The following is a 144,179-nucleotide window of genomic DNA, read 5'->3' as shown; positions in this document are numbered from 1 at the left end:
GACTGGGATGCACTCCCGGGTTATAGGGCATGCCAGCACCTACTAGCCCCCCTACAGCGACTCCTGGCGGCCCCCAAGGTATCCAGCAGGGCTGTGTCAAAACACTATACAGTCCATGAGGCCCTGCTGGAACTCGGGGCGCAAATATGCTGTCCGGAGGGTTCCTCCTAGCGGCCTGGGGGTGACGACCGGAGTCCATAGCCGGTCGTCTGTCACAGTCCCTCCCCCTTAGCGACGACCAGTGGGGCGGAGCGTTGATTCCCGCGAGGGACGTCTTCCTCCAGGAGAACGCTTTATCCGGACCGTGGTTCTGTTGTCGAGATCCCCCAGCGAACCTTGGGGGAACGGTGTATCTGGTATCCCACCGCTCCCCTGTCCTCCGGGGACAACTCCTCCACACGTGGCCCGGTTGCCGGCAGTTGTAACACCGCCGACGTCCTCCTGGTGGCCTCTCTTCCCGAGACCTGAAGCACCTCGGAAATTCTGTCAGCTCCACCCTGTCCTCCGCCAAGGAGGGGTTAACAGCCGCTTTGCTGCTCTTTGCCCTTTTCTTTTCCCTGTTAGGAGACCCGCATTTCTGTGTGGGGATCTCCTGCTTTCTCTGGGGCTTGTGCACAACGTGAGGCTCTCTATGGAAGAGAGAGAGCCTCTTTGCTGTTTGCACGCCCGTTGTCCTATGTAAACTCGGAGGCGGCGTCATTAGTACCGTATCGCTCCGGGTAACAGCACTATTCAGCTGTCCCGGGACGATCGGTGCTTCCCCCGCCTCTTCATTAACCAACGGCAACCCCTTTATCACGCGGGTCGGGCTCTTACGGTCCGCATTATCCCGGAGCGGCGTCTGATATCGCCGCCCCGGTTCCATCGGATCGCTGCCCAACCATTCCGTATTTGTACCACACTCTACTGTCGGGCACACAGCGCTTTGACAACCGCAACTTATTAAACGCGGTGCCGATTCACACTGCGTTCCCTTATTATATACGGCACAGATTTCACTCACCTGCACCGCCGAATCAATCGAGGCCGGGGCTTCACGGCCTAATCGTCGCAGGTATACTTGTAGCTTCCTCAGCGGCACTTCGACCGTGGCTCCCAGCTCCTCTACCCGTCTCCTCAGGTCCTCGATTCCCTGAAAGAAACCCAGTACGGGCTCAAGTATCTCTTCGAGATCCCGTATCATATAGTTTGTTAAGTTATTTGTCTCGGCCGGCAGTAAGGCTACTTCCTTATTTTGGTCATCTGCCGACCGGGAACCAATGAGCACGTCCACTCCTGGCACGTGCTCTGCTGATGAGCGCAAGGGCTCCTGGGATATGGAGTCTTTAGAGGGTTGGGTAGCCTCCTGCGGCTGGCTGCGGTCTGCCTTTTTAATTTTGCCGGCAGACACTACAGTCGCGTCCCGTCCCTCTTTCTTTTTATTCAAAGTCGGCGCTGCTTCGCTCGCCTTCCCCTTCAGGGAGCGCAGACGCGTTGGGGAATTACTGACCTCACCGACGGCACCCAACTGACCTTCTTCCTGGTTGTCGTCGCGCGAGGTCACGTGGACATCGTCAGCCAATGGACTCCCTTTCTGCGGACGCCTAGACTGGCTTGTTTTCTTTCCTTCGCGGCCATCTTGTCTAGGTGTGAGGCGGGCGCGTTCTTTGTCCGCTTCGTGCAGACAGGCCCCTGCAAAACAGGAAACAAATACTCCCGGCGTTTCGGGCATTGCCCCAGCACATACCTCGGAACGTTGGCGATCACGCTCCAACTCCCTGTAGTAGTCTTCGGGAGTCGCCATCCGGCAACGTTCCGACTGCTGCCCTGCTCAGGTTTGCGTGGCCTTAAACTGCTCCCGATCTTCCTCACTGCCCGTCAGGTAAGTCCACAGCTTCTCCATTGGATCTGGGACCGAAGTCTTCTGGACAACTCCAGCCTTCTTCCCAGTCTTCTTCCCCATGCTTGCCTGCTGTAGAGGACGGCTCTCAGCTGCAGCGCTCTTGGTCGCGGGTGGAGTATTCACCTCCGCGGTTACTAGAGGGACCTTCTTAGGGTTCTCTGCCACAACAATTTTAATTAGAATTGCAGATCCTCTGCCTCCAGACGGCCAGAGTATCCTGCCGACTGCGCCAGTGTAGCAGTAGATGCTCGTGTCCACCTCTCGAACCCTCAGGTACCACTCTTGAGACCAGGTGAAAGTATAATAATAATTATTTTTATTATACAGTAGTGCACCAAGCACTCTCCTTACCACACTCATATAAATCACAATTCTCTCTCTATAAACAATCCTCCACTCCCAGACACGTCGCCACCCTACCTCCCAGCTCAGCTCAATGTTCTGGGCTTCCCAGAGTTCTTTTATAGCCCCTGACCCGGAAGTGGCTCCAAGCCAAACCCACAAGTCCGTTTTCCTTCCGGGTCAGGGCAAAGTCCTTTTCTTCATCCCGGGAGCACATTGCTTCTTCCAGTCACGTGACTGGGATGCACTCCCGGGTTATAGGGCATGCCAGCGCCTACTAGCCCCCCTACAGCGACTCCTGGCGGCCCCCAAGGTATCCAGCAGGGCTGTGTCAAAACACTACACAGTCCATGAGGCCCTGCTGGAACTCGGGGCGCAAATATGCTGTCCGGAGGGCTCCTCCTAGCGGCCTGGGGGTGACGACCGGAGTCCATAGCCGGTCGTCTGTCACAATATATATATATAAAATATGTGTGTGTAAAATAAATTGTGTATGTGTATATATATATATATATATATATATATATATATATATATATATTATATATATATATATATTATATATAATATAATTTTTATATATTTTTGTAAAATCATTTTTTCCTGAGCTTCAGTAAAGTTTTCACGTCTTCTTGGGCGTAAATAAATCAAGTCAGTCAGTCTGTCTGTCATATTTTCCCAGATCCCTGGTGATATTTGGCTAGTAAGGTTGTGCAGCTGACATTTTTACCTACATGCCAATGTTAATTTTTAATTTGTCACAACACTCCTGATATACCTTGTTCTTTTATTATGTTTTTTATTTTTAAACTGAATATTTGCAAAGCATTATATTGGTAATTTAATTTGCATGTATTTTCTATATTTGCTTCTCAATGTTTAAGATGAATTTCTCCATGATAGATTTAAATTAATGAATTATTAATCTTCTCCACACAACTAACACCAATAATAGTCAAATAACTTCTGGTCCTTGACACCATATAAAATATGAATTAATTTGATAGAAGGTTATTATTCATTTATATTTCAATTTCTGAGTAAAAGGAATGAAAAAGAGAAACATTTTGAACATTGTCTATTTTAAACCAGCAATGAAAAATTTGCATGTGTATATTGCCTTTTCGCATGTGATCACTTTGTGTGCTGCAGTTTGTTTGTTTTTTTAAGAAATGTCAGCTGAAATTATTATTTCAGAGTGTTAACTCTTGGTGTGGCACTCAATAAAACGCTTTTCAAATTGTAAGATTGTTGAACTTGCATCTTTCTGATTCTTTTTTATAGTAAATTACTGTATGATTCTGAGCATTCACTAATAGGACTTCTTCTTCTTTCGGCTGTTCCTGTTAGGGGTAGCCAAAGCAGATATCTTTTTCCATATCGTCCTGTCTTCTACATCTTGCTCTGTTACACCCATCACCTTCATGTCCTCTCTCATCACATCCATAAACCTTCTCTTAGGCCTTCCTGTTTTCCTCTTGCCTTTTCCAAATATACCCAGCATCTCTCCTCTGCACATGTCCAAGCCAACACAATCTCGCCTCTCTGACTTTGACTTCCAACCTTCCAACCTGAGCTGACCCTGTAATGTACTTATTTCTAATCCTGTACATCCTCATCACACCCAATGCAAATCTTAACATCTTTAACTCTGTCACCTCCAGGGCTGTCTCCTGCTTTCTGGTCAGTGCCACCGTCTCCAACCCATATAACATAGCTGGTGTCACTACTGTCCTGTAGCCCTTCCCTTTCACTCTTGCTGATACCCGTCTGACACTCTTCTCCACCCATTCCACCCTGCCTGCACTCTCTTTTTCACCTCTCTTCCACAGTCCCCATTACTCTGTGTAGTCGCTGAAGCATAAGGTGAGATCAAGCATAGGTAAAACGCGTGTCAAAAGAAATCTCTGTCCAAAAGTTTGTTTTAAAATTATTTAGTGAAAGTTAAAAGCAAATAATCCACACAAGAATAAAGGAAAAATAGTTACACACGTAGAATAAAAGGCAAAAAAAAAGAAGAATATATCTTGTCTAAACTTAGCTTTTCTTGAGGAATTTTAGTTATTTCTATACTTAAAAGTTGTTCTTCTGTACGCTTTAAGCGCACGGCTTTGTGCTTATATAAGCACGTTATCTTTTACATGTTACTTCACACACTCAAAGAGCCCGTAGGCATGGGCGCAAGCACGGTTTAAAACCATATGCCCTCTATGCCTTACACATGGCAAGGCTGTCACTAACTGAAGAATAATGTTTACTCAAAACTGTTAGAAATGGCAAGAATATACCAATACAATTCTACTTATGGGGGTTTTGGGAACCTCCCATAGATTATGCCTTGTCATCTAGTAAAATATTTATGAATCTTTTATAATTATCCCACTTCTTCTTCGCCGTCCTCTTCCTCTGTATACTCTCCTGTACTTCCCCATTCCACCACCAGGTTTCCTTTTCCTCCTTCCTCTGTCCAGAAGTCACGCAAAGCACCCTTCTTGCTGTCATTCTTAACTACTTCTGCTGTATCCGCCCAGCTGTCTGGCAACTCTTCACTGCCACCCAGTGTCTGTCTTATCTCCTCCCTAAACTCAACTTTGCAGTCTTTCTTTTTCAACTTCCACTGTGTGATCCTTTGCTCTACCCTCAGTGTCCTCCTCCTCTTGATCTTGATCATCTTTCTACAGACCACCAACCTATGCTGCCTAACTACACTTTCCCCTGCCACCACTTTGCAGTCTTTAATCTCTTTCAGTTTGACTCTGCATAGGATGTAATCCCACTTTGTGCATCTTCCTCCACTCTTGTACATAACCCTATGTTCCTCCCTCTTATTAAAATATGTATTCACGACAGCCATGCCCATTCTTTTGCAAAATCCACTTTCCTCTGACCTTCTTCATTCCTCTCCTTGACACCATACCTACCCATCACCTCCTTGTCTCCTCTGTTTCCTTCACCAACATGTCCTTTGAAATCCACTCCAATCATTGTTTTCTGTCCCTTGGGTACACTGTTCATCACTTCATCCAACTCACTCCAGAAATCATCTTTCTCATCCATCGCACACCCAACTTGCGGGGCATATGCACTAACAACATTCAACATCACACCTTCAGTTTCCAGCTTCAAAATCATTACTTTGTCTGACACTCTTTTCCCCTCCAAAACACTCTTGACATACTGCTCCTTTAGAATAATCCCAACCCCATTTCTCCTCCCATCCACACCATGATAGAACAATTTGAATCCACCTCCGATCCACCTGGCCTTACTCCACTTCCATTTAGTCTCTTGCAAGCACAATATATCAACCTTCGTTCTCTCCATCATATCCGCTAACTCTCTTCCCTTACTGCCAACATTCAAAGTTCCTACCCTCAGTTCCACTCTTTTTACCTTCCTCCTGTCCTTCTGCCTCTGGACAAGTCTCCCTCCTCCTCTTCTCCTTCTTTGGCCAACTGTAGCCCAACTTCCGCCAGTACCCTGTTGGCTAACAGTACTGGTGGTGGCCGTTGTTAACCCGGGCCTCGACTGATCCGGTATGGAAATTTGTATTGTTGTCCGCATATTGATCTGGCAAAATTTTACACCAGATGGCCTTCCTGGCGTAACCCTCCTCATTTATCTGGGCTTAAAACCGGCACAAAGAAACACACTGGTTTGTGCATCCCCTGTGGGTGGGTTAGCATTCACTAATAGGACTGCCAACAAAAATTTCTCTGTTTCTCACTACAGTTCTTTGTTGTCATCCTCAATATTAAATGAGCCCTCATATAACAACTTTTTTTTTTTTTTTTAACTTGCACAAGAACACTTCTTCACTATTGAAAAATCAATATTGCTGTTAAACACTGTATTAAGTTGAAACACAATAGCCACAAAGCATAATTAGATGTAGTTTCAAAACAAGTGCATAGTACTCCCATGATTTTTTCAAAAGTTCACAATACTATTAATAGTGATGTTTGGAATTTCTCAGACTTGTGCTATGCATTGGCGTATTTTAAAGCAAATTTTATGCTCATGTGCAGTGTACAGGGACGTTTTCCTGATGAAACATTGAAAAATGACCTGTTTGTCTACATTCATTTTCTATAATATCAATAATTTAAGATGAGAAGTGCATCCACAGCTTGTCATCTGGCCTTTAGAAATAACTTTCACTTTTAATACTGGCTTCTTTTTGTGGACCTCTGTGTCTCAGAATAAATTCAGATGATGTTTATTAGTATGACATGTTTTTGCAACTTGCCCTCCCTTATAAGCATTCTTTATCTTCTTAAAATGAGACAGAAAGCATTTGTGCTGTTAAGACCATCTGAAGGCACCCTTGTACTATCCTGTGCATGGCATTCCTGACATCAGGACAGTTTTAAATCTTATTTCTTGTGGATAAAATAAAATCCAAACCTCCATAAAACCTAGTCAGTGTTATAAAAATGTGGCAGAGCCACAGCTTTTGTAAGCCATTTAGCTTAAGTTGCACAGTTGTATAATAATGTTTACTGTGATTTTAAATCTGTGAATACAGTACTGTATTTCTTTATAAACATGATGCAGAAGAAATATGAGTCGTAATTCACATTTATAATTGAAACCTCAAGTAAACTTTTTTCACGTTGTCATTATGAGGTGTTGTGTGTAGAATTCAGAGGAAAAAAATGAATTTAGTCCATTTTGGAATAAGGCTGTAACATAACAAAATGTGGAAAAAGTGATGCGCTGTGAATACTTTCCGGATGCACTGTATATAAAAGTCTGTCCAGTTAAAAGTACAATTAATCCAATGCTGATTTATTGGTTATGGCTTTGGACTTTAAACACTGAGGGTTGGGTTAATATTCTGCTGCTGAAAGTGTGTGACCATGAGAAAGTCACTTTACCTGCTTGTTCTGTTATTGGAAAGATAAAAAAAATTGTAACCAATTATATCTCAAAGTCACCATGGGCAACTGCGTCAGCCAAAATAATAATCAGAAAAAGTTAAGATTCAACTTATGTGTTTTACAATATGGCTATTACAGACAATTACAATTTTTAATCACAGAATTTTACTAGTTTAATCACAATTAATTTCATATTTAACCAAAGTAGTTTAGTAATGGCCAGTATTCCCCTGTGAATGTAACTGCTGTACAACATCTTAGCTCATCAAGCTGCAAAGACTTTCATAGACATTTTTGATATGATACGTGACACAATTGACCCATGTAACATGCTTTTTCGACTGTATTTAGAGGTCTGCAATCTGATGCTATACATTTTGCAATAATTAGTGGTATTTAATACTTTAGGTTTTGTTTCATTCATGGACATGAGTTGTACATTCATAGATGGTAGTCTGCCACAGATTTTTTCAGTATTTAACAGCAGCATCATGTCTTTCTTGCTCTTAAGTGATAAGCCTAGGATGTTGCGCTTCTGTGATATTTACATTTGCCTGCACCAGTGCTTATAAATATTGACAGCTTTGTCCTTTGAACCATCTGGGAGAGTTTTAAATCAAAAGCAACTATCATAAATTATGTTTTTTGTTTTAAATTAATGGAATAGCTTAGATAATGGATTCCCAAAATTTAAGGTAAGGCCGCCACAAATGTTGTACCATCTGGACAGGCCCCCCAACTAAAGCCAGTGCTACAAAGCATAGCATGATCTTGAAACTCTGCTATTGCTAACAGTAGTAAATAGACCTAGTAATCAAAGCAAATGCTTAACTACAGCAGACTATTGACACACGTGTAATTAAATGTCATGTGATCTCTTCATGTCAGAGGTTTTCAGTCTTTTTTCATATCCAAGATTTGAAATATTTTGAAGCACCTCCATTTTCTTTCAGTCCTAAAATTGTTAAGCACTGAACTCTTACTAGGCACAGCTAAAAGTGAGATTTCTTAACTCAAATGTTCCCCACCCCTTAAATGCCATTTGGGGATTTTGTCAGTTAATTACACAAGTTTTTCTGTGTTTTTCTTTTTCTTTTAGGTTTTCCAATGCACATCAAATGCTTTTTTTAATGAGCAGTAGCATGGTTTGATAACAAATAAAAATTATAATTCGTAAATTTCCATATTTTTAATTTACAAAAATTACACACTTATGTATGAATCAATATATGAATCATATGAAAGAAGCAGAAAAGTAACTCAGGTTACATGCAATTCAAGGTCACAAAAAGAGTAAAAAAAAATAAAAATAAGTCAGTTATGAAGACTGAGCATATTATGTTTTATACAATCATCATTATTAATATTGGGTTCCAATCTTAAAATCTTTAAGTATATTTCTTCTTATATATTCAGCCTATTACTATTTATTTTTGAAGGATGGATGAAGGTTACCAAACACTGCTGAGGAATATTGTTTATTATACTAAAATGGAATATTAGATATGTGTATTTTATTAACAGCTGCTAAGTTTGCCTTTGTTCTTCACTGTACTGTATATTATTCTGTAATAGTTTGATAATTTCTAAAATTGTTCCTAAAATTATGATATAAAAAAAGTTCGGCAAAACTAAAATTCTTGGACCTGAGAGACTATGGGTGCGTTTAAAAGAGACCACTCACCTGAGAACCCTCTCTGTAGCAAAAATCAATTGAGTTCACATTGGAGATCGACTGCTGATAAACAGATACCATTTCGGAGCCAGGGAAAAGGACACAGTTTAAAATGGGAGTAGCTGAAGTTGCCTTTGTGATCCAAGTGCTCTGAAGTGAGCAAACTTGTTGAAAGTGGAACATCGGTTGTGAGAAGTTCCAGTGCACACTAGTGTACCTACATTAGGAGTGGGCATTCCATCCCTTTTACAGCCATAGTTTATTTAAAAACTAGGCAATTTAAAGATAATCTTTAAAATTGAAAATTGATTATTTTTAATAGTGTCGACTTCACCTGGCCAGTGTCCACCATTTTGTAAAACTATTGGCTGAGATAGCAAGGGGTGTCAAACAACACATGCATCAAATATGATTAGGGAAAAGTAACTTCTATCTTTTAAAGTTAATCACATTTGTTAATGCATTAACTTTGCCAACTATAGTTTTAATTAAAAAAAATTTATACAAATCTTGACCAAAAATATTGGCTCCTTTGACTCTTTTAGATAACTCACAAATTACTCAAAATAACTTCATGTACAACAAAATTAGTTTGAAGACAGGTTTTCATAATTCTTTATTTCACTATTATTATTGCAGAATTTTGCCATTCCATTTAGAACTTAATATATAGTATTATTTCAGATAAGATAAAAAGAACATGTTAGACGTAATACTTGGTAGCAGAAACTTTGGAAAGAATAACTGTAGCCAAGCGCTTCTTGCTACAACCATAGTTTTCTACATCTCTTTTAGTTTGAATGACTCATCTTTTGCAAACTTTACCAGTTCTTCAAGATGTGAAGGATGTGCTCACCCAGTTGCAGTTTTCAGAGCCCTCAACAAGTGTTTAATGGGATTTACATCTGAACTCATTGCTGTTTAATACTCATTGCTGTTTAATGTTTTACACATAAGGAAGGGGAATTGATTGAGTCAAGAAATTTTGTAAGGTGTGATAATGTGACACATATGAGTATGAATTCAGCACTACCGTCAGTCAAAAAAAAAAAAGAAATTGCAGTATATTACAGATTGCATTGGATTGTTCTACTTTAAAAAATAGTCTTAATATTATAATTTGGAGGTGAAATATATCCCCCCCCCCCCTTCCTTCTACCTGAATATTTGATGAGAATATCTGATGGGTAGCTGCCCTGGATGCCAGCACTAGTGAAGGAGATAAGTGTCAATTGATAAACCTAGGGTATTCAGGGATAAGGAAATAGATGGATTCCTCTTTCCTGAAAAATCAAGCTGTTGTTTCTTACAAAGTGCAATATTTTTTTCTTTCACATGGAGGTAGTGTACATGCAGAAATTGTGCAAAGTCTACTCCCATCTATATGCCATGGTATAAGCAGAGGTGGGTAGAGTAGCCAAAAATTGTATTCAAGTAAGAGTAGTGTTACTTCAAAATAATATTACTCAAGTAGAAGTAGAAAGTAGTCATCCAAAAAATTACTCAAGTAAGAGTAAAAAAGTATTTGGTGAAAAGACTACTCAAGTACTGAGTAACTGTTTGATTATAATAAATGATTTATTTTTTAGAAATGTTGTAATAAGACAACAATATAAAATAATGTGAAAAATCTGCTATTTCCAAATAATAAAATAAACAATGAGTAAAATAAATAACATCTTTACAAAATAAAGATGCACAAATAACACAAAGTTCCAAATATCAGTTTTTCACAACAAAGCTTTTGAAGCCAGTACCTACAGTAGGTAACATGTATGTTTGAACACTGCAAACAGCTTACAGTGACAGGATATGCTGTACACTGACAGTATAATACTGCATATTCACTTGCCCTCCAAATAGCACAGCTGATAGAAAATAACATTAGAACAAGGCAGCTTGTGCACGTACAAGGAGTCTCACTTTACCTTGACTGTCTGTGTCTGTGCATGTTTGGTTAAAACGTGCTTGTTCTTCACTCAGTGAAGTGATGGTTAAGCTTCAGCAGGAGTTGGCTCATGTACAAGTGGAACCTTGGATTGCGGATAACTTGGTTTGCAAGTGTTTTGCAAGACAAGCTAAAAATTTTAATAAATTTTGACTTGATAAACGAGTGAGGTCTTGCAGTACGAGTAGTCTGTATATGCTTTGTCTGCCGAGCATCACGTGATCACAACTGAGCTGATGGTTCTTCTCTCTCTCACTGCAGGATTGTGGGCAATCATCAGTTGGCGTGCCTCACTCATATATTCAACATCCGTATGAGCGTATACTGTTTACTACAGCATTGTGGCCACGTGTGTGTGCTGTGACGTGCGAGTCCCCGTCTTGCACCCCAAAACACGAAGCTGAGTCTCAGTACTTTAGCGATACCATCTTTATTCAGCTTGAAACCAGAACAGCGCGGTTATTTATTGTAGCGGGATCTGCCACTCTCCTATAGACAGACACAGCAGTGAGGCAGGGTCATGCCCAGGTTAGTGGCCAAGTAATACTGTGCCCTGCGCATTTATAATGTTCCTTGTATCACCCATCAATGGCAGGTGCTTATAGCATGACCGTGATCTTTTCGGATTCGCTTTTACGGCGAACTGCTACAGCGCTGGGTGCCTGCGGTTGCCTCGGGACGCTCTTCCGCGTGTCGTCCCGTTGGGTGAAATCCCTCAAGAGTTTAGAAACTCACTCACACCAGCCATGATTCTTTTCAAAGGTAAAGTGCAGGTTAATTTGTTTTATGTACTTTTACTTTATATTTTGTATTAATCATTTTTATATGAATAGTTTTGGGTTGTGGAACGAATTATTTCTTATGGGGAAATTCACTTTGATATACCAGTGCTTTGGATTGCGAGCACATTTCCGGAACGAATTATGCTCGCAAACCGAGTTTCCACTTGTATTCTTTCTTTCCCTGTCTGCTGTCTGTGAGGAGTTTGTGCCGCTATGCCGCTACAGTTTGTGTGTGGTCATGTGGCTGCATGGCTACGTCTGATTTGTGAAATTCGAGCCATGTGGTTATTATTGCTACATCTGATTGGTGAAACAATCATGCAGTAGATCCACTGGCGGCTTCTCTCTGGCAAAAATATAGCGTATCTAATGGAAATACTGTAAAGTAACAATTTGAGTGTTGCCCAATGTAGCGGAGTAAGAGTAGCGTTTCTACTTCACAAACGTACTCAAGTAAAAAGTATGGTGCAGTAAAACTACTCTTAGAAGTACAATTTTTTTAAAAAGTTACTCAAGTAAATGTAACGGAGTAAATGTAACTCTTTACTACCCACCTCTGGGTATAAGTAAGTGGTGTGCACAATCAAGGACCAGGACAAGGAGGTCTCCGCTTATCTTAACCCTGTCAGACATAACATTCAAAGCCGCCTTACCCTCCTGCAGCAAGCTTCCATATTAAACAAGGATATTGTAAATGACAGCAATTGCTTCTTGATTTTCGGATCAAAGATGTCTCTTTTTACCTTTCATTTTAGACATTGAAAAATTACAATATTATTATACTGATTTTTTTATTAGATTAAAAAAAATGAGTTGCCTCATTCACAACAATTTATTTAAAACAAGAACACCTCTAACACACCTGAACTTAAGTCAAGTTCAATATCACCCCAGGATAATACAGTAGCATTAACTCAGTTTTCCAGTATTAGTGACTTTGCACAAGATGATTTCAGTTTTTACCTGTATTTTTGTCCATCATTAGAGTGTCCGTATGAATGCGCTGGTGGGTCTCATCACAAAGTGTTCTTCCTATGATACAAGTATCTTGTCAAACAAAGCATTATAAAAGGTTTAATCATTCATTTCAGCAGACTTTTCACTTCATTCCAGTGAGTTTTTGGTTATTTGGTGTTTTGTAGATTTTTGTTGTTGGCTTATTATGTATATATTTAAATAGTCATTTTTGCAATGTATTTTTTAACCAGATTATTCCATGTGCTTGTAGGGTGTGTAAGACAGATGAGGTGAAGCCCTAGCATTTTCCTATGTACAGTATAATAAATAACTCGCAGGCCTACACTGTAACACTCTGAGTGAACACTTCACAACAGGGGTTCTCAAAGTCAGTCCTGTGGGCTCACTGTGGGTTCAGGTTTCTTTCAGCCATGTTTATAATCAGTGACAACTGATAACACTGATCTCATTTAATTAGCTGGTATTGTTTTATCTTCTACACTCAGAAAAGCACAGCAGCATGATTTTTACATTTATAAGACATTTACAAATATTTCTATTTTCGCTATAGATTTAAATGCTTAACTGTTTTGTTGATTTAATTATATTTTACCTCTTCTCAGTGCAGTTTGCTCCCTTCATTGTATGTTAATAATGTCAATTAATAATAATAATAATTCTTTGCATTTATATAGCGCTTTTCTCACTACTTAAAGCACTCAGCAATTGCAGGTTAAGGGCCTTGCTCAAGGGCCCAACAGATCAGAGTCCCTATTGGCATTTACGGGATTCGAACCAGCAACCTTCCAATTGCCAGTGCAGATCCCTAGCCTCACAGCCACCACTCCACCTTATTAAAAACAAGCAGAGTAAACACCCAGGTAAACAAAACTGAATCATGAAAGACTGCAACTACTTTTGCGTCAAATCTACTAATTAATAAATTAATGGATTAATTAAACAGTTAAAGCACTTGAAAAAGTAGAATGAAATAAAATACATTATTCCCATACAACTTGCTTACTACATTTTAATTTTTTTTTTTATTTATTTATTTTTTAAACCAAACTTAGTTTTCTAATTTCTGTATTGTTCCCAAAATATGAAATCTGGGAAATAACAGTTCACTTAATTAGCCCAGGAGTCCAATTAAAAACAGAAGCTGGTTGGAACAAAAACCTGTAGCCACAGTGTGCCCCCCAGCACAGAGTCTGAGAGCCCTTGCTTTACAACATCGCTACAATAGTATGTATGTGTTTTTGTGTTCACAGGGAACCTAAAACACATAAACATGAAATACTGTACTATACAAATGCTATTTTTGAAGGCCAAGAAGCAAACTATATATTTTTAGTTTGGTTTTAAATAGTGGGACTTAGCTAAAATATTTCATGATGAAAGCATTTTAAAGATTGGTTGACGCACACTTGAGTGTATTTTAACCAAACAAAGTGCTTCAGGTTCTCTGTCAGCCTTTGGACAGGTTTGTATTGGGTAACTAGTTAAGTAATGGTTTTGGGGTGGTCAGAAGGTGATGTGAGTACTTGAGAGGAGTTTAGCCAGCATCATTTTAAACAATCTACAGATTGTTATCGTCTTGGGCAAAAATAAGTTACATGGTGAAAATGTTAACAGTCTTGATATGGAGACAAAAGTGGACCATGTTGCTAAGCTTGGTACCAGGTCATATTAACAACCGATCAGATGTGAAAATGAAAGCTCAGGCCAATTTTTTTTTCCTTGCAAGGGTGTGCCATATATTCTTTATTATGTATGTTATCCTTTTAGAGTCTTATATACTGGTTATGTGTGTTTGTATATATACACATACAGTACATACACATCTATGATTATGATTTGGACAACAAGTTGATTCATTTCTTATTTCAACCATAATCCAGTGACCTTTAATGTTGTTTTTTTCCTCCTAAACCCCTGGCTACCTGTTTGCTCACCACCAGCTATTTCACAGATTATGCCTCACTTCTCATAGGTGCCACTGAAAGACTGTTACCCTTCATCTCCTATATATACTATATAGATATTGTTTAATCCACCTACACCTAGTCACTGCCAAAATTAGCAATGCCTGTATGAAGATATCTATTTAAGTAACAGAAGCTATGGAAATAAAAGAGAAAATTAATTGAATCTTTGCATTCTTTATTTCCGAGTTTCACTTCAAGAAAGGAGGTTTCATAGTTTTGTAAATTGATTAAAACTGTAATTAGCGTTTTCTAGTTCTCTTTATGCCTATTTGTTTTCTTTAACATTATTACACAATATATAAAATTACTAAGAAACAATGTAAATAAAATGTGTAATTTTAAAAAATCAAGTTTTGGAGAACCTTTTGTATAAAGGAAATAGTGATATTCAAGTAGGTCTAGTTGATGAAAGTGATGAAATACGCATATTTAGTTTGGCTTGTCTGTTTCAGTTAAAACCAAGCCACATTTTCAGCTGTCTGTATACATTTTCTAAACTATAAACATTACTATAGGAACATCTCAAAATTATTTTCATTGTAAAAAAAAGTAATACACTTCAACAGTACTCTTGCTGTGCAACCTCCTAGCCGTGTGCAGTAATAAGTAAAGGGACTGGCTCCCACCTGTGATTCCTGTTCTTGTTTCAGGTGCTTGGTGTGTGCTTCTTGTGCTTGCCTATAAAAGCAGAACCAACACATTGCAGGACAGCATAGGAAACATGAGTACTCATAAATGCAAGTACAGTAATGTGATCTAAAATTTCACAAAATTAGAGCGCCCATTGAGTTTTTACTTACAAATAATACATCAGGTGTTTTTTGTTTTTTTTTTTATTTCAAGGAAAATGGCAGTCATAGAGGTAGTGAAGGGCACTTTCATCATGTATCTGCAACAGGAAAAAAATAGTTAATGCTACAATGAACATAAATGTTATGTTAGCCATTATATGCTTCATAACAGCCAAAATATTGTTTTCCTGCCTTTTGGCAGTATCTAATTGTTCTTAAAGATTCCAATTGTTAATGTTATATATTGTGATGGGGTGCATTCTAGTCTTGGATGCCTGATTGCAAAGACTAATGTATTTGTGTTTAGCCTTAAGTAATGCTAATGGTTACTGACTTGTGAAGTTTCATAATCGTAACTTTTTTCTGAAGATTTCTGTTTTCATGATATAATAAAATTATGTATTTTAATGAGTGAGATTTTAACAAATTAACAATGCATTATCTAACAAAATGAGACAATTCAGCACAATAGCTTTTTAAAGTTAAAACTTGGTTATACATTTATTTTTTTAACTTCATAAAGTAAAATTAACCTTTTGCTCAGTTTTCTGTATTTGAAGTGATTTGCCGTAACAGCAATGTTGCCAGTTGCCACTTTAATTTATTAAATTAATTAATGGTGGTGTAGAGCGTATTGTTTAAAATATAGAACCTGTTTGCCTTTTGTATTTGAGTGGTGTGAAGTTTTATTTTTAAGTCCAAATGTTGTTTCCTTTTTTTCGTAGTTTCTATAACACACAGAGGTGTGTCTTTTTTTAAGACTGAATTTTAACATTTAAACATGACATCTTAAATGAACAATATTACATTTATTAGGTTATTTGTTTACTTTTCTAAACAAGACACATTAAGATAATACAACCAAATCAAGGGACCAGGAATTAATCTTTAGCATATGACTTACATCAAAAACACCTCTGTTTAATGTAGCCTACTACATTGTGCTTGCTGGTAGATCTCTCTGTGAGTGCTTTGATCTTCTTTACAATATGTTTGAAATGTTATAAGAAAAGCTTTAAAAATTCTTGAATTTACCATACACTACATTTTTACATTTTTCCCCCTGTACGCTTTTCATTTCTTAGTTTGGGCAATTCGCAATATAAAGAAGAATGAATTGCTGAATTAGAACATTAGAACAATTACATTATAATAAAATAATTAAACAAGAATTGGCCATTCAGCCCAACAAAACTTGCTGTTCCTATCCACTTATTTTTTCTAAAATAACATCATCTAGTTTTGAAAGTCCCTAAAGTCCTACTGTCTTCCACAATACTTGGTAGCTTATTCCATGTGTCTATGGTTCTCTGTGTAAACAAAAACATCCAAATGTTTGCACAAAATTTACCCTTAACAAGTTTCCAGTTGTGTTCCCATGTTTGTGATGAACTCGTATTAAAATAACAGTCTCAATCCATTGTACTAATTCCCTTCATAATTTTAAACACTTCAATCATGTCTCCTTTTAATCTTCTTTTGCTTAAACTGAAAAGGCTCCACTCTTTTAATCTTTGTTCGTAAATCATCCTCTGTAGTCTCTGGACTTTATCTAGCCCTGCCGTGTTGGTTTTTTTTTTTTTTTGGTAGCCTGAAGACCGAAACTGCACACAGTACTCCAGATGAGGCTTTACCAGTGAGTTATATAGCCTAAGCTTAACCTCCTTGGACTTGTACTCTACACATCTGCTATATAATCTAACATTATGTTAGCCCTCTTAATTAGCTTATGAACATCCAGAATCACATTTCAAATCTAATGCAAAATCGGGTCTTCAAAGAAAGTGGAAAAATTAAAATTTATACTTATTATCTATTTACAGTTTACTGATAGAAAAAGCACTGGTTAATGGTTAAGAATAAAGTTATATTTTGATATTGTCTTTTTAGATTCAAATTATTTAAAGCACACTTTACATATTTTATTATACTATATCGAGAACTAACGTAACGTTAATTTTGCACAAAACAGTTTATGTATTTTTTGCATTTTATGACAGATGCTATCCAAGTGTGAGCTAAAAATTGCATTTATGTGTACTGTGATGCTGCACCATTCCTACTTGTACTACTTTGGTAATGAATAATGCCACATCTTTCTTCCTCTAATGATTTTTAGAGCAGAATACATAGCTTGAGGAATGCTTAATGGATGAGTGGTTATCTGCCTGTTTAGGTTCAAGTTTTTCAAGGGATGCTGAAATAGAACAAAATAAGAAGCTGCCAAAACCCTGAAACTTGCTCAGTGTGACCAATATAGTTAAGCATAATGTTTTGGGATATACATGTATTTCTGGTTGTTTGCACATGGGCATTTATTTTTAAAGTATGTGTTGTGCATCTATTTTTATCATTGATGAAATGTAGGCATTTAATTACTTTGATAATTCATTTTAAGAAAATGTGCTGTTACCTTTGGCTTACAGTGTAACTGCATGTTTTGAATGATAAATGAGGTGGGTTTGCATGGCTGGTGGTTGAGAACCATTAGCAGTTCATCAGTTGCATAGTCTCTTCAAAAAAGATAGTCAAAATTAAAAATGTGTTCTCTTTAAATAGTAAAGTTCAGTTATTTTTCTAAAAATGTTTATAGAATTTAATGCCATAGCTTAAAGATGTAGATATAGACCTGGAAGTTACACTGGCTGGTGGAATCAAGAAACATTTTGTTTGTATGTGTGTCGTTTTTGCATTTTACAGTAACAACTCTTTCATACAGTATATCAGGCAAAAGAGTTGTACACTGTTTAAAAACCCATGATGAAATGGATGAACATTTTCAAATGTCACATGTTTAAGATTGTTTGGTTTATGCATCTAATTTAGGTTTTGAGTTGATGTGGCTTAATAATTTTCTTTCTCTTTTTTTCCCAAGTTTTATTCAGATACTTTTTAGGACGAATATTCATTTAAGTATATAGAAGTATCTTATTTTATTAAAGTTTCAGCATGATTTTATTCAGCTCTTAGTAATTATTTGTATTTCTATTACAGTAAGAGAAGCAGAAAAGGTGATAAGAATGGCAAGGGACTAAGACATTTTTCAATGAAGGTTTGTGAGAAAGTGCAGAAAAAAGGAACAACGTCTTACAATGAAGTAGCAGATGAACTTGTGGCAGAATTTGCCAACTCTAGTAGTATTATGACTGCTGATTCTGTAAGTAACATTTTTCCATTTTAGTTATTCATGTGCAAATTGTATATTACTATTCTGTTTGTTATTATTTTATTTTCTCTCTTCTTGTCTTTTTGTCTTTTTAACTCTTATTCCTCACACTGAGTCGATTGCACCTTCAATTTCGTTGTTCCTTTGTAAAAGTGACAATGACAATAAAGATCTATCTATCTATCTATCTATCTATCTATCTATCTATCTATCTATCTATCTATCTATCTATCTATCTATCTATCTATCTATCTATCTATATTTTTGAGGAAGGTTCATCAATTTTTCCTTTTATGATAGTAAGATAAAAATAGATGTCTTTTCAAACTTAATAGGGGGCATTAAATATATGTCATGCCATTATGTAACCAATTTAATCCAGGCCATACTGTGTACTGGAGCCTAGCATAGTTTGCAAGGCAGAAACAAACCCTTGACAAGGCACCAGTCCATTGCAGGGTAAATTCACACACTCCCACCAAGCACACACTAGGGTTAATTTGGCATGACCAGTTCACCTAAGCTGCATGTCTTTAGACAATGGGAGGAAACCGGAACACCGAAAGGAAACCCACGCAGACACAAGGAGAATATGAAAACTCCACACAGAGAGGACCCAGGAAGCAGGCCCTGGTCTCCTTACTGTGAGGCAGCAGCAGCACTGCCACTGTGCCGCCCACTTTAAATATTTTATTAATTTTAATAATAAGAGTTAATTTATATGTGTAAAAAAATGTTTGCAGAGTTTAGTGTCATAACTTTAAAGGTCTAGGTGTAGAGACATTTGGTAGCATTACAAACAGCTGGATTGCTCCTGTTGCTCCTGAGAAGTTTAAGCAGCTAATTTTAGGGAGGTCCTGATTAAGACATTTGGTAAGAGTAATGTTCAGTTTTAGTGTGGTGTGATATGACACCATTAATGTGTGACTATTAGATCAATTGGGAGGTGGGACCTTCTAGGGCCAAATGGATATTGTATCACTGACTAGGACCATACAGTCATTATCCTTGCTCAAATCATTAGTTCATTTTCCAACCTGCCCACTGCCTGTGCTGGTTTTGCTCTCTCTTTTCACTTCTGCTTGGATTATGTTCTAGGTTCTCTAGTTTTACTCCTGCATCTCAAAGATTTGATTGTTTGGTTAATTAGTGACTCTGAATTGGTAAGGTATGAGAAAATGTGTTGTATGATGGACTGGTTTTGTTCCGTCCTTACACCCAGGAAGGTGTAGTTCAGTTGACGGATCAGTCATCTCAACATTAAAAAGTGAAAAACAAGAATGTGCAAACTGAGCAACAGTAAAGAAAAAGAAAAAAAATCAGTTTATTGTAGAGCTCTTAAAAAAAGTCTGGAAATACACCAGCAAATACTTTCCATTCTTACTGCTTACATAATGATTTATAAACCTTTGAGAATCATGTAATCTGATTATACTCTGAGGAATGTTTAAATTATAATTAAAAAAGATTTACAAACAGTGGGTTACTGTTAAATCTCTAATTAGCTATGTAATATATACCTAAAGCAATAAATGGTAACTTTGGACTGAACTAATAAAATAACTATATTTGAAAAATGTTTTGTGTTTTATAGTAGTTTTGACTATGCATGTGATATTTTACACAAAATTTTGTGTGTGTATGGATACAAACTGTTGTTTAAGTTATTATTTTTTCAGTGATGAAATCTTCGTCTGATGCACTTAAACGTATCAATGACCAAATTTTATTTGAAAGCAACCAATATCACGACTTGCAATTTATGTGCTGCAATAATACACTGATGTTTGTGTTTTCATTTTAGCAGGTCTATGATCAGAAGAATATTAGGCGACGTGTTTATGATGCCTTGAATGTTCTCATGGCTATGAATATCATATCAAAAGAAAAAAAAGAAATCAAGTGGATTGGGCTTCCAACTAATTCTGCTCAGGAGTGCCAGAATCTAGAGGTAGGTTACTTTAGAAGTATAATTTAAATTTGTTACATTTGTGGTCTGTTTTTTGTTTCTTGATTTTCTTAACCACAATTTTTATAAACTGAAGAAAAGGAAAAGTAATAGTTGAAGAAGCAGCAAGGCCGCTATGCATAGGTCTTCATAGTCTTGTGAAGGTTTGTATCCTGAATGCTTTGAATTTTTTTCATTTCCATGTTGATTCACAGTGAATAGTAGAAAGACTGTCCCAGGGTTCTGCATTGTCATTAGAACAACTAATTATTCCTCATTATAAAACAGATATCTACTTTTCACACCTACCTCTTTATAATATGCAGAGTTTAAAGCTTTCCAGGAAAATGCTGAATTTCCAGCAGTAGGCCATTTTCGATTCATAAAAATATTCCCTGCCATCTACGCCATTTTATTAAATACTCAGAAACAATGTAAGAAAGCTGCAATGCAGTTTTTGTTTTGGTTACATTTTATCCAGTTATACAATAGTCTTCTTCCACTTGCCAACAATATGCGAGTAGTGTAGTCTATTAACCAATTATGAGCAAGTTGCCTTCTGTGAGCGTTCATTGCACATTTGAAAGGATTTGATGTTGGTTGAAGTTGCAGAAGATGCGAGTCCAGTACAGTTAGATGTTAAAAGTGTTTATGGCTTGATTGGGGATGAAAGACCACAGCTTGGAGCTTTTGTTTAAGAATTTAAATAAACCCAGGGCTTTGTGTTCAGCAATAGTATGGCACAAGTGGGGAAAAGTTTAAATTACTGCATGACTTAGGTTAAATGCACAGTGAGGCTATTTGTGCTGTCCAGTTTGCATCAACAGTCCCAGGAGCGACAGTGACCAAAACTGTGCCTACATCCATACCGGAATTCATGTAACCAAACAATCTGTACTTGTACTGCCACATTTACCATTGAGCATCACCTCTGTCTTTCACAAACTTAAACTGTAATTTAATTGTAAATAAAGGTATCGGACTATCAAAATGGCCTTTTAAGACTGACTAAAGAGTGCTGCTTCATTTTGCAGTTACCTGTTGGTCTTTCAGCAGTTCTTTTTTTCATTCATGTTGTTGCACCCTCGTGTGTATATTTTCATAGATATGAAGTAAAAGCAAAGTAGTTTAGATTTATTCATTGTTTACACATTTATTTAATGGGAACATCTTGCAATTCTTTTTTCACTTCAGTTATTTCACCAGTTAAATGAGTATTTTCATAGCAAAAAGAAACACTTAAAATATGTTAATTGTTTCCATTATTTACTTTCACAAATTAATTTTCATGTTGTTTTGATTATTATAGTTTTTGTAATAATCCTGATATAAAGTTAAAAACCACTCACCCACTATCCAAAGTTAAAGGTTATTTTCTTACTGTGACCCTTGAAAAACTACACAAGTGGCACAAGTCAAATTATTTGTACTGAACATGACCTAGTCATTCATTTTGCCACAGTTATCATGACAGTGGAATGTACACTATGAGGAGCTAAAAACAAGATTCACCCTACAGATAGGATAATTAGTTCAGAGTAGCTCTGAATTCTTGATAAGGACACTCAGCGGTATCAGTCTTACAGAAACTTCTCCTTAATACATTGGAATACGTGGATATTGTTGCTGTCATGTTAAGTTCTGATAAACTTTCATTAAGCTCTGAGTGGGGCCTGAATCAAGCAAAACACACTAAAAACAGCATTCCTTAAATGGCTATACTGTATATAAATAGTTCTGACAAAACCAATGCACCTAGAGGTAGAGTATTATGTAGGGGTTTCTTGTTAAAGCAGTGCAATAGGAATTGTGGCTGTGATATTTTAATTAAACTTGCAACAGTTGTGCTAAATAAGATTCTCACTTGGAGACTCCTTAGATGTACCTTTTACCATATCTCCTTTTTCTAAGGCAGATGTGGAAAGTTTAAATAAAAGTGCTTTTTGTAGATGTCATTATCTTGCTAATTAAAAGACATTTACATTTATAATTAGTATAAAGTGTAGAGGCTGAATCCAGATGTCTTCTAGCATACAGATAGTCCTCGTTTACACATTCTCACCCCTTTTATTTTGAGTGATGGTTGAAACTTTTTTTGCTGTTAGAAACCCATGCTGGCAAGCAGGTTTTGGGAATAAATCTTCTCCATCCCCTGACTAAACACCTTTATTTGTGTGCTTGCTTAAATTAAAATAACACTTCCACATTGATCCAGATATATGTAATATATTAAGCTACAATGGAATGAAAGTCAAACAAACAAGCAAAGGGAACTGTGCAAGCAGTGTGCCTAGTAATAAAAACATATAATGCTCATGCTTTTTCCTCTATAAAATGACCAACACAATAGTCAACTGTGTTTGATGTTTAAAAGATCTGGAAAGAGTTGTGAGGGTATTAATCATTCAATTTTCACCTTATTTGTATTAACTAATTTATTTAAATAAGTTGTGTCCTGATTAAATTGCAGCATTTCTAATTTAATTCTATTAGCTACAGTGGTTATCTGACATATTCTTCTATTTGTTTTTGATCATATGTTGCATTTAAATTGGTATTTTGTACAAGTTTTTTTTATTGCTATCTCATTTTCTTCCAGCTAGAGAAACAGAGAAGAATAGAAAGAATTAAGCAAAAAAGGGCTCAGTTACAGGAACTAATATTGCAGGTAATACAGCTGAAGTAAAACCACATGCATAATGTTTGTTTCTGTAGCAAAGTACTGCAGAAAAAGTCAATTTAAACAGCAGCATCCACAACATAGTTTAATGGTTAATTTGATTCCAGGTTCAGGAAAGGAGCAATAGATATATTCATTGTAAGGTAAAATCTGGAGACTGTATAACTTACAGGTTTGAGGAATCTGTATTATAAATGAGAGCTGCTTTTTAGTTTTTTAATGTAAGATGTTATTGACTTCATGAGAATTCAGTGGCATGCAGTTTCTTAGTAAAATAAGTTTTTGCATCAGAATATATGATATTGGATGGTGCTGCAACCAAGCCATTTAATATGCAGAACACCTTATTATTCAGTAAAAGTAAATTAAAAATTTATTTTGTAATAAATATAATGTTGATTTAATGCTTCATTCTGTGCCTCCCTATTCTTCCTTTAAAACAGTGAATTTTAAAGTGTGAAGTTGCTAGATGAATACTGTATAATAACATCTTTGTAGACATTTAAGGTGATCTTTCATTAATGTAAGATGCAATGTGTAAGCTTCAAACACAAAAGCTATATCAATTTTACATTACCTCCTTAGTTTATGCTTTTTATTTTTCAAATCCTGTTTCCTATAGATATTTATTTTATTTCTTCTATAGCAAATAGCATTTAAAAATTTGGTGCAAAGAAACCAGCAAGCAGAGGAAGAGCGCCAGAGTCCTCCACCCAGAAGCTCTGTGATTCAACTGCCTTTTATTCTTCTCAATACCAGCGTGCGCACTGTCATTGACTGTAGTATCTCTAGTGACAAGTGAGTAGTGCTGAATGTGCTGTCAAGTGATGACTGTGCAATAATAAAATAATAGTTCTGTCTATGATATGAAAAGGAAATGGTTTGAAATGTAAAGATGTATTTTTTTTCTAATTGAAATAGTAATATGTTTTTATTTCTTTAGTCTGCAGTGTTTAATGAGTAGTAGTAATGTTTGTTTCCTTGTAGGTGCGAATATCTGTTTAATTTTGACAACACATTTGAGATCCATGATGATATTGAGGTGCTGAAGAGGATGGGCATGTCTTTTGGTTTGGAGTATGGAAAATGCACCTCAGAAAATCTGAAAATTGCAAAATCATTGGTGCCAAAGTCTTTAGAGTCTTATGTTACAGGTTGGTGATATTGGTTTCTTTTTTTTGTGTGTTTAAAGAAGAAATATTAAAGCTTCTAATAGTAACAAGTAATCCACATGCAAAAACTCACTGTATTACTTTCAAAGAGTATGGGTATGCATTACTCTCTATATTTATTGATCCAGGTATTGGACAATACTAGAGCATGAGATGAATAGCACCATCCATTGTTGCAGTTGACTTTTTTTTTTTATTTGGAGTATTTATTGAGATAAACAAATGCAAAAGAGAAGTAAACAATGACAAATTTTTCTAAAGGAACAATGGATTAAAGAAATAAAAAAAGCCAACCCGAACTGGTACTTCTAAGAGCTTTGCTGTGCCTTTTCTTCATTATTAGTCTGGTGGGGCTTGAGGAGTTTCTCGAATGAGAACACATGCCTGGGAACAATTCACTAAAAAGCTGGTAGTAAAAAGCAACGAAATCTGCCGCTGAAAAGGCTCCACCAACTTTCCCTGAAACCCCACCCACACTTTCCTGCAGTCTATACACTTTAAACATTCGGGTTTGCATGTGTTCCATTTCTACTCATGTATTAGACAAATATGTAAAATAACTATTGAAAGACAAGGAGAGAGCAAAAGGAACTGAACAAAAGAATTGACACTGAAATCCAAGAGCTCAGTACTGTAATGTTTAATTTATATATCTTTGCTATTTTTTTGTACAACAAATTAACAACATAAAATTACATACAATGATTAACAATATTTTGGTCATTCAGAAATATTCAGTGACCAATTTGTCATCCTTCTTTTCAATGACTGACTTGAGTCTCACGTTCATTGAGTCTGTCAGTTTTTTGGTCTGTTCAGAATGAACCTTTGCTGAAGCAGCAATCACAGTCTCTCAAGTGCTATTTAAATTGGTGTATTGTCTTCCGTTATTGTAATTCTTACATTTGAGAGAAGAACACAAATTCTCAATAGGAGTTAAGTCAAGTAGGGAACAGGGCCAGGTCATTATTTGGTCACCTTTGAGACATTTGCTGGCTAGGCCAAGCAGTTGAGCACTTGGATGCATGTGATGGAGTATTGTCCTGCATAGAGATCATGTCCTTTTGGATTGCTTTTTGAATGCTGCTGATTTCTTCTTGTACCACTGCTTGAAGAAAATATCATCCAGAAACCAACAGTAGATTTGGGAGTTGTATTTCAGTCCACCTTCAGCCTGAAACCTACTCCTTAATTTTAGCAGCCCATATCAGTACCCCACCCCCACCTCGCAGGCACCTGACTCAAACTGGGTCCTTTTGTCCATTAGTCATCCAGCCACAGCCTCACCCATCTTGTCCATCAAAAATCACTATCATTTATCTGCCCAAAAACCTTCGAAAAATCAGTCTTCAAGTATTTCTTGGTCCCGTTTGATGCCTTATGAATCTTATTTAGTGGCATTAGTTATGTCTCTGAGCACTTGGCACCTTGTACTTCTGGACACTCCAAGTTGGTTGCAATTCTAGTATTATGGTGGCAATGGAAGCTAATGGGTTCCTAGTAGCTTCATGTTTAATTCCTCTCAAATGTTTCGGGGTTAATTTTTGCCTTTTCTTCTCCACACAGCAAAATGTTCTGTTGTCCAGTGATGACACCTCAGTAGTTGAGCAATTTCCCCGAGTACTGTAGGGTTTTTTGGGTCACAGATTATAAATCTGAAATTGTTTTTTCGAAATTCAAAATGATGGATGCAATATGTCGGACCACAAAATTCTGAAAATGTTTTTTACTTGTCTTTCGGGATCTCTTTTCAGCCCGCTTTGTATATAAATTGCATATACATCCAATTTTCACATTTCTGCAATTGCCTATGTTCTAGATACTTGTTAAAACACTGAAACCATATTCAGGTATGGCATGTTTGGCATTTCCGCTTAGACAATAATGTTAACTTACATGGATAGGCTCAAGCTGCCCATTACTCTATTAATGGATGTCACTTTGCTTTCATTTTCCTTTTTGACATGCTTCGAGAAGTGGATTCTGTGCAGCCTCAGCAATGCTGCTACTGAAGTTATTCCAGTGTCACAAGGCACATCTAGTGTGAAAATTTAATTTCCTTTGATATCAACTCACTTTAATAACAACTAACTTAATGACAGTTCTTTTTATTTCCTTTTAACTGAGTGTGATAGCACACCTTTGAATTCAAATGCATATATTACAGTTCATCTTTTCATAGACATAGCTGGCATATCTTTCAATCTCACGTTGACTACAGCAGTTTTGGCATACCTGAGAGAGAAAGAAACCATATACGTCCAGTGGGAATGCATTTTTTCCACTAGCCCAGTTATGTCTTTGAATGCCAAGGCATAATCTGGTTTTACAGAAAACTTTTTCTTTGCAACAGGTTATGTTTATTTTAAACGCATGTGATGTGTCCTCTACATATACACACACACAACACACCATAAGTTTATCCATCAAGACCACAGTCTTGGTATCTGTCGACCAAGTTAACAAGCACACTGTTACTCTTTGCTACTCTTGCTCCACTTTTAGGAGACATAAGATTGGTTTCAAACTGAGTGAACCGCCTAATGTTCCCTCCCACTTTTAATACAAATTCACTCGTGGTTTTCTTTAGATGTATGTTTTTTACAACTGGCTTTGTGAATATATTTATATAAACTAATATATGTTAGCTTAATATGAATGAGAATATACTGTTTGCAGTAAAGCAGACAGTTTAATTATATCCATTTGGTTATGTTCTGCTGTTGTCTGTTGATCTTTACACATTTGCATTTCAAAACAAATACTAATAGTCAGTTATACCATAACTACAGATGTTTCATTTCAGGTATGGCAGATGGGCAGATTTTGAGTCAAGAACAGTTCACTTGTAATTCAGTGCAGACATCTGCCTCTTCCTCCTCCTCCTCCTTCATCTCTGGAAGTGCCCACTTCAGGTAATCTATACAGACAGCAGCTCCAGTAATGAAAACTTAAGACTAATGAGAGAGAATTCAGGTCTTTTCAGCCTTTATACTGGTTACTCAAACACCTAGGCTGAACTGCTGCAATTCATTTTCAGTCACATTTTTTGATTGTTGTTTTTCAGTACCAGAGCTGTCAAATATAATACTTTAGTACATTTATGTACATTACTTTATGTTGTATTACTCTGTTGTTAGTTGGTGGTCACAGTGCAAATTTTGTAATGTGTTTCCTTTTCTCGAATTCTACTTTTTACTTTTGTTACTGAGTCAAAAAGTAAAAGTGGCACTTCTGCCGTACTGGTTACTTAAAGCAAGTAAAACTTGTATTTGAAATAGGAAAATATCAGAATTCAGAAAGAAAACGGGGTAGGTGATCAAGTGCTGTATTAGAATTTAGCTTTTTATTGTATAAAAGGAATCAACCATTAGAAAAAAATTACATTTGAGTACAATGATAAGTATACAAATTATCCTAAGAGCCACACTGATTGTGTACTTCCTCTGCACCTAGTCTGTCAGTCTATAGTATTGTGGGACTAAATGTGATTCTCAAATGAGATTACACATCTGGGGACAACCTGTTAAAAAAGTTTGTAGTGAATAGTGGCGAAATCCACCACTGGAAAATCTACACCCACAGGACTTCTTTTAGTCTTGCTTTAGTCACTAAACAAAACCACCTGCACTCAGAGTGAAAGCAAAAAAAACTGAAGAAAAGACTTCACACTCGAAGGAAATATAAACTTATAACTGCTGTTACCTATTCAGGAGCTCAGTAGCACAAGGGAATGTAAGCTTAATGATTAATTTGTACGTTGTGATGACAGAGCACACAGACACACACACACACACACGTTCCACCACAGCTACATGCATTTGAGAATTGCTTCTGTCTGCTACCATATCGTTCTGTCATTTTGACTATTTCATCACTGTATGGCATTACATCAGTAAATAGAGTTTAGATAAGCATTGTGGTCTGTGGATAATATTACGTGTTTAAACGCTGCAACTATTTTGTCACGGCATGTTTGCATTTCCAATTAGACAGTCATGTTAACTTCCTATAGTTACTTGTCCAGATGAGCAGTCAGAAGGTGGGTGCTGTGCAGCTGTGTCTGTGCGTTACTGGTGCCATGTGGCAGATTTGTTGATCTGAAGGTTTTGAGTATGCATAAGCATTTCCAGTGGCTCTTCACTATAACAGCTTTTAACAACAGTCCATTTGATGGATGGTGACTATAGTTTATTTCAAATGCATATTTTTGCAGTTCATATTTTCATGAATATAGCAGCCAATTCTTTCACTCCTACACTATCATTGTAACACTGAACAACAGAGAGCACACACAGCACTTACAACAACATATCACTCATGTTTACCACATGTCCAGTAATGTCTTTGAATGGCAATATGTAATCTTATGTTAATGTGATGGTGCAGGTCGGCCCCACATTACCGGGTCCTTCCAGGAGCCTCTTGAACACACCACCATCAGTAACGTACCCAAGGGATGAGCCTAGCAAATGAGGACACACATGCAGCAGCAAAGGGTAGGTGCATAAGTGAGAAGTGCTTTTATTAAAATCAACCAAAACCAAACAGTGCCCAAATAAATAGTGCAGTGAAATCAATCCATAATAAATGAGTAATCCCTTTACATGTCTGTGCTGATAAAGGTTAAAATCCTATAAGTAAATCCATAAACCAAGGTTAAAACAAGAAACAGTCTTCTAAAATTGCTCGAGCCAAGGTACAACCCTTTAAAACCAATATCTCTCCGGCTTATCCTATTCGGACCTCGCAAGGAGAGATGTCAACCAACAGACGTAGACATCCTTCAGTTCCAACTTGTGTCACCGCCACCAATCCCATCCCATCATGATCCATGGGGTGCTGCCACACCTCCACAGACTCCCTGTACAGTCTCCGGCCTTGCGGGGAAGTTCCTCCAGAGTACTCGTGTTGCTCATGCTCCCAAGTTTAGCAGGAGCAACCATCAGCTCCCTTTAGCGCTGGTCGCATGCTCCTCTTCTGGGTTCACATTCCTGTCCCCCTCATTCTACCCTTTTTACACATGCACATTCTCTTTCGCTCCTGCCCTTCTTTCCAACCTTTAACTTCCATTACCATTCTCTCTCATCTGTCTTTTTCATTTTCCCCCCTTCTGTCCTGTGCAGGTTCCTTTAAACTCTGCTCCCTCATTGTGTGCAGGTGCGAGGAGCAGTCTCCTCCATGGCCCAATGGACCAATCCGCCTTTTAATGTATATGTGTGCAGCATAATCAGCCTGCACCCCAATTAACCGCGGATCGATGTGCACTTGCACACCCAGTTGAAGTTGCCCTGCAACATTAACTACACATCGTTACCAAAAGGTTTTTCTCTTGCAACAGGTTATGTTTATTTTTAAAATTTGTAATATGCTCTCTGCACACACATTTATATGTTTAACCTTTAAACTGCTGGAACCGGCTATAGTAGTTTCCCAGTGCAACTTGCCAGCACACCAGAGCTGATCAGTCAGTGCCGTACATTTGTTGAGCAGCCAGCTCATGACCACTGCCGCCCCCTGCAGCAACTGCAGCATCACTGTCCCTGGGATTGAGCCCGCTGCACTAGACTAACTTGCCAGCGTCAGCGTTTACCTCTTTGTGCAGCCAGTTCAAGCGCAGTTGGCTTGGTGATTTACTGAATTTCATCAATGGTGTCAGTTGCATATTGCACATATAATAGATTGTTGCAGTAGTTTTCTTTTTTTATAGTTTTTACAGTTCATTAGCAGTGTGTAAAATTATCAGTGTTGCAGTAATTGTGATGCTGTTTGCATGGAAAAAAAAATGTGTTCCATTAAAATTTCACTTTTTCTTGGTGAATTGTGACATTTCCTTAAAAAGTGCAGCAAAAAATTATTTGGCGTCCAGGGGTGCATTATTTCTCCAAACCCAAAGTATGTGGCAGTTTAAGGGTTAATAGTGTTATGTTTAGGTGTATTTTCAACTGTTCATCATAATCGGAAGCTTGCTTTCTATCGGAGCAGATTAACGAGCACCACTGCCCTTTGCAGTTTGAAATTACCAAACCTACTTTAAACACGGCCTTCATGAGGTGCAGGATTGGTTTAGAAATGTGACACTCAAGGAACCGTCTAATTGTTCCTACCCACTTTTTTCCCAAAATTCACTTATTGTTGCCTCCAGACATACATATTATAGATTTGGCTTCAGTAAGACTAGTTCGTCTCTGGTGGATCCTTACTTGTGAGTGATGAAAAACGTGTAAGTTCTCAAGTGCCCTTCTCACGGTGTACTTTGCTTTTTCTTAAACATGCAAGTATTCCTGATTGCTAGATTGTTTAGCATACTGTATATTGGGTGTGGGAAACAGCCCGGACACAGACAGACGGACATCGTTTTAAATCCCAACACACGTTTATTTTACAGTTTATACAATGGTTGAACACACACTACCCAGTGCTGCAGCACCAATCACCCCACAAGTCCAGGCCAACACACAATGCCTTTCCTCTCTTCAGGCCGCCTCTTTCCTCTCACAGACCTCATCCTCTTCCACCCGACTCCAGCCCTGAATGAAGGGAGGCGGACCCTTTTATTGTCCCCCAGGTGTGCTCCAGCAATCTTCCACCGACACGCCCCAGTGTGGTGGAAGTGCCGGCTGCATCCCCGGGGGGTACCACCCCCAGCCGCGTGCCACATGGGATAGTTCTCTAGTGTTTAAACCATAAAGTTGCCAGTTCATTTGCCTGTGTGACAAAGAGGAAGTCAATTAAATGCCTCTGCTTCAGTTGTTAAAGTTGTATTGAATTTTAATCTTGTTAGCCAATTTGCATTAAAGCATTTGCCAAATGAAACGCAACAACAATGTTTTGTTATCCTTATAGTTAACACTAGTTCTATTTCTTTTAATGACAGGCTTATTGCAGCCTAGATCATTTCAGAATGTTTTCCTTGTGATTTGAAGGAGGTAGGGAAGGGTCTAAGTAACCCAGAAACAGTTCTTTGACAGGCATTGTGTAGTTCTTTCTTATGAAGCATTTTTTGAACAGTTCCACTTCAACAGCAGTTATAAATGTAAGCACACAGTGTTGTAGATATTTTGCTGATGCAGTTTAAAAAAAGCAAGCCCTTAAAAAGGTAAGTTTTGGCTTTAAGTTTTAGACTGATAGAACTGTAAAATTCACATAAATATCGTACTAAATTACCTTTCTTTGTTTTCATGTGTATTGCAGCTCAAATCTGGACAGTTGTGTAGACAATGAAGTGGCCTTAACAACAGGACATTGTGTCATGTCAAGCAACCAACAGCCTTTCACTATGACATCTCATTATTCTGAATCAAGAGGAGAGACTCCTTGCTCTTTCAACGACTATGATGATGAAGATGATGATGACTCTTCATCTCCAGAATAAGCTGCTTAACTTATTTTTTTTGTTATTCCTGTAAAACATTTTATAAAACTTCTAATGAATGGCTAGAAAGAGAAGCTGCATTTCCAGACATTGGAAGCACATCAAGGACTGAAGAGCAAAAAGTACAAACAAAGAAAATGTTTAGTAGTAGGAAAAAAATTAGGACAATGTACATGTATTTTGAAGTCATTTATCTGATATGTCATTGTTTGGAAACTGCACATGTAAAATGAATTACAGTAAAATTTAGCTCACTTGTTTAGCTTACGGATGTGGAGCAACAAGCCTTGTAGAACAAACAGTCTTGGGTGCCTTTATTCTGACTTCATTATACAGTAAATGCATGTGTAATGTTCCAAAATATTACAAAACCTACAGATTCTAAGACACTCACATTTAAAGAGGTCAACAGAGCTTTTGAGTACAGAAGCCAATTCATTAAAAAAAGTTATGTGTATTATTTGCAGATCAGTTCTACCTCTGTTTTCCATTGTCTTCCAATTACTACTACACATGATGTAAAATCTTTTTGACTTATATTTGTCAGTAGAAGGGATAATTGGGGAGTTCATTTTAAAACTGTTAGCACTACACCTGTACGATCTGGTGTTGCATTGTCTGTTTGTTGTCACTTTTAATTTTTGATCCTCTCTATCATGACCATTTACAATTCTTTAATTTTGTGCTTATTTTTACTTGCTGAAACATTTCTTTGCTCTTTTTTACACAGGCTTCATGTCATTACATTAGAAATGTGTTAATCTAGCTTAATGATTCTGTAGCAGTAAGCTGTTCCGAGTTGACATGCCTGATCCTCACAAAGGCCATGGGTAATAATCATACAATGTACAGTGGATCAAATTTTGTGCCAAAGTGTTTTTTTTTGGTCATATTAAACGTGTTCATTAAATATATATACAGCGGGGCCACACTATGTCAGTCCAAACAACAGTGTAGAGCCAAACACAGACATTTGGTAAGATTTGCTTCCTTGTGTTTTCTTTCTTTATTTCCGCCAGGTCCCTTCCTATGGCAGTAAAAGATTAAGTCTCCATCTATTTGTGTCGTTTTGAATATATAACAATATTAATATATATATATATATATATATATATATATATATATATATATATATATATATATATATATATATACAGTATATATATAAAAACAATAACAGCTGGCTTCTTTTTCATAGGTTGCATAGTTGTCAAGAGCAACTCAAAGTGGTAAATAGTAAATGTTACAACTGGTAGACAAATGGCTCAAGAACGTACATTTATATACACCCATGAAGGTGTAGTTCATACTGTATCTATATGAAAAAAATCTTTATGGAAATTGCTTCTTTATGGTAGTGTAATAGTTGTTTTACTTCTTAGGTTAAAACTGTGGCTGAATTGTGCTCTTGCATACAATGATCAACACAAGACTTCAAGGTATTTTGATGTTTTCTCCACTAAAGAACAAAACTTTTCAGTTTAAAATGAGCAGTGATCAGTGCCGGATTAACCAATAGGCACATGTAACATATGCTACGGGCCCCGCAATTTCGGGGGCCCCCAAATGGTGGACCCAATATTTAATGAAAAAGTGTAGCATTGAAAAACTGGTCTTTAAAAATATTATCTTTACGTTTTTAAACTGTAAATTTCTTACACAACAAAACTTTAAGGGCCCAACACATAAAATTCACATAAATATTATAAGATTCTTATTATAATCGAGAGTAAAATAATTATTTAGTCCGGTTTGAACTGTTCAGAATCTAAACTTCAGATGATGCAGACCAAAAGGGCCCCCAAATTTGAAATGTGCTGCGGGCCCCCAAAGCTCTTAATTTGGCCCTGGCAGTGATGTGTATATTCTAATGCATTTGCCATAACTCAGAATAGACCTTTACTTTATGATGATTGCTGTATCAGATACCTTTGACATCGTTCCGTTTTGTAATTTGTATCATGAAGACTGTGTGCCTACACCTGGCAGCATTTGGTTGCTAGGTGGTTACCAACCGTCAGAACTTTTAGTGATACCTTTTTCATTTTAAACCATTGCATAATTATTTTGGGTGTGTGTTTTGGGTCACTATTTTGTTGGTTGGGAGGAGGAGGGATACTTCTTTCCCTTTTTCAGTTCTCTTTCAGAGGGAAACCAGTTTTTACTTCTCTGTGTCCTGCCCTTTTCATCTTTCCATTCATCCTTACAAGACTGAAAGTCCCACTTTGCTATTCTTATACTTTACTATTAATGATGATGGTATTCAGTGTTTGATCGGATCCTTACATAATGTTTAGCATTTGGGCCAAAAATGTTTTAATTTATTTTTGTTCTACAAAACTTTCCTGCACTCTTCTGCAGTGTCCTCTTACTAAACCTTTGCAGGCAAAAATGTGAGTATTCCCTTACAGCTAAGATGTCTTTCGTGCTACGTGTGAAATCTCTTGAAAGTTTTGCATTAATGAACACCATCTTTAATTGAAAATGCTAACCTTTGTAATTCATCTTCACAGCTGGTATTGCTGCACCTTCCTTCAAAGTGGTCCATGTTGGCTGTTAACTAACTTTAAACAGTTGTATCAAGAAAAGCATAGCAGGAGTTTTAATTTTTCTCCCCTGTTTGGACAGTTAACTCTGAAGCCATTTATTCAGTGCTTTGAAATGATTTTATCTTCTTTCTTCGGGCTGTTTTTTCATCTAGATCTCGGACTTTCTTAAAATAGTTTTTGTATCTTTTAAAACAAGTCACTGGAACCTGGCAGGGTGACAGAGGGACATATTTATCCTCTCTGATTCATTTAAAGCAGGTGATCTGCTACCATCCTCATAAATTGTGTGACTTCACTAAGGCAGTATCGGAGCAAACATGGACGTGAAAGTACAAAATGGAAGAATTTTTTTAACCTGGTAGTTTTCATTATTATTTCAAGTAAACTGTTCAGCTTTTTTTAACACTTTTTTTATTTTAAATCTAAGATAATAAAATGTGAAAAATGTTGGGGTTGAATTCTTTTTCAAGGTGCAGACAGTGAGGAATTTGCAGGTTAGGCAGTTTGAATTTCATCTGACTTGTTCCTGCACCACTTCAGCTCTGTTTCACTTTTTTAACATTGCACCCCACATTTACAAGCTTAAGCCACTGTCTGTACTGTCAAAATGATCAAGCCTAAAAATGCTGTGATAGGTATGTAGAAATATACAAGTCAGTACTGTACATAGTTTATTACGGTATTAGCAACTTTATTTTACATAATACAAAGTTCTGCAAGCAAAAATAAATGGTTAGTGTTTGTAACTTGAATGGAGTTTTAGAAAATGTTAAAAGGCATGAACATAGACACATGCAGCACACACTATTTGTGCAAACAAAAGTAGAGAATAATCATGATTAGTGAACAATAATGAAAAATGAGCTTCATAGGCAAAGAGAAAGTGGCAACAATATTGTATTGGTAGTATTACTCACTAATCTATTTTCTTGATGGTATCAGTGATCATGAATACATAAATTTAATATCTGCCGTATTATTTGGGATATATTTGTAGATCTACTTAAAATTAGCAGCACATTTAGTTTTTTTGTTTTTCTTTTCAGTTTCATTGTATATTGTGCTATTTTCTAAGCCCACTTAATCCTGAGCAGGGTCATGGGGTCTGGTGCTTATCTCAGATAGCGTGGGGTGCAAGGCAGGAACAATCCCCTGAACTTCACAGCAAGTACTTCACAGTGTGAACAAACCCAACAGCCTCATTAACTCACTCAATATGGCCAATCCACTAAACCTGCATAACTTTGGATTGTAGGAGGACATCCTTAAAGAAACGGGGAAAACATGCAAACTCAATGCATGGAGGAGCCAGGAAGTGAACCTTGATCTTTTTACTGCAAGGCTACATTGCTAAAACTCTGCCGCTCAGTTTTATATTATAAAACATTTAATAGCAAAATACATTTTAGACATTTTCATAATTTTAGATGCTTTTGGAACTTTATAAATGTAGGATTTGGGATCCTTACTTGCATGTTGCCCTAATGTTGCATTATCAGGTAACAGTTAATTATTCACACATTATGACACATTATGAATGATTGCTGTGCCTTGACCAGACCTTACATATTCAGTGTAAGTTACCTTATGTTCAATGTTTTATAAATGCACCCAAAATTATGATTCTGCACAGTTCCATTACAAACTCCCATAGGCATTTATGTCTTTACAGGTCGACATGATGCAGTAAAACTAGAAACTGTTGGAGGCCATCTGTAGGGGTCCAGGGAATTGCCTGAAAGTGCAGAAGACCCAAAGATGGTGACTGGTATTGGCATACTGGACTCTTGTTGAATCAAGAGGAAAGATTAAATAAAGTCATTTGCAGCTGTGTGCTGAAGTAGCAAAACAAGAGAAAAAGGAACAATATAAAAGCAAAAATGAATACAATGAATCTACAACCAACATTTTTTCTTACATAAGCAGATAGGGAAAATAAAAATGGTTGCGGCAAATGCAGAAGGATGTACAGGAAAAATTGGTTTGGAGCAAGGGAAACAAAATAAACACACTGAAAATTACCCAGGTGACATGTATCATGTTGTCATTCCTTTGAACCAATTAGTAAAACCATTTTTGCACACCCCTTTAATGCCTTATTTGTTCAAAAGTATTTCTTTTGTATTTTACTTTTGTTGCTAGTAGACATGTAAAACTTTACTAATGTGGGAAAAAAGTGTTACCAAGTTATAATACTATTGAATTGCACGTTGTTTAGTTTACATCATCTTAGACTCTCAAAGGAGCAAGTAAACCTTTTATTTTCTTAATTTTCCCCTAGATTTAGGGTTAAAGATTCTACTGAAAATTATTCATTTTTGTCCTAAGTAGACTACAAACACTCACAGGTAGTCTGATTTATGGCAGTAAAGACAGCAATCCCAACTGAGGCTAAAACTTTTCCTCTTTAATTCTGTTTATGGAATTCTGGGGAAAAAGATAATTTTACACAGAACTGCTGTTCTTTTAATGTTATATTGCACAAAAGAGTGACCAGAGTGAAGAATCACATAACATGGCTGAATTGCAGTCAACAATTTCAAATTATTTTAATGAATTTGTCATTCTAAGAAGTGAATCAATCCAGATAGATGTGTTCAAAATAAAAATTAACTTACCAGAATTGACACATTGTAGTTAGAGAGCTTAGCAGCATTTACAGATGGACCACCGACAATACTGTGTCAGGGGTCTCTTTATGTTTGTTAACGTTAATGCACTCTGACCTAAACTTTAAAACACCATTAGGAGGGTGCACCTTAATATGTTTGTCCGTAAAGGCATGATATTCACACTAAGAGCTTTATGTCCTCTTCTTCAGCATAACTGATGTAGGCAGAAGATGAATTTATGAATAGCACTTTCTAACATAAAAAATTGTAAAAACTGTGTAAAAAGAAAAACATTCTAAGGATATAACTTATTTATAATTCAGCTGTAAAAATAATTTAAAGCGTGGAACAGATGAAAAAAGCACTATTTTCTGTTCTACCCTTGTGATATTTCTTTCAGTGATTTTGTACCAAAGTACAAAAATAGGTTGCAAAAAATATGCAGTATATATATATATATATATATATATATATATATATATAAAATGTGTGTGTGTGCTGGGAGGTGGGCATCAGTGCTCGTTTGTTTTCTGATTGCAGATGAATGGTCCTATAAAAAAGTCCTATGAATGGCTAATAATGATATCCGTTAGTTAGCTTTCAAAGGCAAATTAAGATACCAAGGTGTGCCAGTTAATTCATTTTGAACATATGGCATATCATTGAAAAGCTCAGATTTTCAGCTTTTACATGGAAATTGATGATTTTTATTATTTAATAAATACATTGAAGAATAAATGTGTTTGTTACAATACAGACTTTATCATTACATCACTGCAAGAAGACAAGAATAATGTGTCCATCTAATTAGTCATAATTAGACAGACATACACCCATCATCGAGATATCGATGTTTTCAGTATCAGGGGACCCTAAATTGTTGAGATCCGTCGAAAACTGGAGATCATAATTTTTTATTAATCTAAAGCTTCTTTAAAGATTTTTGTGCTTCTGGTATCCACTGAAACTTTTTGTGCAATTTTTTACTTAAAGATGTAATGAGTTAAATCACAGAACTTAAATTCTTGAAGAAACACCGGTAATAATTAGCAAACTGATGATGTTTTGTATTTGATTAAGACTTTCTGGGGAATTCCAGTTTAAGATTGCAGTCACATTAGTTTGGGCCATGTTCAGACCTAACTTGAAAAGCTCATATCCCAAAAACAACACAATGTTTACGTAATTCACGTGTTTCCAAATTAACGTAAGCTTTTTTGACTGTAGACTCCCTAACTCTTCATGAACATGTTTAATGTGACTATCCAAGCTGTTTAGAATGTCATCAATGAAGATACACATATAGTCAATAAGCTTCTGAAACGTCATTTATGAAGTTCTGCAGTACTGCTGGTGCTTTAGCTGGTCTGTCCAGTATGGATGTTGACAGCAGACTTACTTTCATCTCCTTCATTTATGCATATTAAATTGTATGCACTACATAAATCTTATTTGGTAAATGTTTAATTCTATTATCTTATTGTGTATTGATAAAATAAGGGGAGGGGATATAACTGCTATCAACGGTGGTCTTGTTGTAACCTCCTTAGTGTTATTTTTATCCCTGAGAAAACAAGCCAAAAGTGTTTTTTTCTTTTCAACAACAATGTTATTATGTGTAATAGAAACGTGTAAATACTAAAATATAATCCCAGTAGGAAAGATATGTCTAGTTCCCACTGCTATAGTGATGCAGATTTAGTATATGTGCTCTGGGTGATACAGTATGTTTTGAAACCATCGCCCATTGTTTGTGCATGACACGGTAGAATGTCACTGTCTGACCCCCACAATCCTAGATATTCCATCCCACAAGTTCAAGATGTACCCAGAGATGGCTCTGCACAGCATGTAGAACTTGATGCTGACTCAAGACCATTAGGGTGTGATGTACTGTAAGCACAACAGCCCTGTCTTGTAACCCACGAGACTTTCCTCGAGACGTATGTCATGATCAGGAACACACAGCTGCATATTTTTTGATGATCTCCTGTGATACTTCCCACTGTTTGTATGGTATCGGTGCTGAGTGATTGGCTTCATGGTAGTCATCGTTTTTAGTGAAATGCAGGTATTTCATGAGTGAAGTCATAACTTCACCAAAAATGGGCGTCTGCAACAAGTAGGTTGTGAACCAGTACCATATCTGGCCTGCTTTACCCTCAATACTCTGCAGTATCAGGAGACCAAAAACTCCCGCATGTCATCTTCAGGGACAGGCATACAACATCTGTGACAAGTAGATGGTTTACTGTGGCGTTTCCTACACTGCTCAGCATAGCGGTTTGTTTCAACATCAATTTTCTTCACCAATGAGAAATTGTAAATAGTCCAGATAATCCTGATCATCAGACATCTTAAGACCAGGGTTCCCCTTTAATAGGCAATTAGGAGGTGCACGATTGTCAGCAGTAGTATGAAGTTTACACCAAATACTGATACAACTGAAATTTAGGAGGTTGGAGACTACCGGTTTCACTGTCCATCATGTCAGCGTCTGATGACCAATTCACATTGTCCTCATTATTACTTGATTCAAGCAATGGTTTGGTTTCAGTTTATTCTAAAACTGGATTTACAGCTTTTTGTTTGCTATTGTGTTTTTGGCTGAAAGCTTTGCACCAATCATGAATATTGATGAGTTTTTATAAACTGGCAGAAAGTATAGAAATACTCCTGATTTTTTGCAGCATGATGTTATTTCATCACGAGATGCCAGTAGAACACTGTGCTGAGAGTCCTTTGGGCTTAACACGTCACGCCTTGACTCAGCCATAGTCGTATTTACATAGCGCTCCGAGTCTGAGTCGCGGTTGGAGTTACTGCCAGGGAGGTTCATTCCCTGTAATCTTTTCAAGGATTCCGACCTTCGTCATTCTTTTTGACAAAGAAAACACCTGCTCCTAGAGGTGCTGGACAATTTAAAAATTTTCTTGAATATTTTAGACCAGGGCTTGATGTTTTGGATGGAAGAGAGTATACATTTTCCTTGTAGGCAAAGTTGTACCTTGTAATAAGTCATATTCCCAAGGAAGTGCAAGTTCTTTTTATGAACTACAGCTTGAAAAATAACAGGATTTCAATAAGTTCATAATAGTGGGAGAATTATGGACATGAAACAACAGTTTTTACTTCTTTGTTTTATTTCTTTTGCCCACCATTCAATAACGGGGTTGTATTTCTCTAAACAAATACTGCCCAGAATAACCAAAGGGAGCCCACTACTTTTTATAAACAATGTTATTTGTTCTCCATGTAGTGCATCGGCTTGAACTGTGATAGGAGGTGTTGTACATTCTAAGCTAACTGTTCCTAAACAGAGAATTTGTGTCTGATTCACGGGAAGAAGCATAATGTGTTAGCGACCTGGGGCTGCTGAAGTTCATAAATACTGGAGCCTAATTCAAATGTAACCTGCAATTGTTGTTTCTGTTTATCCCCCAATTTAGGGCAAGTACAAAAGAAAAGACCCCCAAATTAAAACTACAACCTGCCCTTAGATATCTGTCATAGTCTTCAGAGCTCACTTTGTTTTGTTCTTTACAATTAATGATTATTTTCCACTCTTTAATTTGCCAAGCACTTTTTTGCTATCACTGAATTTTCCATAACATACCACAATTTAACGTTGCCTAATTGAGTTTTCAAATTCTGCTCTTCAGTGCGAGTAAAGTTTCCATCTTGGCATCCATTTTTAATTGTTCGAAATTTTGCACTGTCAGAATTACGGTCAACGGTTCAGAGCAACTGTTCAAGAACCAATACCTAAATTTAAGAATGCATGTTAAGGTTTGAATATGCAGAATCTTGGGAAAAAAAAAAAAAAACATGCCAGCTTACAACTCGTTGCACCAATGATGTCACGTGATGCATCTTCTAGGACATTCTGCCAGCAAGCCATCGTTGCATCATAGCAATGGGCACTACAGAATGGCGGCGTGGAAACTTACAAAACATAGTGATACATGTATAATGTTTAAATCAAAAGATTCCAAGAAAACACTTTTATTTTTGGAATCTTTGGTATTCAAAACATCTAGAATTATGAAATGCAGATGATAATGTATAGACGTCAAATAGTCTAACAATCCGTAACAGCAGCAAACACTCCGCTGGCCACTCATCCGGTCTGACAGAGTGAAGTTCTGTTTTGAGCACGTGTGTTGCCATGTCGGACCCTATGATTGGGCCATGCGAGTATACTGAGCCTCCGAATGAGTGACGCACACAGGTAGGTGTCCACCTCCGCCTGCTTTGGTAATTCTTTGATGCATAAGCATATCAGTAAGTCCTGGGCCACTTGACTGGAAGTTTCTTTATACTTTTGTGACTCCTCGGACAAGTTGTTGTACTCTTTTCTCCTGCCGGGTCTTTATTTGAGACTTCTCAAATTGTAATTGATAGGTTGGTAGGTAGATGATGAACAAACAAATTTTATTTGTCCTAAGAAGAAATGCAGCAATTGCAGAAGTTTTGGAAATGTAGAAATATTATAACAGCACCCCCCCATTCCCCATTCCCCCCACAAAAACGTCAGAGAGCAGTCCCAGTGAGGCGTTATAAAGGTGTATTAGAGCCTGATGGTATAAAGTAGCGTTTCTTCACACGCTTCTGCTGAGTAATTCGTTGGCTGAAAGTCCTCAGTGTTAGTGTGTCAAGGAGATGATGTGCAGAATTGTTCATAATGGCACTCAGGAAGCAGCACAGACTGCTCGGCTATAGTCCGCTCAGAGTCATCGACTACTGCTGGCCAGGCACGGCTGGAGTGAGGCAAGTCATTTGCAAGTTAACGCCGAGAATTCCGTAAATAATCAATGATTAAATCCATTTGAAACAATGTCTGGGTTTCTCCATCCATGTATGATTTTAGTGAAAGAGTAATTCGTGATGACATCCCAGCAGTGAGTTTTATGTGGCGTGGACATGGCAATCACTTGCTGCAGTTCACCTTAGCTATGGTCACCGGCACATTAGCAAAAGATCTGACGTCTGCACAGATGGAGTTCTGAGTGTGCTGGCCTGCTATCTGAAGCCCCTTCAGCCAGTTTATGCCACAACACGCAAGGGCATTTAGGAGCAGCAGTACGGTCAAGGAGCCTTTGTGCAGTTTGAAACGTTTTACTGTCTTCACAGGAGACCTCAAAGCAAGTGTGGGTGCTGAGGGTCTCGGATAGTTTCATGAGACCAAACAGGGGAACACGTGACCGAGTCCTTCTCAGTGCTTTTTCTGCAGCACATCTTGAAAATCTTACAGGCATCCCAGCTCTCATCTGTGGGCTTGTCACAAAGTGACTGGAAGGACCGAGGCCCACAGCAGCTCTCAGACTGTAGGCCTTTGTGTCTGCCGACGCTCGCGTGTAATCATTTGATTCGGAGGCCCTTTGTGATTTTAATGATGCCGTTGTGGCCAGCGCTGTTAATTAGTGGTAGATCATCAGCGAGGGCTCTGCTTAACCCTTTACTGTCAAAGCCTTTTTACTGCACTGGCCTCATTTTGGCAGTTTGTGTCTGATGAGATGAAACAGCTTGTTGTGGGACTCGGCTTGAACAAATGAAATTCAGCAAGTTTAAACGGAGATCTTTAGAAGCCCAGGGCTTGGGAATAAAGGGCTGCTGCGTCATGAATCTGGTGGCCATGGTTTCCATCTCACAAGTGGTTGTTGCCTGTGTCTACAGGAACCCCCCCTTACCCCCCACCCATGTCTACAGTGGATCCTGTAGGCAGCCATGAAGTTCAGTCTGTGCATCTCTATGTGTGATCCAAAAGCTTCTTACTGTAGATGTTATTTAGACATGCACCATAGAGATTGTGTTTCTGCTAATTATTAATATGAACCAACAATTCTTGCTTTTTGTTTTCACTCTTATGCTGTATCAGTCTATGAGATAGCTCTGCCAGGAGAAATGTCAAGAAAGTTCTTTGTTACCAGATAGTTTTCTAGCACTGTGGCTGGCAAAACCCTTTGTTAATCACAGACTGAATTATTGTGCCAACACTTTATTATCTTAAATTTAGGACCCTGGCATTGACACCTCACAATCGTTGTACCCCAGATATACTGGAGCACCACCACTATTGACCTGCTCAGCCCTGGGAGTTTTGAATGGTGGCCCCAAGTCTGCATTCTCTGAGGACACAGGGATAGATAGATAAGGGTTGGAACACCAGAAACACCTGGGCTGAAAGTTATTCTCTTGTGTTGTCACTGAGTCTTCTAATTGTTGTTTTGTTGTCATTGTAGCTTTGAGGTGGCACTGTAAGCCCAATGACATTTCCCAAACACTGAACTGGAGCCACTTCTGGACCTGATGCTTGTCACCGAGTCCTGCCACTGCCACCGGACCACATGCACCCGAGAAGGTGAGGTTCACGCCATTCCATGGTTTCATTTTTAGATGTGTATTAGAAAACGTTATGTTGCGTATTGAGCGAATGTTTTGACATCAAAGTTCAACTCAACCATCATGGGGTTAAAGGTCATTAAGAAAATAAGGTGTGTGGTGTAGTAATATGGCTACTCCTGGCCGATTTAGAGAGTAAGGCCGTTTCCTCCTCCTCCTTCTTCTTTTTCTACCACACTGTGTGTTGGGTCCTATAACATGAAAGACAAAGAGCAGCACAAATAAATGATGACTTACAGGCACTTTCTGATTCTGCCAGGCAAAGCTGGCCACTTTTGTGACGGAAGGAGGCCCAGACGGGACAGTCGGCTTGTGGCAGTGGAGGCCGAGTGGTTGTCAGAAGAATAACAAGCTGAGCCCAGCCACACGTTTCTAAAGACAAGTTGCAAAAAGTCAATTTGCAGAAAAACCGCCGTTGGGTCTTCTCTCATTGTCGAGTTATTCTTAGTACACGTAGCAAATGTGGGCCGCCAGGAGCATCAGGTTGGGAGCCTGTGTGTGTGCCGATAGTTTAGATGTTGTCTAGAATGCTCCTGTGAGAGTTTATTGTCATACGTATTTGGTATTTTTATATATGCACATACACAGTTCCTTTGTGTTTAATTCAGCCTCTGTAGTCGCACGGTTAACACAAAGGAGTTGCTTTTTACTGACATGGTCCCTGGACCGGTCACACGACATGCGCTCTCTTTACTGGTCTTGACACATCTTAGTTACGTTTCTTGTGTTGAAAAATTAGCGCGGATAAATCGTCGTATTGCTCACTACTGAAAATGAGGAATTTCTTTGTCTTTTCTCCTGCTTTGCTAGAGAGATGGTTGGATGATCTGGCTCAGTCATTTGCTTTTCCTTACTCTATTAATAATCACCTGTTTTGTAAGATTGAGAAAAAGTTAAACTTGTATTGTCAGTTCCTGCCTATAACTGCTAGTTGCCGCCAGTGGTGCACACTTCACCTTTCAATCCAGCCAGCCAGCCTCACCCACAGCCCACCAGGACACGTCCATGGCCAGCGTTCTTCCATGTTCTGTTTTTTTGTACTTAACAGCTGACTGGATTGTTTGGACCAAGTAGCACTTTGTTCTGTCATGTCAGTCAGCAAACACACAACCCTGCACAGAAAATAATTGACTTTCGCAATTCTGCGGTTTAGTACGGATCAAGTCAACTTCACCAAAGATTCTTTTCATGTCAATGTCCATATTTAATAGTCCAAGATGTGGGAATTGTCAGCAAAAGTCTGAATAGCCAGAGTCTTGGACAAAGAACAGCATGAGACAAATCCCCGAGTTAATGGGGTCGCTTGGCGCACCTTCCAGGATGCTGCTGTTGAAGATGGGAATCATAAACAGTCAATCAAAAAAGAGCTCAACATTTAATTTCAAAATGTGACAATTGCAGTTAGGACTTGGTAATGCTTATTCTGCAGTCCGTGACAAACTTTGACACCTAACAGTAAAAGGTCAACTCCAAAGTAGGAGTTTCTCCAGCAGTAAAGACTGAAGGTTGTCATCCACATTCGAGGGACTGGGATCTCAAACCAGAGGCCACCTTATTCACGCTCTGTGACAGCTCTCTGCAGAAACATCAGTCGTCCCAGCGCACCTTTCTCGCAGTTTCTTCCACAATGGCTGCTTTGCTCTTTCTCGCGTGCTGCGGTAATCTAATATGGTATTGACAGGGAATTGCCATTTCTGGCTGCTGTTTCAGTATAAAATATCCTGACAAATACAACTCGCACATTTTCATTTTTAGGTCACTTTTGCGTTTCTGAACATCAGTTAGTCAGTCATTTGGTAATGGAGGTGGCCATTATGTGCTAACACATGTATTGTGATGAATGCTGGACATTGCTGTAAGTCCAAGTGCCCTTTGCACATGTAAATGTCTCTAAAATGGCTATTTTTCATTTAGCGCCTCATTGAAACCTCACACATGGCGCGCCACTCTGTGTTGATGTCCATCACACTGCGTCAAACTGAGAGGTGTAGCTGAGAACGCTGTCCCCTATCATACAATAAATAAACACAGCAGGTGATTCAAACTCTCTTCTTACTCCTTGCCCACCTTCTCCTGCCTGCAGCAGACCTAAATTGAGCCCACGTCACAAAGAATCAAAGCAGGACCCCTGAGAGTGCAGACCTGCAGAAGAAAGGCCTTGAGCGTTCAGGTGCCATTCAGCCTTCTCACTTCACAGGCCGCCATGCATCGGCGCATTGTAACAAGTGACCCGCTAACAGCTAAAGGGCGAGTCCGTAAGTTGAAGAAATAATTTCAATATGTCTAATAGGAATACTTTTTAAAATGTGAGTGAAACAGAACAGGTAATATATTTTCTTTTTAAATAAACTGATTCTGCCACTGTAAGAATTGATGAGCAGATGGAGGTTCAAGCGCATGAGGCACCCAAACAGCTACACCAGTTTAAAAACAAGCCAATCCCAGTGACGCCATGTCGCTCCATTGAGGAGGGCGGGAGTGACATCCATCAAGACAACTGACATCAGAGAGACGACCCTTCATTGTTCAGCTGCACTGCTCCTTCTTTGGTTGACACCATCAATCTTGAGGACATGCAGCCAATGAGGTAACCGTGAATGTCCAAGAAGTTAAAGAGCCCGACTGAGGGTCCTGCGCAGGTCTTCCTCCAAATCACCATCACTTTCTCATCTTCCGCTCAGTTCTGAGAGTGGGTGATGAAGCCGCTGAGATGCCATGGCCAGTCTCAACCTGTCAAAATCCAGGTTTATCCTTGAGATGCTTTGGGACCCCCCCTCTGAATGACATGTTGCTCTCCAATGGGCAGAATCAGTAAGCTTTGCACCTCTCAAGGTACGCATTTGCTAAATTGCTCATCCTAAATAAAGATTATTTTGTAATGCTACTCTCTAGCCACTTGGTCAAATCATCACGGTGGCCTTCTCAAGGAAACAAATGGACAGTGATAGCTTAAAATCATTTTATTTTTAAGATACTCCTCCCACTCCCCCCATACAGGACTTAAGGCATCTGCATATACGTTGACATTTTGCAGAGGTTAGTTAGCTATTAAAATCACGGAAACGTTTCAGGTGCCACTGTATCCCTTACATGTTCTGATATTGTGATATATGACAGTTAAACCAGTGTTCATCCATTAAATATGTACAAAGAAACGGCACACAAAAGCAACACTCACTGGGGATATAATTCACATCACAACAGGAGAAAGGACCATAATACTCAATTCAATGGCTGACTTAACAGATATATTTACATGTTCCTACCATGGCACGATGTCTTAATACGCTCATGTACAGGTTAGACGGGGACGGAGGAAGGCAAGGAGGGTCTGAATTGGTCAGGGAAACCGAGGGCAAGGCAGGCAGGCAGCAACACATTAGGGGGTTGAAAACTAAGACCTGGAAGCACCTCTTCATGCTACCATCACTGCCACCCAGCTCTAACCCCGCTTTCCAAAAGTGGTCTCATGTCCTAGAATGGCAGGTCCAGCTGATTGAAAATTAACACCACCACAATACTGGCATCTTGCAGACGTCCCGTTGCTGCTATTCAGTGACCTTGACCTGGAAGGCTACCCGACCCAGGAACTTGTCCCGGTCATCGTTGTTCAGCAGGTTGGACCCTTCGATCTTGCACTCCACGGACAGCTTCTTATTGAAATCAGAACTGTTGAGCAACAGTTTAACAGCCACCAGGGGCTGCACATAGCCCTCCTGTCACAAAACACACAAGAGGACGTGTTAGGTACATGAAGATGAGCGAGAGGGACGACACGGTCAAACAACATTCATCCCCACCTGGACCCTGCACACAGTCGGATTTGAAATTCCTAAAGCCCACCCGAAGGGAACTCGACCCTAGTTGTGAAATTCATTTCATTCACTTTTTTTGTGAATGCCATGCTGGAATTTCAAGACATTAACTACTCAGTGTGAACACAAAGAAAGCATTTGTGAAGCATGGACGCTTTACTGTTTGTTTTTTTTCTTCGCCTTATAAATGGAACCTCAAGTTGGTTTAATTTGGACTTGTATTTGCCATTCACATTTAGGAATGTCACTATTTTATCTGGGCGACGTGGTGGCACAGTGGTAGCACTGCTGCCATGTCCTGAGTCCTCCCAGCTTCGAGTCTGCATGTTCTACCTATGTGACCGTGGGTTTACTCCCACACTCCAAAGACTTGCAGGTTGGGTGACTTGGCGATCCTAAATTGGTACCCTGTCCGGGGTTTGTTCCAGCCTTGTGCCCTATGCTAGCTGGGACTGGCTCCAGCAGACCCCCGTGACCCTGTTCAGGACTAAGCGCACTAGACAGTGACCGACTATTTCACCTATGAAATCCTCCGCCAGTTTTACAGGATGTGTTACTCATGTGAGAGGGAGCTGGTGGGATTTTAGAGCTGCTCAAGCCGCCTTGTTCCTTGATGGTAAGAAGTGAACAGACAGTCCGAGCCAGTCTGGTTAGCCGAGGGGTACGCTGAGCGGCATATTGTTCAGCAGCCATTATTAAACAGGACACATTTACACAAATGGTAAACCTGTGAGTGGTGGAGGCCAATGTTTGTGCTTCAGATTTTTCCTACTACAATTCCTTGACAGTTCCATGTTATTTTTGGAGGAAAAAAACAATTTATATATATATATATATATATCAGCACGGTGGCGCAGTGGGTAGCCCTGCTGCCTCACAGTTGGGAGACCTGGGGACCCGGGTTCGCTTCCCAGGTCCTCCCTGCGTGGAGTTTGCATGTTCTCCCCGTGTCTGCGTGGGTTTCCTCCCACAGTCCAAAGACATGCAGGTTAGTTGGATTGGCTATTCTAAATTGGCCCTAGTGTGTGCTTGGTGTGTGGGTGTGTTTGTGTGTGCCCTGCGGTGGGTTGGCACCCTGCCCGGGATTGGTTCCTGCCTTGTGCCCTGTGTTGGCTGGGATTGGCTCCAGCAGACCCCCGTGACCCTGTGTTCGGATTCAGCGGGTTGGACAATAGATGGATGGAGATTACATATATATATATATATATATATATATATATATACATACATACATACAATACATAAAGGGCAGTGTTCTGCAACAGTCAACAATTAGATCCCTTGTATATGGGCACGTATGTGGCTGGGCTACCTTTAATAAAAATGTCATTATTTTGATTTCTTTTACGTGGCCAAGATTTCTTTAGATTCTTATAAAACACTGGAACTATAAGTGAAGTAATAGTGCATTTCTATTCAGGATCAAAAAGTACTGTTTATGTACAATAAGCACATCATAAAAATTAAAGCGAATGATCATTTTTCAGCCTACTTTTAAACACTAGAATTACCAGAGCCAACGAAAAAACTCGTAAATCTGGCCCACCTTAAATCCCTTCGCACTTCTCCGTCAGCATCTTTTATCTTCTAAATATGTCGATAAGCCCAAGCAGCCTGCTATACCTTCCTCCCCACCGCCTCAGAATGGGCAAGAAGTTCTCCCAGTTCCTGCCTTGATTGATTATCTGGGAGTGAGCTACCCAGAATTGTAAGGGGAACTAATTTGATGTGTGTTTTGTGTCTACAACAATCTATGTAAACACACCATTAAAACAAACATTTTTCATGTTTTAGTAATAAAGAACAAAATGTAGACATGAACTGTATAATGTGTGAAGGCTGATGGCCAAATATCAAATAAACACTTTCACAAAAGGTGCAAGTAAAATACGCCAGCTTCTGTGGTGTAGCGGTAAGATCCGCTGACTTACAGTGCATCCGGAAAGTATTCACAGCGCATCCCTTTTTCCACATTGTGTTATGTTACAGCCTTATTCCAGTTTTTTTATTTCTAATAAATTTGCAAAAACCTCAAGTAAACTTTTTTCACATTGTCATTATGGGGTGTTGTGTGTAGAATTCTGAGGAAAAAAATGAATTTAATCCATTTTGGAATAAGGCTGTAACATAACAAAATGTGGAAAAAGTGATGCGCTGTGAATACTTTCCGGATGCACTGTATAATCCGGAGGTCGTGAGCTCGTAACCGGCTCCCCGGCAAATTTACTGTTTTGAGTAGTGAGCTGCTCTTATTGTTAATATTATACAATAAAAACATACATTTCATTTGTGTCTGTAACAGCCACTGCAAATTTATAGTACTTGTAAAAGTTAGCGTTTTTTTTCACGACCTCCGGATTATAAGTCAGCGGATCTTACCGCTACACCAGAGAAGCTGGCGTATTTTACTTGAACCTTTTGTGAAAGTGTTCATTTGATATTTGGCCATCAGCCTTCACATTATACAGTTCATGTCTACATTTTGTTATTTATTACTAAAACATGAAAAATGTTTGTTTTAATGGTGTGTTTACATAGATTGTTGTAGACACAAAACACACATCAACTTATTTCCCCATACAATTCTAGGTAGCTCACTCCCAGATAATCAATCAAGGCAGGAACTGGGAGAACTTCTTGCCCGTTCTGAGGCGGTGGGGAGGAAGGTATAGCAGGCTGCTTGGGCTTATCGACATATTTAGAAGATAAAAACGCTGACGGAGAAGTGCGAAGGGATTTAAGGTGGGCCGGATTTACGAGTTTTTTCGTTGGCTCTGGTAATTCTAGTGTTAAACACCTTTGACTAAAAAATACGTACTGTAATTGTATAAACAATAAGTACAATATTAAAAACATTACATTATGTCTTTGTAAATTATATCAAGCTGCATATTTTATACATTATGAATAAAAAATTAAAAACACAATTATTCTAAAATCCTCTTGTGGTTTTATGTTGCCATCTGTTTTTAATTTATTTTATTGTGTATCCAAATCAATACAAATAACGTTAAAAACGCCTGCCTACATGCCTGCCTGTCTGTCTGTCCAGGCATTGCTCGAGAGCGGCTCAGCTGATGTCCCTCAAGTTTGGTTATTTATATCGGTCTTGGTCAGGCTGGCTGCTGCTGTTTTGTTTCTTTCTGTCGCCAGTCTACTGAGGTCAGATCAGGAGGGCTTATTATCAATAAGGACGTCTACAAAAACAACAAATCACTTGGAAATCTTTGTCCTAATGAAGCCTCCATAGCTGATGCCCCGGAAGTGACAGATGGAAATTCAGACCCACCCTGGAATAGCAGTGATACGAGTGCCAAGGAGGAGAAATGCACACACTGCTCAGTGCAGCACCATCACATTTGTTAGTGAAGTAAAAGAAGAAATACTTAAATAAGTTTATGAGTACATTAATACCCAAAAACATATTCAAAGTACTGTGACGATAAATAAATAAAAACACTATGATAAGTGAGCATAGGTAATTCATTTGTTTGCATATTTATTTACAGAATGTGTTTGTTTATTTAATTTTGTAGTAAATATTCTCTCAGGTTAGTGAGCAGCAGTTTCAGAAATGAAGTTGCTAACTCTGCACAGGCAGCAATGCTACCCGCCACACTGTTTATTATTTAGTAGGACAAGCAACAAACCCCTTTTCATTTTACTGTAAGGCATCTGATCTCTTATGTAAAGCAGACCGTGTAGGGGGGATTGTCTGCTGTGTAAATCTGCTCCACTCGGCCTACTGCAGCTCTGCCAAATTAGTCACAGACCCCCCATTTGGACTGGCTGTATTACTTCATGAAACTTAGTTTGTGCCCCCACCTACAAAGTGCCAGGTACCCATGCCAGTACCAAATAACTCTCCCCTGAGATTGCCTGCCACCCTCACAAATGGCCAACACACCCAACTGCATTTAACTGCAGTACTAACTGGACTGTCAAACGGAAGACACAGCACAAAGTGACGTATGTATGCCCATAAGACATTCCATTTGCATTTTTTTTTTTTTGTTTTTTTTTTTTTTACAATTGTCATATTCTTGTGCATGTTGAAGCATTTATATTTTCTTTATTTTGTGGCTCCAAAGGTGCTTGTTGTTGTTTCATTTTGTTCTATGCTTCTTATTTAAAAAGCCAGTCATATATCCCTTATAGCAACATATCTCTGATCTGTTCAAAATAAATTCCCAATCCTGGTCCATTAAAAACATACAAAGGTTTTCAGTTTTTAAAAGAGGCAAAAAGGTGACAACTTACATGAGCTAATTTTCCATAGTAAGGAAAATACATGGAATCAAATGTTGCATTCTCTGGAAAATAGTTCACACTCAGCTTATCATCTTTCTGCAGAGAAAATGACAAAGACAGTCACACTATTAATTAAAAGTCTCCACAATAGGAATTCTGGTGCCAGATCGATGTCTTTTTCAATTACGGTTAAGGAGATAATATGAAGTAAAATGCTTAACATAAACAGAAAGTTCAACATTTTGTATCATTTGTAATGTTAAAAGGTGGTGCGAGGTTGCGACTGACAAAGCTACTCATTTCTGCGTCACATACCAACTGTAGCATAAACATTACCGCATTTGAACAATTCTGATGACAACAAGCCAGGCCCACCATTGCTCGTCTCTCCACCTCACCGAGGTGAGTTTTGCAGGTCCCCAAACTCTACCACACTATGTGATAATCTATGGCCGTCTGTGTGAATAATAAAACGTCTGCAGCATAACCGTCTGTATTCTGTGTTTGAGCCACTTTGGCCGCTATCTACAGCACTTCAGTGCTTCTTTATGTTTGACGCCTGACCTCTCATGTCAGGTCCCCATATCTTGATTTTCAAAAAAAGTTCTGATAAATACTATTTTATATGCATCCCAAAGGTCCAATTTGTTTTTGTTTTTTTACTGCTTCATAGAATTGAGCTTAAAACACGATCTTCCCCATGTCAGCAACTTTTCTTGGCATTTGTTGTTCATTTGCTTCTACTGATTTACCCATCATGCTGGCCTATAGTTACTGGCCCAATGCTGGCCCAGTCATTCCTTTAATAAAATTAGATAACATTTGTTAGCTTCCAATCCAATCTTCAGGAAATTCCTCAGTATGCAGCAACTTCTGAAAAATAGACATTAAGAGTTTATAGACAGTATTTATAATCACATTAAACACTGCAGGATGAATGTTATCCAGTCCTGGTGATTTACTTTTTTTCAGCCGTTTTAAAACAGCATTTCTGTCCATGTTATCCAAAAGCACTAAGCACTTTCTTAACTGTCCCTGTAGCCAATGGGAGGTTGTCAACTTCTTCAACACTTGAAAACTTAGGAAAGGAACACGTTTACAGCCGTTAAGATTTCAGTTTCTGTATATTTAATTTCAGCCTTAGTGTTCCTGATACACTTTTCTTAATCTTAAAATACTCAAAAGAATTTCTTTGTGTCAAATTTTACTTTATCTGCAGTTTTTTTTTTTTTACTCTTTCGTATACTAAGTATAGTGAAAGTATTGTAATCCTCCAAAAATTCAATTTCGAGATTTTGATGAATCTCGACATTTTAGACCTCCCCGAGTCCGAAAATACAATTTTTGGAATTATGTCTGTGTGTGTGTGTGTGTGTGTGTGTAAACATAATAACCTGAGTACGCTTTCACTTAGGTCAACCAAATTTTGCATACAAGTAATTAGGTACAAAACAGATTTCTATCAACGTTTTGGCTATTTTCGTTAATCGGAAGTGGTACTTTACCTTTTATTCATGCAGCTGCAGAGTCCGATTTATTCAACTTTACTTTTATAATAATTGTTCAATATATTATTGATTTGTTGTTGATGATGCTTTAATGCACATAATATAAAAATATAATTATATAAATATAAAATATAATCATTGTCTTGCAGTTTACTTCTCAAATATCTATCCCCGTATCTGAGTATACGAGAATGTCTTGGGGAGACCTCTCCCAATTTTTCTTTACAGGCCCTGTAACACGGCACAATTTTTACGGTGATTTTCAGATCCAGATGTGGTACGCGGTCGTGACCGCCATTTGTGTGGTTTCACAGTTCAGTCAGACCGATCCATGATTCACTCCGATTAAATCAAGCAGGATTAAATTTTGCCGTCAGCTATGGAGGCTTACTTGTGTGTGTTTGTGAGACGTGACAACCAAAGAACGACTAACTGGAAGTCAAATGCAAACTCGTCTGGGGGGAAAAAAGCTGTGTGACACATCCTCTTAGAGGTAAAGAAATAGAGGTTTTAAGAGCAAAAGTTATAAACGCATTTAAACTTGCAAACAGAGAAAAACTAGCTCCATTAGCAGGAAACCATTCACTGTTGGGGTCTGCAAAAGGTTTTATTTTCTTTATGATAAAAATGAAACACAGAAGCTGTATGTCTTTTGTTGTAGTTACACTGGAAAATGCTGGACTAAATCAGTAAAAGGTCAGCCAGTTGTTCAGCTGAAACTTTTATGTTTTTGTTCATTTTTTTAATATTAAAAGTTATATTTCTGCCACATTTTTGATCAGATGATTTTGGTTGGCCTCCATCTTGCAAAAAATAAAGAAAATACAGATAAATGTTAAAAAATTGATATTCACGTATAATGTACATGCAGAAGCCACTGTTATTATATTGACACCATCACAAAGTTTTTGCCTTGAGACGAAATATGGAACATTTTGACCAGTTGAGTTTTCATCCTGAAAGCAAGTTCAAGGAAAATAATTAAATGCCGATTTATGGAAAATGAAAGCAGTAAGGCAGAGGGAGATTTGTATTGGTAGAAAGACTTGTAATTGGGGGGAAAAGGGTTAAATTTACTCCTAGCAAAGAAAAGTTGACAATTTGACTCGGCAAAAAGCTATGAAGGAAACAGGCCTTAAGTTCAGCATTGGATACCAGTGGCCAAACCTGTGGTCAATCAGCTAACAGCATTTTTGTTGTACGTTAGTAGAATGAAGCTGCTAATATTGTTAATCTTGTAAACCTTTTTGTAAATGTAAATTATGAATGAAAAGGAGCAATATAGGAAGATACGTCTTTCCTGAGTGTCTGCCTACTAGCGACTGCAGAAGGTGCTTTTATAAATACCTGTATTTCATAAGTGACACCGAGGCTGACTTGTCAGAACAGGCAGACATTCATACATGCAAAGCAGTGCATCGTCAGTCAAAATAATGGAGTTGTCGCTGATGTTGCTCAGTAGCTAAATACATTCAACCCTGCATCTAAAAAATGTTGGCAGGCCATAAACTAGTTCTGGACAAGCCTGTTAACAAGTTTATGTTTTATTAAGTCAGGTCCTTTCAATTACTTTTAGCTTTATGTGACTAGGAGGGCAGGCGGTCAACACAGGCCAGTACTTTTACACACCAAAATCCACTACACACTGCATATGTTTGCATATGGTTGTGGCGAGTGCCCTCTTCTACGCAGTGGTGTGCTGGGGAGGCAGCATTAAGAAGAAAGACGCCTCACGCCTGGACAAACTGGTGAGGAAGGCAGGCTCTATTGTTGGCATGGAGCTGGACAGTTTGACGTCTGAGGCAGAGCGACGGGCGCTCAGCAGGCTCCTATCAATTATGGAAAATCCACTGCATCCACTGAACAGTGTCATCTCCAGACAGAGGAGCAGCTTCAGTGACAGACTGCTGTCACTGTCCTGCTCCACTGACAGACTGAGGAGATCGTTCTTCCCCCACACTATGCGACTCTTCAATTCCACCTGGGGGGGTAAACGTTAACATTATACAAAGTTATTGTCTGTTTTTACCTGCATTATTATCAATCTTTAATTTAATATTGTTTTTTGTATCAGTATGCTGCTGCTGGAGAATGTGAATTTCCCCTTGGGATTAATAAAGTATCTATCTATCTATCTAGATGGACCCGTGTTTGCACAGCTTTAAAGGTTATGTGAAGTAGCAACAATCTTTTCTGTAACGTTAAGTAGCTTGCTAAACCAGCACACAGTACATCGAAGGTATTTTTAATAGCCAAATTCACTCATCTGGAGCTTTCAGAGAAAGTTAATGACAGTTCTTCTGTAGCATCATGAAAGCTGAGGAAATGGCCAGGTGACTAAGAAATCAAATTCTGACTCACTGATGCATCTGTCAGACGTCAAAACAAATTAAAAGGGTAAAAAGCAAAGCTTTCTCTAATCGTGACATAACACTCACCCAAATGATCACATCCTTGTAAACGCTTTTGGTCAGGCAGCATGAACAACTGTCCTGTAACGATGATTTTTAAATATTAATCTTTTCTTTCTCTGATTCCCCTGTCAGCCTTTTGAATTCTAAAAGATGATGCAACGAGGCCTTTAATTTCCATATGTGCTTTCTTTCCCACTGTGCACCTCTCTGACCATGGCTTTGTATCACCTATTATAGCAAACATGAATGACTGAAATAAACAAAATGCTTAACAGCCACTATAGGAACTTGTCATCCACATGCTCAAGTCTAGAGGATCTTTTTAGGTTGCTGCTAAGCTTAATTATTAAGGTAAATATACCGTAAATGGTCCTACAGTCCACCAGACATGTGTCTAACTATTAAAACTGAGGTGCAAGAGAATGACACATACAAGACCGCAATGCTTGGTTTTTGTTTTTTATTGTTGTCGCTTTCTGACATTTATGACTGCAGTACCTTTTACTCATCCTACTTGGTCTGTTTACTCAGTTTATATTTGGAACTACATACTTGCTTTATTATTATTTTTTAACTCTTTGCTATGTTTTCTTTTTTATATAAACCATAAACAAAAAATCACATTAGTGGAACATGGAGTTAATAAACAAAAACATTTTGAACCATTAATTAAACAGATTACTAACTGTTGTGTTATTTCTGCCCCACATGCATCTTCAAAAATGTGTAGGCAAATGTGTACCAAGATATACATGAGACTGTTAAAATAATTAAGGAAATTTCATTTTGAAAACCGCCATGTGCACAACACATACTGTATATATAATACATATCTATTGTTCAACAATTCTGAATTGTCAGGGCGGGAAATGTGTTCTTCATTCATATACATAGTTAAAAACAATCACACACTCCAAACTGGGGCAGCACAAGTTTAGTGACAATGCATCACATTTCCGGGGTCCTGGGTTCAGATCTCAGCCTCTTCACTTTCTGTACGTTCTCTACAGGTCTCCCTCAGTTTTCTCCCAAAATTTGAAAGATGTAGGGATGGGATTAGATTAACTGTGGAGACTAACAGGCTTGCCCTGTATAAGGATGAGTGGTCCCTACAATGCCATGGCCCTCTATCCCAGACTGCTTTCTTTCTAATTCTGCTGGTTTTGGCAACGTGCTATGTACTGCAATAAGAGGGTCATCAAAATGAACAACGAAAACATGAAATCGTATTTAAAAATGCAATTAATGTAGTGCAGTATTTTTATTTTAAAAAAAAAGATACAGTTATTAATGCGTTTGATTACAAATAAATCAGAATTATAGCAACTAGCAAGGAAAGGATTTTGCAAGGATTATATTTACATTTTCTTTCAAATTCCAAATCCAAATAGGAATCTTTTCAACATAGCATGAATGAGAAATGCTTTAATTCCTACAGTGCTTTCAGAAAATGGTCACAAGTTATTGTGTAATATAAATCATGTTCACAGGTATTCTTAAAACGGAATGGCTAAACATAAATAGCATTCTTAACGCATCAAAATATATATCTTATTCTGTGAATTGTTAAAAAAGTGGCTGGAAGCTCATTTGTTTATTGACTGCAATTTTCCAGGAGCTATAAATATAGACAATCATAATATACAGAATTACATACGGATTATCTTGTGACAATGGCACCTGTCAAAGGTGGAGGATATTTTAGGCAGCAAGTGAACAGTCAGCTCTGGAAGGTGATGTGCTGAAAACAGTAAAAATGGGCAAGCGTAAGGATGTGAGCGACTTTGACAAGGGCCAAATTGTGGTGGCTAGATGACTGGATCAGTGCATCTCCAGATCAGCAGGTCTTGTGGGGTGTTTTCAGCATGCAGTGGTTGGTACCTACCAAAAGTGGTCCAAGGAAGGACAACCAGTGACAGGGTCATGGGTGCTCAAGGCTAATTGATGAGGTTTGGGAGCAAAGCCCATCAGAAGAGTGGGAGGACTTTCCACAGAAAAGCTACTCTAGCACAAATTGCTAAAAAACCTGATACTGGCCATGACAGAAAGTATCAGAACACAGTGATCACAGTTTACTGAACAGCCAAAGACTGGTCAGAGTGGCCATGCTGACCCCTATCTACCTCTAAAAGCGCCTACAATGGGCACATGAGCTTCAGAACTTAATCATGGAGCAATGGAATAAGGTGGCCTGGTCTGATGAATCCTGTAATCATGTGGATAGCCAGGGTAAAGTAATGGCAGCAGGATGCACTCTGGGAAGAAGGCAAGCCAGCATGCTCTGGGCAGTGTTTCGCTGGGAAGCCTTGGGTCTTGGCATTCATGTGGATGTTAGTTTGACACATAGCACCTACCTAAACAATGTTGCAGACCACGTACACCCCTTTATGGCAACAGTATTCCCTGATGGCAGTAATGCACCCTGCCATACTGCAGAATATGTTCAGGAATGTTTGAGGAACATGACAGAGAGTTCAAGGGTTTGACTTGGCTGCCAGATTCCCCAGATCTCAATCCACATTTCCGATCCATGGAGGCCCCACCTCACAGGACTTAAAGAATCTGCTGCGAATGTCTTGGTGCCTCAGTGGGTCAGAGCTGTTTTGGCAGCATTAGGGGGACCTACGTAGTATTACGCAGGAGGTGTTAAAGTTGTGGCTGATTGATGTATATAGCACAGTGATTGTGGCCATTTATCTCAGGCCTTGCAGTAAAATGGTTACGTTTCTCATCTAGTGTTACCCAATTTTGAATTTCACTGCATCAAGCAATTACCCTCAACTCATTTAGGTTACCAAGATGTAAAGATATAAAAGCTTGTGAAGGCCAAGTTATTCATTCTATTTATAGCAAGAAGACTCAAGTAGTGAGAATTCTCATTAACAAAGCAATTTGTAACTACAGAGATAATATCAGACCCTGAAGGTTGCTGTTTTATGGTGGTGGAGAAGCTATTTGAAAGCATATCATGCCCTTTTAGATCACTTTTATTGATTGCTTTAGAACAATTCAGACATCTAGGGGTTACCAGTCACAAACAACCTTAAAAATTATTCTAAATGTAGGATGTTAATAAGTTGTCATGTGTGCAGCTTTCTTTTGTTGAATTAAAGTCAGTAAAATGCATATTGTTGTAGAGCATGCCCATATAATTAACAAAAATTGCTTCAGCCATATGATTTCACTTCTGTAAACCAAAAGGACTGTATATATATATATATATATATAAACAATTCTACAAAGATCTAAAGTAGATGACCTAACGTCAAGTGTACTGTTTGGTTTATAATAAACTTACTTTGAGACTGTGAAAGGAATTAGAAGGCAACAAAAATATACTGGCCTGGTTAGACTTGGAGAAGACATCTTGCATAACCTGTCTACCTGTTCTGCTTTGTACTACATCGGTCAGTAACAATTAGCAAACTTTACTAGCTATCCAGATGTGCATTACTTGATTAAAATATGGAACCACTGTAGAAAACACTGAAATGTTGTTCCCTGCTGCACAAATACAAGACAATTGTATATTTCAGACTATTTTAACTTACAGAGTGTTTAATTTAAGGAAGCCATTAGGCAGGTTAACTTTACCAACGTCTAAGCCGACAGTGAAAATGCTTCATTACTAAGACATTGGAAACTTTATCAAAAAGGAAATCTGACCGACTTTTCCACCTTCCTTCATTTCCTAGACTTGAAACAATTTTAACAAAGATACTGGTAGAATTTCCAGACTCAGTCTCACGGTATGCAACATGACCTTAGGCAGCAATAAGAAAAAGATCTCACATCATACATACAAAAAAAAAAGTCTAAAATCCATCGGGGCCAGGATAAGGATGTCAACAACAACTGGCCTGGCTAGAACATATATTTTGAGACTGTCACACACACACAGACATTTTGAGAAATATGTGTTTCTTTTAAAGACACTTTTAAATGTACGATCCTTTCTAATCCCCTAATGGCATTATTTGGAATATACCAGATGGAATAAAATTATGTCATAATAAATCTATCGAGATCTTCAATAGCATATTGCTCGTGTGTCAACTTATCTGGCTCAACTTGAAGAATCCTAATCCATCATCTATAATTGAGGTTAGGAGCACGCACTGATACAGTGCATTGGCACATCCACCACACGACAAACCAACTCAGGATCCCAGATTAGGACCCGAGTGCAGCCCTGCAGCGGGTGACACCTCAGCACCACACTAGTTCAGATGGAGTGGAGCAGTGTGAGGTTTGTTTATGGTGGCTGGAGTGCCAATTCTGCCACCAACCCCCAGGTTGGAGGTCCCACATGCAGGGATGGATGCAGATTAATGTCATACCCAGGACGCTCTATAACTGAATCTGAAAATATTGTCTTATATTAGCTAAAAAAAAAAAAAAAGTTTTTTTTTTTTTTTTACACAAGAAATGCTGCAAGGCTTTTTCCAGCAATTGGCAAGTATTCATTAATCTTCTTGATTATTAAAGGGTCTCTTTTTCATAAGTCTCTTTGGCTTATTGAGGTTTGGGGTGCTGATTATGTTTGAATTTTTATAATTCCTATTAGTATTTACGTTGTCTGGTGATGAACTTGACAAGAATAATAACCCTCCAGGTAGGTAAGGGCTGCAACATTATCCCACTGTAATAGTTAAGGCTCCTGCAGAGGATCTTTGGAAGTGTAGTCTCTGTCCCAAAAGTTAACCCTGGGACTAACCTTATAAAGACCTCCATCTGCTCAGTAAGATAAGCCGGGAGTCAGAAGAGAAGCCGCAGCAAGGGCTCACCCAGCCGGGAGGAAGAGAAGGCCAACCAGTGAAGAAAGAGGAGTCCAGGAGGTAGGAAGGAACATACTTGGGTAGTTAGCTTAAGACTGTATAGAAAGGCTCAGAGGTTTATTGTTAATTGTTTTTTTATTTTGTAATGTTCGTTATTTTGGGCGGCACGGTGGCTCTGTGGGTAGCGCTGCTGCCTCGCAGTTGGGAGACCTGGGGACCTGGGTTCGCTTCCCGGGTCCTCCCTGCGTGGAGTTTGCATGTTCTCCCCGTGTCTGCGTGTGTTTCCTCCGGGCGCTCCGGTTTCCTCCCACAGTCCAAAGACATGCAGGTTAATAATAATAATAATAATAATTCATTAGGTGGATTGGCGATTCTAAATTGGCCCTAGTGTGTGCTTGGTGTGTGGGTGTGTTTGTGTGTGTCCTGCGGTGGGTTGGCACCCTGCCCGGGATTGGTTCCTGCCTTGTGCCCTGTGTTGGCTGGGATTGGCTCCAGCAGACCCCCATGACCCTGTGTTCGGATTCAGCGGGTTGGTAAATGGATGGATGGATGGATGGATGTTCATTATTTTGTTTACACTTTTTGTTGTATGTTGATGCCTTCACTTTGGTCCCCCTTGTTTATCTGATTTTTGTATAGTAAGCAACCATTTTTTAGGTCCACTTTTTCTCACAATAAATAAATATTTATATTTAGGAATTGGGTATTATACTGAGAATAATTAATTTTACAAGACCCTTATACTGTATGTGAATTTGTGAGTTATATTACCCATCTGCTATAAAATGCTAATATAAAAAAAAAAAACAAGAAAAAAAGACACTAGACTGATTATACTTAAATATTGAGAGTCACTCTGCTGGACTGATTTTTAAACTAAGTAACTATAGTGTCCCACAATATATGTATGTTTAATTAATGTGTTTTTATGAAAGATTCAAAGAATAAGAAAAAGGCATTTTATAGAAGACTGTTCTGAAAGCCTCAGTGGACATGGGAAATACAAAAATAGAAAATACACCACCATAAATTAGCCAAAGTCAAAAACTGGTTTATCTTCTGGAGGGACTATAATTTTTGCCAAAAAAAAATCACGAAAGCAGCCACACTACAAGTGAGGTCAACAAACAAGTGCAAATGAGCTACTATTACATAAAAATGCAGCATCTGCGAATAGAGGACATTTAGTCAGTTCTTACTTTAAACACTGCATGTCAAAGTGCTTCGTGTGTATGATAGACACAGTGCTTGGCAGGCAAACACACTTCTCCTTTGGGGCAGAAGCCGTCAGGCCACACATCCTTGGGCTTTGTTCATGTTCATCAAGTCATTTAGGTTATAGCATACTTGTTGGTATGGTGAGAGGGAAAACACAAGAAATAAGGCGGTGGGAGGAATCAAAAAGTGTATCAAATAAAAAAAGGACACAAAAGAAAGACAGATAGATACCAATTTTACCTACTGGAAGACTAAAGAATGTCAGAGTATTAAAAATGTTCTAAATTACAAAATGTCTATAAAGCATTTAGTAGAGTGAAACAATGCACTGCAGATTCATTATAAACTTACATGCATCAAGCAGTCTCAAGCCAAAATTTAGTAAGCCTGTGTTTGCAAAAGCATACCCTAATCTACCGAGGAATGAACCCAAAAAGGCATACTCAATGCAACAAAATTAAATGCAGAAAGACTCCTCTCAGATTTTGATCACACGTGTCTTCAATGTTAAACACTGTGTGTTTATTAGAACTGGTAAAATATTAGTGGCACTGTGGATTACAAATTGAATCTTAAAATTTATTTCCATTTCCTACCACTGAATTTAAAAACATAAATTAAATGGGAGGAAAGGAATGACTAAATGGAGGTATTGTATACCTTCATAAGATAAAAAGGCACTCTCGGCAAAATTTCTATTAATAGCATTTCTGTATACAACAAACATGTAACTCCAATTAAAAAGACATTTTGGATTCTAAAGGCAAGGATGGCAATGAAACATCCCAGCTTTAGAAAACCTCCCAACTACTACACAGACAAAAGGAAGTAAAGGGTTACAATGGAACAAATGCAAACTTCCCATAAGGTAAACTTGGAGAAAAGAGTGAACGTTGTAACTGTTGTTACAAATGCACTGTTAATTTTTCCTTTACATTAGAAGGTATACAATATCAAGTTTAAAGCAGTATACAAAATGCACGCCACATGAAAAAAAATCTACTGCAAGAGAACACATCTAGAACAGCAAAGCTGGTGGACAATCATTAAGGGAAAATGTTAGAGAAATTAAAAGCTGGAAACTCCTAGAAGATGCTTAGATCTTACCCATCAGCTTTTAAAGAGGCTAAGGCTCTATGTGCAGCATGGAATAAAATAAAAATAAAAATATACACACACAAGTGAAAACAGACATAAAAATAAAGCACAAAATGGAAAACACTTTATCTATAAGAGACAAACAGAGAAGAATATAAAAAAGATGAAAATATTCATATGTAATATGCTTTAGGTATTTAAGAATATGAAATTCAATTTACAAAAATATTTAACAACATAGAATGAAATTTTACAGAACATTTAATTGGCTGAAATGATGATTGATAAAAAGGCAAACACAAACACTATACATGCTTTCAACAAACAGGATGTTGTCAGTGCATAGTAAGGTGTCACAATGTCAGGTACCCCTGAATCTCAATCTGATTACTGTCGCAAAGCAAAGAAAGTTCAAGCATTGGGATAAACATACCAACAGGAGGAACAGAAGGAGGACAGGGAAGCATGGCAATGCACGTCATTAGCACATCAACCTCACAGCTCTGGGAACCTGAACTTGAATTCTATCCTAGTCAATGGCTATGTGGAAACTACATGGTTTTGCCTGGTTTTCTCCTACATCTAAAAAAAGAAGTTATTCACTCTCAGTGGGCCCCAAAAAAAGAGTGTGTGTGTGCCCCTTAATGGAGCAGTGTCCTCTCCAGGCCAGTACACCAAGACTGGCCCTGGCTCATGGTAAACCTGTCGCGTGCACATCCATTAGCTCAGAAAACAAACAGATGGTCACATGATCAAAAATGACTGAATGATGAGTGCATCACAGAAGACAGAAGGTCAAATACTTTCCAGCAGTTATCAAGTTGCCTGTTAGTGAAAAATAACACATCACTGTGGATAAATTCGTGAAAGTTACTTATAAATTACGTACAAAATGGCGGACAGTTTTGGATACCTGTTGCCCAGTTGGAAGAGATTATTTATTAAAATGGAACAAATTAACTAAATAATAATAGAAAAAAAAACAGAGTTTTAGTGATAAGCATTATTTCTCTTTTCTAAAGAATAACCTGTGCAAACTCATTTTTTGTTAACTAGTGACAAGGCCGGATAATAAAACAGAAATATTAGTAAAGCTTTTGCACACTGATCGATTCTATTTTCATCTTTTATGCAGATCATCCATAATGCATTTTCTCTTGTGTTTCAAAATGTACAAAAAAAAAAACTATTTCAAAATAATTGCTGTTTTATATATAAATGCATTGTCATTTTATTTAGTCAGTATGAATATATGATTTAGGAATAATTCTATACATATACTGTGACAACTAGGGCTAATCTGAATCTTCTTCACATCTCCATGTTCTTGTTGAGCTGCATCTGAAAGGTCTGGAATCCAAACTTAGGGAGCATCAGCAATTTCTACAACTTCTCACATCAGGAAATGTGCACAGGACATGCAAATGGAAGTCCACTGACACTGGTATGACTTCTCTTTTCTGTTATATCTTATGTTTTTGAGCAGAGTCCTATCAGACTATATTGACATTAATTAGCATGAGAATTTCACTTACTGAAAAAAAACAAAAGTCTCACTGACATATCTAGTATTATAGCTGTCTTGGTAAATGTGATCTGTATTTGACGTTGTATTTTTGAACCTGTAGAAGTAAAGCCTTCAATCTGCTGTCATAAAATGTCACATAAACTCCATGACAACAGGACAGCACCGTGGCTAAGCTAGCTGTGCATGGCTCAGACCGCTGCTTTGAATACTGGTGGGAAAAGCTCTTGAAAGATTCTCTTCAAACAGGTACGTTATAACCTTGAAGTATAACATTCTGAGGCTATTTTTAATATGACCATTCTGTCTTAATGTGCAAACTAACAAGCCTGATCCAAAATACAGGTTCTTTTGCTCTGTCATTCTGTCTGTCAATATAAAAACAGAATATATTTAGATAATGTTTTTGTCCCAGTCATTTTCATGATTTATATAAACTACAGTTTACTGTTGAAAAAACCTCACCTTTGCAGTGCAGTTGATGAAAGGAGTAGGTTTTGGCTTAAGTCCAATAATCTATGGAAAAAGAAAACAATTGAATAATCACATTATTTTTAAAAGTAAGAAAAACTGTCATAAATAAATGTTCATTAAGATCTGTGCTAGTTTATCATGCTGCTTAGCTCTAAAGGGAACTGCACAAAGGTGTTTCGGAAGCAAATTCAGGCCTTGGCCTAAAAAGTGAAATACACTGTACCCAAAATCCAATTAAATAACATTATTAATGTCTTCCAAAATGTTCTAACACGGCATGATCTCAAGTTGTATGTCACTGAGGAAACAAATTTTCATGTTATGAAATGACAACTGGTAATCTTTCTCCAAATTCCCTTAACACACCTAATTGTCCATTCCAATTCAGAGTCCACCAGTTTGCACTCCTTCACTTCAACAGCAGGCACTGGTAACAGTTTAATACTGCATTGCATTTAATAAAAAAACTTGAAATTCCACATTCAAGTTTATTCCTTAATACATTACATACTGGATATTCTGCAATTTAAATGCTTTATTTGCTTTAAATATTTGAATGAAATATTGTTTTGTGAGAGTCAGAGTAGAATACGAGTCTGCGTATACATCAGGCTTCCTTGGGTTATGCATTTTTGTATTATTCCCAATATGTCCAGCACTATAATGTTTCATTAAAAATTTTAACAATTATTTTCTAAACAGTATTTACACAACCCTGCTATCCATGTTAAGAGCATCTACTTCTGCTTGACTAATTATGAAATAATTTGCGTAATCAAGATTAAATCAGTGTGGCATGAACTCAACATCTTTGATTCACATTCTGCTCCTAGTCACTATCTGTCTGGATTTTCCTAGTTCAAAACCCCCCCATCAAAAATGTCTGCCTGGCTTCTTCTTTGGGTAATCTGGCTTTATTCAGTCATCCCAAACAAGTCCTATATCTACTGAATTAAACGTCAGTTGTAATTTAGTCCTGCCGAGTGACAGTGTGGCTGTGAACATGACAAGGCTCTGTGATGGACTGGTTCCCCATTCAGGTTTGGGTCCTGCCTTACATTTTTATATGCAAATTATGATTAACCCTTATTGTAGTTCTATATTTGGCAACTGTTTTTTAATCGTATCAAAAGGCCTTTTATAAGATTTTTTTTTAATTATAGCTTTAAACAAAACAGAGGACTGCAACCTGATTGCCTGATTGCATAAGTCCAAACTCAGAAGCCAGAGCAGCCTTATCACGGAGCAGAACAGTGACAAATACAGAAATGTGGTGGAATTAAAAGGAGCACTGCTAACTAAATAAGGAGGCACAATTAAGTGTTTGACTGGCAAATGGAAGGTTTGGTGGACGTATAACAAAAGGCAGTGAAAGCTTTATAGCATACCAGCTTTAGGCAGCACCCTGCTAATATGAAAGTGCGGCAACAAACTGTTGTACAAGGAAACAGTGGTGTGTGTGTGTGTGTATAAACAAACAATATTTGTCTGACGAAATGTTTGTCAATAACTTCATTATCATTAAATGTTCAAGTGATGACTGTGTGAAGAGATCTGAAGTGTGTTCAATTTCATTTTATACTTTTTCTTCTTTACCAGCAGTCAGATTTTTACATTTTTAAAGGACACGTTATTTGCACAATATCTCATAGAATTTCCAGTTACAGAAACACCTTTCTATAGTTAAATGTCTCTTTACTGGAAAAGCCTTTATTCCTAAGAATATACATAGCACACTGTTTTTATTGAGAGCTACAACAATTAATGCAAAGTTTTCACTGTATTCCAACATACAGAAGTAATATCCTGACTGCAGGAACCGGTTTCTAGTTACAGTAAATCCCCAGAGATTCTGCACAAATAGTCTAGCCTTTATAAACTGAAAACTAAAGAATTCCACTAAGCATACATTAGGATATGTCTGTGTCTTGCCAGCACTTTGTGATAAAAATTCCATGAACTGCATTTAGATTCATATGGCCTTTGCCTTAGAAAAGGCTGGACATGCACTACACACTGACACTAAAATTCCAACCCTCTGTTTTCTTAAAAGGGCTATTGTGATACACCCAATAAGAAATGTGGAAGTTCACAGGGAGCCAAGTTATCCTAGAAACATTAGGTGCATGGCAGCTGCCAGCCACGAATGGAATGCCAGTCCAACAGTGCAATTTTACTTAATATTAATATCTTGGGGATATTAGAGAGACCTAGTTTACCTAAAGAAATCACACATATCCACAAGTGACCAAGGACAGGAACTGAACCCAGCTCCACTGCGATAGCTAATATGACATCCAATCAGCAAGCAGAAAACACAATGTTCACTTTCCTAATCTTTTCATGCTCCATTCACTAGTACAAATATGCACCTTAGGAACTGACAAATCCATGACTTGGCATTTTTCTTTAATTTTACATAGAGTTGCACTGTTCAAATTGCCCTGCTGTCTAGTCTAGAGGACAATTATAACAATCACCGTTACAAACTGTTACTAAGCTTTTCCAGTCTCTTCTTCATCTCTCTAACGTATGGTTCAGCCTCCTTTAAAGTTACTTTGATCCTGTTACTCCTGTTGGCATTAATGGTGACATATTCAGCATCTGACCACCATATCATTCCACCAAAATCATTGACATTAAACTACACTGTGCCATCCTGTAGAATGTGAAGTGCTGGAACAGTTAACACAAAGGTCAACTTGACTTTCATTGTGACATTTCCAACAAGCATGGGATCACAGGTGTGGATTAACCAAAAATGTGTTTTCCTACTCCTTTTTGGACACTGGCTCTAGTCTTAGCTTAAGTTTCTCATACTTAATTTTACCATTTTAAACAGGTTTCCCAGTAGATGAACCAGAAGTTGGTACAGGGAATCTCTAAACCCCATAGAAAGCCTCTGACTGGCAGCTGTTGGTAAGCAGGAGATGTGTCCCCTGAGCAGAAAGAGAAACCCCAGGATACTAAAGGGCAGGTGACTTGATTCAGTAGCTGTAAATGTAATCCCTGTGTGGCAGTATAATATGATATTAGAATATGAACGATTACTTGCACAAATTAATTAAAAACATATTTTAAAAGACCCAAAATGGAAGCCCAGCAAGTGTTGGCAGCAATACTTACTCTGTTCATTTTGACAATTATACAAGGTCTTCCTTCAGAATAGCCAAAGGTCTGATCGGTAATCCCAGAACACTGGCCCAGCAAACTACGTTCAAATTTGCAGACTTGTTTGGGGAGTGGCTGATTATCTTGAATAAAGTAGGCTCCAGGAGTGCAGTCAATATTATTCTGTTGATGTTCACCATTGTATTCTGAAATAAAAATACATAGTTTCTCTGTTTTTACAATAGGAAGAAAAAAAGATGGTAAAAAAAACAATGGCTACAGTTTTAAATTTACCAAATATTAATACTTGTCAATAACATAATATGGAGAAAAAGTACAAACATCAGCAGCAGGTTATTCATGATCTCACAGTGCAAAAAAAGCTAAGGTGGTGGCGAGAGTTTGTGACATAAAGCAATAGCAATAGCTACAACACCACTTTCTTACACAGACAGTTGCATGTCTCTAGCATTTTGGCAGAAAATTCCAATACTGAAATATGATCCAGTATCACAAAAATTCCATTAGTCTCGCGTTTTCCATTCCTTCTGTCTAGCTTGTCAATTTCTCTCTGTCCCTCCAAGTGCCATCTCTCATTTTTACTCATCTTCAATCTGTTGCAGCTCCTTATTGATGAATTCTGGCTCAGGTAAGGAAAGTTTAGCAACTCCAGTGAAATTTTCTTCACATATTGATGCTATAAAATGAGAGCTTCTTCGTCTGAATTCTTACAAAAATTCAAATTTCACTTGTAATAAAGTATAGCCTCAGTTTTCAAATGGCAAGCAAAGTACAACTGCAACAATCATTCAGCTCCACTATAGTATACGGCCAAAGGTACGAGGACACCCCTCCAAATTATTGAGTTCAGATGTTTCAGGTGTATAAAATCGAGCAAGTAGCCATTCAATCTTTATTGACAAACACTGGCAGAAGAACGGCTCGTGACTTTAAGAGCTCTGTCACTGAAGGCCAATTTGTCACAAATTGTCAGTACATGAAAATTCTGCTCTGATAGATTTGACTGTAAGTGCTACTAATGTGAAGGAGAAATGTTTAGGACCAACAACAGCTCAGCCAGACCTGAAGCACACAGCCCATAATAATCACCTACCCTCTATTGAGTCACGTACAACACAGTTCCAAACTACCTCTGTATGCAACATTAGCACAAGAACTTCAGGAAGTGAGTTTCCATGGCTAAGCAGCTGCACACAAACCCAAGATTACCATGCGCAACGCCAAGCATCGGCTCAGCTGATGTAAGGCAAGCTGCCAGTGGAAATGTGCTCTCTGGAGTGACGAATCACAACTTCACAATCTGCCAGTCTGATGGATGAAGCCATTCAACCTTCTGGACTGCATAGTGTCTACTGTAAAGTTTGGTGGTGGCAGGATAATGGCCTGGGGCTGTTTTTCATGTTTAGGCTAGGCCTCTTGCACATTTTTTAATATTATAGATACAGTTTCACTTAAAAATGCACGTTGTTAGGACCAAAAGTTAATAGCTTCAACGTCAAAAAGATGAAACAGCTGCAGAGCAGAAATGTACAATTTACTGGTACAATCTTGTAAAAAAAATGTATACGCTCACACTGCTTCATTTTTGGTTTTAGGCAACACAAGCATCAAACATATACTATTTTTTAATCTTGGTTAAAAATTCATGTTAAGGACTTGACTACATGAAAAGGTATAAACTATATATACACAAGTCAAGATTTTATTCTGCAGCTAGTCAATGTGGGGAAACGTGAAATTTGCAACCAAAAAAACAAACACAACATGACCCCATTTTATATTTGAAGCAAATTCAGAAACAAAACAAGATCAATGGAACAATGATAGCAGGAAAACATTTTAAATATTATAAAGATGCCAGTGTGGCACATTTGAGTCAGTGTTTAGTGGAAAAGTACCCAGAGATGCACTGAAAATTTAAGTTACCAGTTAGATTAGTGTCTTTCATTGCTTGTTATCAGGTACAAATGCACTATTACACCAATTACATGTTCTCCATAAGACAGGTGATGAGATGGTGGCATGATTTTAAAATATTTACTAGCTTTTTCTAAACTCCAGCATTTGACTTAATAGTCAGCATAAATGTTTAATTAGCTTTAATAAATGGAGACTCGATTTGCATTCTACACACCTAACATTCACACAGTAATCTGTAAGTAGCCATACTACATCAGCATACAAATCTTGTTTCGGTTCTAACAGAAGAAATATCCCTGGCACTTTTCCACTCCAAAATGATGACAACAGAGACCATATATAACTCAAAAAGGTTGTGTTTTATTATTTCATGGCCCCCCTCCTTGGTATCTTTCCAGTCCTCCAGCGAGCCTTTCATTTTCTTGCCCTTGAAGTATTTACTTACCTGTACTTGACACCACTCATAATGACAAGTCATCCTAACACCTGTCTACCCATGCTGCAGTGCGAAAATTCACCTGAGTGTGGTTCTGTCACTTACAGAAGAACAAGATGAACCTTACAACAGTCCTGTGCCACTCAGGTGTCATCTGGGCCCCTTATCAGTTGGGCAACAATAGACAGCTTGCATGTATCAGATCAGCTTGGTTGTATGGTTTATGATGTCAGGGAAAACACAAAAGTAGAGAATTTTACATCAATCCTTACAACACCACTGAAAAAAAAGATGTAGGTAAAGCACAGCTAGTGGGAGTAGACACTTCATCCCTGTCACTTTGAAAACATAACAGAACCACGGACATAGGTATGCAGTGAACTCTGACCTTACTGCTGCAAGCTTGAGAAAGCTCAAGATGAGCACATCCAACATAAATGTGGTTTGGACATTTTCTAAAGATCTGGCATTGCAATGGATAATCCACAAGTAACTGTAGTGCATTTGTAGACCCCTTCTTTTGGTCATAATTAGGGAATCCATTCCCGGATGGGTTTATCCATTCCCGGGAATTCAGGAATCCTGCATTTCATTCCCGGGAATCCCGGGCATCTCACATGTAAACGATTTTAGAATGACCGACACTTATTTTTAATAAAACTACTGCAATATGTTGACACAAATAAAAGACTAACCTTACTTACAAGCAGTTCATGCTGTCATAGAAGTACATGTATCTTTAGTTGTGGTAATAAGAGCATAGAAAGCACAATGTCCTCACAGGCGGCGCAGTGATAGTGCTGCTGCTTTGCAGTAAGGAGACTGTGGAAGATTGTGGGTTCGCTTCCCGGTTCTTCCCTGTGTGGATAGCGCTTTGAGTACTGAGAAAAGCGCTATATCAATGTTATGAATTATTATTATTATTAACGTGTCCAGCATGCGGTCGTCCATGCGAGAGCGTACCTTCATGCAGAAGTACGCCAGCCACTGAGAAAGCACGCTCTGCCTCCACTGAAGTAGACGGTACAATCATCAGATACTGATACACTTGTTCTAAACAACGCCCGTGCTTGCTGTTGCGATGAAACACCGCCATTTCAGCTTTTACTGATGCATCCAGTTTCTTGTCATCATTCTGTGATGGCAAGTTTCTTGGCACAGATAATGCGGATGCAACAGACTGACGCATTGCAATTTCAAGTTTCTGTTCAAAGCTGTTGTCTGATGAAGTGCAAGCTGCAGCAATGGCGTCACCTTAATTACTTTCAACTATAACTGTTATTTCTTGATCAATTTTTACACGCTATATATGCGAGTTTGGCCATTCCCGTTTTCCCGGGAATTACAGCAGTTTCATTCCTGGGAATGCGGGAATGAAAAATGTCCGGGAGCCTAGGAATGGATTCCCTAGTCATAATTTAATTTTGACAATGAATAAGGTACTGACACAGCATCATCAAATGTATCAAAGTTTTGCAAATACTATTAGCATTCATTGCATCAACTAAGTTAGCAAATCTAAAGCCAAGATTTCAACACTTTACTGTCTACCTGATCTACTTACATAATGGAATTGTAATGATATACTGTAGAACCCAAAAAAACATTTGTGCTGTACTGGACTGTGCTGTGCTTACATAGAAGACATAAAGAAATTTGAACAAAGGCTCATGAAGAGGTACCTTAACGTATCCTGGAAGATATTTTTAATAGCTAATAGTTACTTGAAATTATAACTTCCTTGCTCATAAAAAAATAAAAATATAGAAAAGGTCCAAAAGTAACAGTGTGAGGTCAGACACATGCAGACAAACTGTTATGCCCTATTGTGTTCACCCTAATTTTAAGGATAGTGCTGTTTGAAATTTAAGAGAGCTGAGGTGCAGATTTATGTCAGGGAATGACTTTTTTTAAAAACAGAACCCTATTCTTTAAAAAGTTTGCTCTTATCCATTGTACAGTCTTTTAAAATGGAGAACATATATAGATATAACTAGAAGACTAGCAAAAACAGCAACATGCATGTATTTCTTCTTAAAAAGAAATTGCTGAGTATCCCATTTATAAGAAATTTCTTTTAAAACGATATTTAACAGCTATCATACTGAATAGTGAGACATGAACAGCATACCATTCTGTTATATGACAAATGTCTGGTTTACAAATTAATTTTTTTTATTTTATTTTAAGTAGAAATGTTTTACTCCAGTGGTCCCCAACCTTTTTGACAGCAAGGACCACTTTATTAGATGCAAATTTTTCCACGGACCGGTCAGGGGGGGAGTGGGGGCAGTTTTATACACAATTTACATAACATTTCTATTATTATTAAGTTATTAAGCAGTTCGCATACGTTTGCAACCTGAGATTTTTCTTCTTTTTTTGCATATAACAAAGACATATGCTTTGCATTTGCCATTCCAACAGATTGCACATCACAAACATTAACACTGTTATCGTTTTTTTTCGTGTCTGCCATTTCTATAGGAGGGTGACAATGAGTTAAATTCCAATGGATGTTTTTCAAATGTTGACAAGCAATAAGCAAAAGGAATCAATGAAAACCACAGAAAACAAAAACAGCAAAAAAAAAAAAAACAGTACGAGGAAAGTTCGAAGAAAGAATTTTTTTTTACAATGTTTCTGTTTGGGGATCGTTGTGCAAATGTGTACATCTGAGCTGCGACCACAGATCTAACTGCTCTGTGGATGATTCATTCAGGCATTTCAAGGTCACTTCGTTGTAATGAAAGTATCTGCTGAATGTACTTCGTAGTAACGCGATTTCTATAGACTCGTGTCATATGGGGAAACTGTCGGGACCGTAACAATACTTTGTTGTAATAGTCTCTCACCTCGGTGTCTCTCCTCTCTCTGTGCTGCTGCAAAGCCCCGCCCGCCAAGCGTTCTGAAAAGTCTGAGTGAGTCTCCGTTGCCGGCAGTTCTCTCGCGGCCCGGCTGTCAGACGGCTGCGGCCCGGTAGTGGGTCGCGGACCGGTGGTTGGGGACCTCTGTTTTACGTGACTTAGGCAATTAAGAGGAACAATGCACAAGTCTGATTCTACATAGTGTATAAAATGTGTCAATTGCAGACAGACTCTATGAAACTGCTAAAATAACTCACTATATAAAATGTAATTTACATATTTCTAAAATTTAAATATAATAAAAGCAACATTAGTATTTAAGAAGACTACAAAAAGGGTGACAAAGTCTCTCTATTAAAGCAGATCTGTATGCACTATTTATAGTTAATATCCCCAGCCTATAAATGGCCATCTGCTATACTTTAGACAGACACCTCATCTCTAATTTCTACGTGCATCAATCTTCAACCATGAGGATCCAAGTCTGCTTCCAGTGCTAGATTACCCAAGGTCTCATTTTAATGCCATGTCACATTAATCCTTTAGGCAGTACCCTATATTCATGATTAAATGTATTACTACATGAAACTGTCGCTGACTCCCCTCCACCCCAAAAGCTTACCAAGAAAGTTTCATACATGAAACACCTTGCGAGAGAGGGAGAGGTGTAGATATTTTGTATCAAGGCACAAAATTAAATAAAAACAACATTCTGTTCATGCCCTTATAAATAACTGAGAATCCATCACATTACTTGTCTGTCTGCAAAGTCTTTCACCAAGGTGATTTAAAAGATCAGGATATACTGTACAGTAGAAGTTTATCTTAGGCTGGGGCTTTAAGCATTATTTATAATGGAAACTTGAATACAGTGAAATGTCCTTAGATAGCCTCTTACGTTGCAAATAAAATTACCACAAACATGGCTTAACCTGTACTACCTAATCCAAAGGCCTCATTTACACTCCTGGAGTGCCAAAGTGGCTGCAGGTTTTCTCTCCAACCAGTTTTGTAATTTGATACCAAGCCTCATAGATCATGAAATGTGTTATTTAATTATGTGGTTTATTAGTGTTTTCATCCTTCCAAGACAACTCTTTATCACATTGTAGACTTTTCTGTTTTCATTATCCATATGTTATATGGCCTGGAACATTTTTTTACTTCTTGGCCCTTCTCATCTCTTTGCATTAACACAGATATTTCAGGATGCACATACACGGGTTAAAATGGAAGCACATTAGCTGGAGGGCTAGTGGTTCCTTTGTCATTTGCACCTCATTATTAACTGATGTCTGGTTAAGTAAAGTGGTACCAAATAAAACCTAAATGCAGCTTTTTAAAACTAAAATACACAGTTAAGGCTGCTGAAAAGTAACAAGCAAGATAACTAAACCCAAGTCCAAAAAACATTGCTTTAGTACTAAATAAACGGATTCTAATTAGGAAAATGGTTAAAGCAAAAATCTGTAGCCACTGTGGTTCTCTAGGACTGTAATTGAGTATCCCTGTCTAATAGTTACGGTATTTATATATACATCAATCACTTGACATATAAATTTGGGTCAGTAGCTTTGAATACAACAAACTCGTGCACAATAATGGTATTTTTCAAGCAACACTGGTTCCCTGAAGAGTTAGAAGACAGCAGTGTTATACAAAAATGACAGCCAGCTTATATCTACAAATGAGATTTAAACAGCAATTATACGTGCCACACAGGGCGAGACAGCCGAGAACACAAGAAGGCTGCTTCTCATTCTCATTCTGCTCTGGATGAGACTGAGTAAGCATGCAGAAGAGCACATCTTATTGTTTCTTGCAAGCCCCCCACTGTGTGTGAGAGAATGAGAGCATAGCTGATGTTACATCACACAACTTCTAGTCAGAGTATGATGTCAAATTTAACGACTGAGGTTGCTATTTTTGTGGATGTCAGATTACATGACTAGGAAAATGACATGACTCCCTGGGGGATGACTTGCCAGCACAGTTTCATATTTTCACAGTATTACAAGCTCGCCCCTTTTTCTGACGGCCGGTAAACTACTACCTGACTACGCCGGTGTTATGTGAATGCTTTCCATTTACAGCAAGTTCAGATGCAGTCGTAATACTTTTTTTTTTCATTCCATTGTGGTATGTTAAACACAAAATTTCTAACAGACAAGTCTCCAAACATGCACATCCCCTATTTACTTGTGGCTGAATTGTATGCATTGTACTTCAGGGTGAGCCTGCTCCTATGACTTAAGACAAAATCAGGGCGAGTGGCAGAATGGTTGGACTGAGTCATGCTGGGGATATCAGTCACACTACATAAGTGACGCCTGCAACTAAAAATCACTGCAACAATTGTGTACTTAAATTAAATCACTTGTTCTCATGCTCCAGCACACCAAATGAGTGAGTCCTATTAGGAGCACATGGGGATCTTCTCACACACGTTTGGATGAGAGGGGGCAAGAGATGCCAGTGGGCAAACTAGTTACATACTTTTTTTTTTTTTTTTATAGAAACGAAACACAAATCCCATGAATACTGAATGAATTCAGGATAGGCAAATTTTTGGAATGTCTTGTTCCCTAGCTATGATGTTTCCTTGAACAAAGAATTAACAAAAAAGAAAATTCAAACTAGTGCTGGGCGGTATACCGGTTCATACCGAAAACCGTTTTTGATTTTTGTTATGATATGGATTTTTCTTATACCGCAACACCGGTTTAAATAGCCTAAACAACATTTGGAACGTGGCGCAGCGGGAAACTGTTTAAGGGGGGACTTTTTTCACTGCTACACCTCTAAACACGCATGCAACGGAGTAAATGTATTAGTGGAGATATTGAGCAGTGAAAATTGACAGAGAACATTCTGAAACTGAAGCTGTAGCAGACGATAACGTTGAACATGATGACACAGAAGAACTTTTGCCGAAAAAAGAAGCCGTGTCTGCGGTCTGTAGATTTTTATTTTAAAAAGTCGGATGTGGACCAAACAACCATTTACTGCAAACGCTGTTGAGCTAAAGTTGTCGCCGGAGGCAGTAACACGAGCAATTTGCTGCACCACCTTAGCCGCAAACACGCTCTGGAGTACCATGAATGTATGGAACTAAGATTGGCACCCTCCACGTCCTCAGGTAAAACTGAAAAACCTAGAGGACACTCGAGTCAGACGTCACTTGTAGACATGTTTGCTAGAGGTACTGCCTGCGACAAAAAAACAAGCAGTGGATCTAGATAACCAACGCCATTACAATCCATATAGCTAACGTGTCAGTGGACAGAGATTGTTAACATTAACAGAAAGTGTAGTTGGTTTACAAAAAATATTTACTATTTACTCCTTTTCTAAGACATGTTCAGTGCAATACAACTTTTGACAAGCACCTCTGGATATTTGACTAAGTCTAAATGCCTCCTTGGATGGTTAAAAATATGTTGTCAAAATTATAGTTTTAAGTTGTTTGCAAAATTTGTTCAATAAAAAGGCTCTATATTTTGACTGCAACTGTCATGCAATGTGATTCCTTCTCTTCATTAGTGTCACCCCCTTGAAAACTATCACTTTATGAGGCCATGCAAACCTGTATTAATACTTGTGTGCACATTAAAATATTGTTTTGTACAATGTACAATTCTCATGACAGTGGAATAGGTTATTCTTAGCCAGTCTACTGTAGTATTCAATTGAAAATGTGGTTAACATCCACTCATGCATGGGGAAAAAAATACCGTTGGTATAATTTTGAAAAATACAGTGATATAGAATTTTGGTCATACCGACCAGCCCTAACTCAAACTGATTTTTTTAATATTTATTTTTTATACCATGGCAAGGCAAAAAAAATCTGAATAGAACACTAGTCCTTCATAATGCAGACTCACTGCTGCCAGGTACTGTAAATGTCCAGTTGCAAATTACCTTACAGCATACGTTTGGATTGTGTGAGCAAACATGAAGAAACAAATGTGAATATGGGGTGAAAATGCGAACTCCACACAAAGGCACCCAAGTTGGTAAATTAAACTGGGGTCCAAGCTCTATTGGGTAGCAAAACTACTTAAATTACCACTGTGAGACCAGTAACATACAGTATGTATTTTAAGGCAAAATCTTTCACATGGTTACTGTTGATGATCTACACAACTATGCCCTAATATGTAAACTTTTAAGCATATAACATATATGTTTTGTCACCAGCACTCTTAAATAAGAAAGAACCCATGAGCACTCACACTGAAGGTATTTGTTGAGTCCAACGTCAGCATCATTAAACGGAGAACAACTGTCAGCGATTTCAAAAAACAGGCAGCACGTGGGTCATTGTCTTTTTCAGATTTCATGACTGGAATGCATGTTGCTATCAGTGATCACAGATAGAATCCTACACCACTTGGAGTGGCATTGAACTGATGCAGTTGCCCTTCACAGTCATAAGAGAGTACATGCCAATACTTGATCACACAGACAGACAGACAGACATGTGCTTTATTTGTCCTCGGGGAGAAAGTTAGCTTTTGCTCATTAATAGCCCTGTATGAAGGATGATTTTGTTTGTTCAATAAACATGAACATGACATGAACAGTCATGATTTAAATGTTATAAACTATTAATAAAAATATATGGTACATTTTATACTAAATTATGTTCATTAAAATCACAAAACTCTTTAATTAGATCTAGACATTGCAGTAATTGCAAGGAAATAGTTTAAAGCAAAATCATTCTCTGAGCTTTACGGGAGGCCGGTCTATCAATATTTTTAAAACACCACACAAAAAAAAAGCAGAAACAGTGTACTTACTACTTAGGAATGCCTCCAGATGGTCTGTGTACTCCTTATATTCTGAAGGTGCTGACCTATTAAAAATTATTTCTGGTGCCTTTGGCCTAATTACTAATCCTGCAAGAAAAATTAGAAACAATTGTCAATTCCGTTTTTCCAGCAAGATCATTTTAAATACAAATACAATAAATACACTATACCAGTTATTCCAAAAATAATTACTGAAGGCCATTTACAGTCTTTCAACTAACATATTTGCAAAAGATAACTTTCCAAGTAAGAAAATGGAATTGTTTTAAATGTAACCACTACTACATCAGGTGTATGAGTATATAAAGGGTGACCATAAAAAACAAATAGTCCATCTTTTGTAGGTGTCACTGTAGTGGCAGTGGGTTGTATAAATGAAGGTAAGATATTCCAGCATCTCGAGAACAAGACCCCCATGGCATCAAGATTTCTCCTGTGACTACAGTACAATACAACATACAACCTTGGAGATATCCAACATGTCATTTTTGTAAATTTGCTGGGACATAACTTTGTTTTCTCTGCATATCTAGAGTACAGGATAATATACAATACCACAAACATATAAAAAGAGTGAATCTTCCATCCTACTTATGTATGAACATTCCTGTTTTTTTGTGATTTATTACACTCCTAACTCCCAACTACTATTTACTGTACATCCTGAATCCCTGATTTTTACACAGAGTATCTTTGCACAATGCCACACAATAAGCGAACATTGGTTTACAATTTATAGCAACACTAAGTACAAGACTGGAATCAACCTAATTTTAGATTCAAACCATACCTTGCACAATAATTTTTTTTACTTAAAGAGTTATCACAAGTACTCTCAAAAAAATTCAGCAGAGCAAAATTCAATACTAACATAAGAATGGCAATAACTAACAGGATCAAGGATGAATGAGACGTTATTTAGTTAAATCTTTGCTCATACAAATGTTTCACAATTTTTCCTACATTATAAATGTTCATTATCTGGTCTAATTTGGTTACTGACTCTTTTAAAAATCTGGAATATAATTTTGGTTGCATATTTAAAAAAAAAAAAAAAAAAACGTTTTTATTGAACACGCATATAGATTACTGAGCCACAGATTCCCTTCAAGCCAAGATGCACAAACAGGTGATCTGACATACTTAGTGACTGTTTTACCTGATTAAAATTGGCAATTTAAAACCTAATCATAATCCCTGACCACTGAACAAAACATTATGTCATGCAGGCATGTAAGATGTGGTTTTTGGGCTATAATTTAAGCATATTTCATATACTATCACGCATAATGTTTTGCCATTGAAGGAGAACAAAATATAACATGATGAAAACGATAAAGATAATTATTGAGAAATAACTTTTCCTCAATAGAAATATAAGACATACTGTAGTTGATAGAAAGTCGATAGAACTCATTCTATCCATGTTTTGACAGACAACATGAAAAGCCAATGATAATGAGAATAGCACCACGCCGAAACAATCATGAGGCTGGAATACAGTAAGATACATCAGGTTAGGTTGACACACACACACACAGCACAGAGCATAGCAGCTGTAAACAGCACACAAGCTAATGTTTGGGCTACAGCAGCCACACATGCCAGTGCATCAGAGTGAGAGCAAGATAAAAGAGAGTGACAACAGAAAATATTAACAAAAACTCAAAAAAAATCAGCATTACCAAAGAAGACACCCCAACAGACATGGCCCAAGGCTCAAAAGACAAAAACATTGTTGAAAAGAAGAGTTAGAGGATTTTGGTAGTGTGGAGATATTTTGGCTATTTAAAGTCCCACAAAACGCAGAGTAGTGAGCACTGTAAATTGTGCTGAAAACATGTTCCCATAAACACAGGTAATACCACTAATCTTTTGTACTGCCTGAAACACTGCCATCCTTTAGAGCACAAACAATGTAAGACTTTATGGTCCTGGACCCAAATAAGTGATGCACTAATGGGGTTTTCTTGTGCTTTTTTTTTTCCTCCCTTGGAGCATAAGCTGACCACAACTGAATAAATGTCAGTTCTGTTTATGCTCTCCTTCGCTTACATTTGAATGCTGCTTGAATTTGTACTGAGGATATATGCAGAATGCATTTTGTATATTTATTTGTGGGTTTGTTTCCCACCCATTTAAAGCAATTTCAATCTATACAAAGGAAAGGATACAATATAGAGGTTGTTTTTTTGAGATTTTACTCTGTTAATGCCTACTTTATTTATATGTAACTGACCAAAGAATTTACTTTGTGTTCTCCTGTAGAACTTGAAAGCTTTTAAGATTTTAGTTTTAAAAAAGTTCACCAACAAATTTAGTGTGTTCTCCTGTAAAACTTGAAAGCTTTTGACTGATCAGAATTTTTGTTTATTACATACCTATTTTATTTATTTGAAATACAGTTCTATAATGTTCTACTATAATGTACTTCTAAATGTCTTGTAAATGTAGAAACCATTCAGTACATTTGTCATGTTCAACTTCTCACAGAAAATAAATAACATTTAAACCAAAATTACCCTTATGATATCTTCACATCTCATTTAGAAGTAAAAAGGAATCTTTAAGCTTGACAGAAAGAGTGATTCATATTGATATTGACTGACATGAAAAAATTTATCATGATAAGAATTTTTTTCATAAAGCCCAGCCCTAGTTATAACTGAAATATTCTAGCAGATCAAAATATTGAAAACAAAACCATGTAAAGGAAGTGTCAAACTTCAAATTTCAGGACTTTAGAATTTACCAATTATGAATAACTTTTTTAAGTAACTTAACTTTACAATTACTTATGTGGAGCTCGTCCAGTGGTGCCCTCTTGCTTGATTACTCCTGCATAGTGGGGGCCTGAATGTAAGAATCCAATTCTATTTGTGTTACTGCAGTACACCTCTTGGGTTTTCATATGATTTCCAGCTAAGCCTCCAGGTACTTACCTCTGTCTTCCCACAAGATATATAATGGATAGTTTGAGCTATCTTTTAAATATATAAGGCCAAATACCACTGACTCAATCATCACAAAATCTCCCGAACAATGAGGACTTGGGACTTGAAATTTGGAATGTAGGTTTCCCTTGGCCCATAGGTGCTCACTAAGAAACGGTTTTAAAAATTTCGTGATCCAAGCACGAAATTTCTTATAGTTTTTTAGACCCATTTGTATGTCTGTCTGCTTTTCACGAGAGAACTACTTAACGGATTTAGTTCGGGTTTTTTTTTCTATAATTTGCATGAACATTCCGTTGATTTTGCGACTTCTCTCATTGCGCTAAGAATCATAGTTCACTTGTAGAAGCAATATATTTGCGCTAATCGTATAATCATGGACAAAGGTGTTTCTTATAGAAAGTATGCTTTTAGTAATGAATGAAGTTCAACATCTAGCATGTCACAAAAACTTCAAAAGAGATATGAATAAGCAAATGTAATGGACAGTGTTGCCTAGCACTTATTAATTTACAACAGAGAAACATCCGTATAATAATACTGTACCAGTCTAGCGCTAATCCAACTCATTGATAGGCCGACTATTTTACGTTCAAAAATGAGATGTTTTGCACATTCATACAGTATATGTTTCTCAGTTGGCAACCTTAAAGCAAAAATATTGGTATAATAAATATCTATGGCGTTCTAAGCATGGGGGATGTTAACTACAAGAGATAATTTTCACAAAAAAAAATGTAATCTTAATACAAAAAGAGGTTTGAAAACTGCTGGCTTTTAATGCAGGGGATGATTAATCTTAGGCATGCACAGTATAATCAAATTCACACCAACAGCATTTTGTATGCTTTCAGGTTCTGCATTTAATTAACACTGGAGTGTGCCTAAATTAAAATGTAGGCAATTTATACGGTCAAACCAAAAGATCATTTTAAGCATACAGTATAAAGAATCAACAGGTTCAGAAAGCTGTGACACTCCTGAGCTAGTCACTGACTTCATTACTTCTTTATTTGCTTCCAGCCATATATCAACTGTCTTCAGAATGCTATTACTGACTTTGACAACTGCTTGTTGAAATCGCTGCTGCTTATAACATGTAAACCCATTACTGAGATTTTCTGACAATGTTCAAATATCATGTTACACAACTCTTGGCAAGTTTTCATTCTCATGAACTCTCTTCAGAGGTCTATTCCTAATTCAGATTACAGATTAATCTGTTCTATCTGGCTTTTTAATTGCAGTCCTTTCATTTACATTCACTAACATGGTACATTGCTGTATACCGTGCCATAATACGGTAACCAACTATGGTAATTCAATTCTTCAGTTTATCTTGATTTATTGTTCTCTTTTATTAGACTGAAGGCACATCACTGCAGGCAACATGCAGTGTCAATCTAGATGTGTCAATCTAGTTCATCAAATATAAACTATTTTGTAAATTCATCCCACATGGAATATTTTTTTATTTTTCCATATTTCATATATGGAGGAATTATTTTTTTCATAAAAAATTGACACATTTGAAATTTTTGAGCATTTTCACATTTATGCCTGTGTGTTTGTCTGTCTTTAGCAAGAATATTCTGATTTTTTTTTTTTGTAGTTCAAGAATTAATTGACCGATTCTTGCAAAATTTTGGGGACAACATACACTTGTCAGTTTTAAAAGCTGATTTTGTTTTTGGTGACTGGCGGCACTGTGGCGTAGTGGTAGCGCTGCTTCCTCGCAGTTAGGAGACCCGGGTTTCGCTTCCCAGGTCCTCCTGCGTGGAGTTTGCATGTTCCCCCCGTGTCTGCGTGGGTTTCCCTCCGGGTGCTCCAGTTTCCTCCCCACAGTCCAAAGACATGCAGGTTAGGTGCATTGGCGATTCTAAATTGTCCCAGTGTGTGCTTGGTGTGTGTGTGTGCCCTGCGGTGGGCTGGCGCCCTGCCCGGGGATTTGTTCCTGCCTTGCGCCCTGTGTTGGCTGGGATTGGCTCAAGCAGACCCCCGTGACCCTGTAGTTAGGAAGGATATAGCGGGTTGGATAATGGATGGATGGATGGATTTTTACTATTCACCTTCAAGCTTGATTCCTTTTTATACCTTAAGGAATTACCATGTAGATTAGCCTTCAAGGTGGGCTAGAATGTGAAAAGTAAACTTAAGTGGTATTGCAATTTGAATATATTCTGGAAAACTCACATCGTATACGGTCCTCATGTTCTACGATATGCTGGCCACATCAGATTTTTGTAATTCCACATATGTAGCTCCAGTCCTACACATTAACACACAGATTTTGAAATGAGCCCCTATTTAAGGCTGTCAGCTATTAACCAATATTATAATGGTTTCCTGCCCCGAGGTAAAAGTACAACATTATGTTGCTCTACATATTTTTTTACATTTTCAGACGCAGACAAAAATATGTTGAGAACTACTCAGATTTCAAATAATACAAAATGTAAAAAAATAATTTTTTAAGGATTAAAGACATTAGGTTTCTTACAGGGATGTTAAAAATTAACTGCTGTTCAAATAAACAATCTGTTTGATTATATTTTGCTCTGGGAAATGTAACTGTCCTGTTGCATTGCAACATCCGATACAGAGTTACTTTAAGAACTGCTGCCCATTTCAAAAGACATACTGTATGAGGGCAATACTTAAGATACATGTCAGATCGTTCACCGCACTAGGAAGCAAAATGGAAGTCATTGGCAAAAATGAAGCATGACAAAAATTCTTTGGGAGTATTTCAAGCAAAAGTGTGCCGTAATTCACTGCTGTACTGAAATACAATAGCATTACATCTACAGTGCATTATCAGATACAGTATGTCAAATAAGCCATTTGTTAGGTCAGACTGCAGTGACTACCACATTGGAAGCACTAGCAAGGAAAAATGTGATGTCTGACAGTCTTAGGAAATAACACAGATGGTGTTCACAGTGATACAAGACACGTTACCAATCAGGGTAGGTGATGTAATAAGGCTTTCAACAGCTAATCAGTTATATTAAACAGGGGTGCCAGAATCCATTTAGAGCCACTGCCACAAGTCATAAAGAAATCCATTTTAACACGAAGACACAAGGGCTGAAAAGCAACTGAGAGCCAATGAACACTCATAACTCACTGACTTTTTTTTATTGTGCTAGCAACCAGAAATTAAATTACAGTAACATGTCACAACATACTACAAGTCAGATGAAATCAGTGCTACCACAAAGCTTTCCAGTCAAATGTATAGCTGACAGTTATCTAGGGAAATTAACTACTACCAGTAGACATAGGAACTTGGTGGCAAGCTGGCTGAATGTGTTCAGGATGTTGAGCAAACTTTATAGTCACTAGCTCACCAACTCCAGGCCTTGGTGACATGTTTAATTGTAGACTGCAAGTTGCAGTCAGTAAAAGATTTAAGATATATCTTAATATTTGTGTCATCAGGTTAGAATGGCTATTCTCAGCTGCCAACCCAACAGTTATTCCACTGAACTCCCGAGCATATCAAAGTGCTCCTATTCATAAACAAACATGTATACAATGCTCTTCAGTAATGTGAAGAGTCAGTTTCTATACATAAAAACAAATCTTTCCATATATAAAGAATAAATTAAATCTTTTCTGGGAAATCTATCATGTGTTATCCATCTATTCATCTTCCAAACATGCTTTATCTTAAACAGTGTCCTGGGGAAGCTAGAGCCCATCCCAGGAAGCACAGGACGCAAAGCAGGAACAACGGCACCAGTCCACTGAACAGTGAACACACAGAAACACACGGGCCAATTTAGCATTAGCAATCTACCTAACCTACACGTCTTTGGACTATGGGAGGAAACCAGAGCACCCAAAGGAAACCTACGCGGACATGGGGACAACATGCAAACTTCACACTGAGAGGACCTGGAAGGTAAACTCTGGTCTCCTTCTTACGAGGCAGTAGTGCTACAACTGCACCACCGTGCTACCCATATGTTGTGTTCTCTCCTGTGTTATTAATGGATTCTCCCTAAATTCTTATCTTTAACTGGAAGACCTCCCTTGCAGCACACATGAAGATTAATTTTTGCCTGTCAGGACAGAAGCAAACAAAGCATTAGCAGGAAACTGAGGTGTAGTCTGAGGTTTCTTGGTTCATCTCTCCTTCTCATTGATTATATCAGTCTGGGAATGCTAAATTCACTGTAAGGTGCTCCTGTAACCGGGATTTGGAAAGGCACCCTAATTTGTTTTGTTCTGGAATACTTGATTTCATTATGACAAAGTCTGCAAACTGCATGCTTCATAATATGCTTTAACTTCACAGTAACAATCGTTGCATTTACATGAGCACACATAACCAGATTAAGGTGAATAAACTGGTTAAGGCAGAAACCTGTTTTCTTAATAGTCCCCATTTACATGCGCAAGTAATCTTCTGGAGTTTTCCTTTGGCAAAACACTCCTGATGTTATTAAACTGTGCAAAAAAAAGAGTTAAATGTCATCCAAAAATAAACATGATGTCTGTGATGATTTTCTTATGTTTTATATATTTAGTCAAACTTGACGCTTTATTTATAGGTTTCTGTTACCGGAATGTACATAGCACACTCTTTTTCGCTTGGCTGTGCGACTGGGCCCTTACACCCAGTGCTGCTGGAGTAATAGTAATGCAGGTATTTTTCCATCAACAAGTATTGCATTAGGCTTCTAATTGCTTTAAACAGTAATCTGCTTACTTAACGCACATTACTTTCAACGTGTTACACTACTGCTCTCAGAATTGCATTGCTGAGCTCAGCACTGTACGTTCAGCTCATCAACATAAATTTAGTAGTTCTGAAATAGTACCCGTCTTGGGTATGACGTTAATCTGCATCCATCCCTGCATGTAGGCCCTCCAACCTGCAGGGAAAAACTTGGGAGTTCGTGGCAGAATTGGCACTCCAGCCACCATAAAAAAACCTCACACTGCTCCACTCCATCTGAACTAGTGTGGTGCTGAGGTGTCACATGTTGCATGGCTGCACTTGGGTCCTAATCTGGGATCCTGAGTTGGTTTGTCGTGTGGTGGGTGCGGCAATGCACTGTGTCAGTGTGTGCTCCTAACCTCCTCCTCCTGAAATAGTGAGACAGATTATTTCAGACAGGAGAAGGAATAATGCAATTGCCTGAACATTTGATTCTAGATTCTATTTTGTGGATGCTAAAAGCATGTATGAAGCAAATAAATGTGCAGGCTAACAGAGGGCAATGGACATGTGCACACTACAAAATCCTTAACAGTAGCCCTATTAAGGGTTTACACGGCTACATAATCAGATTATTTGCAAAGAAATCCACCTCTGTCAATCATGTCTCTCATAGGCCGATGACCCGACTTATCTAACTGGAATAAGGATTTACTTGGCATTTTAGAAAATTAAAAGTTAAAGTCCGCCACATTACTGAGTGGCTAGTGCTCCTGTGCTATAATCACTTATTTTTTTTGGCTGCACATTGACTTTTGTAATTTTCTTGTATGGCGGCATGGCACGCAGACATTATTCCAGAGATAGCTAGGCCCATGCCCCTTTTTTTCATTTGAGCACTTGTCCCTGAAAAACACTCTGCACATCCATGTTCAAGGCTACATACAGTAGGAGATTAATATAATTAATGGCTGATATCTACAAGTTGAATGGTGAGTCCAATCAGGCAAGATATTTAACAAAAAAAGCAGCAGAGATATGTAAATGTTTCTTTTAGCAGCTTAACTGTCAGATTCCTATCAAGGGTTAACAAATTCTTTACCAAAAGCTAACAAGAATCATAAGTGAAAATTAACCAAATTAAAACTAGAATTTTTTTTCTAATCGGATATTTAAAGTTACTCGCAACACTGATATCTTACAGGGTCTTCTCTATAAAGTTCTTAAAGTTCAAACGCTTGGTTAATACAAGATCACAATGTGCTTAGAGCCTCACAGCGAGCAGACACATAAAATGGTGACCATGAATAACAAACAAATTTAGTACACTGTGATATCACCATAATAATATTACATATTAAAAAACTTCTTATTTTGTTCTGAAAACTAAATAAAAATAAGACTGATCCATAATGTGATTATTACAGTAAAAAAAAAAAGAAGAAGTTTCAAAATTGTAATTAAATTTTGCCAAGATGCTGGGAGCACAGTAGGATGGACCAAGTGTCTTACTAGACCTAGGGTGTCAAACTCGAGGCCCACTGGCCAGATCCAGCCTTTGGACCTTTTTATAGGGGCCTTTCATCAATAGTTATGCAGCCCATTATGATTGTTAGCTTTCTAAAAGATGCCCTTTAACATGATTTTTATAGATTATACACTTATATTATTTAGCCAGATTACATTTTTAACTTTCATTATGATGTGTCTCCATTTTTCACTAGTGGTTACCTATGTAGTACAGCGCACTGCAGCTACTAACCTGTAGTTAGAATGGAAACTTTTATACTTCCCATCTTTGATGGTGACTCTCAGTGTGCCTCCTAAGCCTTTTTTCTCCTTGTGAGTCTCAGACTTGCACTTCCCCAAAGACAAACTGACCAATTATTGCCCGTAGGGACTGGACACACACACAGACGTAACATCTTCTTATATATTTGATGCTGCTCTCTCTCTAAAACTAGACAATTTCTTTTTTTTTTTTTTTGGTTCAAACTTCATTTTACTGTTTAAACAGACAGCTCTTCAGGTTCTTCCACTAAACCTGCGGTAAGAGGTTTCTAAGTCTGATCTCATCTATTTTTTGTTCTGAATTAGTCCTACTTGCTTCATATTTTTGTATTTTGTAATATTAAATAAATAACAGATCATAACTGAATTACTTTGGTGGAGACTGGTAATATCACACCTTTTTATATTATAAAAGAAAAGGATATCGTTTGTATACGGCTTAGCAGAACTTTTTGGGGATAAAGAAACAAATTAACTGACAGTTAATTATAGTAGTATAAAAATTAGTATCTCATTGCAAATCCTTGGCATGCAATAGCTAAATAAACCCAGTGACCTGGTGACACCAACAAACTGCTGTTTATTCTTTTTAAAGTCCTTTGCCAAGACTTTGCTGTCTTAAGTTTGAGCTGCTGTTTCTAATATGAATTCAATTACCATTTAAACAACTTATATTCACAATCAAATAGATTTAAATCCAGAGACTGATTTGGCCACCCTCAGACTTTATTTTATGCCCCCCACTGAACTATACTGTTGCATAGGGACTGTACTGTGGGCCAGTTACACTGCATGTCAATGCTTCAAGGAGCTCAGTGGTATTATCTTATACTTAGTCAAGATTTTTCTGAACACTTAAGTCATTATGCTACTTCAAATATGAATGTCTTCATTAATGAATATGAGGTAGATAACCTCGGCAAAGCCATGATACATATCAGCACCATGCTTCACAGAGGAAGTGTGTACTTTAGATCATGTGCAAATCTTTCATTACTTCAGATTTTTACTTTACTATTGCATTGCCATAGGATTATACTTGACTCATCTGTCTGAACATTACGTTCCAGAACTGTCAGTTTGAATTCTGCACTGTGATCTAGTCTTTTTATTTTTAGTACTGGTGACATGTCTGCCGATTTGTAATTTGGCCTAATAACTCTGCTTCTGATGTCACTGATGAACTAGAAGACCAGACAACGTTATTACTGCATTGTGGAAGTTGTCAACAATTGCAAGACCAGATGTTTTAGAGTTATTCTTCACAACTCATTTATTTTTATACTATCAACTTCTGTTAGTGATTTATTTTTTCAAGAGATGCCAAATTGTTGATTTTGCTATGGACAGCCCAGTGGCGCGATGGTTAGTGCTGCTGCCTGACAGCTCCTATAGCCTGGGTACAACTATCAGTTTACTGTCTGCAAAAAGTTTTGATGGTTTCCTGCATTTGCATGGGTTTCCTCACATACCCAGAAAGCATTCATGTTAGGGACTCTCCCTGTATGAGTGAATGCATCCTTGAGCCTTGCAATGGACAGGTCACCTCTTCCATGACTAGTTTCAGCTTTGGACTAAATGTTGTTAGGATCTTTCAACTTTTAAGGCAGGCACCAAAGACAAGACTAAAGGCTACATTCTTACAACAAATGTTTTACACATGTACGGTCAATGCTAAAGGAAACGCATGAAAGGTAACTCACAGACAATATTCTGTTGTTTTACCTCATATTTACAGTTAGGTCCATATATATCTGGACAGAGACAACTTTTTTCTAATTTTGGTTCTGTACATTACCACAATGAATTTTAAATGAAACAACTCAGATGCAGTTGAAGTGCAGACTTTCAGCTTTAATTTAGTGGGGTGAACAAAATGAAAATGTGAAGCAACTAAAGCATTTTTTAACACAATCCCTTCATTTCAGGGGCTCAAAAGTAATTGGACACATTAAATAACTGGAAATAAAATGTGGGCGGCACGGTTGCGCAGTGGTAGCGCTGCTGCCTCGCAGTTAGGAGACCCGGGTTCGCTTCCCGGGTCCTCCCTGCATGGAGTTTGGATGTTCTCCCCCGTGTCTGCGTGGGTTTCCTCCCACAGTCCAAAGACATGCTGGTTAGGTGGATTGGCGATTCTAAATTGGCCCTAGTGTGTGCTTGGTGTGTGGGTGTGTGTCCTGCGGTGGGTTGGCACCCTGCCCAGGATTGGTTCCTGCCTTGTGCCCTGTGTTGGCTGGGATTGGCTCCAGCAGACCCCCGTGACCCTGTGTTCGGATTCAGCGGGTTGGAAAATGGATGGATGGATGAAATAAAATGTTCATTTCTAATACTTGGTTGAAGACCCTTTGCTGGCAATGACAACCCGGAAGTCTTGAACTCATGGACATCACCAGATGCTGGGTTTCCTCCTTTTTAATGCTCTGCCTGGCCTTTACTGCATCGGCTTTCAGTTGCTGTTTGTTTGAAGTTTTCTGTCAGAAGTTTAGTCTTCAACAAGTGAAATGCATGCTCAATTGGGTTAAGATCAGGTGACTGACTTGGCCATTCAAGAATTTTCCACTTCTTTGCTTTAATAAACTCGTGGGTTGCTTTGGCTGTATGTTTTGGGTCATTGTCCATCTGTATCATGAAACGCCGCCCAATCAATTTGACTGCATTTAGCTGGATTTGAGCAGACAGTATGTCTCTGAACACCTCAGAATTCATTTGGCTGCTTCTGTCCTGTGTCACATCATCAATAAACACTAGTGTCCCAGTGCCACTGGCAGGCATGCACGCCCAAGCCATCACACTGCCTTCACCGTGTTTTACAAATGATGTGGTATGCTTTGGATAATGAGCTGTTCCACACCTTCTCCATACTTTTTTCTAGCCATCATTCTGGTAGAGGTTGATCTTGGTTTCATCTGTCCAAAGAATGTTTTTCCAGAACTGTGCTGGCTTTTTTAGATGTTCTTTAGCAAAGTCCAATCTAGCCTTTCTATTCTTGAGGCTTATGAGTGGCTTTCATGCAGTCTTCTCTTTCTGGTAGACTTGGATATCGATACGCCTACCCCCTGAAGAGTGCTGTTCACTTGGTTGGCTGTTGTGAAGGGGTTTCTCTTCACCATGGAAATGATTCTGCGATCATCCATCACTGTTGTCTTCCGTGGAGATCCAGGTCTTTTTGCGTTGCTGAGTTCACCAGTGCTTGCTTTCTTTCTCAGGATGTACCAAACTGTAGATTTTGCCACTCGTAATATTGTAGCAATTTCTCGGATGGGTTTTTTTCTGTTTTCGCAGCTAAAGGATGGCTTCTTTCACCTGCATGGAGAGCTCCTTTGACCGCATGTTGTCCTGTTCACAGCAAAATCTTCCACATGCAAGCACCACAGCTCAAATCAATTCCAGGCCCTTTTATCTGCTTAATTGATAATGACATAACGACGGACTTGCCCACTCCTGCCCATGACATAGCCTTTGAGTCAATTGTCCAATTAGTTTTGAGCCCCTGAAATGAAGGGATTGTGCTAAAAAACTGCTTTAGTTGCCTGACATTTTTATGCAATCGTTTTGTTCAGCCCACTGAATTAAAGCTGAAAGTCTGCACTTCAACTGCATATGAGTTGTTTCATTTAAAATTCATTGTGGTAAATGTACAGAACCAAAATTAGAAAAAAGTTGTCTCTGTCCAAAATATTTATGGACCTAACTCTATGTTTTCTACCAAACTGAACTGCTTAAGTGTACCACAAAAATACAAATTGTGACTTTACATTCCTATTACTTATGAAGGGATAGGACTGCCTAAGCTAAAAATGAAACTGACAAGCAGATTCACTTCTACAGAGCCGAAATTCTGGCACTCAAAACTCCTCCTCTGGAGATAAACATTTTTACTTCTCATGATTAAGAAGACGGATTGTTTTCGTGCAAAGCTTCTCATATACAGCCAACTTTTTTCTTCAATGTATTTCCTTCATCCAAATCTTTGAAAAGCTTATGCATTTTCACAGCCAAGCTATTATTATTATTTTAGGTCACTTAATATAGCATTTCTATCACTTTCACAAAGGAATCTTCTTGTGCAGGTTTCATGCAAGACAAATAAGCAAGCCAGGGAAGATGTTATGTCATTTTGTCTTAGCTGCAAGCTAAGGGGGATTATTATAGGAGATTTGCCATTTGAGTGTAGCTCACTAGTATTTATATTCAGCTCTCTTGCATGGTAATACCATCTCATAATGGTATAATTGGTAAACTTTCACACTTGCATTTAGGCCTCAAACTACATGGCCATGTGAAAAATGTGAACTAAATTTTGGACAACTTGGGGCCACTGTAAAATTTCAAATCTGTAAAGCAGCATTTTTCCCAAAGTAAACGGAAAGTGTAGAAATGGTCAAGTATTAGGTTCACATTACAGAATTTAATGATTAATTTCAAATTCCTGGTCTGATACAATTTTTACTGCTAGACTGTTCATATTCAATTTTGAAATCAGACATCCTTGTCATCTGTTCTTTACTCCAAATTAATCCAACTGAACAACAGCAAATGATGCCCTGTGTCTAAACAGACATTATCAGACATTTCATAAGTCACTGGGATGGCTCTTTCACAAAACATCCTGAATATTATCAAACAAGGCAAAATTTGTTCCACTAATAAGAAAAAGGAAATAAAAGAAGCTAAGACTGTAGTTTTAAAAATGCAGAGGGAACAAGCCAGGACTCTTGGGAAGGTGACATGACATGTTTCTGTGAAAAGCCATTTTTTTCCAATGTAGTAACTGAATAATTGTGCAAACTGCTTGTCCCCATGTAAAGCATACACATCCATTGTCCAGTCATTATCAGAAAGCAAATCAAGTTACACCAGCTTGTGACAGAGGTATCCAATAGGCATTTGTAAGTCTTCAACAAGCTTTAAAGTCCATGGACGTGCTAAGCAATGAGCACCGTTGTGATGCTGGACTATTTCAAGGTGCCTCAAGGAGATAACCTTGGAGACGTTCTAGTAAGGTTTTAAACAAGATGTGTAATCCCAAAATGTTCTAGTAAAATTTACAAGAGTCATGTTTCATCACTGCACACCAAGGAAGTTTTAACCACACATTATGCATATTACTAAGACTGAATTCTTTAATTTAAGAAATACTGCACGAATTAAATTTGTTATGTTACTGCAAGATGCTGAAAAGTCATTTCACAGTTTAGCCATCTAGATTATTGCAATGCACTCCTATCAGGGTTATCTTAAATGGATATAACTCAGCTGCAGTTTGTCCATAATGCAGCAGTATGAATCTTAAAAAAAGAAAAACTGACCATATTAGTCTTAGTATCATTACACTGTGACCGGTTTCCTTTAAGACTGATTGTCCTCCTAATTGTATAAATGATTCTGAAGAATTTATCTTTGTCTAATTTTTTGGATTATCTGTTCCCCTACCTTCCTAATCATAATCTTAAATCATCTAACACCGGTTTGCTTAATATTCCATAAAAGAAAATGATGAGGCTGCTTCTTGTTTTAATGCACCAAAAATCCAGAATACTTTATTGCTGGAAATGCTACATGCCAGTACTGTTAAACACTTCAAAAAAACTACTAAAAACCCACATCTTTAACTTGGCTGTTTCATAATTCCTCACAGTGGTCAGGTGCTGTTAAGTCTTAACTGCAAATGTTCTACAGTTGTGGCCAAAAGTTTTAAGAATGACACAAGTATTGGTTTTCACAAAGTTTGCTGCTTCAGTGTCTTTAATTACAAGCATTTAATACATATCTTGAAGTTGCTCTTGAAGGATGTTTTTGGTACCATTATTTATTCGTGGCTGTGTTCTTAGGCAAAATTGTGAATGAGCCCACTCCCTTGGCTGAGAAGCAACCCCACACATGAATGGTCTCTGGATGCTTTACTGTTGGCATGACACAGGATTGATGGTAGTGCTCACCTTTTTTTCTCTGGACAATCTTTTTTCTGGATGCACCAAACAATCGTAAAAGGGATTCAACAAAGAAAATGACTTTACCCTAGTCCTCGGCTGTCTAATCCCTGTACCTTTTGCAGAACATCAGTCCGTCCCTGATGTTTTTCTTGGAGAAAAGTGGCTTCTTTGCTGCTGATCTTGACACCAGGCCATCCTCCAAAAGTCTTCACCTCACTGTGCATGCACATGCACTCACACCTGCCTGCTGCCATTCCTGAGCAAGCTCTGCACTGGTGGTGCCCCAATCCCGCAGGTGCATCAACTTTAGGAGACGGTCCTGGACCTTGCTGGAAGTAACACCCTCCTTTTAAAGCATCCAGTCTGCTATTCTAACTCAATCGGCAATGACAGAGTGATCTCCAGCCTTGTCCTCATCAACACTCTCACCTGTTTATACGAGAGGATCACTGAAATGACGTCAGCAGGTCCTTTGTGGCAGGGCTGAAATGCTGTGGAAATGTTTTTTTTGGATTAAGTTAATTTTCCTGGCAAAGAGGGACTTGGCAATTAGTTGCAATTCACCTGAGCACTCTTCATAACATTCTGCAGTATATGCAAATTGCCATCATAAAAAACTGAGGCAGCAAACTTTGTGAAAATTAATATTTGTGTCATTCCCCAAAACCTTTGGCCACAACCTGTATAGCTTGTTACTAATCCTTTATGTCTGTGCATTTTCTTTTTCTGGTTATTTTGGTGGTGGTGCTCTGTGCAAATCCCACCTGATCAAAAACACATTGCAGGTGACCAGGGCTGGAAAGACAAAATCTACATTCAGCTATTTTCATATTGCTTATAACCAACAATCAATGACATATTTAAGTTTGTTTAGAATGCCCAGAGGAGGCTGGAAGTCTTCTGGCCTTGGAACCCCTCATGGTTTATTTTCTCCAGTAATCCTTCCTTGTTGGCTGGAGGTTTTGTTTTTCCTCTCCTCCTTGGACATCAGACCATAGTATTCATTTATCAAACTCACATTTACAGTCTTATTCATACAGTCTTAAATAACCTTTAAATAAACAAGTTTTTTACATTTTTGTAACTATTTTTGATTATTATCTGTTATTACTGTAAAGTACTTTGAGCTGTTTGTGTGTATGAAAATGTGCGACATAAAAACACTGTTGTTTGATTTCTAATCTGAACACTCCACACTTGGGTTGGGAAGGATTGAACTAGTTTCAGTATCACATGCAGTATACAAACTAATGGTCTATGTACTTTTAAAAGTACAATGTGGTCATTTATTACTTTAATATGAAAAACCACACTATACCTGGATTTGAGATTCTGTCCCGATACTTAGGGTGTAATCATCCAGTGTCTGCAGCATGACCCACATAGTGAGGTGAAAATAATCCAGCTAAGAATCCATAGAAGATGAGGTAAAATAAAAGAATAAGAGCTGAAAGGGGAAACAGAATTTCAAGAGTTAGAAAATGAATATTTCTAACCTATTAATGTACATTTTTCCTCTGATAACTTTTTCTTTCATCATCTTAAAAATAACAGTTTTTAATTTGAAAAGTAGCTTAAAGGGGACAGCTAACATTTATGATACACACATTGCTTTTTTTTCCCTTAAAAACGTTACTCAGAACATAAAAAGTATCTGCACAGAGACAACAAGTTTTTGATGTATTAAAAGATAGCAATTTTAAAAGAGAAGAATACAGAAACCATTTCCTAAAATACTTTGCCATTTTGATGATGAAATGATAGCAGTGAAGTAATCACTACTTCTCACTATGGCAGTGTATTCAAACTGTTAATGATGCTATTCTATGGTTTCCATACAATTTTTGATTGCGATTAACAAAACTTTTAACGATTTACAACTATAATCAGGTATATCATTACCTTCACTTGAGAGTTTTATTGAGTTAGGATGACTAAAACCATGAGTTTGTGTTAACACATCAAGGCACCAATCTTTATATGAAAGCTTGAACCATGTTCATCAGTATGAACAGAAAAGAGAACAATCCTTCTTTTGGAAATGATTGAGACAAAAATTATTTTTGTCCAGTTTATCACACACAGCTTCAAAAGGTAAACCTTATTAAAATGGGATATTTTCTGCTCAGAAGTTGACATGTTTTAAGGGTTGTATATCACACTTTGTCATTTTGAAAAAGAAAAAAATAGGTCAATAGGATTTTGTTATTCTAAATGGTCTATTCTTGTTGAAATTTTTCTAATGTGGGCTGGTGTCGCATTCATTATCTTTACAAAAATTTCAAGGATACTGAAAGTGGCACAAAATTACTGAATGCACCTGCAATCAACTAAGCACATGCCTAGGGCCTTGATAAAAAGATGAAAAAATAAACATATGTTTTCAATAACAAAACTATACTTTATCATTCATAAGACCAATTGTGAAAAGATGAACCCCACTATGTAAGCTGTCATTTGCATTCCTTTTTACAGAAGAAGATTTAATTAAAAAAAATGTAAAATTAAAAATAAAACCCAAGTACTGAGATATAAAACCTAGCACTGTAAATACTACCTGTAATGATCTTCATCACTTTACATTTAAAAAATGTAACTTTTTCCAGTATGAATATTGGCTAATTTAAAAGCTATGCAATTTCTGCAAGAAAGTAAATTACTTATGTAGTTATTTTAAAAGCTCTCTATGGAATATTTCAAGACTGATATAAAAGGAAATGCATTTCATAGAAAAAAAAATTCAATTTCCACACAACAGCCATAAAGTGTTTTCTTGAGAGGAAGCAAGTTAATTATAGATGTATTTTTCATTTTTTGGTCTCCAAAGAAATTAGCTTCCATAAATAGTATGTGGAGGAGGACAACATTCTACAATACAAAGAACGCCAAAGATAAACTGTTTAGTATTACCAGTTGCAAAACGGATTTATCTATTTATTGTTAAATCCAAAAAAGGCTCAGACTAAGAAAGGGCATAATACTGGAGTATAGATAGGCAGTACAGTATTTCCTAATATTACAGCAATAAATGAATTAATTTATTTTAAATTTAAATAGAAAAAAAAAACATAGCTAATTAATAATTTTTGGAGAAAATCCATTAAAGTCAACACTCTGTTCGCATCCGACTTAGATAAGTAGGGCTGGGTATCAACAGAAACTTAATGATAGGATACTCATCACGATTCAAAATGAAAAAATACATTATTGTAAAACACAGAATAGCACACTGAATATACAACAGAACTGACAAAATTTCATTGTATGCATTTGAATTTATATGTTATAACATTTCCACATTTTCTGGTGCTTCTCCATGCAGTGATGCTGTCACCACCTGTTTCAGCAGGCACATTTGTACTTAGGATGCATAAGCTGGTATGCACTGTAGGAGAGATCTGAGATCTCCACTGATTTAGTGACTGATGACACAAGTGGGCACCAAACACACTACGTAAAATTTGGGACTAGGAGTCTATAAATAATTCAATTATGATTTAATATTGCTGTCAAGTGGCGGTGTTCAAAACAGGGCATTGAGGAGACAAAGACTTATTTGGTTTAAAGAATATACCGTACTTGAAAAACAGCTAATTAGGAGTCAGATATGATTCTGTTCTGGTGTCAAAGTGCCAAAGCAAAAGGTTGTTTTTTTTAAATCAAACACTGGAAGGTATTTCAGATTTTAGTAATACTTTGTTATTTTTGTTACATTCTTGTATATATCAAATTTATGTTATAATTACAGATATTGTGATTTATCCATTCATTACCAAAACCATTCCATTCAGAACATTTTCTCAAAAATAACAGTGAACTACATACTTGATTCTCACTTGTAATGTTTATTTGCTGTCCTTTCTGATTACTGTTAAAGTTGCAGATAACACGTACAATACACAGTACGTAGATGGCAGTTGATACCACTTATGTTGGTAGCTGGTTTATTAAGTACCAGTAGATTGCTGCCAGTGAGAAAAACAATGTCTTGCAGATAACTAGATGAAAATGATCTTCAAGGATGACTTATTTCTTCTTTGTTGAGTTTCTCTCAGAAAATACATTACCTTTTTGTGAGTTTGCATCAATTACTGAATTCTCTCACTGACAATGTTGTGCATACTGTACAGTTGAACACTACTTCTGATGTGGAGGTGTGAATTCAGTCACTTGTACTTTAGGTACCTTGTACAGGGCTTTAAATTTTTTTTCTCTTTTCTAAGATGACTGGATTTCCATTAAACATACACATAACTCCAGTGTGCATGACTTACTTCATAATTATTGTGGTTAGTGCCCAGATCTACTTCTGCAAAACATATTCACACTTTATAAAAACGTAATAATAATAATAATAATAATAATTCACTACATTTATATAGTGCTTTTCTCACTACTCAAATCACTCTCCATGCTGGGAGGACCCAGGACGTGAAACCCACTATCTCTTATGTATTCACATATGGTCTTTTTCTCTGCAACACTCTCCCCTATAAACAAGCTTTGGCTTCTCTGCAAAGGTGAGAACTGACCCCTAACATCAAAGCAGAGTTGGCAGCGAGTATTTCCAATGCTTACTTAGTTTGCTAAGGTAAAAGGTTGTTTATTCTTGTTTTTTTTTGCTGATTAACAGCAATATTGCCTCTTTTCCTGCTATGCTGCAGCAGGGAGTGAGTGGACCGAGCATATGTTGAGAGGGCCAAAGACCCTTTAAAACATGGTGGGCCAAAGCCACACAGAGCAACTTTGAATCTCCCCTGTATCCATTTATCATGTTCTTTCACAATGAGCAGCTTTGATCTCTCTAGTGATTTCCAAATCACTTGGTGCAACTGGAATGCTCAGAATGAGCCAAGAATATAAAGGTAACACAATTTCTTCTGAAAAATATTGCTCTTTCAAGAAGGCAAGAGATGCCTGACATTTGCACCATAAGTTGAAAGTTGTTAAATAGGTCTGGCAACTTCTGGATATTGTAAATGTCTCAATCTTATATTTGAACATACTATAACATTCTCATACACGCATATTCCATAAAGAAGTAGATTCATAAATATCAGTACAAAAATGACTGCAGCAATTCACGTGTTGCCAAGGGCTGCTGTTTTGATATTTTTATACACAGCCCTAAATAGCTAATTCTAAGATGGTTCATCATATACAATAAAATAGCAAATAAGGATCAGCACAGGCCCAGCATGCCTGTTTTAAAATTACTGTGCAATAATGTGCTTTGAATGAGGATAAACTATATATAAATTCACAGCACACCTGATGCTAGACACAGTAACTGTGAGTTTTATTTTATTCAGAAGGATTAAGAACTACTGACTGACTTAATGTAAAAGCCTTAATTTTTTAAGCCTAAACAGATAGCAGACTACAGTTTATTTACAGTATGATATAATTTTGAAGTGTTTGCAAGGTTTTCACAAGCTGACTGGTAACTGAACATTGTTTCTCTTGACCCATAATAATAATAATAAAAAAAAATTTAACTGCCTTGTGACAGTCCAGGTCGGCTCCACACAACCTGTTTCAATCGGGAGCCTTGTGAACTTGAAACATTGATAATCATAACCAAGATTAGCCAGGCAGGTGAGGAGACATACATCCAGACAAGGGGTAGGTGCAACAATGAACAGTGGTTTTTTTTTTTAATCCGACAAATCAAGTGCTCAGAACGGTGCAGTGCATCAAATATTCTTAAATAATTAATCCATAAAAACAATCCTTGTGCCGGTGGAGGTTGAAATATCCATATAAATGAACATTCTATAAAACCGAGGTTAAAATCTCTTAGCTGTCCTTAAACTTCCCAAGTCCTGGTGCATCCCTTTAAAACTGACATCTCCACAGTTTACCCTATGCAGGTTTTGCAGAATGGAGAGACGTCAACCAACAGGTGCAGACAACCTTCTGATTCGCTAGTGTCCCCATCACCCATCCCATGGAGCTCAACAGAGCACCGTCAAGTCTCCACTCCTTCAGACTCCTGCTACCATTCCTTGCAGGGGAGCCCCTACAGAGTAATATTGTTGCTCCTGCTCTCATGCTCAGCAGGAGCAACCCTAAGCCACACACTCCACTTCTGGGGCTCACAATTCCGTTTCCCGGTCTTACACTAGCTCTCTCTCTCGCTCCTACCCTTTTCTCCATCCGTTAACCCTCGTGTCTCAGGTTTCTTTCATTCTGTCTCTTCGTCCCCCCCTCCCCCCCCCCCCCCCACCTATGGGTCCTGGGCAGTTCCTCTTATACTTCACCACTCTAATGTGGCGAGAGTGTGGGCACACCACTCCCTCCGAGGCAATCATGAGGCACCTGACTGACACTCGCATTCATATGTGCCTTTGCAATCAGCCAGGCAACCTAACTGTCCCCAGAACAAGATGCGTTCAAGCATCCACCCACTCCTGATTGGAGCCTGCACTTTTGCAGGCTACAATTATTTTTTAAAATCAGCACGAAACCACAGACCACTCTTCACATGCCTTCACATTTATAGATGGGACTAGTCTTTAAAAAGTGAGCAAACTCAGAGAATGCACTATGCAGTAGTAATGTATCAGGAATGTGGCATAGGGCTAAATACAAGGCCAGGCCTTGTGTCGCATCAAAAATGAGGTTCAGAATGCGTGAACTTAAAGTTGTTCAGAATATCAATGTGAAAATCTAGATGATCAAGTTAGAATTTCTAAATACGGGAAACCTAACAGCAAACTCTGCATTTAAACTCTGTTTTATGTAAAAACTTTTTCTAGCAAATACTGCTGCTTATATAAATTTCCTATAAAATAAAAAAAACCCTCAACTTTCACATAAATATCTGTCTTTCCACCTGTTTTATTAATTTTATTTTCTATAAACTGATCAGCTGTGGTTATGGTCAATGTTTGGGGCTATACCACTCGTATGGGCAACTGATCTATCATCTGTTTTAGTTTAAAATACAGCAGAATTAAATCTGTTATCTTGATTCCATTGTAATTACATGAAAATTTAGATTAGCAATTGTTTTAGTTAACTACTAAACTAAAATAAGAATGATTTGCTGGCTTCTTGTTTATCTACAGCAATAAAAGACATTTTTCTAACTGGGGTTGGAATTGTCATGGACATCACAATATAATTTACAATGAAATAATGTTGCAGTTTTTAAAATGTTGTGTGATATGTTTAGTTATTTTGTTTAAATCAGTGATAATTTAACTGAAGAGAAAATCAAAACCCAATGGCCAAAATTGTCCCAGTCCAATGCACCAATTTAGAAAAATCCTTAAATAAAATAACAATAATCCAGACATCCATTACCAAACCCACTACATCCAGCTGAGGGCCCCAGAAGCGGAGTAAACGTCAAGCCGCACTGGGTGCGAGGCAGGAATTACCACTGGACATGTTGCCAGTCCATAACAGGGAACCCTTGAGTTAATTATTATATTTTTTTAAACTGGAAATTTAACTTAAGAATTTTAACAGCATCTGCACTGAGACCGAGAATTCTCAATTACATTATCTCTGCTATATTGTTAGATGTGCTCTTACTTTAAAGAGTGGCCCAAGAATGATTTTCAAATGATGGTGCTTACAAATTACACATTTCATATCAAGTTCTTTATTTACTTTTACAAAATTAACCCAAACATTCAACTCAAAAATAACCTGAACATTTATCACTTTAATATCTCCAGCCATGGTAATGTCATTGTCATCTTCCACAAACAAAAGCAAAACTGTTCACAGGCTATGTCCATTCTTACATGAGAAAAGAAAAAACACCATTCAAAGGAATTTAAAACCTAAGCATTAATTTATACAGGTAACAAAATTATAATCTTAAAGTTTAACTCCTAAATCAAAAAAATATATACATACATTTATTCACAATTAACATTGATTGGCTGTTGAAATGAAAAAGCGAATTGCGGTTCAGCTTTCAATTTGAATTTTTTTTTAATTTTAAATGTATATTAATTGATGTAAGTCTTAAACCTAACAATATATTTGTCAATAATTTTATCCCTAAAGATATTTATCCCAAATTTGTATTGCCTTTGATAATTTCGGATGTCCTACTCTTTTTCTAAACTAATTTCTATGTCATATGTAGATGGGCTGTATATTTCACTGTATACTTCTCTGATGCACAATTCTGCAGGATTTCAAAATGTTGAAATTGAATGAAGAAAGAGTATGTGAAAAGAAAATATTTATAAAATATCAAAAAAATTATTTTGTTTTCATATACAAAATTCAGAAATTTTGAATACAACCATTTTCAACACACAGTTGCCATTAAATGAGGACGACCCTTTGTATGCAAATATTTTAGTGTAAAAGTTTTGAATAATTGTTCAGTCTTTTTTGGATACACTGAATTAACTGCATCTTCATCACTTTTGGTAAAAATCCGCGCAAAAAACTAGGCTTGTATTTTGAATTGTTGTGCTCGTAATATGTTTAATATTAAAATAAACTTAATGCAAGTACATCCCAGAAAGTCTATTCCATGTCATAAAAAGACTGTTCAGTATCAAGTTTTGAATGTCAGCTCTTGTGCTAGCATTCAGTAGACATTTTCACACTCCACTGTACAACACTATATAACACTCACTGCTCCCATATTGTTCTGAGCAGCACTGTAGCTGTTTTATTTAACATAACCGATTCAAATATGTGTAATGTGATTCAGTGGCATGAGTAGCCACGGCTTATTTCAGTAGCAGGAAACAGCCTTGCACATGGCACCAATCTGATAAAGTCCTTTTATATATCCAACTCTGAAATCCTTTAACCCCACATGAAGGATTTTTGTTAAAAATATCACCTGCTTTGAACTGGTGTTGGTTATGTCTGGGATAGAGTTAGATAATGCAGTTATAAGGTTTTTAACCTGTACTTACCAATATGAAAATTTTGTGCAGTGGTAAAATAAAAAGTTTCTGGAAGTCTTGTAACACCATTTCTTTTTGCTCTACTTGTGCTTACAAAATTAACGCAAGTTTCTGGATATTAATAGAAGTCACCAATTTCTTTCATCTGCCAAAATCATTCAGTATTAACTTGTTTTTTGGTTTTTCTTTGTTAATCATATCCAGACGTATCTTTCAAAAGTATTGGTGTATATAATCTAAAAGATCAAAAAGTGCATACTTCAGCTTCTATTCAATGCAGTACTAATTTAGATCAGAATACACAGAAAATTAAATAAGAAATGCTGTGAAATTTAATTTTTTTTTTAAAGAGTAAAGTCAGTAGCCTCCTAGTCACTAAGGGACTATAAATTAATATTCAGTAATTTGCAGATCTCAGAGCTAGAAAAGCTACTGGGGTCAAAAAAGGCTGAAATCAAATAAATCACCATCACCATGACTGGATAGCATCTGAAAGTGCCTAAGAAAGTTAGTTTTTGCATATAAATCATTAGTTCACATTTCTAGGGTACAGCCATACAATGGTAATTATAGCAAATTAAACTTACCTGTGTATCATGCATATATTAAATGCAACAATTATTAAAGGAAAGCTCAAACAACACATCATAAACAGTTTACACAGGTCTAGATGGGGAAGATTCTTTTGCCTGCTAGAATTCTATACAGAAGGAACAAAAGTGTTTGACCAGAGGGACCTGTATGTCATTCGTTATCTCAATTTTTAAAAAGCTATTTATAAGGCACCACATGAGAGGCTACTGATTAAACCAAAGAACAGACAGTTCACAGCACAGTAGGCAGATCAATGCCAAATTAGCTCAAACGCACAGAAAGTGAAGGGATTTGGTGCAAGCAACTTAGACAGGGATAAAAGTGGAGTCCCTCAGGCATCACTGCTTTAGCCACTCTGCTCTTTTGAATTTAAATAAACAATCTTAATAAAAATGCAGCTAACTAAGAAGCTAGTTTGTTCAGCTGATAAACTTAAGTGTCAAGATATAGTAGAGTCACCAGAATCATTAGAGATAGGTCTTAAATGAATTCAGACTTGGGCAGATAAAATTCAATGTAAATTAAATGTAAAGTATTACATATAAGAAATAAAAAATGTTTAATATTAATACACAGTGGGTGGCTCTTGATCTTGAAAGTACATCTCATTTATTTATGCATACATCCAGACAGTGTGCGGAAGCTATTAATAAAGCAAAAAGGATGAGTAACACTGCCTGATGTGTCAAGTCCAAATCTAGAGAGATCATTCTCATGCTACTAATCTCATTTGACAAAAAGATATAACAGCACCAGATAAAGATCAAAAAGAGCAACCAGACTGAATCTAGGACTACTGCGTATGAGCTATGAGGAAAGATGGAAAGAGTTGAATGTTTACAGTTAAAGCAAATGGAGGTTAAGAAGAGATAAGACAGAATTCAGTGTTCAGAATTATTAAATTAATTGGCACAGTGGATTCCAATTTTTACTTTAAAATGAGTTCTTAAACAAGAACACAGGTACAGAAGCAAGCAGATTAAATTAAAATTTTGCATAAATGTCATACATAACATTTTTCTTCACCCAGTGACCCATAGATAGAGTAAGTAGAATAAACTACCAAGTGGTGTTGTGGATAGATGATCTTTTGGGACCTTCAAAACTTGACTGGATGATATTTTGCAAAAGTGAAAGGGACTGACAATCTTTGCTAGTCTAAATAGCCTGTTCTCATCCAAACAAGTGTCTATGTTCTAGCCAGACATCTAACTGAACTACTATGGCAGTTAATACAGAACAAAAAGAGATAAGCAAAGAGGAAATAGCCCTGGAATTTGTCCATGTCACACCATCCTCTTCAATATTTCCATTCATTGGCATATTTAAAACTGTCGGATATTGGGACAGCTTAACAATTAAGACAAAGCAAAGCAATTAATTACAAATGAAATTTTCAAAACTGCATTAAAAATCTTTTTTTCTTATGAATTAGTAGGAAATGAGAATTTTTTTTTAAATAAAATCACATCAGATTTATTTAATAGCAACTCTCCATTAATAGCTATTAACTTTATTCTTTGTCACCCACGACTCCATGTTAATATTATAACAACCTACCTTAAGTGTATCTGTACCTGTAAGTAATTCAGCAAATTTTTAGATAATTTATGTCTGGCACAATACAGGCAGCAGTTTTTGATCCACAGATTGTCTTGCTATGCTGCAACATGACTGAACATCAATAACTGAGAAACAAATTAGTGAAAGAAAACAAGTGTTGGTTTTGTATGTAATTTCATGAGCTGCTAAGCCTTAATAATATGCAGAGAATTCAACTTGGCGCTCTTCACAATGGACCCTTGCTTTATGGCCTGTATTCTAAGCAATTAATTTAGTTAGTGCAGTTCATTCTGCTCCTGTTTTGCTTTGCTTTTTTCTGAGGTTATCATATACAGCTAGGTCCATAAATATTTGGACAGAGACAACTTTTTTCTAATTTTGGTTCTGTACATTACCACAATGAATTTTAAATGAAACAACTCAGATGCAGTTGAAGTGCAGACTTTCAGCTTTAATTCAGTGGGGTGAACAAAATGATTGCATAAAAATGTGAGGCAACTAAAGCATTTTTTGAACACAATCCCTTCATTTCAGGGGCTCAAAAGTAATTGGACAATTGACTCAAAGGCTATTTCATGGGCAGGAGTGGGCAAGTCCGTCGTTATGTCATTATCAATTAAGCAGATAAAAGGCCTGGAGTTGATTTTAGGTGTGGTGCTTGCATGTGGAAGATTTTGCTGTGAACAGACAACATGCGGTCAAAGGAGCTCTCCATGCAGGTGAAAGAAGCCATTCTTAAGCTGCGAAAACAGAAAAAACCCATCTGAGAAATTGCTACAATATTACGAGTGGCAAAATCTACAGTTTGGTACATCCTGAGAAAGAAAGCAAGCATTGGTGAACTCAGCAACGCAAAAAGACCTGGACATCCACGGAAGACAACAGTGGTGGATAACTGCAGAATCATTTCCATGGTGAAGAGAAACCCCTTCACAACAGGCAACCAAGTGAACAACACTCTCCAGGGGGTAAGCGTATCGATATCCAAGTCTACCATAAAGAGAAGACTGCATTAAAGTAAATACAGAGGGTGCACTGCAAGGTGCAAGCCACTCACAAGCCTCAAGAATAGAAAGACTAGATTGGACTTTGCTAAAGAACATCTAAAAAAGCCAGCACAGTTCTGGAAAAACATTCTTTGGACAGATGAAACCAAGATCAACCTCTACCAGAATGATGGCAAGAAAAAAGTATGGAGAAGGCGTGGAACAGCTCATTATCCAAAGCATACCACATCATCTGTAAAACACGGTGGAGGCAGTGTGATGGCTTGGGCGTGCGTGGCTGCCAGTTGCACTGGGACACTAGTGTTTACTGATGATGTGACAGAGGACAGAAGCAGCCGAATGAATTCTGAGGTGTTCAGAGACATACTGTCTGCTCAAATCCAGCTAAATGCAGTCAAATTGATTGGGCGGCGTTTCATGATACAGATGGACAATGACCCAAAACATACAGCCAAAGCAACCCAGGAGTTTATTAAAGCAAAGAAGTGGAAAATTCTTGAACGGCCAAGTCAGTCACCTGATCTTAATCCAATTGAGCATGCATTTCACTTGTTGAAGACTAAACTTCAGACAGAAAGGCCCACAAACAGCAACTGAAAGCTGCTTAAGTAAAGGCCTGGCAGAGCATTAAAAAGGAGGAAACCCAACATCTGGTGATGTCCATGAGTTCAAGACTTCAGGCTGTCATTGCCAGCAAAGGGTTTTCAACCAAGTATTAGAAATGAACATTTTATTTCCAGTTATTTAATTTGTCTTATTACTTTTGAGCCCCTGAAATGAAGGGATTGTGTTAAAAAATGCTTTAGTTGCCTCACATTTGTATGCAATCGTTTTGTTCACCCCACTGAAAAAAGCTGAAAGTCTGCACTTCAACTGCATCTGAGTTGTTTCATTTAAAATTCATTGTAGTAATGTACAGAACCAAAATTAGAAAAAAGTTGTCTCTGTCCAAATATTTATGGACCTAACTGTATCCTGTTGTAGTATGACCAGTCTTAACACTAATTTGTTCATATCTGAAACTCAAGCTCTTTTTTCTTGTACTGTTATATTGAAAAAGGAACACTACTAGTATAAAAAGAAAAAAACAATTGGTAGAAGAATAGAAAAAAACTTACATTGTGTAAAATGTACATACAGCAGTCAAATATGCACCAAGAAAAGTTGTATACCAGCAGTTTTTAATTGATGACATAGCATTTGGCACAGAATGCAGTTTTACTAATAACTTGTTTTATCAGAAATTGTTATCTCTAGGGATTTTAAAATATTTGGAAATCTGAATTGACACTTCAGGCTATGAAAGAAATATCTGAATTTGTAGTGATTTGATGTATGAGAAGAAAAATAGTACTATAATTACAGTGCAGTGAAATATCAGTGTTTTTTTTCTGGCCAGACTCTACTATATTTTTGGTTAACCTTAATATATTTTAAAAATTCCAAAAATGAAACATTGGGGAAATAGAACATTTTTGCTTTCTTTCTGTAAAAGCAGAAGAACTAAACACAACATATCTGGTCTATATATATGCTTGTTATCAACCTCCCATTTACCATTTCTGTACCTATACAGTATGCTAAGAATACTGAGCACTCCTTTCACATATTATTTATAGGGATGAATTCAGAACTAGATGTTGGATAGCAATTTAGTAATAAGATCCCTACATTGTAAGAAATCAAATGTCACTTACATCTGTTCAATCTGTGAATCATTCCTGTCAATATCTTAACTGAACAGTGAGAGATGGCAAGGGGCAATTGTATAGCTGAAGACTTTGTAAAATAAGCTAAATTTTGCCCTATGGACTGGGGCAATGGCAACATGTTGAAACAAAATTACATGCACTGTAACTTTCAAATTTGTGTTTAGAACTTAAAATGGATGATTAAATCCACCATATTCTGAGAGTAACAAAGGGTAGTGCCATATTTTTTATAATTTTGAGTTTATACTTTCAGTTTAAATCTGAATTTGTCAATTAAGGCTAGTCTTTAGAAAAAAGTCAGGAAGCACCAAAAAATACACCATTATTTATGGCATCGTCACAAAAACTGGAAGTTAACTAAAGTTGACCTTAGGTCTGTATAATGTTAAGCAAAACCCTTTATGGCACATGGGGTTTGGTTTTGGCACACTTTTTCATCTATTTCAAACTTATACAACTCTCCAAAGCAAATGTCTTAATCTTTTTTAACTTTACAAGAAACACCATCCTTACCCAGTAAAGTAACTAAGCTACAATTCCCTGTTGTGAATGCTACAGTACAACACAAAAGATAAATAGAGAAGTCTTTGTACATTCAGCCAGCCAGACTGTTAATACAATTGGTCATTTTAATGATTCATGTTACCATTTATTTAAATTACAAGAGTGCTGCAAAGTTAGGTGTGTATTTTCACCTAAATTTGGAAGAATAAAGGGTAAACAGAATTGTTCTCACCTCCTCTTCAGAGGAGAAGATGAAACAAAGCAAAAGTCCTCAACCATCATCATCACCATCATCATCAACATGTCAGTCCTCACAAGACCTTATTCTTGCTTGTATTTAAGTAGATGAAGTTGCTGGCTCACACTTACCTACACATTTTCCATCCATCCATCCATTTTCCAACCCGCTGAATCCGAACACAGGGTCACGGGGATCTGCTGGAGCCAATCCCAGCCAACACAGGGCACAAGGCAGGAACCAATCCTGGGCAGGGTGCCAACCCACCGCAGGACACACACACAAACACACCCACACACCAAGCACACACTAGGGCCAATTTAGAATCGCCAATCCACCTAACCTGCATGTCTTTGGACTGTGGGAGGAAACCGGAGCGCCCGGAGGAAACCCACGCTGACACGGGGAGAACATGCAAACTCCACGCAGGGAGGACCCGGGAAGCGAACCCAGGTCCCCAGATCTCCCAACTGCGAGGCAGCAGCGCTACCCACTGCGCCACCGTGCCGCCCCCTACACATTTTGGCTGTGGTTAATTAAGCTCCGTGAATTTCAAATTTCTGTTTGAAAGGCAATTAAATTACATTGGGTAGGAGTGCATGCTGATATGATGATACGCACCAACAATCATTTTCTAGGCAACATTAGAGTTGTAACATTACCCAAATAATCCTGAGCTAGGTGGTTATAATCAATACACAGTAATGAAAAATAAGAAACTGTAATAGTATAGTAGTTCTTACCCTTGTCAATTAATAGGAATAATATATGAGGAGTTATTTGGACATTGAACAAATTAGTAGAATTATTATGCTTTTATGGTTGGAGCCTCATGTCCATGTTATTGAAAAATTTGTTATACAGGTAATAACAGTTTATTATGGTTGATAGCAAAAATTTATTAGTGGTATATACTACAATTTTTGTTAGTCACATATATTAAAATTGTATTTTTGTCTTGTTTGTAATTATTAGCTGTTCAGCTGTGCTAACCTATAACCCTGGAGAGGGGTGCGCGACTCCTAAAATATGTCAGCTAATTGGTCTATCACATAATTGGACTTCTTAAGTGGTTATTCAGAACCCCTTGATGATTGTGAAATTGGCTCTTACATGCATTGTTATAAGACCTATGAACGAGGGCTGATTGAAAAATAATGAGACTGTTGTGGTGTGAGTCAGACAAAGCAAGTGTAGTGTTAGTGTTTCAGGATTTCAATGATGAGAGCAGCAATGCTTTCATGTCTAACTAACTAACCAACCCCCCTGAGTCTTTAGGACTGACTCGTGTTGTGAATTATATGGCAGGGTTGGGGCAAGTGATTCTCTGTTGAATATACTTTCTCAGCCAACCACTGCATGAAGGTCAAATTACCTAGCTGGCAAGCATCAGCTCAAGAAATGGTTTTGGGGGCAGGCATTGTGCCCCCCTACTGGTCTGAATTATGACTATTTGGGATTGGTTTTGAATCAGAAGCCATTCTGTACCACACCACCCTATTGGTCTTAGGATTTGGACAGAGAATGTATAAATGTGGCCTCTTTACCCCTCCCTCTATCGCACAATGGCCAGAAAGACAATACACTGAAAAGCACAACTTGGCAGCCATATTGACACAGGCATGCAGCCTGTGCTGAAGAAAGCTGACATAACTAGAGACATTTAAGAACTACAAGTCTGTGTGCTGCCTGAAACTACACATCAGCATTTATCAGGTTGCATGGTTGCCAATATTCACATACACTTTGCTTATTGTTATTATTTTATGAATACTATCAATAATATATTATTTAAAGTTATAACTTAACTCCTGTGTGGCAGACAGCTGGGGGTGGCACCCAGCCGGGATGCCCAGGAAGACAGGAGGAGGGCTCATGCCTCCTCCAGACCATGAGAGGGCGACCGCCCTGGTTCCTTGAGGGGCCACGGGTGCAGGGCTTGGAAGCCCAACCCTTTTAGGGGCCCGTGGTCTCCGCCAGGGGGCGCCCCTATGCCTGAAGGACCCGGAACCCCAACACTTCCGCCACACCAGGAAGTGCTGGGGGGAAGAAGATTGGGAGCACCCGGAGGGCTTCCGGGAATACAGCTGGCACTTCCGCCACACAAGGGAGTGTCTAGGGAGTGTCGGGGATCACCTGGAGCCCATCCGGGCACTTATAAAAGGGGCCGCCTCCCTGCAAAGGAGGACTGGAGTCGGGTGAGGAGTGGACAAGGTTTGTGTGCAGGAGAGTGGAGGCGGCCTGATGAGCAGGCAGAGAGACTGAGAGAGGCCTGGACTTTGGGGGAGTTTGGTGCTTGAGGCACTGGGTTGTGCACTTTATTGGACTGTGTTTATGCACAATAAACGTGTGGTGGACTTAAACATGGTGTCCGTCTGTTTGTGTCCGGGCTAAGTATCACACCTGCTTGTCTTTTACTCTATGTAATTGCCTGAGGTTATTGATGTAGAAGGGAAGGTGGGGAGAACTTATAAAAATACAATACCTTATAAACAGTGGCAAATCTATGAGATGTGAGGCATTTTAATAAATCGTACACAATAAAGAATACAAAAGGGGAAAGTAGAGTAATATAGAACTCTACCAAGACAAAACAGACTGTCCCTAGTTCTCTGTCAGTGAGGCAGACATGGAAATGCTTTGCAGTTGTTTGTGAACAGAATATATCGGCGTGTGTGAACCTGCAGTTGGACCGCCCTATTCTTCAGCGTTCTGTCACAGCAAGTGGAAGCACATCATTCGCGTCTTCACCGTGTATAAAGAAGACATTCTTTAGAGTACAGCAGAGGCGTGTGATAGAATTCTGCGTTAAGCTTTGGAAGAGCAGTAATGAAACCCTTGAAATGTTATGGCAAGCATACAGTGATGACACAATTAGCTGCACTGCTGTATTTCAGTGGTGGAGGCACTTTCAGGTCAGTAACATGTGAGTGAATAATAAAGCCCGTTTAAGAAGGCAATCCTCCACAGGTATGGATGTGAACACTGCCAAGGCTAATGAACTGTTACAAGAAGGCAGAAGACTCACTACTTTCAAATATGCAAAAATAACTTGTGTTTTATATTTATATATTAGTTTTTCATGTTTGCTTTGTAACTTCCTATTGTATTGTAATAATTTTTAAATATACATGTTTAGGTTTATGACATTGGGTTTTCAATTGTGTAGAATAAATTACAATTTTTGAATATGTGGAATTATGTGGTCTGTCTGCTTTTTTTTTTTTTTTTAAATACAGTAGGTAAGTGTATATATTGAATTTTTGTTCTTTAAACATTGGTCTTTTGAAGAACCTGTTCTTTTGTTTATTGTTAATTATAATCAATATACTGTTACCTAGCTATCAGCACAATGTGTGTATATGCACTGTAAAAGTTAAATTATGAAAAAATGACAGCCCCCTCTAAAGATTTGCAGCTGTGCTGTCCTCACCTCTCACCACATATGTGTGTATTTTAATAGTATTGACATAAAATTTTTTAGGCATTCATTCAGTGACACATGGAATTGCAGAATAAGTTACAGTCCACACACATCAAAGTTATTACAATTTGATTCATAAAAAACTATTGCTATAGTAGCACTTAGTAGAAAACAACATGGGTGCATGAAAAGGATGGGTCACCACCCTGGCTGCCATTTGTTTTGGAGCATGAAGACTCTTAGTGAGGAGAGTTAGCAAGTGCACACCCAAATAAAATTATTGTTAATGTTTTAGAAATAGCAGATAAATAACTTATCATGAGCTCTGTATTATGGAAAGTGTTATTATTGATTCATCAGTACCAAAAATGATATTGCTTAAACAGATGGAAGACATCAAATCTTGTTGTATATAGTTACTTCATTTATCCAAAAAATTGCAGAAAAGTGTGTTTTAGATGAAAAAGGCAAATCTTAGCTAGTGAGAAACTGAAGTAGTGAAAAACAGATCAGTCCAAACACTTAGGAGTAAATTAAAACATAGCTAGCAACATTAAAATTTTAAACCTTCAAGATGACTGCTAAACATAGTACACCTATAAAAAGGATACATTTTATAGAAGAATTACTGCTTAAAATGAGGCCCTCTCCTTGTATAATTTACTATATAACCATGCAAAGAAAAGATGTCACTGTTGGCAAAACAGTTCTAATTTTTTTTAAAAAAACTTGGACTCCCAAGAATTTTTTCTTTCTCTTGAAAACTGAAATTTCTGATTCTAAAAATATTCTTTCAACAAAAAGATAGAAAAACCAATATGAGAATTAACCAGCTGCTTTTCAGAGTAAAAGAGAGGAGAATTAGGTACCACTGGCACAGGCTCCCAACTACATTGAATACCAATAAAAATAAATGTAAGATCTCTCTAAAGCTTTACATCAATTTTCATTTTTTAGTGTGTATATTAGTAGGCATGGATTTTCTCAGTACTAATAAATTTTATCTTCAAATAAGTCCCATTTTTAAGTAGGGTTTCTGAACATTTTTATTTTACACATAGTAAAGTGTGACATTTTCAAAATATCCACCAGCAACGTGCAGCCTTTTAGGACTAATGCAGCCACAGTTCAAGAATATGCAACACAAAATGTATGTCTTTACATTTTAGACATAGTTATTCCTGAATACATGACATTTCCTTAATACCCACTTAGTCATGGGTCAAATAACAGTTTAATGCTTCTCACACATTCTTCAGCAACAGCAAAGGGTAGCTGGGTTATTGTGTTGATGCAACTTTCACAACTTCAGGTAGGGCCGACCCTATGGTAATCTCCTTGACTTTTGCAGCATCAACATCTCACCTTACAAACTTTTATTACCAGTATCATAATATGATTTTCACAAGTGGACTTCTGCTATCCTCCTGGATGTTCTACAAAACACGGAACATCCTTGGCATACCATTTTGCTCATGTTTAAGAGGTATACACAAATTCAAGCTATTTAAACACTGTAAATGCAACAGAACCCTAAGTGAAATGCTGCTTGAATATAGTTCTCAGTTCATTTTAAAATCTTCTTATTCTAGTTTTAGGCATTGAAGAGCTAGAGCATACCCTGGCTGTAGCAGGTGCAAGGCAAGTATTTACAATTCATAGCTCTTTATAATGCACAAAATGGTAAAAAAAAAAAAAAAAAAAAAAGTGTTTAAAGCCCCAGGCCCAGTCAGAAGGACATGGCTGCAGCAGATATCTGTTGCATAAAATACACAACCAATCTATTCTGAAGCTGTGACAATGTTCCTTTAACTTACCAAATTTTATACTATTGGGTGATGGAGGATTGCTAGAGACCAGAGTCTGAAAACCATCTGCTTCTACATACTTGAATTACCAAAGGGGACTATACTAATACAAATTAATTCTGTCTGGATTCACAGTAATTTTCCATTTTGGAAAACACTGCCGGGTGTTTGTCATTGTCAATAATGCTTTTAAAGATGGACCATTGTAAGTATGATAAGCTAGGGGAGTTCGGGAAGATTTTGTTACTCCATTCAGTCTCTTTGCCATGCACATCTTTGCAGTGAAGAGCAAGCAGCATAGATTTTAATCTAATGCAGAAAGTTCACCATGATTATTTTCTTGACATCATCATTTAAGGTGTAACATAATGCTCTATAAATTTGCAAAAAAAGTTATTAGATGAATTACAGAATTAAAAAGAAACAACTTCATAAATAAACTTATCCTCAATAATGAGATGTTCATAACTCATTAATAGTGAAAGAAAATTAATTAAAATAATTCACCTAAATTTTAAAAATTCTGTTTTTCTTAATTTACCCATCCATCTGCTGTACTCAATTTAATCCTAATTATAAGGTTGCAGGAGATTGAAGCCTATTCCAGCCGTAATAAGCACTAGATAGATAGATAGATAGATAGATAGATAGATAGATAGATAGATAGATAGATAGATAGATAGATAGATAGATAGATAGATAGATAGATAGATAGATAGATAGATAGATACTTTATTAATCTCAAGGGGAAATTCACTACACAGAAGCAAATTCATTATTTGAAGGGAAACCTGAACATTCTGCAAAATATATGCAGACTTAACTCAGGTCAAGTCAATTTTATTTATAGAGCACATTTAAAAACAGCAGAAATTGACCCAAGTGCTGTACAGCTTCCATAAATACAGCAATGCAACAGTATATACAATATGTGTATATAAACACACACAGTTTCCAGGTGGGATTTAAAAGTGACCAAAGTTAGTGCTGACATAATATAAAAAGGTAGACTATTCCAAAGCTTAGGGGCAACTACTGCAAAAGCACAGTCCCCTCTAAGCTTAAGTCTATATCCTGGCATAACCAATAACTTCTGGTCAAAGGACCTCAGTGACGGTGAAGGAGAGTAAGGGTGTAAGAAGTCAGTAACATAAAAGGGGGCTAAACCATTCAGGGACTTAAAAACAAACAGTAAAATTTTAAACTCAATTCTGTAGCGCAGTGGTCCCCAACCATTTTGACAGCAAGGACCACTTAACTAGAAGCTAATTTTTCCAGGGACCGGGGTGGTAGTATTGGGGGGTTTGGGTTGAGGATTCGGGTCGGGTTCATAGGGCAGATTTATACACAATTTACATTTCTATTAATATTAAGTTCATAAGCAGTTCGCATATGTTTGCAACCCAAGATTTTTCTTCTTTTTTTACATATAACAAAGACATATGCATTGCATTTGTCACTCCAACAGATTACACATCACAAACATTAACACTGTTATTGTTTTTTCGTATCTGCTGTTTCTATAGGAGGTTGACAATGAATTAAATTCCAATGGATGTTTTTCATATGTTGACAAGCAATAAGCAAAAAGGTATCACTGAAAACCACAAAAAACAAAAAAAGAAAAAAAAAAAAAAAAAAAACAGTACGAGGAAAGTTCGCAGAAAGAATTTTTTTTTACAATGTTTCTGTTTGGTGATCATTGTGCAAATGTGCACAACTGAGCTGAGACCACAGATCTAACTGCTCTGCGGATGATTCATTCAGGCATTTCAAGGTCACTTCGTTGTATTGAAAGTATCTGCTGAATGTACTTCATAGTAATGAGATTTCTATAGACTCGTGTCATATGGGGAAACTGTCGGGACCATAAAAATACTTTGTTGTAATACTCTCTTCTCACCTCGGTCTCTCTCCTCTCTCTGCGCCGCTGCAAAGCCCTGCCCGACAAGCATTCTGGAAAGGCTGAGTGAGTCTCCATTGCTGGCAGTTGGGGACCCCTGCTGTAGCGAACCGGAAGCCAGTTAAAAGAAGCTAAAACTGGTGTAATGTGTTTTTGTGTGCCTGTTAGAAGCCTGGCAGCAGCGTTCTGGACTAGCTGAAGATGAGCAAGGGATGACTGATTATGTCCAATGTATAATGACTTGCAATAGTCAAGCCGAGAAGAGACAATGACAATGAATTAGTGTTTCAAAATCATGAACAGAAAGAAAGGGCTTGACCTTAGCCAATATCCTGAGCTGATAGAAACAGACTTTAATAATGGAGTTAATTTGTTTATCAAATCTGAGGGCATTATCAAAAATCACACCAAGATTTTTTTGCAAAGGGTTTACAGTAGTAGTCAAGGAGCAAAGATTAATTTCTGTAGCAAAAAAAAGAGCAGAAGGTCCAAAACACACAATCTCTGTTTCAATGTCATTAAGTGACATCCATGTTTTAGTATCTTCCAGACATTCCAATAAAGGTTTAAAAGAATTTGTTTTTATCTGTTTCAGTGGAAAATATATCTGTGTAACAATGGTAAGAAATTGTGTTTTTTAAAAATGGATCCTATGGGCAATATGAACAGTGAAAACAGAATAGGCCCCAGCATAGAACCCTGAGATACCCCACAGGTGAGAGGCACCAAGAATAAGGACCAATTGCCCAGGCTGACTAAAAAGCTTCTGCTTGTGAGGTATGACCTCACCATTCCAAAGCAGTTCCCTTGTATACCCACAAACTGCTTAAGACAGGAGACATGCATGTCACGGTTAACTGTATCAAATGCTGCAGTTAGATCTAACAGCACCAAGACTGCCATATCCCCAGAGTCACTTATTAAAAAGCGATTGTTTAGAACCCTTAAAAGTGCAGACTCAGTGCTGTGGTGTATCTTAAAACCAGACTGAAATACTTTAAAAATGCATTTTCAATTTAAAAAGTTTGAAGCTGTAGAAAGACAAACATCTCCAGAATTTTAGAAAGAAAGGGCAACTTGGAGATGGGTCTGAAATTTGACACGTCTGAAAAGTCCTGATTTGTTTTAAGTCTCTTACACTTAATAGGCCACATTGCAAGCCATATTGTATTAGTTAGTGTTTCACTATTTTGTGCTTGAGACTCCTCAGGTATATAATGAAACTAAGCAGTACATAGGGGAATGTTTATAGGTTAGTGAAATTTTCAAGAAACATCTTTAAAGCTCGATTGGTTAGTGTCATAAACCCATTACAAGTTCTGAACACCAATAAATTAGCAACACATTAGTATATTTTGATTTTGGTCTAATATTGTCTTGTTTTTGTGACAATTCTTTTTTATGCTTTGAAGTTCACAGATTCATGATGATACTGTCATAGCATGCCACAGGTGTGCTCTGCCACGTGGTGTATGCCACTATTATAGTAATGTTCAAGGTAATTTGTGCCATGTTTGGTAAAAGAAAGAGAAAATGTGATTCCTCCAAGAAATAAAAAAAAACAACTTCATTGTTTTAAGAAAAATTTTTTAAAAGATTTCATTTAATGTAATTAAGACTATAAGAAAGAAAGCATGAATTATTTATTTGGGCAAAATAACTTTATTTATTCTTTGTTTCAAAATAAAGTTACCTTTTTGTTTTGGCTAGTTAGTAGACTGTTAGGAAATCGGAAGATCTGGAGTAAGTACAACCTTGCAGGAAATGCCTAAAGACTTCTTTTTGTTTTATGTTTTCTTGTTCTATTAGTCCATCATAGTTTTACTTAACTGTGGTTGTTCAGTTCTTCTAGGCTGAGTTTTACATTTAACATGTTCTTCCAGATTGCAGCAAAACTGTTTTGTTTGTCTGGTCAGCCAATTTCCCACATGGTTGTGCTTCTGTTCTGTCTGTGCACCTGCCAACCATAAGCCACAAACCATACGTTTAAGAGATCACTTCCATGCCTCTGTTTTGTCTGTGAGCAGTCTGACCCTCCAGCAAGTGGCAGATTCCTTGGTTTTGGTTATCTGCACAGTTGGTGGCTGCCTTGCATCTGTCATTTGAATTCTCTGCAATCTATCTGGAGGACATTGATCTTAATTGCATCAAGTCAGCTGTCCAATAAAGTCAGCAGCTGCTTGTCTTTTTTTCGTCAGTCCAACTTTACCTTTTATGTAGCGTTTTTTATCTCTTATTTTTTTGTGGGCTCAAAAAACAAATTCCTTTTTTTAATAATTCTAGCAATAGAGAAGCTAGAAGAGAGAGAACATGTGAATTTAGCATGACAATCAATTGATTTATGTGCCTATTTCTAACCTTAAATTTATATTTAAATTCTCTCAAACATGTTATGGAGACTTAGAAGCACATATTCATTATTTTATTTCACTTATTTGAACTCCTGCATTCTTGTTTTCTTTCTGGACAGCACTTAGTAGACACTGGTAAAGGTGGCAGACAATTGGCTTTCTGTGGTGATTCAGTGGTAATACATCTCTGCTGACATCAACAAGATTGGTCACACTGTATTTTTCTTGATTATCTGCAGTTGCTTTTTGGGCACAAGTGGAACTGTTCTGAACTGTTTTCATTCATGTCATCCATTAGACAGCTGTTGTTGCTCAAAGCACACATAAATGTCCTGTGGTCTAATTACCAAGAGTATATCACAGGACTTAGTGGTGTGGCCCCACCTCTATACTTCCTTTATGCCAGTTTATTCCTACCAGGATTCTGGGCTATCAAGGTTGTAGATTATACCCCATGTCACGCAAGTGTGCCTGGGTATCACCTTTCTGGCTCTGCTGTGGTAAGTGGAACCATGGTGTGATGAGAGTGATCATTTACACTAATACTTTCTCCCTTTCCACTTGCAGCTGTGAGAAGCCACCTGGAGAGGGCAACTGACCCGACCGTAGCACTCAGAGCTGGCCTCACCTTTCCGGTTGGAAATCTATAAAACTTCAATGGTCCCCAGAAAAGATTGTCTGCTTTTTGGACCTAAACTCAGCCTGGAGCAAGGTCCTAGACGACTCCTGAGCCTCCCTAAAAGGAACTCTTTTTCTATTGAACTAGCCAACTGCATTGTAATTTTCTGTTACTGGTGCCATTAATTATATTTTTGTTTGTTGTTTTGGGACAATTAAACTAGGATACACAGTTGATGCCCCAACATTTCAAAGCAGTTTTTTCAATTCTGCCCACTGGGTCACACCAGAATATACTTAAAAACATCTGCATTTCTACACTCTCATGCTTACTGTCTGCTTGTGGAATACCAAGTTCTGTTCAAACAAACAGCAAAAAAAAAAGTATGAATTTACAAAGACAGGCCACTTTTACGTTAATGGATGATGGCTGTCAAGTCCAGACTTTTGTTGTAGTCAACATTCAGAGTCACATTTGATTCAGTTTGTGAAATATGCTCACAGATGCCTTCTGAATATAACTTGTTTTTTAATCCTATGCCCACTCACTCCAACTGATACTTCGGACCTTATCCTTGTATCTACTATACTTTACAACTCTGTCACATTGTCACACTCACAGTGTGCAGCTCCTGACCATTGCAATCTAGAACCAGTGAAAATCTGTTCCGAATGTCTGACTCACTCAACTTTTTTTTACTGTTCTACACTGGCTGGGTTTTGCATATAACAGCATTATTAGATTTTTAATATATGAACACGATACATTTTTTTTTTTTTTTTTTTACAATTTAACAGTCTTTGCTCAAATTCAGCCTAACAAGATATTTTACTGGATATTTATGATCAATTTGTCATCTCTCATTGTTCCACCAATGTCAATTCTGACTGTCCATTCCTGCTCGTGTGCAAGGAAAAAGGTTCCACATCAGTTATTTTTATTCTTTGTCGAGCAAGTTTCATTACTAATACTCACTTTTTTTTTTAATTCTTACTTATTGCTGTCACTGTGCTCTGTATTTTAATTTATGTACTTCTCCTACCCATTCTGTGTTCCTGGGCTTTGAAAAAAAAAGGATTGCACCTGAACCATTTATAATAAGATACATCTGATCGAAATTGAAGTCTGCTCTAAATGGAATCTTTTTTTTTTTTTTTTTTTGAAAAATTACATCTAAACTAAGAGGTACTACACCATGTAAATGAGGGAGCACCATTATAACAATGTCTTCAAAAATGATATAGCTGCCACTTTACTGAGTAAGGAGCTTTGTTGCTATGTAAACTATTAGTTTAAAACACAAATTTCCATGCTCCTTCATTCTGTGAGAAGCATGAGTAACATGAGATTACAAGGGGATAATCAGTAAGTAATCTGGTGACATAGCACTTCCCAGTCTTATGCAGTGTCCATACTGATTTAAAATCAAGAATATCAAGTGATTCCGTGAGAACCCTAACTACAAAGAGGACTATTTCATTTATGTTAAGTAGAATGCCCAGAGGGGACTGGGCGGTCTCGTGGCCTGGAACCCCTACAGATTTTATTTTTTTCTCCAGCCTTTTTATAGTTTTTTTTTTGTTTTGTTTTTTCTGTCCACCCTGGCCATCGGACCTTACTCCTTTTCTATGTTAACTAATGTTGTCTTATTTTAATTTCTTATTTTGTCTGTTATTTTTCTTTTCTTCATTATGTAAAGCACTTTGAGCTACTTTTTGTATGAAAATGTGCTATATAAATAAATGTTGTTGTTGTTGATAGGTATACTTAAAAATATTATATGTTAACTAAGAAGGAAAAACAACAATATATGTTATTTTTCATTTGTTTGCTGAGCACCAAGGTTTTGGACACAAAGTATACATCCTCTCACTTTGAATAAAAAGTTTTTAGAACCTGCCATTTTTCATTACATTGTGTTTGGCTACCTTAACACCATGACAATGTTTACTGCATGCATTGCACAATTTTATTTTGACCAGTACATAAGTAAAACAGAATACAGTATTTTACCACTCTTTTGTCCAAAATTGTGACGGCGATTAACATCCTGGTAGAGAATAGGTGTTAGGAGAAAGACAGAGGTAAATGAATTAGGGTATAACTAAATAAGTGGAGCAATATTATTGACATTTCTACTGTGGTCTTAAAATGTAATTTGTTTGCTTAAATTTGAATTCAAATTTTCATACTGTTTTTAATGACTACCTTAAAACACTTTGAGCTACATTCTGTACTATGGAAATAAATGCTGTTGTTGTTATTGTTAAATTGATTGCATGAGCTTTCACAGGCAAACAGAAGTATCAGTTGAGTTAATGACATCACGACACATGTGAATAATAGGAAGCTATTAGACGGTTTGCCTAAGGATGCAATTGATTAACTGGCATGTTAAATAATGTAACACTTTCCAATCACAACAGTTTCAGCAAACCCTACATATAAGATATTTCAGTAATGCAACTGTATCCTCTCATGTCAAAGTGCCATTATACTATAGAAATACAGAATTGATTGTAACCTACACTCACTTCATTTGACATTTGTAATCAAAGCTGCCATTAAACACAAAGCTGACAAGATTTTCTTTTTTGTTACATCAAGTCAACTTATTTATTTAAATGAAGTTAATTATAACTTCAAATAAGAGATGTTTTCAATAACTGAGTATATGAGCCAATTCATAAATCAGACGGTGCAATGTTTCACTAATCCAGCACTCTAAACGTTTCAGGGAATCTGGGAAGACCATATGTATAATATATCTAACCATTGTCATTATTAGATAACTCCTAATGATTGTTAAGTGGAGCTGCATGTTTTTCTAATAAATAACAGTATCTTCTATTGCCAGAATTAAAAATTGAATTTACTTGTGCACCAATAGAACAGAAAGTCAAAACAAATGGAGAGATCAAAGAAACTACAAAACAGGCAGGCAGTCTGGTTAAGTGGTTAAGGATTTGGACTTCAAACCCTGAAGCTGTAGGTTCAAATTCCACTATTGATACTGTGTGCACATGAGGGAATCACTTCACCTGCTTCTGCTCCAATTGAAAAAAAATACAAAAGAAATGTAACCAATTGTACTGCTCAAATGTTGAAAGTCACCTTGGGTAAGGTAAAGGCAAAAGACCAAATATTAAGTAATAGTAAAAAATAAAACATGCAAAGTGGTTGATTGCAAGATTTAGATATGTAGATAGAAAGAAGAAAGGAGGGGGAAAATTGCATTAATCACAACTAAGCACATATTTATGGTTATTACGTGGAAAAAGAAAATTGTGATCAAAATACAAAAACGTCTATTAAAAGACTTTCTGAAACAAAATACTTGATTAAAATTGTATGCTGTAAATGCAAATTAGAAAAGTGATGGGCAGCAAGGTAATATGAAACTGACCTCAGTGAGAGTAAAATGAATGCTGAGTTAAGGAAGAAGAATTTTTGTGGAGGCAACAGATGTTGTTTAGATGGAACAGACTAAAGTGGTCTGGGTATGTGGAGCAAAAGGCAGAGAATATTTGGTGAACAGATGCATCGTGGTGCAGGAGATGAGGCAACGAAAAAGGTTGAAGAAGGCATGGTTGGAGGTGATGTCAGATGATATTTAAAGAAAAGATACAAAGAACCATGGAGAGAAAAGGAAAAAGATATTGGGGCAACTGCAGAAAATGGCTTTTAAACTGGTGACAATGTTGAAGTCCACTACATAATGTGCATCTTTGCATATACTATTCTTTAGCTTACTATTTTCTTACATACCACACTACACCACCCTATTATTTGTTAATGAGTGTTTCGCCTATCTAGATTGACTTATCTTTACTAATTGCTCTTTATCTTTACCAATGTTTTTTATTACGTTATGCTACTGCTATGTAATGTATGTTTGCATTTCATCAGTTTTTTGGGGGTAAGCAGACAATACCCTGAAATGGAAACTCTGTCAACTCTCCATGCCTTCACTCACTTCCTTATACTGTAACTAACACTTCTGTATTTTCATTATTTTGTTTTCATAGACCATTGTTTTGTTTTCTGGACGTTACTTCATTTCTTATTTTTGAATGAAGGTTTATAGCATCACTTTTGTTGTATGAGCAGAGTACAGTAAAATATCGTATTTGCACATGCTAATCAACGTGCAACACATCACCGCTCTCCAGTGCCATTACTGAGTATAACTACTTCAACTCAAAACTCCTGCCTTTCTTCCTCTAGAACTACTAGGCACTAAGTTGACCATCAAAGGAACCCCCATTCCCACCCCCTTTCCCTCATTTTATTTTTTGATTGAACACCCATTGAAACATACTTAAGATGCTGCACTTTAATACTTGTTCCTTATAATTTAGTCACAGAGATTACTGTACTATCATGTTGTATGTGCATGTTTTTACAACAAGGACTATATTATATGTTACTTAACAACAGCGATGATTATATGGAGTAGACAACTCTAAACTTACTAAGCCTTGTTTAATCATTTATGTTTGTTTAAAGTACACAGTTTAATTATTCATATATACAGATTAATGTGTCTTTGAGTATATGTCTGTTATGCACCACTGAAACTCTGCCAAATTTTGCAAGGATTCTTCAAAACGGTTCCCCTCTATTTAGTGACCACACCTGTGCTTTACTATGGTAGACCCCAGGAGGCATTCTTGGGAATTGGCACAGGTATGCAAAGTTGTTCCCCATCATAAGTTTAGTCAGTGAAATTTTAGCATTAAAGTCATTTTTTTTCCCTTGTGGGACTGCAGCAGTACTTTATTTCACCTCAGGTACTCCAGTTGAGTATATTCTTGTTTTTGTATATGTTAGTATTATTTCAGGCTTTTCTGATTTTCAGTTTAATTTGGTGAAAGTAACAATACAAAATTTGCAAAGTAAATTTTTGCTTAGATTTAGTGTTTGATTCTAGCAGTTCTTTATTTGTATATGAGACAGCAATTTTATTCTTATGTGTTTATTCCATTAGCAGGTGCAAAAGCTTGGTAATATTATGACAATATAAAAAATGTCACACAACCATAAGACAACCAATAATCGTGCACCACTAAAAAAAAACAAAAAAAACAAACATCGCATAAATGTGTAGGGAATTCTTTAATGGCTCCATTTTCCATTCAGAAATTTTATTAATGATGTGCATACTAAAATAAAAAAAAAATCAAACGCACACAATGGATATAAAAATACACAGATTATAATTAATTTTCAATCCCCACCTACCCTGGTAAATCCTATATACATATAGTGTATTATATACTCAGACATGCACACACTTTCACAAACAGAAATAAAATAGAAAATGTAACAAGGTTCAGGCAACTATTAGCAGCAACAATACTGTATCCTACAAGGACAGCTGAAATATAAGGAAAATCTCAGGTCTAAAAATGGTTAAAGAATTGTAAATGCTGTTAGGTATCACAAGTCAGGCGAAGGAATGGAAATTTCCTCTTTACTGACAGTGGGATAGGGAAGTCTAATTTAAATTTCAAATGAACTGGGAGATTACGTCAGAGCAGAGCATGAACACGGTCAGTCCAGACGAGGAGGTCTAAACGCTGCTGCAAGCTACATCAGGCATTTACGTTGTTCACAGGCACAGAATTTTATTACAGAAATCCTTTCCAATGTTTAAAACGCCTTTTGTTCCCAGAATAAAACATCATCAGAAATCATTATGCATGGCTGACAACCATTCAGTATTAACTAGAAGTTATGTATTCTAAGATGCAATTATAAATAAAGTCTGAACTGCCATAAAAAAATGAACACAAACTGTCACTTATATACATATATTATCACACTCGTTTATATATGTAGTTAATTTTAATGTAATAAAAAAATTTACAACCATTCATCCTGAACTATGGAATTAACACAAAATTTTGTTCAGTGTTGTGTAACACAAAGGTTTAACCTTGACTAAATATTTCCAGTTCCATTTGTATCAAAAAGAAAGATCATATAATGAACATGTCAGTTATGACCACCACTGATAATAACTGCTAAGAAGTGATAACTTAAAATAGAACTTTAACCATTTATAATAATTTTTACACAAACACAAATATATGAATTCTAGAAACTCAGTGTATATTTGCAGTGTATGAAAGATACGATCATATTTTAGCATACTGCTATTTACTTCTCATATTTTTTTCTTCTTGAAATACATATCTATACAGAGAGTGATGGGGAGGCTGAGTATGCATACAGAGAACATATATTGCATGTAGGCACACATTACACACATCTTGCCTGTGTACCCACATATATACGTAGGGCTGTGTAATGTCTGTATGGTGGACATGTTAACCCAGTTTGTAAAATTTATTGTAATATTTAATTATAACCTAGTGGGTGCTTTATTCTTTCCATTATCTCAAACATACAGTACCGGGATACACATAATATATGAATGGATAACAATTCGTATATATTTATGAGACGCAATAAGGTTTAGATTCATCATGTTAATTTCCTACGTCGCTCTATCCTTCAAACGCCAGCAGCTGTCGAAAATGGACTAACCAACCATTTTGGCCCAATGCACCCGTCAAGGACATCCATGACAACATTCACTGGGGCTAAATCACAGGTACATCTATTTAAAAAAAATCAACCTAAAGAATGATTTCTTGACGCAAAGCCAGGATTTCCGCAAAACCTATTTAAGAACACACAGAACGCATTGGTGAACCTAAATTACCGTTACCCACTAATAACTAGGGTATTTTCAACTGCGGAATGTATTTAAATCATTTAATAACAGCACGTCATCAACATTCAGCCGCCCCTCTTTCCTCCTCCCTCTTCCACCGGCAGCTGCAGCCACCTCACGAATGAATGAACGGAGTCCATTCTGTCCTTCTGCAGCCCCCTCCCTTGCAGCGGGTCGCCCCCTCTTACCCCAGCTCCTGGCCGTGCGCCCAATGAACTCGCCGCTCCGCGGGTTGTAGATGAAGTCCTTCCAACTGGACTGGGATTGTTCTACTGGTTTGTCCTCTTTGCTCGACATGATTGTGGGGAGGGGGAAAGTTCTGTTCGCGAGAGAAACCCGCTATTTAGTAATGGAGTGTCAAGAAAGAAATGAAGGAGCGGGAGCCAGAGCGGCTTGTGCGTGTGCAGTGCGTGCTGCGGAGGGCTGCCTGGCTAAAGGGGGGGATGTTTTATAACTCGCTCGCTCTCTGACGTGGTGTATTTTTCCTCCTTATGAACACACGGCAACTTTCCTCTCATTCGCCCGCACCGCAGCGTCTGGCTTCCCAAAAGAGCTCGGCTCCTCTTCTGCTGCTTGGAGGGAGGGCACTGCAAAGCCGTGTCGCGCAGCCGCACTTCGACGTCGCTCATCCACGCGACAAGATTGGGAGAAAAGGATGAAAATGGGCGTGTGCAGTTTCTCGTCTCGGGGTCTTCGGTTGCCGTGGGTGGTGTGCTGTGGTCCACGAAGAGCAAAGCCGACGGGGAGTCAGGATTCCTCTCTTAAAGCAGGAGCCTGCTGAATTTAATCAGGTAGTGTCATCATCACGCGTGCTTTTGTCGATATCGAGTAAAAACTACGGCATGTGTAAAACAGTTCTTCAAATGAAAACGACACGCGTTTTTCCACTCGGCCAATGACTAGTAGTGGCGTTTACAGATTTCCATTGCAAAAAAATGCATCACCTATAGGTTGGATTCTAATGTGGACGGAGATCCTTGATTAGTTTAACTTTTCCTTGTGTTTTTGAACTATGTCAGTGAATCCTTGACCAGGTTAAGTTATATGCTGGATTATTCTTTTTATAGCATCGTTAACGATTCACCTCTTTAGTTTCTGGTGGTATATCAAGTTATTCTACTGTATAGTACTGGAATAGTAAAGCCCACAAACAAGTGCTGTTAATTTCCATGGACTTCCTGTAGATGCCACTGTACATTCCCCTACACTGCGCCATGAATAGACTCATTCTTGTATTTGTCAGTTATTATTCTTAATGCCAGAAAGAGTTACTAAGTCAATCGCGACCAATGTTGCCCAGTGGCAAATGATGTGGAAAACGTCCAAGGAAAAAAAATGTTGCGTTACTTGTGTCGCATAATCCATTGTCCATTTTCTAATCATTAAATTCAAAACGTGCAAAACACATGTTTATTTGTTAAAATATTGTTAAACAATTATTTCCTGAATTGTCAGCATGCACATAAACAGGAAGCCTAAAACCTCATGGGATGGATGTTTTGAATTGAAACTTATGTTTAAAAAAAAAAAACATGTAATATTATGAAGCCTTCATAAGATTTTGTCTTGCAATTGTGAATATTACAAGTAAAATATTTTAATTTATAGATTGAAAAGAACACACATTTTCAATAGTAAACACATTCAATTAACTGTTTAATTATAGTTGTGTATAGATTGCCAAGAACATTAATTTTCAATTGTAAAAACACTCAGTTATTTCATTATGTTTGTAATAGTAGATATGAAGGCTTTGTAAGCAACATACTACAAAGTTGTAGTTGATGATTGAATGTACCTTTCAGTTATTTAAGGCATTAATCATAAAAAATAACTTTATAGTATGATAAATTATATTAGAATGCATTATCTAAAACCTACAGATGATGATGTATCATATTGGGAAAAAAAGCATTACTGCTTGTATGGGGGCATGTCTGGCTGGCAAGAATTTGCCAGGGCAAGGGCATTCACCATATTGGCCTAGTACATAACCAAGTTCTGCAGAACATGAGAGCTTCTAAAAGAGAGAGAGACAAACTAGCAGCAGGAATAGTCTTGCACATGTCATTGAAAGTACACTGGTGTCACTATGGCACAATATGCTCTGTATATGTACTCCTTTCACTGTGTACTGCATGCAGAAATGAGAGAGAGAGAGAATGCCCCTAGGACAATGGTGGTCAGGCAAGCATTTGGCAGCAGTGTTGGACAGTGTAACTAGTAAAGAATACTAGAGGGCACTAGAAAGTACATGGCCCTTAAAGAGGAATATACAGGACCATGTTGTCTTTTAGATTGTTCAGGGAACTGGGATGTTGCCTTCGAGACCTAACTCCCCCGTTCAGGCAACTTCAGGTTTAGGGTTGCAGGGACACCAAGAGCACATTTAAGGAGTTATTTATTCTGGTGTACTTGGAGCAAATGGAAAGCTAAATCTGTCGCCAGGAGTTATGATGGATGCGTCTTGGCTTCAACAATTAAGTAATCAGGCCAGCAGGATTTTGCTTACTGTGTGCTTATTTTGAACTTTAAATACTCTAATTTGTTCATATCTCCCTGTAGTTATTTTTTGGTAATAAACATGTCATTTTCTGCACTTTGTGCATCCTTGTAGTGTTTCTGAGTGCTGAGGGTTGACACCAGAGCCTCCACATATTACCAGAGTTATACTTTTTGTAACTTGTTCAAGTTTGAAAAACAAGCCTATTGAATAAAAAATGTTTGCACGAGTGTGTTTCTGCAAAATGAAGCCAAATTTCTTCTTTTTAATTTTCAAGATGGAATTAACCTTCATGTATTTAACTGTTTAGCATGCATTTTTCACTTATACTTCTGCTTTTTGTTATTGACAGTAAAACACATTAAAAATAAATATATTAAGAACATGCCTATTTAAAAATAATAATGTTATGTATGTGTCACTATCAAATCAGTTTTTTTTTTGGCTGGCAATTTTATACAGGGGACAGATGAAGAAAAAGTGCTACCAGAATCAAAGTCATTTATCATAAAACAAGCAAAGGTCAAAAATAGGAGTTCTAAGATAAAAGGTGTAGGCTCAAAAATAGAATAAGCCTGTAATATACGGCAGAGCAATGTAGGAAACCTCAAACAAAAGAGCACTCAAATGTAGTTCAGAATAATACAAACCCTCTGGCAGTTTACTTTCCCCAATTCTCCTACTCAGTCCAGGTCACCAGGACCATCATATTAGAAATTGTGGAGACTGGCTCGGACACAGACAGGCAGACACGCTCATGTCACCCAACACACGCTTATTTACAATACCTATTATTTACAAATGTCCATAAGTGCCACAAACCCCAATCTTCCCCAAAGTCCAGGACAACCACTCTGCCTCTTCGGACCGCCTCCTTCTCTCTTTCTTGCACCTTGTCCTACTTCCACCCGACTCCAGCCTCGAATGAAGGGAGGCGGCCCCTTTTATCCGTACCCGGATGTGTTCCAGGTGTGCACTGGCAATCCCGCGGACACGCCCCAGTGTGGCGGAAATGCCGGCTGTCCTCCCGGAAGCACTCTGGGTGTTCCCTCTCTTCTTCCCCCCAGCACTTCCTGGTGTGGCGGAAGTACTGGGGTTCAGGGTCCTTCAGGCAGGGGGACGCCCCCTGGCGGTGACCATGGGCCCCTACAGGGTTGGGCTTCCAAGCCCTGTACCCGTGGCCCCCAATACAACCAGGGCGGACACCCCCTCACGGTCTTGAGGAGGAATGAGCCCTCCTCCTGTCTTCCTGGGCGTCCCGGCTGGGCATGAACCCTGTCTGGGTGCCACAAAATCAAAATAATTGGTTTTCATTTTTATCATTCTTTATTTTTTTTCTTAATAAGAATAGTAATTGAATTATGATTCTGGCAAATGGGTAAACACGAAGTAATATCCAAAAAATGTAATCTCAAATTGCAAAAAAGCAAAAACACAAAAAGTCCCACATCCTTATAGAGTTTTGAATTGATCACTGTTAGATTAAAGTGCACTGTCCTTGGTTAGTCTTACTTGCAAATTCACAATTCACCTTTTTTGTTATTGCTATTAATTAATGGACTTGGAGAAGATTGTTATTGGCTACTTTGTTACTGTGACAAAACTCAGCATACATACTGTATTTAATAACCAGATAGTGCTTACCAAGTGGACCAAATAGAAAAAATAGTGGGGAGAACTAACATTCTCAAAGAGTATTATGATATATTTAATGCTACAAGAAGACTGAAGTAAATAATTTAAAAATTTTAGTCTGAATGTTCAAATCAGCAAACAAGGTATAATCAAACTGTTGCAAACCAGGCAGGGAAGAAAGCCGGAGGATTATTGGTGAGTGGCAAGAAAAAATGCCCAAGAAATGGTTATGAAAGAGTAGATCCAAGTCAACGCCATGTTAGAGTCAAAAACAGAAAGTCGAAAGGGGATCGGTGCATTGGGACTTAAAGAGCAAAGCTAGCATGAAATGGGGGTTAGGGGTTCAAATACAAAAGAACCTCAAACTATCACTAATAAGGGTTTGACTTTGTGGAAGACCTTGAAGATTTATATGGCAGAGATTAGTTCCTGGCTGTGATTGGTAAGTGGCCCCACTTCTTGGTGGATAATCCACACAACACATGATGCATAACACAGACCAAGGAAATACAGCAGATAATTAACAAAGTAACTTTAACATAAATAAATGGCCCAACAAAGAACAAAAAGGACATAAAACAAGGAGAAGAACCCTGGCTGTGATATAATACCCAGTCAGCCATTGAGCCTGGTCTCCGGTGATGTGAAAATGGAGAAGACCCAACTAATAAGACTAAAACAGGCTTGGGTGTGAAGAAGGGTGCTAGTGCAAGATAAGAAGTGGCTGATTATTGGAGTACTTGTGGTTACCTGGATTAGCCACCTCACATAATTGATAGGAATGACCAGTGACATGTCTAAGTAGGCTTTGTGGACATGTTATATATTTTTTTCTTTGTGTTCTCACATTGTGTTAACCTTCCTTTACAATAAGGCTAATTTATAGTTTATAATTTTGGCCTGCTTAGTTCTTATTAGGATTCAGGAGTGAAACCCAGCCCCAATGGTCCACAGCAAGAACCGCATTCATCTTGTATTATCTGTAAACAGGAATTTGAGGCCTAATCAGACTATGTACTGAAGATGCTGTAGAGTCTTGCAGATTAACCCTAATGTAAAGCTTGTTGTCAAAATGCCAATATACTTATCTCTCATATAAAGTTGTCATCTTAAAAAATAGTTGCAAGGCTGATGGATTGGGTTAGCAAGTTGATGTGCTGGAGAAATTAATAGCAAGTAAAACTGAATTGTGTTTCAGTGCTACAGACTTGATCAACACTTGATGAAACCAAACACAGATTACTTGGAGTGTGCTACAAACGTGTCTTGTATGCCATATCAAGGTATTGAGCAATCAGCCTTAAAGAAGAGTTGCCCAGCAAACCACTTTCAACAAAGGGTTCCATCTCAGGTCAAAGTGAGCATGGGCTGGAAAGCTGACGGCAGTAGATAGCTGAAAGGCCTGACAAAATGACAGTGATCGTGAATGACGTTATATTGTATTGCAAAATAAACTGTGGTCAGTCAGAAAAAGTTACATGCTGTCTTGTTTGGTGGTGTCAATCACATGTAAGCTAATAGTGCCCACAGAAACATGCATGCACTCAGGACAACACCTGGATGGTAGCTTTTGGCAAGAAAAGGTTCAATGTTGGATTGCAGCGTGATGCACCATCCAAGCCTTTAAGCAATGCCGGTTCTGCGAAGTGCAGAACAGGAGGAATAATAAATGGCAAAGAAGCTGTGAAGAGGTACAATAAAAATTAAATCATATTTATCCAAAATCCAGATGCAGGGTCACACAACATCTGAAGGTCAAAAGCCCAACAGGATAGAAAATTATTTGAGCAAAAGAATACAATCCAAAAAAAAAAAGATCAAAAACAATAACAAAAACTTGAGTAAGATTTGATGTGAAGGTACTCACTCTGGCCCAAAGCACAATGCCCGAGTACAAAGCTAACTCCTTATTTACCTTTGTACTTTCCATCATTTGACATGAAAACAGTTAGCACTGCAAGCCAAAAAAGATAGAGGAGGGAGGATCCAAAGGAAAACTGTACATAAGAGGAGGGGTTAAGATTAGAGCTCCCACTCAGCACTATTTTGTGGAGAGCAACTACAAATCCTTCAGGTTCATTATATAGGCCTGCAAAGAACGACCTCGCAATCATCTGTTAATCAGATATGGCTGTCTATTTTGCAGTTAAGCTGTCAGAAGAAAACACTAATTAAACATTTCATCTTATTTGATGTCCAGTCTGTCATGTACTGTCTCATTATATCAGTTTATGCATTAATAAAACCAAAGCCAAAAAACGTGAACCTTGCACTAAAGTTCTTCAGTTGAGTCCTTTTTGATTTTCCACTCTTGGACTCCATTTGTTCTGCAACCTTGAACACTATAAATGCAATTGTACCGTTCAATGTTACAGAGTGATCATTTTTACTTTTATTATCGACCTTAACAGTGAACACTGACCTTTTCTAGAAATGCCTGCATTATTGATAAACTCGCAGGGGTCTCACCAATCATAATCAAATGAATCAGAATGCCATAGACAAAACATTAATCCATACTCATAGTCAGAAAAACATTCAAAGTTCTAATTCCTTAGAAAATTTTTTTTTCTAACTTGCAACCCAGAAAAGGTTTCATTTGGGAATCCAAAATTTTGGAGACAGCCGTCTTAAATACTGTCCATGGTATTGTGTCACACAGTGCAATTTCCTGTTAGATAGTATATCTATGTTGTAACATTCAGATGCATTCACAGACTTAGTTAACTGATTTGGAATTTCTACTTTTTTTTCTTTTACTTTTATAATTAACTTGCCTCAAACTGCAGTAGAAAGGAGCTGGTGTACAAGCAGTTAGCGTGCCTGTCCTACCATTTGACTATCTGGTGTTGGGAATTCAATTTGCCAACAGGAGTGTCTTCTGTATGAGTAGAAGAGGAAAATATAAAAGTTGATTTGAACTCTCTCAAGGTAAATATTAGATTGATTGAATTCTCACAAAACATTTCTCCGTTTTAAGATACACCAGTTTGCAAATTGTTTTCAGTGTGAGATTTTGAAATTTCAAACATTTGTAAAGAACACTCTGAGATAGCTCAAGGAAAATGGAAGTTGAAAAATAATTGTGCTGAAGTTCAACAAAATTGGTCCAATTGAAGGTGGGTTGTTTCATTCGGACAAACGGGCAGACAGACATGCAAATGCAATAGCCACATTATGTGTGAACACACCTAATGATAAAATGATTAATACTGACTTACTAATTAAATAAATGAAGTCTAAATTACACAAATAAATGCAAAAGGAGTACAGAAATCCAAATATAGTTCTCCCTATAAAAAATTTGGACTATTTGCAAGTTTTCTCTGGACGAATGTTAAACTCCTCTGTTTTTCAGTTATATTAGAATTATCCAAAAATCTGTAAACTTCAGGTAATTATGAAATTAGGCATGTGCAGAGAGTTTGAAAGGGACAGATACAGAATTCAGGTTAACAAGACCCAAGAGAAAAAGCATAACGAAATTACATGATTCATTCCAGCTTTCCTGCCTTGATTCTACAAAGCTTGAATATCAGAACAGATTGTTGGTATTGTGTCAAATCAGCTCAGATCTGTTTGATGAGTGTGGCTGTTAGGCGTGGACTCTGGACACAACCATCTGACCTCTTTGTGTGGTGAAGGCAGATTTGACACAAATGTTTAGGGGCATGAATATCACGATATTCTACCTGTGATCGATTCTCAATACCACAACCACACCAGTAAACCAAGCAGAATACTTTGAAACTTTGATGGTATGAATCTTGGATTGTCTATATTTCAAATTCATTCTCCACATCTAAATCAGCCAAACTGCAAATAAGATACAAAAAATAATGGAGGAATTTTGAAATGGGCTGCCATCTACAGTTTATAAGTACCAGGTCCATTGAACTTCAGAGCCAGTTTCATAGAAACAACCCTCAGGCAGATGATCCACACAGCATGCTACAACTTCTTCCTAACCCTAAATTCTGCACTTACCCAGCGGTTTACAGTCCACAAACTGGTCGGACCAGTTTTCAAACGTTTTTTTAGATGTGATAGCTATTCTGTTAAACTAGGAATTGAAGAGTCCATTGAAGTTAAATTAACAGGTTAATGGTGTGGGTAATGGTTTTTATTAGTAACCTTATTAAACTCTTGATAATGTGTGCATGGACGAGTGATAATACTTTTTCTGGATAAAGAGAAATACTGTGCCACTTGGACTGCTTGACGGTCTAATACAACAATTCTAAAGGTTTTCTTTGACATAATCTTACATTGCTTTAAATTCTGATTTAGATTACAGCATATAAGCTTTGCTTTTGGCTGAAGGGGCTTCTGGTAACAACCCAATGGCACAGTCATACTTTTGATGAGGTAGAAGTTCTAAAGACTTTTGAGTATTAAACACCTCCATGAGGTCTTAATATTGTAGTGGCAAAGTTCCTGCTAAGCTACAAGATATCGTTATGGTGTTTATTTTTTGTAAGTAATTCTTAAAGCAAGTTGAGCTATGTGTTATGAGGTAAAAAAAATGAGTCTGCATTCTTAGACTGGTTGTTATAAGTTATGGGGTCACCATCAATTGACTTATGGTTTGAACTATCTAATATGTAATTAATCTTTGAGTGCAGAACTGTTAGAATTGCTTGCTGAACCAAAGTCCAACAGAACTGAGGTGTCAAGTTGATCATTTATTTTAACCAGCACTAGAAAAAAAATTAATAGTTATAGATTTGATCAGCAACACAGACCCCCGGATGGGTTGCACTTCCATTTTTTTCAATAATCTTGGACTCTTATTCTAAAGAGTCTGAATCTTACCATGCATAGTTCTCTGTCATCTTAATTTGTTGCCTACTGGTGAGTTTAACCCATCTCTTACTTAACTCAAAATCTTATGAGAAATGTTTCTCTATTGTCAGTAGTAACTGTATCACTTCCTGAAGTATTTGTAAAAAGTACTCCAAATAGACCAGAATTTCCTCAAATTAAAATGCTTAATTCATCTTGGGAATCTGCCATTGTAATTTTGTTGTAAGAAAGAGTCAAAAACATGATGAGAAGGTATTGAGGAATACCGTATACTACAGTGGTGTGAAAAACTATTTGCCCCCTTCCTGATTTCTTATTCTTTTGCATGTTTGTCACACAAAATGTTTCTGATCATCAAACACATTTAACCATTAGTCAAATATAACACAAGTAAACACAAAATGCAGTTTTTAAATGATGGTTTTTATTATTTAGGGAGAAAAAAAATCCAAACCTACATGGCCCTGTGTGAAAAAGTAATTGCCCCCTTGTTAAAAAATAACCTAACTGTGGTGTATCACACCTGAGTTCAATTTCCGTAGCCACCCCCAGGCCTGATTACTGCCACACCTGTTTCAATCAAGAAATCACTTAAATAGGAGCTGCCTTACACAGAGAAGTAGACCAAAAGCACCTCAAAAGCTAGACATCATGCCAAGATCCAAAGAAATTCAGGAACAAATGAGAACAGAAGTAATTGAGATCTATCAGTCTGGTAAAGGTTATAAAGCCATTTCTAAAGCTTTGGGACTCCAGCGAACCACAGTGAGAGCCATTATCCACAAATGGCAAAAACATGGAACAGTGGTGAACCTTCCCAGGAGTGGCCGGCCGACCAAAATTACCCCAAGAGCGCAGAGACGACTCATCCGAGAGGTCACAAAAGACCCCAGGACAACGTCTAAAGAACTGCAGGCCTCACTTGCCTCAATTAAGGTCAGTGTTCACGACTCCACCATAAGAAAGAGACTGGGCAAAAACGGCCTGCATGGCAGATGTCCAAGACGCAAACCACTGTTAAGCAAAAAGAACATTAGGGCTCGTCTCAATTTTGCTAAGAAACATCTCAATGATTGCCAAGACTTTTGGGAAAATACCTTGTGGACTGATGAGACAAAAGTTGAACTTTTTGGAAGGCAAATGTCCCGTTACATCTGGCGTAAAAGGAACACAGCATTTCAGAAAAAGAACATCATACCAACAGTAAAATATGGTGGTGGTAGTGTGATGGTCTGGGGTTGTTTTGCTGCTTCAGGACCTGGAAGGCTTGCTGTGATAGATGGAACCATGAATTCTACTGTCTACCAAAAAATCCTGAAGGAGAATGTCCGGCCATCTGTTCGTCAACTCAAGCTGAAGCGATCTTGGGTGCTGCAACAGGACAATGACCCAAAACACACCAGCAAATCCACCTCTGAATGGCTGAAGAAAAACAAAATGAAGACTTTGGAGTGGCCTAGTCAAAGTCCTGACCTGAATCCAATTGAGATGCTATGGCATGACCTTAAAAAAGGCGGTTCATGCTAGAAAAACCCTCAAATAAAGCTGAATTACAACAATTTTGCAAAGATGAGTGGGCCAAAATTCCTCCAGAGCGCTGTAAAAGACTCATTGCAAGTTATCGCAAACGCTTGATTGCAGTTATTGCTGCTAAGGGTGGCCCAACCAGTTATTAGGTTCAGGGGGCAATTACTTTTTCACACAGGGCCATGTAGGTTTGGATTTTTTTTCTCCCTAAATAATAAAAACCATCATTTAAAAACTGCATTTTGTGTTTACTTGTGTTATATTTGACTAATGGTTAAATGTGTTTGATGATCAGAAACATTTTGTGTGACAAACATGCAAAAGAATAAGAAATCAGGAAGGGGGCAAATAGTTTTTCACACCACTGTATATATACTCGCATTTAAGTTCTCTAGTGGATAAGTCAGGTCTTGATTTTACCGTATAATTTCCGGTATTTTATAATATATAAGCATAATATATCTAATATATATATATTATAATATATAAGCACTTTCAGCTGCATTATTTGTATGAAAATGTGCTATATAAATAAATGTCGTTGTTGTTGTTGTATAGTGTCAGTCATATAAGTCGAATGCGGAAAACTCGCTATTGGTACAAGGGATTATGATATGCTAACGCCCACCTAAAGACACTGCCTTTTTTTCTATGTATTGTGCCTACATGACCACGATACCCGAACTATTCCAAAGCGACATTTGCACTGTTTTGTGTTTTTTGTATCTTACACCCTCATACACCTTTATCGTAAGAGTATCCCTTATCCACGATAATGAGGAAGGGGCTTTTACATGGAGATCCTTGCACCCAGTGACATCAGGGAGACCATGATATGCAAAAATAGATTTATCAGATAATTGAACATAAGGGAGACAAACATAAACAGAAAAGCTACAAGTAAAAATTGGACAAAGCAAAACAACAGTGAAGCTTCTCTGGCCCTGATTCAGTAAGTGTAATACCATGACTACCAGATAGGGGCCTCGCTTACTCAAAGTACAATACTGCACTCCCCTCCACATCCACTCACTCTCACACTCCCTCTCAACATTCTAGGCCTCTCTTCTCCTCACATATAACCCCTTGCTTCTGCTTAGACCATCACTGTAGTTAATGAGCCGTGCCCTGAGCCCCACTTCAGACAAACTTTCACATTACTTATAGAGCCAAGTCGGGGATGGCCATACATTATCTATAGGGACACCGGCCTAGCTTATCAGGCAGTGATTCTATTATTCTTGCACCCCTGAGTCTCCTTTAAGTCTCCTTACCTTTAAAAGTGGCAATGTATCTAAGGTAACCCTAGGACTTTGTGTGTTCCACTAAAGGCCTAACAGTTTTTAAGCCATTTTCTTTCCCATCCTAACCTGTCTCTTTCTTGTTTCTGCTCTCCATTATTGGGTTGAAAATTCCTGGGAATTGCACAATTGTGCAATTGTGTTGCACAAATACTGGGCATACTGTCTCTGGTGATGTGGTGATGTTCTTTTACCAGTAAATACTTTTGTCCTTTATTAGAGCCCTACCTGGTCAGGTCCATGTCCTGTGCTAGAAACCCCCACCAAACACATTAGTTCTTCATTAATTCATTATTATAACAGAATTAAGATCAACGCTGAAGAATAGCGTTACATGATCTTAAAGCTGCTAATAAATCTGTACTTGTTTTTTTTTATATAACTCTGTCAATAGATTGAATGTTATTAAATCATTCCCAGTCTTCCTCTTCTTTGTGTCCTTTGTTGGCACATTTTTTCAGTTCCATTTCTACCAGAGGATCTTCGAATGGATGTGTCAGTTCTAATGACAGACTCAACATCGATCCTATCATATATTTTATTGACATTTATCTGCACTAGTATGAATTGTGGGATAATCAGCTGACAAATGGAATCACTGTAGACTGAAACTGTGTTTTTCGCTTTTTCACTGTCTTCCTATAGACATTAAAATACTGTATATGTATAATTAGGTATATTGAAGGGTATTTTGTTGTTCAGCATTTTGTTTTTTACTTTGTTTCAATTTACTGTGAATTTTATTTGAAACTACATCACTACTTATTTAATACATTAGTAAATACATGCAGAGCTTAAGGCTTGTAAATGGATTTGCAATCTTTAAAAATGACATGAACTCAGTGTTGTCCAAAACCACAGTTGTAGCTAAAATTCCCCACTTAGTCTTGAACTTTGAAAGCTTTACCCTTAGTGTTAAACTATTTCTGAGTCATGCACCTGATCTTTGTTTTTACAAATATTCATGTTATTAGTTTGTGTATTTACTCTAGGCAGTATGAAGACAATTCTGTTGTTCTGTACTTTTTTTACACATTCATATCTCAGTCATTTTTGGACAGCACACTGCTGGACAGTAGCAGTTTTATGCTGCATAAGGCACTTGCATTGTTTCAGTGTCCAATGAGTGTACTGCTGAAATCCCAAGAGTCCAACATGTGTGCCGCGGTGTACTTGGATTTTTTTTAAATCCATCAATGTCACATGTCAGAACTACAGGACAACCCCATAAAATTGTACTCTTAGTTAGGGTAAGTAAAATGTCTGACCAGTCCTTGAGTATCATAGTGCTTTCTTGCAATTCAGTCCATCAAAGGTCATTGTCACTGCCACGAAGAGTTTATGTGTCATCGGCTTCGCTGTAGATTATCAGTCCACACACTAGACTGAGTATAAGGTGTGGAGAGGGACAAGGCTGCCGATACTACCTAATCTCTTTAGTTACAAATAAAGTTTGAGAAGGCAGACCAGGAAGGGCACAGGCTGCTTATGATAAAGCGTCCAAGAACTCTCCCCAAACCCAAGACATTCTATTCAATTGGTCACTTGGAAATGCAATCAGCAATGAGAAATTCACACTGTAGCCCTACAGCCTACATTCTCAGAACCAGGGAGGAAGCAAAGGTGTATGGACTCCTGCAGAGTAGAAACATATGGGGGAAGAAGAAATAAAGAAATCAGATATTTAATACCTACTTGAAAATGATGATAGAATAATGATTGTGTTGTCTCTTTTAATTACCTGACAATAAACCTTTAAGTAACTTGAATAATTTCCAGGAAAAGGAAATCAAATGTATTGATAAATTTAAAGATGTAATAGTTTGGTAATGTGCTGACTTCTTGAGATGTTGCACAGTTTGACCGTCTCTTGATAACATCACTAGATCATGCCTGGTGATATCTCAGAGGACTGTAATGAGTCTAGAATTATAATAGTATGTATAATATAATATTATATAATATACAGTAGAATACTTTTGTCATATTATGGTTTATACCTCACAAATGGCTGTATTGAAAAGCTGTAATTGTATATTATTATTTATGCAGGGAATATTCACGGTGTGCGGCACGGTGATGCAGTGGTAGCGCTGCTGCCACGCAGTTAGGAGACCTGGGTTCGCTTCCGGCTCCTCCCTGCGTGGAGTTTGCATGTTCTCCCCATGTCTGCGTGGCTTTCCTCCGGGTGCTCCGGTTTCCTCCCACAGTCCAAAGACATGCAGGTTAGGTGGATTGGCGATCTGAAATTGTCCCTGGTGTGTGCTTGGTGTGTGGGTTTGTGTGCCCTGCAGTGAGCTGGTGCCCTGCCCGAGGATTTGTTCCTGCCTTGCACCCTGTGCTGGCTATGATTGGCTCCAGCAGACCCCCGTGACCCTGTGTTAGGATATAGCGGGTTGGATAATGGATGGATGGATATTCACGATATAATCTTTCTAAAGTGTGTGTAACTATAAGCTCCAGTGCTTTATCCATCATAATGCTATGCAAAGACATGAAGAACTACCAAGGCACTTGTAGGCTCACACACAGCATATTCACATCCTAATATATTGTCTCCATCTGTACTTTGTATCATTTTATTTCCCTGTGATCATTTTTGTGGTACTATTAGATAATAAGATTAATTTCTGCTCATGATTATGCATTTTACAACTGCTAAAATCAATCCATTTTGCTTTTTCTTTCCCCACAGTTTTATTATTTAATATTTTATTTCCTGTGAAGTAATTGTGGCCCCTGCATTTATGAACCCAAGTGAAAAGCTAACCCCTCCACAGGTCACAGAAAGGTCTCGAACAAAAGGCATAGTTTCTAAAGCTGCCTCCCAGGCAACCAAACACGCACGACTCTTTTCTTTTGCCACAGCTCGAATGTGCTGAAAGAATGTGAACAATTGGATTTTTAAAGCCCACATCTAGAAATGTGTGAATTGCAGGTAATGTTAAAGACAAAAAGGGAAAACTAAATAACATCAATAATTACAAACCCTTCTGACAAAACCAAGAGTGTGCATTTCAGTATGTCACTGGAAAGTGTATGCAGAGAGTTCAAAAGTCATGAAACACAGCAGCAACATCTCAATGTTCAAGATAGCCACCACTTTGACTAAAGGCTTGTCCTCTTGCAGAGTGTCCTGCACCATACCTCTGCCAGCCTGACTCTTGAGATAAAAGCATAGAGTGTCACGTCTTCATTATCTCAAAGGGAGTTGCTGAACATGCTTTCCAAGCTTATCTGCATGAGACAGATTGCACCAGACTCTTATTTTCTGTGCTGAACTGAGCATTTTAAAATACTGCACAAACTGAAGGTTTTAAACTGCTTTTTTTTATAATATTTTACTTGATTCATATTCTGTAAATGCTTTGTTCTAAATATTGGAGAGATAATAGTATTTGTGAAAAAGAAGACTCATTCCCCAGTAATCTTGAATTAAATACCTTTGCATACTTTGTACTGTCTCATATTTACTGTTGATAGAAATGACAGAGAGCAAATATTTAAGCAGTTTTGAGATGTCCCCTTACATTGTCTCTGTTTTTATCACATTGAGATGACAAATCCACCATTTAACTATGCCTGAACTATCTAAGATGATATTACAGGAAAAGACCTACTGAAGTCCTGATTGTATATGCCGCCACATAATTATTGCTTTAAACGTGGGTTTAGACTCAGTCTGACTGGTGACAGCTTCATTCAGTGAACCACACAAGAGCTGCGCCCAATCCTGCTACTTGCTGTCCTTGTTCCTTCTTGCTCTAATGCACCTTGGTTGTCTAGTTTGGCATCACATGCCTTCACGAGAAATGTTTTCCCTTGTTTGCCATTCCTGCAGTACCTTCCACTCTACATTGCTTGTAGTAACATGAAACATCATAATACAGTATAATAATTATTTTTGATAACATAACTTTCTCAACATTTCTTAATCGTATTCAGGATTGTCTGTGCCTCAGCGTATCTCAGTAGCATTGAGTGAAAGGCATTTTTATATCTACTAAATAATAAAACACTAAAGTCTGTGTGTTCAGTCTCTCTGAGCAATCTGATTGGTCAGTTTGGCTTTGGTGACATGACGAGAGAGAAAGTGTGAGACGCACGAGGGGTGTATGAGGTAGGCTGAGTGAGTCACCTTCAAACACAGGATGTATAAAACTGGAGAGGTGAGAAAGATGCCACAGAAACAGTGACAGATTCTGAGGAGCAAGCATTACAGGAATGCACTTAAGAAAGGGAGTGCCGGTTAACAGGCGTTCACACACGAAAATACAGAGGCAAGGCGCTGAGGGAACACGTAGGGCAAGAGATAGCAAATATTTTTAAATTATTCTATTAGCTGTGTTTGATAGGCTAGTTTATAATTACTTAAAATATAATCTTAATACATTACATTGCCCGACAACATGTAGAAATGTAAACTGAAACAACAGACAAAGAAACACACGCCTTCTGATTTTTACATCAGAATTGCACATGAAATAATAGCATATTTGGGTTCAGACCAGAAATGCCGTGTTTAACTAACATGCTGGAATTCTCTGAGGAAGTGACAAAAGGATACGATCAGAGTGGAGCATATAATATTATTTATCTTGACCTTCAGAAAGTATTTAATTATATAAGGTACCACATGAGAGGAGAAAAGAAGTGGGAGTTTAAGATGATGTTTGTAGGTGGGCGCAGAATTGGCAGAGGGTTATGGTGAGAGGAAACCTATCAGAATTGGCTGATGTTAAGAGTGGTGTTCCACAGGGGTCAGTACTACGGCCACTGATATTTCTAATAAATATAAATGATTTGGATAGGAATATAAAGAACAAGTTGGTTAAGTTTGCAGATGATACCAAGCTAGGTGGATTGGCAGATAATCTGGAATCTGTTGAATCATTTCAGATGGACTTGGATAGCATACAGGCTTGGGCAGATTTGTGGCAGATTAAATTTATTGTAAGTAAATGTAAAATATTACAAGTAGGAGGTAAAAATGTTAGGTTTGAATACAAAAAGGGAGGTCTGAAAATCGATAGTGCACCTTATGAGAAGGATTTAGGAGTCGTAGTGTTCAGAAGCCATTAAGAAGGCAAACAGAATATTAAGTTATTAGCACGATGTGTGGAGTACAAGTCCAAGGAGATTATGCTCAAGGTTTATAATGCACTGGTGAGGACTCATCTGGAGTACTGCATTTAGTTTTGGTTCCAGGTCTCAAAAAGGACAAATCAGTGCTAGAAAAGGTCCGGAGAAGAGCGACTAAGCTGATTCCAGAGCTACAGGGAATGAATTATGAAGAAAGATTAAAAAAGCTGAGCCTTTTCAGTTTAACCAAAAGAAGATGAGGATGAGAGATGATTGTTTAAAATTATGAAAGGAATTAGTAGAGTGGATCAAGACTGTTATTTTAAAATGAGTTCATCAAGAACAAGAGGACACAGCAGGAAACTTGTTAAGAATAAAAGTCACACAAACGTACAGAGAACCATAGACACTTGGAATAAGCTACCAAGTAGCGTGGTAGAAGCTAAGACTTTAGGGACTTTCAAACCTTGACTTGATGTTGTTTTAGAAGAATTAAGTGGAAAGAAATTGCAAGCTTTGCTGGGTTGAATGGCTTGTTCTCATCCAGATTGTTCTAATGAAAACAAATTTGTGAACCTTTGTGAACCTTGTGAACCCTGGATTTTTGTATTGATTGCTGCTAAAAATATCGTTTGATCTTTAACTAAGACACAATGATAGACAAACACAATCTGCTTAAACTATTATCATTCAAACAACTGTACTTCTAACTATTAATACTGAACACATTGTTTAAACCTTCATGAGCCACGCTGGAACAAAAAGTTGTAGCCGTAGTAGTAATATTGTAATGTGTATAGAATATAGTCTGATTCCTACTTACATGTTCAAGTAAAATGCAACATGTTACTACCCTTCAGTATTGTAATCGACATGAATGTATTAAAATACAGAACTTCAGGTTATTGAGTAGAAAACACAAATTAGCCAACTTAATATTCTCCTTGCCCCTTTTTCCACACCACTTGTTTAGTAATGCTGCTAGTTCATGAAACCGTGCTGAAAAAAATACCGTGATCCAAAATATCGCACACTGTATAGAATGTATTTCACATACCTGGCTTTACTGTGAACAGAATGTAGTAGCATACTATATATAAGTGTAACCTCCCCCAAATAATGAGCCTACATAAATATGAAGGTAAAACTGCACAATTTCATTAAAGTGATACTTAGGAACTCACTCAATACATACTGAATGTGATATTAGGATCTACTGTATATATGTACAGTTCAACTCAGTTGAATATATTCCTATTAATTCTAAACACAGTATAATATGAAAATAAGAAGTAGAACATAAGCCTAGGACATCTTGTATTTATTTACTGGTAAAACCTTTAGCAGAAATAACCTCCACCAAAATATCTTCTGATGTAGCTGCTTGGACTTACAGAATTGTAAGGAAGACTTTTTGACCAATCCTCCCTTCAAAACTGTTGAAGCTCATTGATATTTCTGCAATTTCTTGCATGAACAGCTCACTTCAGGTCATATCACAGCACTTCTGTTGGGTGGCTTATGTTTTGGATCATTGTCCTATCGTGTTGTCCACCTTTTCTTAAAAAAGTTGAAGGACTGCTACCCTGACTGTTCTGCCATACAAGAAAAGAGGCAGGACAGAACATAACACAACCAGGACCAGGAGATGATGTTAACTCAGAATGAATGAGGCTTACCCACCATGATTCACGGCTTGGATGAAGTTTTCAGGTTTCTGCTGAATATCCCTTTGCTCTCATCTCTTCACAGAACAAGAATTGTGGAATATCCAATTGGTCTTTGACAAACTTGAGACATGCAGCAATGTTTATTCCGGAGATCAGTGGCTTTCTCTGTGGCGTCTTTCCATGAATGCCACTCTTGCTCAGTGTTTTTATACATGACGAGTTTTCTGTTGATACTTTCCTGTTCTTTTTGGCATTATTTACTGCACTGTTTCCCCGATCCCAGGGAGATTAGCAGCAGTACTGAATTTGTTCCATTTATCTATCTATATATATAAATCCCTATGTGCGTCCAGGTGTCCGTGTGTGGGTGTCTTCTGATGAAGTGCGCATGCGCGGGGCATGGTGTGACGCGCGATATTACTGTCAGAGAAAGTTAGAGGCGTTTTACGGAAATACAAACCAGTATTACTGTGAGAGGAAATTAAAGGTACACAATACAGTGACGCATATTACAGCCACATACAAGCCAGTATTACTGTCAGAGGAGATTAAAGGCATATTAACGACGCGCACGCCTGTATTACCGCCGGAGAAAATTAAAGGTATATTACGGACGTACAAGCCAGCGGACGTACAAGACGCTATCCTTCAATAAGGGCGCGCTCAAAATGGTCGCCCTTTTGAAGCTCGCTTTTTTGTGCGCGCCCTTATTGAATAGAGCCGTACAAGACAGTATTACTGTCACACAAAATCAAAGACACACAATACACGGCGGCAGCCCACGAAGAACAGTCAGCTCAGCAAATAAACATCAACAAAAGAAAGGCTATAAGAAAGAAAAATACAATCCAACAAAAAGAATGAGGTCAAAGTCCCTTGCCATTTAATATAGACTGTTCCTACTAATGTTTATGCACTACTGTTCTAGCGCCCATTATTGTAACGGGCTAAATGACTAGTATATATATAAGTCAATGTATGTGTGTGTGTATGTATTTATGTTCCAGAATCACTTCTGAACGACTGGAGTGATTTTCATGAAACTTAGTTCACATGTTACTTTTCGGTCGACTAAAAATACTGCAGGGTGAAATCAACTCTAACCCACCCCCTTCTCGGTAGGGTGGGGGGGTGATCTTGTTGTCTTGTATACATGTTATCATCCAGTTGACACTCGGAATAACCACCAGAGGGCGAACTGGAGGTGACTGCCAGCATTCTCTATGTCTGAGCACCACTGTGTCCCTGTGGCTTTTGAAATTAAATAGAGTTGGCTGGTTCTGAGCATAAACTGGACGATAACCTACATACAAGACAGCAAGACAAGCACATTAGTGAGTCTTCATTGTTTGTGAATTTGTTTTTATTTTTAAAGTTGTTTATTTTTAATTATATATTTCTCAAACAATTAAAAAAAACAAAAAAAAAACTTTATTTTCCTCACTGGCAACGCCGGATATTTCATACATATACTGTATATACTGTATGTCAATGTGTGTGTGTTTGTATGTATGTATGTTCCAGCATCACTTCCG

The 144,179-nt window shown here is 37.6% G+C and overlaps 2 protein-coding genes across 8 annotated transcripts in view; one reads left to right on the top strand and one right to left on the bottom strand.

The window, feature by feature from the left end:
* Positions 1-32,049, top strand: part of LOC114646464 (transcription factor Dp-2-like) — a 128,555-nt gene extending 96,506 nt beyond the window's left edge. For 6 of the 7 annotated variants that reach the window (XM_051922916.1, XM_051922920.1, XM_051922919.1 and 3 more), the window contains 7 exons: positions 18,243-18,405; positions 20,219-20,365; positions 22,962-23,030; positions 23,689-23,840; positions 24,030-24,196; positions 27,021-27,129; positions 31,409-32,049. In XM_051922916.1, the coding sequence (XP_051778876.1) occupies positions 18,243-18,405; positions 20,219-20,365; positions 22,962-23,030; positions 23,689-23,840; positions 24,030-24,196; positions 27,021-27,129; positions 31,409-31,589 (988 nt within the window). In that variant the 3' untranslated portion in view covers positions 31,590-32,049. The remainder of the gene's footprint in view (positions 1-18,242; positions 18,406-20,218; positions 20,366-22,961; positions 23,031-23,688; positions 23,841-24,029; positions 24,197-27,020; positions 27,130-31,408) is intronic. The other variant, XM_028794673.2, reaches the window with a different exon arrangement.
* Positions 32,050-46,097: 14,048 nt separating this feature from the next.
* atp1b3a (ATPase Na+/K+ transporting subunit beta 3a) lies at positions 46,098-124,706 on the bottom strand. Its single transcript, XM_028794671.2, is given in 9 exon segments — positions 46,098-46,868; positions 51,228-51,314; positions 64,225-64,275; positions 67,360-67,550; positions 77,397-77,495; positions 94,077-94,112; positions 94,115-94,148; positions 94,150-94,205; positions 124,309-124,706. Coding segments are annotated over 9 exon segments (831 nt in total). The 5' UTR covers positions 124,418-124,706; the 3' UTR covers positions 46,098-46,700.
* Positions 124,707-144,179: the final 19,473 nt, after the last annotated feature.

This window comes from Erpetoichthys calabaricus, chromosome 2 (assembly GCF_900747795.2).
Source record: "Erpetoichthys calabaricus chromosome 2, fErpCal1.3, whole genome shotgun sequence".
Classification (NCBI taxonomy): Eukaryota; Metazoa; Chordata; class Cladistia; order Polypteriformes; family Polypteridae; genus Erpetoichthys; species Erpetoichthys calabaricus.
The sequence above is the reverse complement of the archived record's forward strand: the minus strand, read 5'-3'. Positions and strand labels throughout refer to the sequence as shown.